Source organism: Pelodiscus sinensis, chromosome 24, assembly GCF_049634645.1.
Source record: "Pelodiscus sinensis isolate JC-2024 chromosome 24, ASM4963464v1, whole genome shotgun sequence".
Taxonomy (NCBI): Eukaryota; Metazoa; Chordata; order Testudines; family Trionychidae; genus Pelodiscus; species Pelodiscus sinensis.
The window spans coordinates 23,553,638-23,685,698 of record NC_134734.1 but is presented as its reverse complement, the minus strand read 5'-3'; the positions used below and the strand labels follow the sequence as shown (position 1 = coordinate 23,685,698).

General features: G+C 64.6%; 9 protein-coding genes across 18 annotated transcripts in view; 5 read left to right on the top strand and 4 right to left on the bottom strand.

Moving 5' to 3' along the window:
• The window catches only part of S100A16 (S100 calcium binding protein A16), a 10,994-nt gene extending 8,508 nt beyond the window's left edge, over nt 1–2,486 (bottom strand). Inside the window, exon 1 of the mRNA XM_075907039.1 lies at nt 2,329–2,486. The gene's annotated coding sequence lies outside the window, so the exon portion shown is untranslated. The remainder of the gene's footprint in view (nt 1–2,328) is intronic.
• Nucleotides 2,487–12,578: 10,092 nt separating this feature from the next.
• S100A14 (S100 calcium binding protein A14) lies at nt 12,579–16,805 on the bottom strand. The gene is made up of 4 exons (XM_075907075.1): nt 16,669–16,805; nt 16,098–16,229; nt 14,943–15,089; nt 12,579–14,490 (listed from the first exon to the last, which is right to left on the bottom strand). Exons 2-4 carry the CDS (start codon nt 16,128–16,130, stop codon nt 14,368–14,370), a joined length of 303 nt encoding a protein of 100 aa, XP_075763190.1. The 5' UTR covers nt 16,131–16,229; nt 16,669–16,805; the 3' UTR covers nt 12,579–14,367.
• Nucleotides 16,806–20,506: 3,701 nt separating this feature from the next.
• On the bottom strand, nt 20,507–23,293 carry S100A13 (S100 calcium binding protein A13). The gene is made up of 3 exons (XM_075907076.1): nt 23,117–23,293; nt 21,939–22,161; nt 20,507–20,695 (listed from the first exon to the last, which is right to left on the bottom strand). Exons 2-3 carry the CDS (start codon nt 22,089–22,091, stop codon nt 20,558–20,560), a joined length of 291 nt encoding a protein of 96 aa, XP_075763191.1. The 5' UTR covers nt 22,092–22,161; nt 23,117–23,293; the 3' UTR covers nt 20,507–20,557.
• Nucleotides 23,294–33,596: 10,303 nt separating this feature from the next.
• On the top strand, nt 33,597–39,545 carry S100A1 (S100 calcium binding protein A1). 2 transcript variants are annotated; one of them, XM_075908114.1, is made up of 3 exons: nt 33,597–33,752; nt 38,658–38,808; nt 39,296–39,545. In XM_075908114.1, exons 2-3 carry the CDS (start codon nt 38,668–38,670, stop codon nt 39,437–39,439), a joined length of 285 nt encoding a protein of 94 aa, XP_075764229.1. In that variant the 5' UTR covers nt 33,597–33,752; nt 38,658–38,667; the 3' UTR covers nt 39,440–39,545. The 2 variants fall into 2 exon arrangements, with proteins under 2 accessions (XP_075764229.1, XP_075764230.1); XM_075908115.1 differs by lacking the exon at nt 33,597–33,752 and adding an exon at nt 37,896–38,034.
• Nucleotides 39,546–41,841: 2,296 nt separating this feature from the next.
• CHTOP (chromatin target of PRMT1) lies at nt 41,842–59,003 on the top strand. Of its 4 annotated transcripts, XM_075908113.1 has the most exons (7): nt 41,871–42,002; nt 43,490–43,520; nt 43,779–43,860; nt 45,310–45,463; nt 48,394–48,580; nt 48,716–48,853; nt 58,254–59,003. In XM_075908113.1, the coding sequence occupies exons 3-7, from the start codon at nt 43,796–43,798 to the stop codon at nt 58,454–58,456; spliced, it is 747 nt and encodes a 248-aa protein (XP_075764228.1). In that variant the 5' UTR covers nt 41,871–42,002; nt 43,490–43,520; nt 43,779–43,795; the 3' UTR covers nt 58,457–59,003. The 4 variants fall into 4 exon arrangements, with proteins under 4 accessions (XP_075764227.1, XP_075764226.1, XP_075764225.1 ...); XM_075908112.1 differs by lacking the exons at nt 43,490–43,520; nt 58,254–59,003 and adding an exon at nt 58,011–58,160 and having other exon boundaries at nt 41,842–42,002; XM_075908111.1 differs by lacking the exon at nt 43,490–43,520 and having other exon boundaries at nt 41,843–42,002; nt 48,397–48,580.
• Nucleotides 59,004–66,464: 7,461 nt separating this feature from the next.
• Nucleotides 66,465–83,764, top strand: LOC142819666 (mothers against decapentaplegic homolog 4-like). 3 transcript variants are annotated; one of them, XM_075908171.1, is made up of 12 exons: nt 66,465–66,611; nt 74,150–74,398; nt 78,447–78,621; nt 79,051–79,071; nt 79,360–79,587; nt 80,227–80,355; nt 80,535–80,678; nt 81,616–81,669; nt 81,747–81,930; nt 82,011–82,179; nt 82,344–82,482; nt 82,944–83,764. In XM_075908171.1, the coding sequence occupies exons 1-12, from the start codon at nt 66,591–66,593 to the stop codon at nt 83,153–83,155; spliced, it is 1,725 nt and encodes a 574-aa protein (XP_075764286.1). In that variant the 5' UTR covers nt 66,465–66,590; the 3' UTR covers nt 83,156–83,764. The 3 variants fall into 3 exon arrangements, with proteins under 3 accessions (XP_075764286.1, XP_075764287.1, XP_075764285.1); XM_075908172.1 differs by lacking the exon at nt 66,465–66,611 and adding an exon at nt 70,866–71,257; XM_075908170.1 differs by lacking the exon at nt 66,465–66,611 and adding an exon at nt 71,281–73,639.
• Nucleotides 83,765–84,668: 904 nt separating this feature from the next.
• On the top strand, nt 84,669–87,509 carry SNAPIN (SNAP associated protein). Its single transcript, XM_075908174.1, has 4 exons — nt 84,669–84,835; nt 85,614–85,660; nt 85,998–86,116; nt 86,927–87,509. The coding sequence occupies exons 1-4, from the start codon at nt 84,720–84,722 to the stop codon at nt 87,029–87,031; spliced, it is 387 nt and encodes a 128-aa protein (XP_075764289.1). The 5' UTR covers nt 84,669–84,719; the 3' UTR covers nt 87,032–87,509.
• A 2,948-nt stretch (nt 87,510–90,457) lies between these two features.
• On the bottom strand, nt 90,458–99,361 carry ILF2 (interleukin enhancer binding factor 2). The gene is made up of 15 exons (XM_075908173.1): nt 99,254–99,361; nt 98,493–98,552; nt 97,522–97,564; nt 96,041–96,145; nt 95,154–95,231; nt 94,534–94,636; nt 94,389–94,454; nt 94,034–94,150; nt 93,736–93,814; nt 93,230–93,317; nt 92,953–93,014; nt 92,093–92,207; nt 91,777–91,867; nt 91,162–91,331; nt 90,458–90,606 (listed from the first exon to the last, which is right to left on the bottom strand). Exons 1-14 carry the CDS (start codon nt 99,256–99,258, stop codon nt 91,171–91,173), a joined length of 1,173 nt encoding a protein of 390 aa, XP_075764288.1. The 5' UTR covers nt 99,259–99,361; the 3' UTR covers nt 90,458–90,606; nt 91,162–91,170.
• Nucleotides 99,362–108,939: 9,578 nt separating this feature from the next.
• Nucleotides 108,940–132,061, top strand: part of NPR1 (natriuretic peptide receptor 1) — a 42,530-nt gene continuing 19,408 nt past the window's right edge. For 3 of the 4 annotated variants that reach the window (XM_075906950.1, XM_075906949.1, XM_075906952.1), the window contains exons 1-8: nt 108,940–109,778; nt 116,645–116,844; nt 117,899–118,012; nt 119,805–119,940; nt 128,976–129,067; nt 129,606–129,741; nt 130,121–130,205; nt 131,877–131,997. In XM_075906950.1, the coding sequence (XP_075763065.1) occupies nt 109,085–109,778; nt 116,645–116,844; nt 117,899–118,012; nt 119,805–119,940; nt 128,976–129,067; nt 129,606–129,741; nt 130,121–130,205; nt 131,877–131,997 (1,578 nt within the window). In that variant the 5' untranslated portion in view covers nt 108,940–109,084. Of the gene's footprint in view, nt 109,779–115,512; nt 115,928–116,644; nt 116,845–117,898; nt 118,013–119,804; nt 119,941–128,975; nt 129,068–129,605; nt 129,742–130,120; nt 130,206–131,876; nt 131,998–132,061 lie in introns of those variants that run through there. The other variant, XM_075906951.1, reaches the window with a different exon arrangement.

The following is a 132,061-nucleotide window of genomic DNA, read 5'->3' as shown; positions in this document are numbered from 1 at the left end:
CGGCAGGGCTGTGTGAACTCTGCAGGCGGCGTTGGCGGGGGCAGGAGGGCCGTGAGAGCCGGCGGGGCCGGGGCAGGAGGCGGCAGGGCTGTGTGAACTCTGCAGGCGGCGTTGGCGGGGGCAGGAGGGCCGTGAGAGCCGGCGGGGCCGGGGCAGGAGGCGGCAGGGCTGTGTGAACTCTGCAGGCGGCGTTGGCGGGGGCAGGAGGGCCGTGAGAGCCGGCGGGCCGGGGCAGGAGGCGGCAGGGCTGTGTGAACTCTGCAGGCGGCGTTGGCGGGGGGCAGGAGGGCCGTGAGAGCCGGCGGGGCCGGGGCAGGAGGCGGCAGTGCTGTGTGAACTCTGCAGGCGGCGTTGGCGGGGGCAGGAGGGCCGTGAGAGCCGGCGGGGCCGGGGCAGGAGGCGGCAGGGCTGTGTGAACTCTGCAGGCGGCGTTGGCGGGGGGCAGGAGGGCCGTGAGAGCCGGCGGGGCCGGGGCAGGAGGCGGCAGTGCTGTGTGAACTCTGCAGGCGGCGTTGGCGGGGGCAGGAGGGCCGTGAGAGCCGGCGGGGCCGGGGCAGGAGGCGGCAGTGCTGTGTGAACTCTGCAGGCGGCGTTGGCGGGGGCAGGAGGGCCGTGAGAGCCGGCGGGGCCGGGGCAGGAGGCGGCAGTGCTGTGTGAACTCTGCAGGCGGCGTTGGCGGGGGCAGGAGGGCCGTGAGAGCCGGCGGGCCGGGGCAGGAGGCGGCAGGGCTGTGTGAACTCTGCAGGCGGCGTTGGCGGGGGCAGGAGGGCCGTGAGAGCCGGCGGGGCCGGGGCAGGAGGCGGCAGGGCTGTGTGAACTCTGCAGGCGGCGTTGGCGGGGGCAGGAGGGCCGTGAGAGCCGGCGGGCCGGGGCAGGAGGCGGCAGGGCTGTGTGAACTCTGCAGGCGGCGTTGGCGCCCACATCAGATAAGCAAGCCGGGACCTGCCGGTCCCCAGGGGAAGGCAGCCGCTTTCCCAATCCTCCTCTCGCCCTTTCCCAGCCGGGCCCGGCTCCCCCTGGCACCGCGCCGTCGCTCCCCCGCCCTCGCTCGGCGAGCACCCGGGCCCCGGCACACGCCCCTCAGCGCCCACGGGCAGGACTGGGCTTGGACCCCGCATCCCCACCAGGGGCACGGGAACAGGACGGACCCCGCCGCACTGGGACGGGGAGGGAAAGTCAGGTGATCTCGGGGCCTCGGGCCCATAGCGCCCTGCCGCCGGCCCGGAGCAGGCTGAAAGGTGCTCTGCTCTCCCGAGGGGCAGTGCGGGGCTGGGAGCCAGGAACGTCGGAGCCTCCCGCAGCCCTGCAAGTGGCTCCATCACCTGGGGAGAAGACTGCGAGCCCCGGCCGCCCGGTCTGGGAGGGCGCGGGAAGCTCTCCGGAGCTGCCCCTGCTTTGGGGTCATGGGTCCTTTTCCAGCAGCCCCCGCCCCCGGCACCGGCTCCCAGTGCTAGAGATCACTGGCAGCTAAGGAGCCGCTCCAGCTTCATCTTCTGCCCACGCCGGGTCACCTCCCTGCTGCCAGAACGATGGCTCTGCCGTGGACACCCTCCCCCTCCGCACCCACCTGTGACGTGGGGGGCTGTCTGCTGTGACCCGGTGCCCCCACCTGGCTGCGCTGTGGGATTCCCACGGACTCACCCACGTGGGGATTGGCCCAGACACCTCGGCCCAGCCTGGGCAGGGAACAAGGGGGGGGGAGACAAAGGGAGGGAGGGGGAGACGCCACCTGGCTGGGGGCAGGGCTGGGGGAAGCGGAGGAGAGCAGGCTAAGTCCAGGACACGGGGGGCCCTGCTAAGTCCAGGACGGGGGAGTCGGGGGCCTGTGACCCCTCCCCCAAGAGGACTGGGCTCTGCCCTGGCTCCGGTGTCGGCATCGCGCCTGGAGAGGCCGTGACCCTTCTACTCCACTGGCCGGCGGGGTCACGTCGGGCTGCGGCCGCGGGCAGGTCGGGGCTCCGGCGCCGTCACACCCTCCCCTCCGTCTGGCTCTAGTTCCCCCCTTTCCTCTCCCCCACAGCCAGTGACTAGGGCAGGGCCCACTCCTCTCCCCATGGGCACGGCCCCGCAGCCCCATGCCCAAGCCTGCCCGGCCAGGTGCAGGGATGGGCAGCGGCGGGGCACGAACTCGGCCCCAGAGCCTGGCTCGGCAGCTCTCCCTGGAGGCCAGCGCAGGTCCCGCGCGCTCGCGGCCGTGGAGACGTCCTGTCAAGCCCTGTGCCGGCGCCTCCCCTGCCGCCAACGGGCCGATTCGCCGCCAGGCCGGCAATGGGACCGTCCCGGCGCAGGGCACCAGGGCAGGGAAGCCCCGGCAGGCTCAGCCCTTACCTGGTGTGGCTACCGCCTGCCCGCCCGCGTGTCTGCCAAGCGCCGAGCTCGCGCTGGGTCTGGCTCTCCCCTTCCGGCTGCTCCCAGATTTGCAGAGCAGCAGGCTGAAGAATGTGCCTCCCACGCCGGCTCTGCCCCGTGCGTCTCGCGAGGCCTCGGCTGGGTTTTAAAGCGACACGGCCCCATTTGGCAGAGGCTGAGGGCCCGGGGGCGTTCCCGCCCGGCTCGGGGGCTCGGCGGCAGCTGCACCACGCAGCCCGGCCCCGGCGGAGCCAGCCCAGAGCCTGCCCGCGGGCGACGCCCCACGTCCGCCAGGCCGGGCCGGGAAGCCTGGTCCCGCCCAGAGGTTGCAATGGTGGGAGCGTGGGGGGCCGGGGGATCTCTGCCTGCACGGATGGGGCTGCCCAGCCGCTGGGCCTGGGGGCCAGGCCGGCCCACCCCCCGGAGCACAGAGCCACGCCGGGGCCAGTGGCCACGGAAGGGGGAACAAGGCCCCGCTGGGAGGCCAACAGCAAACTTCTGTTCCCCTCAGCTCGGGGAGTTAGAGCCCCAGGCCCAGGCCGGGCCAGGGGAAGGCAAGGCCCCCCCGTCGCTCCCCCTGTCAAACCGGCCCCCCGGGTCTGGGACTGGCCCGGCCCCTCTAGCAGCCCGGCTCCCGGCCCGGCACAGCCAGACACACCAAGCGCAAGAGCCGGCCATTGGGCGCTTTGTACATCTGGGACGTAGTGGGGGCTGTCTACACTAGGGCCCTGGGCCCAGCCTGGTTGGGCAGTCGCTTGGGCTGTGGCTGACCCCTACTGGCCTGCGTCTGTCAGCACTGCCGGGGGGGCGCCCTGGGGGCCCTCATGTCCCATAGACCATGGCCCAACCGGTTCTCACCTGGCCAGGGAAGGGGTTGACCAAAGGAAGGGTGTGGCTGGGGGGGTGAGAGCGTGGGGCAGCACGGAGGAAGCAGACTAACCAGTGAAGGGGGGTTCGGGGGCCGGTAACCCCTCCCCCCAAGGGTACAGGGGCTGTGGGCCTCTCCTATGCCTGCATCGGTCCGATGCTGCCCTGGATCTCGGGGCAGCAATAACCCCTCTGTTCGGCTGGGTGCAGGGTCGGGTCCCCGACGCGTCACAGCCTCGAAGCCCGGGGGCGCCATTGGGCGGCTCTTGGCCGGCGGCCGCGCTCGCGACCCGGATTTAGCAGGATGGTCCCTTTGCTCGCCTGCTGCGCAAACCCCCAGAGAAACTGCAGCAAAGGGAGGGTCCAGGCCGGGCCGCACGGGGAGCCCAGGGCTGGGCACCCGGGGAACCGGATTTCATTCGCGCAACATCTTCCCCAATAGTTTGGGTTTGGTTTTGGTGACACACGTTTCGCAAGAGCGAGAGCTCTGGCTGCCGGAGCCGTTGGTGCAATCGGCCCCGGGGGCGGAACCCTCGCCCCAGCCTGCAGGCAGGCGGCCCACACCCTGCATCACGGGCTCCGGGACTCCTCCGTCGCGGGCAGGGTCCCCACCGCCGGGCGGGGTGCCCGAGCTGGGATGCCCGGCCTGCCGCTTGCCCGGCGAGCGCGCGTTTCTCGGCCGACCCCAGGCCCTCCAACGCCGCCTTGTCGGGGCCGCCGGCACGAGGCGAAGTCGGGGAGGCTCCGGGCCTGTTGCTGGCCGAGCTGGGATCTCGGGGTGCCCCGTCAAGCCACGGAGGGCCAGGTGTTCGACGGGCCAGGGATGGAGGTTCAGGGGCCAGCACCATGGGGCCATGATGCAGCTGGGTCGGGGCCCCACCCAACGCCTGGGCCAGGTTTGTCTCCCCACACGTCATGCCCAGCTCCTTGGGACAGGACTGCCATTGGGTGCTCAGCGTGTCTAGGGCCATGAGGCCACGATCAGGGTTCCCGGCACCCGGGAATGACGCCAACGCCGCCCAGCTGATTAGCAGAGCGCCCCCAGCCGGCAGCCGGTGTTTCGGTGGGTGGTGCACATCCGCCCAGGCCTCGGTGCACAGCACAAACTGTATTCCGCACACGATGGAAAAACTCAAAGGACAGGTTGGCCCCGAGCCCCCGTTGTCGCCACTGCCACGCGAACGTGAGACGACTCGAGAGGAAGCCTAAGCGACCGCAGCAGGGGAAAGGCGATTTCCGGCGGGCGCTTGGCAGGGCTGTCGGAGAGGCTAAGGGCAGTGGGGTTGTCTTGGGGCTCTGAGCTGGCTGGCTGGAGCGCCCCATTGCGCACGGGGCTGTACAAACATACTCCAGGGGGGCGAGGGCCGGACGAACGTCGGGAGACGGGCGGGGGTGGGAAGGCAGCAGAAGACCGGCAGGCCGGCACAAGCCAGCTCCTGGGCACGCCTGCGCCCGGTGTCCGGACGCGGGGAACCCCAGCAGACTCCCCACGAGGTATCGCTTGCCCCGTGCCGGCGGCCGGCCCTCATCGCTCATCCCCGGATCGCCAGAGCCTTGCGAAGGTTCGCGCCCCAAGCCGGGGGCTGGCGCTGGCACCGTTCCCGGAGCCCTTCCTGGAGCAGGAACTTGTAATTAAGTGGCTGATTAGAATCCAGGAGCTTTGGCTGCTGGTCACCTGCTCTACCCATTACACCACACTCCCCTCCCAGGGCTGGGAATGCAACCCAGCATCCGGGCTCCGCTTTCCCCTCCTCCAGCCATTTGACACTCACGTACATGTGGATTCTCGGTAGCTTTCGGGGCAGGGGAATCTGCTTTGGGTTGGGGGCTGCTAACCCACAGGGAAATCAGCCGGGGGCCCCTGACCCACAGAGAAATCAGCCGGGGCCCCTGACCCACAGAGAAATCAGCCGGGGCCCCTGACCCGCAGGGAAATCAGCCGGGGCCCCTGACCCGCAGAGAAATCAGCCGGGGCCCCTGACCCACAGAGAAATCAGCCGGGGCCCCTGACCCGCAGAGAAATCAGCCGGGGCCCCTGACCCACAGAGAAATCAGCCGGGGCCCCTGACCCACAGAGAAATCAGCCGGGGCCCCTGACCCACAGAGAAATCAGCCGGGGCCCCTGACCCGCAGGGAAATCATCCGGGGCCCCTGACCCGCAGAGAAATCAGCCGGGGGCCCCTGACCCACAGAGAAATCAGCCGGGGCCCCTGACCCGCAGGGAAATCATCCGGGGCCCCTGACCCGCAGAGAAATCAGCCGGGGGCCCCTGACCCACAGAGAAATCAGCCGGGGCCCCTGACCCGCAGGGAAATCATCCGGGGCCCCTGACCCACAGGGAAATCAGCCGGGGCCCCTGACCCGCAGGGAAATCATCCGGGGCCCCTGACCCGCAGAGAAATCAGCCGGGGGCCCCTGACCCGCAGAGAAATCAGCCGGGGGCCCCTGACCCACAGAGAAATCAGCCGGGGCCCCTGACCCGCAGGGAGATCATCCGGGGCCCCTGACCCGCAGAGAAATCAGCCGGGGGCCCCTGACCCACAGGGAAATCAGCCGGGGGCCCCTGACCCGCAGAGAAATCAGCCGGGGGCCCCTGACCCACAGAGAAATCATCCGGGGCCCCTGACCCGCAGAGAAATCATCCGGGGCCCCTGACCCGCAAAGAAATCAGCCAGGGGCCCCTGACTCACAGAGAAATCAGCCAGGGCCCCTGACTCACAGAGAAATCAGCCGGGGGCCCCTGACCCACAGAGAAATCAGTCGGGGCCCCTGACCCGCAGGGAAATCATCCGGGGCCCCTGACCCACAGAGAAATCAGCCGGGGCCCCTGACCCGCAGGGAAATCATCCGGGGCCCCTGACCCACAGAGAAATCAGTCGGGGCCCCTGACCCGCAGGGAAATCATCCGGGGCCCCTGACCCGCAGAGAAATCAGCCGGGGCCCCTGACTCACAGAGAAATCAGCCGGGGGCCCCTGACCCACAGAGAAATCAGCCGGGGCCCCTGACCCACAGAGAAATCAGCCAGGGCCCCTGACCCACAGAGAAATCAGCCGGGGCCCCTGACTCACAGAGAAATCAGCCGGGGGCCCCTGACCCACAGAGAAATCAGCCGGGGGCCCCTGACCCACAGGGAAATCAGCTGGGGGCCGCAAACCCATAGCGAAATCAGCCCCTCACTGATGTGGCCCCGACTGAGACGCCGAAAGCCCCTCCTGCGCCAGAGCCTGGGGCCCGGCCTAGCAGACTGTGGGTCTCCCGCCCCACGGTGGGGGGCAGGGGCTGGGCTGGCTGCCCAATGTGGGGGGAGCCCCAGGCCTGGCTGGAGGCTGCGGGGAGCGGGGCCGACGGAGCCGGGGTCGCGGGGACCTGCACGTGCGGGAAGTCGAGGCAGAGGATCTGGGCGGCCCTGCCACACGCCCGGTCTGTGTCATCACCCCTCCCCCACCCTTCCGGGGCAATGGTCCCTGATTCATCGACCTGGCGCCCCAGGAAATACCCCGCCTGGTTGCGCAAGGGGCCCTGGGCCGCGGGGCCGGTCCTGCCGCACCCCACGCCGGTGTGACCCGCCCCCTGCGCTCCACGCCCCCCGGCCTGCCGGTCCCATCGCCTGGGCCAAGAACACGGCACCCCCGCCCCCGGCCCGGGCACGCGCCTCCCCTCGGGCGCCCCAGGCCAAAGGGCCGGACGTGGGATGGGCCTGGCCCCCGCAGGGCTCGGGGGGCTGGCGGGGGACTCGGGGGGCAGGCGCTGGGCCCCACCCCGAATTGCCCCCGCAGCTCACATGAACCTGAGGCAGGGAGTGGGCCCCCCGCCAGGCGTCACACGGCTCCCCCTCCTGCCGCTGCCCCCCGGGGGCGTCCTTCACCGGGACCCCCCGCGCCCGAACCCTCGCTCACCCCCACGTGGCACTGCGCTCCCACGCTCGGGTGGATGCCCCTGCTCCTGTCCCGACGCGGACCCCAGCTCCCCCTCCCGGCGCGGGCCCCCGGCTCCCCTCCCGGCGCGGGCCCCCAGCTCCCCCTCCCGGCGCGGGCCCCCAGCTCCCCCTCCCGACGCGGGCCCCCGGCTCCCCCTCCCGGCGCGGACCCCAGCTCCCCCTCCCGGCGCGGACCCCAGCTCCCCCTCCCGGCGCGGGGCCCCCGGCTCCCCCTCCCGGCGCGGACCCCAGCTCCCCCTCCCGGCGCGGACCCCAGCTCCCCCTCCCGGCGCGGGCCCCCCGGCTCCTGTCCCGACGCGGGCCCCCAGCTCCCCCTCCCGGCGCGGGCCCCCTGCTCCTGTCCCAACGCGGACCCCCAGCTCCCCCTCCCGGCGCGGGCCCCCGGCTCCCCTCCCGGCGCGGGCCCCCAGCTCCCCCTCCCGGCGCGGGCCCCCAGCTCCCCCTCCCGGCGCGGGCCCCCAGCTCCCCCTCCCGGGCGCGGGCCCCCGGCTCCTGTCCCGACGCGGGCCCCCGGCTCCCCCTCCCGGCACGGGCCCCCTGCTCCTGTCCCAACGCGGACCCCCAGCTCCCCCTCCCGGCGCGGGCCCCCCGGCTCCTGTCCCGACGCGGGCCCCCGGCTCCCCCTCCCGGCGCGGGCCCCCTGCTCCTGTCCCAACGCGGACCCCCAGCTCCCCCCTCCCGGCGCGGGCCCCCTGCTCCTGTCCCGACGCGGACCCCCAGCTCCCCCTCCCGACGCGGGCCCCCTGCTCCCCTCCCAGCGCAGGCTCCTGGCTCTCCTCTTGGCGCGGGCCCCCGGCTCCCCTCCCGGCGCGGGCCCCTGGCTCCCCCTCCCGGCGCGGACCCCCAGCTCCCCCTCCCAGCGCAGGTCCCCGGCTCTCCTCTTGGCGCGGGCCCCCAGCTCCCCCTCCCAGCGCAGGTCCCCGGCTCCCTCTCCCGGCGTGGGCCCCCGGCTCTCCTCTTGGCGCGGGCCCCCCGGCTCCCCCTCCCGGCGCGGGCTCCTGGCTCTCCTCTTGGCGCGGGGCCCCTGGTTTCCCCTCCCGGCACGGGCCCAGTTTGGCCACCGGCCCTGCTCTGAGCTCAAGCCCCGGCTGCCCCCTCCCTCCCCCCACCAGGGATCCCGCTGCGGGCCGGCGTGCACGGTGCCCTTCCCCGGCGCCGCTCGCGGGTCACACGCCCGCACACAGGGCCGCCAGGTGGCCGGTTTTGGAGCTTTCTGTCCGGGAAACACGGAGAAAACAGCAGCCACAGACATTTTGGGTATGTCTACACTAGAAAGTTAGTTCGAACTAGCGCTGTAGTGTAGACGTACCCTTTCTAATTAAGCTTTATTAGTACCCAGGACGTGGTCGACCCGCTCCCACTGCCAGGCCCCGCAGTGGAGAGGGAGGGGGGGGAGGGCGGGGGGCAGGGCGGGATGGGATCGCCGGGGCCGGACTCACCCTGTGCGCCTTGCCGGGACCGTGCGCGGGACGGGCAGCGCCCGGGTCTGTCTACACTACAAAGTGAATTCGAACTAACAGCCCTTAGTTGGAATTAATGTTGCCAGCGCTACACATGGAAACCGCTAGTGGAACTTAATTGGAACTAGGTGAACCTCATTCCACGAGGGACTAAGCCTAGTTCGAATTAAGGGCTGTGTAGCCACTTAATTCGAACTAGTGGGAGGCTAGCCCTCCCCAGCCTGCCCTGGTGGCCACTCTGGCACCACCAGGGAAACTCTTCTGCCCCCCTCCCGGCCCCAGAGCCCTTAAAGGTCTGTCTGTGGTGCCTGTGCCAGGTGCAAGCCTGCCAGCACCCAGCCAACAGACCCTGCACCTGGCACGGCACGAGCCAGCCACCCGCTGCCACCCAGCCCGCCGCCTCTTCCCGGGACCAGGCTGGCAGCTCCCAGGAGCCTGCCCGAGGCCGCAAGAGGGTGGGCGCCCGCCTGGTCTAGTGCGGAGATCATGGACCTCATTGAGGTTTGGGGGGGAGGCCTCCAACGTTCACGATCTCCGCACTAGGCACAGGAATGCGGCCGTCTAGGGCAGGATAGCTGCCAGCCTGGCCACCAAAGGCCACATGCGAACCCCAGGAGGAGGTTTGTGTGAAAATCAAGTTGGTCCAGTGAGACCCCCCGACCCTGAGCCCTGAGCTTAGAACATAAGAACATAGGAATGGCCGTACTGGGTCAGACCAAAGATCCATCTAGCCCAGTAGCCTGTCTGCCGACAGCAGCCAACACCAGGTACCTGGAGGGGATGGACCGAAGACAATGATCAAGCGATTTGTCTCAGGCCATCCATCTCCAGCCTTCCACAAACAGAGGCCAGGGACACCACTCCTACCCCCTGGCTAATACCGCTCCATGGACCCAACCTCCATGACTTTATCTGACTTCTCTTTAAACTCTGTTCTAGTCCTAGCCTTCACAGCCTCCTGCAGCAAGGAGTTCCACAGGTTGACTACATGCTGTGTGAAGAAGAACGTTCTGTTATTAGTTTTAAACCTGCTGTCCATTCATTTCATTTGGTGTCCTCTAGTCCTTCTATTATGGGAACTAATGAAGAACTTTTCTTTATTCACCCTCTCCACACCACTCATGCTTTTATAGACCTCTATCATATCCCCCCTCAGTCTCCTCTTTTCCAAACTGAAAAGTCCCAGTCGCTTTAGCCTCTCTTCACATGGGACCTGTTCCAAACCCCTGATCATTGTAGTTGCCCTTTTCTGAACCCTTTCCAAGGCTGAAATATCTTTTTTGAGGTGAGAAGACCACATCTGTACCATAGTTTTATACTTCCCCTCCTCCTTCTTCCTCTGGCTTCCCCCTTCCAGCTCCCTCCTCCCAAGTTTCCCCCTCCCCTCTCCCACCCTCTCTCTTCCCCTCTCCCACCTCCTTTTCCCAGTCTCCCCAGAGGTTAATTCCCCCCCCCCCCAGTTTTGTTAAATAAAGAGAGTTTCTATTTTTGAACACACGTGTCCTTTATTTTTTACATCAGGAAGGGGGGCTAGGGAGGGGTAAGTGGAAGGAGGTGAGGGAGGAATGGGGCATGAGCCCCGGATGCGGAGGACTGGGGTGGCTCTGCGGGCTCCTCGGGGTGGAAGCTCTCTTGCAGGGCCTCCTGGATCCTGACAGCCCCCCCCAATGGACCCCCCAGATGGCAGCCTGCAGCAAGTGCAGCTGGGCTGATGGCCAAGTGCTGTGGTGTCCCGAGTGCGGGCACTCAGGGCACTCCTAGCCAGGACTGCTTTGCAAGCGGGAACCCCTGAGAACTGTCTGTCCGGGGTGGGGGTGGGGTCCCTTTAAGCACAGCCCTCGGCTAGCCTGAGGCAGCAGCTTCACGCTCTAAGTCCTAACCTGATGCCCTGCCGGCACTGCTTCCAGCCAGCCTTAACCCTGGTTCAGGGTCCATTCAGTGTGGACATGCTAGTTCGAATTAGTTTTTAGGTCTAGATGCACTAATTCGAATTAGCTTACTTTGAATTAACTAATTTGAATTAAGTTAGTTCGAATTAGTGCTGTAGTGTAGACAGACCCCCCCCCGGATCTGCGTGTGCCCGGGTCAGCCCTGCTCCCCGCAGGCCAGTTCCCCCCCCTCCCGGTCTCCTCTGGCCAGCCCCCACTCCCCACCGGCTGCTTCCCCCCCACCCATTCCCTTGCCCCAGCCAGCCCCACTCCCCTCTGGCCGGTTCCTCCCCCTCTCCCCCCCCGATCTCCTCTGGCCAGTCCCCCCCCCCCCAACCCACTCCCAGCAAACCCTGCTTCCCGCCGGCCGGTTCCCCCCGCCCATCTGAGATCAAGTGTGTCTGGTATTTTTTTTAAACCATCTGGTAACCCTACCCGCTGTGCCGTTAGTGGGGGGGGGTCTGCTCTGTGACCCGCTGTGCCGTAGTGGGGGGGGGGTCCTGCTCTGTGACCCTCTGTGCCGTAGTGTGGGGGGGGGGTCCTGCTCTGTGACCCGCTGTGCCGTAGTGGGGGGGGGGGGGTTCTGCTCTGTGACCCTCTGTGCTGTAGTGGGGGGGGTCCTGCTCTGTGACCCTCTGTGCCGTAGTGGGGGGGGTCCTGCTCTGTGACCCGCTGTGCCGTAGTGGGGGGGGGGGTCCTGCTCTGTGACCCTCTGTGCCGTAGTGGGGGGGGGGTCCTGCTCTGTGACCCGCTGTGCCGTAGTGGGGGGGGGGGGGTCCTGCTCTGTGACCCTCTGTGCCGTAGTGGGGGGGTCTGCTCTGTGACCCTCTGTGCCGTAGTGGGGGGGGTCTGCTCTGTGACCCTCTGTGCCGTAGTGGGGGGGGGGTCCTGCTCTGTGACCCTCTGTGCCGTAGTGGGGGGGGGGTCCTGCTCTGTGACCCTCTGTGCCGTAGTGGGGGGGGTCCTGCTCTGTGACCCTCTGTGCCGTAGTGGGGGGGTCTGCTCTGTGACCCTCTGTGCCGTAGTGGGGGGGGGTCCTGCTCTGTGACCCTCTGTGCCGTAGTGGGGGGGGGGTCCTGCTCTGTGACCCTCTGTGCCGTAGTGGGGGGGGGTTCTGTTCTGTGACCCTCTGTGCCGTAGTGGGGGGGTCTGCTCTGTGACCCTCTGTGCCGTAGTGGGGGGGGGGTTCTGCTCTGTGACCCTCTGTGCCGTAGTGGGGGGGGGTTCTGCTCTGTGACCCTCTGTGCCGTAGTGGGGGGGGGGGTTCTGCTCTGTGACCCTCTGTGCCGTAGTGGGGGGGGGGGTTCTGCTCTGTGACCCTCTGTGCCGTAGTGGGGGGGGGGTTTCTGCTCTGTGACCCTCTGTGCCGTAGTGGGGGGGGGGGGTTCTGCTCTGTGACCCTCTGTGCCGTAGTGGGGGGGGGGGGTTCTGCTCTGTGACCCTCTGTGCTGTAGTGGGGGGGGGGGGTTCTGCTCTGTGACCCCTCTGTGCCGTAGTGGGGGGGGTCCTGCTCTGTGACCCTCTGTGCCGTAGTGGGGGGGGTCCTGCTCTGTGACCCTCTGTGCTGTAGTGTGTGGGGGGGTCTGCTCTGTGACCCGGGTCCCCCTGCGCTGGGCTGTGAGAGTCCCTGACTCACCCACGTGGGGATTGGCCCAGACACCCCGGCCCAGCCTGGGCAGGGAACAAGGCTCTTCCCAGGGGGAGACAAAGGGAGGGAGGGGGAGACGCCACCTCGCTGGGGGGCAGGGCTGGGAGGGAGGCAGTTGCTGTCTGGGAAACAGGAAGGGAACAGCCTGAGCTGGGTCCTGGGGGTTGGGGGGGGGGGGGGCGATGGATCCCCCCCTTCCCCCAAGGGTCTGAGGCTGCCGGGCCCTGACTCCTGGAGCCACGTCCCGTCTGTGCTGGGCTGTACCCGGAGGAGCGATGACCCCCCCGCTCTACTGGCCGGCGGGGTCTGTTCTGGCTGCTCGGGGTGCAGGATCGGGGGGTCCCCGACGCGCCGTTGCACCGCACACACCACGGAGCCAGGCCTGGGCCTCGTTTTCCACGTGTTTCTTTTATTGATTTATACAAAACCCTTTGCAAGCGACAGCCGACCCGCCACCGGCCCCGCCAGCGCCCCTCCGCGCAGGCTGGCGACTCCCGGCCCAGCGTGGGGAGCAACACTTCGTACCGGTAACACTGTGCCCAGGGCTGGGGCCTGTCAGCGACCCCGCCTGGGGCTGGGCCAAGGTCAAAGGCAGAATCAGGAATAACACCCACAAGTCCTGGCTTCCCACAGCACCCCAGCTCTAACCACTAGGCTGCACTGCCAGGGCAGGGCTAGAACCCAGGAGTCCTGACTGCAGCAGCCTCAGCTCTAGCCATGAGGTCCCACACCCCTGCTAGTGCCAGGAAGAGACCCCAGGAGTCCTGGCTCCTAGCCACCCCCTGCTTTAACCACTGGCCCCTACTTCCTTCCAACCCAGGATGCGCCTTGGAGGGGCCTGGGGTCGGAGCATGCCAGAGCTCCACAGAGGGCAGGGATGTCGGGGTCCATGGGGCCCCCAGCCTTCATGTGGTGGGGCTCTGTGAAGATTCTCAGTGCCCCGCCGTTGGGGCAGGGGAACGCCTGGGGGCACCACGGGCTTGTTGGGCTGCAGGGTGACACCAGGCCCCCACTCTCAATCTAAAGAGCCCCTGAGCCTGGCGCCGGAGCCACGCGGGGTCCGAGTCCCACACTCCATAGACGCACCAGAGCTCCCTGAACCACACCTCCAGACGCCTCACCCGGAGGGAGACAATGATGGAGGCTCTAGCGCCCGCCAGTGCTCAGGGAGACCCTGGAGCCAGGCTCGGGGGGCTGGGCAGATGGAGCCACAGATTGGGAAGTTGCCAGAGTCGAGTCACTAAGGCCCCTGCACTTCCCGGCTCCGGGGCTGGCTCCGGGGCTGGGGGCGCGTGGAAAGGTTCTAGAGCTAGTGCTCAGAAATGGCACCGTCCACGATTCCAGAGCTGGTGAGAGTGAAATCGAGGGTTTAACGTTCCTGCGTGAAAGGGCTTGATGGGCAGGAATTTCGGGTTCCAGAGTGGGAGGGACAAGCCCCTCCCCCACTCACAGGCTCTCCAGGGAAGGAGCTAGAGAGCCGCTGGCAGGTCCAGGGATGGAGCGCGCGGGTCGTTCCCACTGGGCGATGGACCACGGGCCCTGCCCGTTTGTACATCCAGACTGGGCCTTTTCCCAAGGGATCCCTTCTAGGGACAATTGGGGGACCAGGCTGAGCAGGCCGTCTGACGGGCCCTGACACTAAGGTGCTAGAGCAGAGGAGAGGGCAAGCTCTAGAGCAGAGGAACAGGGATTCTGGGGCATGGAACAGGGTTCTAGAGTGGACACGGGGTGTCTAGAGCGGGAAGCAGTGATTCTAGATCAGGGATGGGGAAGTTCCTGAGTGCGGGCACAGGCAGGTTCTAGAGCGGAGTAGCGGGGAATATTATTGAGCAGAGGGGGCGGGTTTCTAGAGCAGGGTGGGGATTCTAGAGAGGGGAGTGGGGGCGCAGGCAGGTTCTGGATCAGGGAAGGTTATCGAGTGGAGGAGCGGGGTTCTAGATCATGGCATGTTGATTCGGGAGTAGGAGGGTTCTAGAGCAGGTGCGCTGGGCCCCCAGAGGAGAAGGTTCTAGACTGGGAAGGGAGAGAGCCCAGAATGAAGAGGATCCAGATGCGGGGGAAGGGAGAGGAGCCGAGCCCCAGGCGGACGAACACTGCACTTTGGCAGACAGTCTCTCTCGCTCGCTCTCCATGCAGAGGGTCTGAGGCTTCCTGGGCCGGGTCTCCCCTCCGGCCTGTTACTTCTTCACCCGGCAGCCTTTGGCCGCCTCCCCCATGACGGCCCAGTACTCGCCGAATTCCACCTTGGCCTCATCTGGGTCCCCGAGGCAGGCGATCTTCTCATCCAGCGAGCAGACGTGCTGTGGAGAGGGGCCGAGCGTCAGAGAGCACCAGGGACCCTGGCTGGGGGGGAGCAGGGAGCCAGGGGGCTGCTGGGGGCTGGAGGGAGCAGGGAGCCAGGGGGCTGCTGGGGGGCTGGAGGGAGGAGGGAGCAGGGAGCCGGGGGAGCCAGGGGGCTGCTGGGGGGCTGGAGGGAGCAGGGAGCCAGGGGGCTGCTGGGGGGCTGGAGGGAGCAGGGAGCCGGGGGAGCCAGGGGGCTGCTGGGGGCTGGAGGGAGCAGGGAGCCAGGGGGCTGCTGGGGGGTCGCAGTGGGACAGGGCTGCTGGGTTAAGATCTTGGGGGACAGTGGGACGGGGGTGACACCGCCCCTGCTTGGGGGCGGCCGTGTCCCACGCCTGGCGCCCCGGGGCCCTGGGGCACAGCCCGGCCCTCCGTGGCCCGTCTCAGGACCCGCGCGCCGGGCTCCCCGTACCTTCGAGAGGTGAGGCAGCTGCTGCACCACCAGCTCCTTGAGCTCGTTGGGGGTCAGGCACTCCTTGCGGCCCTTCACGGCGTAGCGCTGGAAGTTGTTGATGACGATCTCGATGGCCCGCTCCACGTCGGTCAGCTCCTGGCAGTCCTAGGGCCCGGCAGGAGGGGAGCCGGTTAGCCGGGGAGGGGGCCCGGCGGCCCCAGGGAGAACGTCCCCGCCTCCTCCCACGCGCTGGCTCGCTCGCGCTGCAATCCCGGGAGGAGCCGAGGGCTGGGTGCCCTCCGGCTGCGCGACTGGGACGGGCTCTGCCTCCTCCCAGCACAGCTCAGCACCCGCCCCCCGGCCCACGGCCAGCACCCCCGCCCAGCCCCCCTCAGCCAGGCCCCCAGCCCGGGAGCTCCCAGACCAGTGGCTAGAGCCCCAGGCCCACTGCCCGGCCCCTTGGCCCCCAGCGGTGCCCAGTGCCCTGAGCGGCTCCAGCGACCGCCTGCTGCCGAGCAGCCTGGGCCCTCGCTCCTGCCTCCTCGCGGCTCCGCCGGCCGCCTGCCAGGCACTGGGACCCAGGCCCTCGGCTGCCCATCGGAGGCGGGTTTAGCCTCCCCCACGCGAGCGGGGCGGGCTGCCCCTAGGGGGACCTGACCCTTCGGAGCTGGGAGGGGCTGGATTCTCAGCGGGGCAAACCCGCCTGGTTCCCGGCCTCAGCCCCGATCCCGGCGCCCCGCAGGCCGCCTGGCCGTGAGCAGGAGCAACACGGGCAACGGCCCCGGGACCGCGCGCCGCTGCCAAACCAACCCTGCAAGCCCGGACCTCGGGGCCTGTGGCGGGGCTGGGGCCAGGACCGGCCTCCCGGCTGGACGAGCTTCCCGCCGGCCCCGGCGCCCTGCCGGGCAGGGAACCGCCTGCCACCTGCCACAGGGCCTCCGGGCCGGGGCACCCGAGCCAGCCCCGAGAGCAGCGGATCCGGAGCCCGGGGCTTTGGCTCAGGCCCCGGAGATTCCCTTTGGCATCCTGGCGCCCCCAGAAATCCCGCTCCCTGGGCCGGGGCCGGAGCCTCCCCAGTGCCCGGCTGGCCCCGGGCTGAGGGGCTCGGGGTCCCTTCAGGCAGCTCCTCGGGCAAAGGGCCCCCCCCCCCCGGGCCCCGGCTCCCGCAGCGACCTTGCGTTTCCTGCGGCAGTTGCACTGGCCCATGCTGCGTCTCTGCGGCGCGCCGGTTCCTCCTGCCTGGCGTTCCGGGGGCTCAAGGCGCGGGGCGACCTCCCGGGGGCTGGATGCGCATGGGGTGGGGGGCTGGGAGGGAGACAGGGAGACGGGCCGGTGAGGCCTCCGCGTGCCCCTCCGAAGCGGGAGCCGGGAGCTGCTGCAGCATGTCCCAGGCCTCTCCCTTCACAGGGCTGGGGCAGAGCCGGAGGGGAGCCGGGGGGGAGGGAATGGGGGGAGAGGCGGGAGGGAGGGGGACAGGCTGGGGGGCAGGGGGCAGAGGCGGGAGGGAGGGGGACAGGCTGGGGGGCAGAGGGCAGAGGCGGGAGGGAGGGGGACAGGCTGGGGGGCAGAGGCGGGAGGGAGGGGGACAGGCTGGGGGGCAGGGGGCAGAGGCGGGAGGGAGGGGGACAGGCTGGGGGGCAGGGACCCGGGGGGCAGGGACACCCAGCCGGCGGGTCCGCTGGCCGGCGGGCCGGGAAGGGAAGGGAAGGGAAGGGAAGGGAAGGGAAGGGAAGCGGGCGCTTACCTGCTGCAGCGGCTCTCCTGGGACGGGCGGGCTGGTCCCCGGCAGGGTTTTATGCCGAGAGGCGTGAGTGGGAGACCGCGCTGTGGTGCAAGGTGTCTCCTTTCAGAGCCTGGCACCCGGCCAGCGTGGCCCCGGCCCCTCCCGCTCCCCGGCCGGGTTTGCCGTTCCCAGGCCGACCCCGCCCCGCCCGGCGCAGCCAGCACGGCACACGGGCAGCGCCACCCCGGGCACAGCGCCCCCAGCGCCGGGCAGAGGGAGCCGGGGGCCTGCGAGGGCCCTGGCCGGCCCGGTGCCCGGCGCAGAGCGAGCGCTGGTGGAAGGCGCCTTCCTGGCAGGCAACCGGGGCGCCCGGGGCCGAGACTCGTCAGCTTCCCGGAGCTCGGGGGTGGGGCCGGGACAGGCCGAGGACGGGGGGCCAGGCCAGGCATGGCCAGCGGGGGGGGGCGACGCTGCGTGAGTCCAGGCTGCCCCCCCCCATCCCAGCCCAGGACGAGGAGGCACCGAGCCCAAAGGGGTCACCGGAAACTCTGGGCAGAGCCACCTGTGTTCCCTGCCCGGCCCCCTACAGCCAGGATGTGACCCCCAGCCTGGGTCCCTGCCCTGCCCCCTAGAGCCGGGATGTGACCCCCAGCCTGGGTCCCTGCCCTGCCCCCTAGAGCCGGGATGTGACCCCCAGCCTGGGTCCTTGCCCTGCCCTGCCCCCTAGAGCCGGGACGCGACCCCCGGCCTGGGTCCCTGCCTGGCCCCTTAGGGCCGGGATGTGACCCCCAACCTGCCTAGGTACCAGAGCAGGGGAAGCCTTGTGAGGGCGCGTTGGGTTTTTCCCATCTCCTGCACCCCCGTAATGGCACGGACGGACTCCCCCAGCCAGTAGAGCAGGGGGAGTTTATTGCTTCTCCAGGATACAGCCCAGCACAGATGGAATCTGGTTCCAGGGCAGGCCTAGGATGCCTCAGCCCCCCTTGAGATGGGGAGACTGGGCCCCTAAATTCCAGCCCCTTTCCCTAGGCTGTCTCCTCCATGATACCAGACAGAAACTAACTCTCTTCCAGCCCTGCCCCCAGCCAGGGCGGCATCCCCCTTCCTTTGTTCCTCTCCATGGGGGTAGCTGGTCGGACAGGTTGAGAGACCCTTTGCATAATGACTCCCCCCTGCCCTGCTGGGCCGTGCTGCAGACGGCAGCCAGTGGGGGTCACCCACAGCCCACTGCCCGGCATAGCAACCAGCAAGGTACCAACACTACGTCCCAAGCCTAAAACCCCCGGATCCTTCCGCCGGGCTAAGGAGACTTCCTGTCCTGCCCTAAGCTGCTGTGGCGTGGTGCGTTCTCACCAGCTGCTGCCTCCACCCCAGAGGTAGCTGCATCTCAGCACAGGGTGAGGGATCCCTGTGCAAACAGCAGGCCTGGCCCTGGCGGCTGCCTCTCGGTGGGCCGGCTACCCCAGCAGGCTGCTCCGAGGTGCCCCAGCTCCGGCCCTGGCTCCATGTCACCATCTGTCCCGGAGAGAAGGGGCCGGCTGGGGAGACGTCTGGGATGGCAGAGAGGAGCGTGTCTGCCAAAGGGCCATCCCTCAACTTGGGCCCGCGAGGGGCAACTGAGGCACACGCGGGCTGCAAGAGCAGGCCACCTCCATCTCCATGGGCTGCAGGCTGTGGTACCCGAGCCGGGCTCCGGGACAGGGTAGCTTTGCTCCTGCGCTTGCCCCCCTAGAATTTGTGGGGGATGCGAATGAAGCGGAGCAACCCAGGCCGGGCCGTCCCTGGGTGGGTGGGGCTTGGGGCAACCCTCCCAGTGCCTAGGCACGGGGCCCAGGGCAACCCCCCATCCCGCCCCTGCTCTGCCCCACCCCTAGCCACTTGCCGAAGCCCCCTCCCTCAAGCAATGCCAGCCGGGCGACTCCTGGGGGCCTGGCATGGTGGGGCAGCAGGGACCCCCGCCCCTCGCACTCAGCCCCCTGCCCCCTGTCCCTGTCCCAGCCCCCTACCCCCACTCCCTTCAGTCGCGGTGCATCCGAGCTCAGGGGCTGGGAGTGGGGCACCAGGCTCCCAGGGCATTCCCCCGGCGCCCCGGGACCCGGCCAGGGGACGGCTGAGTCCGCAGGCCTGTGGGCGGGCGCCGGGATTGGCGTGGAGGTTGCGCACTGTGGCGCAGTGGGGGGGTCTGCTCTGTGACCCGGGTCCCCCTGCGCGGAGAGGCACGGTTCCCACGGACTCACCCACGTGGTGTGATGCAGGGACAGTCCCTGGCTGGTCGCGGTGCCTGGGCTGTGGGCTGTGACTGACCCCTACTGGCCTCCACCTGCGAGCACGGCCCAGTGGGGGGCTGCCTAGGTCAGGTAGACAAAGACCCAACGGGTCGGGGCAGCGAGGGAGCGAGGGAAGTGAGTGTTCGGGGGAAGGGGAGTCGGGGGCTGGCAACATGATGGAGACGCCTAGGGAGGTGGCTTGGAGCCTAGGGGCTCAGGCGCCCGCCTTAAGGGCTCTGGGGCATCCTAGCCCCTCCTATTGCCACATCACGTCTGTGCCGGGCTGTTCTGGAAACTCAGTAACCCTCTGCCCTGCCGGCTGGTGGAGACTCCTCCGGCTGCTCCGGGGGTGCAGGACCGGGGACCCCGACGCGCCGTCACTGGTGTCAGGAGCAGGGTGCCCTGCACCCCGTGGGTGGAGCGTCCAGCAGCGAGTGCCACGGCGCAGGAGAAGGAAGGGGCCTGGAGCCAGGCCTGCTGGAGCCAGAGGGACGCGGTTCCTGGGGATCGTGGCCTCTGCAGCACTAGCCCGGTGAGTCCGCACCGCGGGGAGATGCCTGCGCCCGACTCCGGAGGGCAGAGCTGGGGGGGCTGTGCAGAGGGGAGCCTGCCCGGGGGGGGAAGCAACCAAGGCCCAGCTGATTGCCCGGCTGGAAGAGAGTGACCCATCCTGGGGCCTGGATCCTGCCCGGCGGGGAGCAGCCAGGCCCCCCGGGGGGCGTCTCAGCCCGGACGAGGGCTGGAGCCCGGCGCAGTCAGCGTTGTGTGTGCTCAGCGTGCCCCTGGCTTCCCGGCCCTCGCCACGTGCGCCGCACTTTGTAACCCAGTCGGAGATCGCCACGGGTGGGGGCCAGCCGACCCTGGCCACGCTGCCCGCAGGCCACGGTAACAGCCTGCCTCACAAGCCCGGCGGGCCGCGGGCCTCCCAAGAGCCTCTCTATTTCTGAGGGGCCGGCCTAGTGGTTAGAGCAGGAGGCGGGAAGCCAGGACAACTGGGCAGGGGTCCCAGTAAGCTGGGTGCTTGAGCAGCCTCTCGGGAGAGATTCCCGGGCCACTCAGAAGAGCACCCACGACTAGGTTGTGTTTCTCCGGGTGGTGCACATTTGCACACGCCCTGGTGCACATAAATATTTATTCCACGCCTGGGTGGAAAAAACCCCGCACATGGATGAGAAAGAGTAGAGGGAACATTGGTTCCTTGATTCCATTCCTACCTCCGGGAGGGGAGTGGGGTCTAGTGGCTAGCGCGGGGGCGAAGGGGGCTGGGGGCCGGGACTCCTGGGTTCCTTTCCCAGATCCGTGGTGTGACCTAGCACAAGTTGCTTCTCCTCCGTGACCAGAGCGAATGGCTCCTCGCCTGGGGGCTGGGCGAATGAACGGCCCTCGGCTCGCACGGAGCTGGGCCCCACGGCTCACGAGGCAGGGCCAGGGGCGCTACAGGGGGGTAGTGGGCAGCTGTGCCGTGACTCGGTGTCCCTGGCCTGGTGGGAGAGGCCGGGGCAGCGGCCGTGCGGGTGTGGGGCAGGGGCCTGGCACTGGGCGGGGGACCCCGGCCCCTCCTTCACCCCAAGGAACAGAGCCACACTCAGGTGCCCAGGGGACGCTTTATTCACAGCTCGGCCCCCAGCCCCTCCCTGCCCCGCTCACTTCTTCTTCCCCACTTTCTCCCGCTTGAGGTCCTTGGCCAGCTCCCCGACCAGCCGCCAGTACTCGCTGAACTTCAGCTCCTCGTCGCTGTTCACGTCCAGGCTCCTCATCTTCTCGTCCAGGGAGCCCACGTCCTGCGGGGGGAGGGTGAGAGCCGGCGCCGAGAGGGGGCGTTCCGCCGCCCGCCACCCTCAGCACCCGCGGGGCCAGGAGTGCACGGCCTCCCCTCCGCGAGGGGGCTGGTGGGGGCACAACGTGGGAGCCAGGGGCATGCAGAGCCACCAGCATGGCTACCGGGGGCAGAAGGGCCCCTACTTAGAGCAGCAGGACCGGTGCCAGGCAGGTGCTGGGCTCTGGTACCTGGGTATCACTTAGACAGACAGACAGACAGATGGGGGGTTCCAGTGCAGGGTTCTGTGGGGCTGGACAGACAGACAGACAGACGGGGGTTCCAGTGCGGGGTTCTGTGAGGCTGGACAGACGGACAGACAGACGGGGGTTCCAGTGCGGGGTTCTGTGGGGCTGGACAGACAGACAGACAGACGGGGGTTCCAGTGCGGGGTTCTGTGAGGCTGGACAGACGGACAGACAGACGGGGGTTCCAGTGCGGGGTTCTGTGGGGCTGGACAGGCAGACAGACAGACGGGGGTTCCAGTGCGGGGTTCTGTGGGGCTGGACAGACAGACATACGGGGGTTCCAGTGCGCGGCTCTGTGAGGCTGGACAGACAGACAGACAGACGGGGGTTCCAGTGCGGGGTTCTGTGGGGCTGGACAGACAGACAGATGGGGGTTCCAGTGCGGGGTTCTGTGGGGCTGGACAGACAGACAGACGGGGGTTCCAGTGCGGGGTTCTGTGGGGCTGGACAGACAGACAGACGGGGGTTCCAGTGCGGGGTTCTGTGGGGCTGGACAGACAGACAGACGGGGGTTCCAGTGCGGGGTTCTGTGGGGCTGGACAGACAGACAGGGGATTCCAGTGCGGGGCTCTGTGAGGCTGGACAGACAGACAGACGGGAAATTCCAGTGCGGGGCTCTGTGGGGCTGGACAGACAGACAGGGGGTTCCAGTGTGGGGCTCTGTGGGGCTGGACAGACAGACAGACAGGGGGTTCCAGTGCGGGGCTGGACAGACAGACAGACAGATGTGGGGGTGATAAAGAGGTAGCTAGAGAGCTACTGTCTCACACTGAGGCCTTCTGAGACCCGGCTCAGAGAGCAGCCGCACAGGGAACCTCCCGTTTTCTCTTAACCTGGCTGGAAACGCTGCAGGCCGGGCGCTGAGGGGAGATAAATTGGAGCCCCCTCCCCCCGCAATGCTCCCCACAGTCCCGCCCGAGCCCCACGCCCCCTCCCTCCGGCCCCCCGCCCCGCAGGCACCTTCATGAGGTTGGGCAGCTGCTGCGTGACCAGCTCCTTGAACTCCCCGGCCGTCAGCGTCCCCTTCCTGCCCTCCCGGGCCGCGTAGGTGAAGAAGATGCTGACGACTTTCTCAATGGCCATCTCCAGCTCCGTCAGCTCGCAGGCGGCCATGGCGCCGGGCAGGCGGGAGGCCAGGCCACCTTCAGCTCAGCCTGGCGCAGCTCCTGGGAACCCACTGTCCCTGCCGGGACACGGGGCAGAGAGCCTGGCCTTAGCGCCCGGCCAGCGCCGCGCCGCCGCGAGAGACGGACGGACAGGGTGTGTGGGACAGACAGGCAGAAAGACAAGATAGATGTGGTGTATGGAGGGGGGATAGATAGATAGATAGGGGGTGTGGGACAGACGGACAGACGGATGGATGGATGGGGGGGGTGGGACGGACGGACAGACAGATAGATAGATGGGGGGGTGGGACAGACGGACAGACAGATAGATAGATAGATGGGGGGGTGGGACAGACGGACAGGCAGACAGACGGATGGATGGATGGACGGACGGATGGAAGGAAGCTGTGGGCCCCCGGAGGAGGGTACCGAGACGTTCCCCTCCCCCCGCGGCGGCAGGGCTGGGCTGGCTGTCGGGCGCGGTGAGTTTGGGGGGTCTCTGTGCGGGCGTGGGTTGGCTCCCAGCTGGGCTGGATGCGCCGGCTGACCAGCCCCTCACCCCGCCTGGCGCGCGGCCGGGTTTACATCATCCCGGCACACAAAGGGCGCCAGTGTGCGGAGGAGGCCAGCCGGGTGCTGCCCGACTGGGGGGACCAACAGCCTCCCGGGCCGGGCACGGTGCCAGGGGCAGGCAATGGACTTGGCACCTCCGTCCTGGGGACTTAGGCACGTGCCACCCCCTGCACCCGGCTGGGCACCGCCCAGACACAAGGGCCCCAGACAGGGTGGCTGCCGGCCAACAGCCAGAGCCGCTGGGATCTGGGGGAGTTAGGGCATTTGGGGGGCTCAGCTCCTGACCCCCCATGGTTCCCCCCAGACGTGGACCAGCCCCAGTGTCACAGCGAGCAGCCCTGGCCAGGAGCAGCCGCACAAACACGCCCAGCTCCGGGGACCTCTCCGTGGGCAACACCCTGCCTGGGCCGGGGAGGCGGCCGGGGGCTGAGGCAGCTCCGAGGAGGAATCGCCACTTACCCGGGCTGCCACCTGGGCGGGAGCTGCAGACAGGACGGGCTGCGTCCCCGGCGATGGCTTTATACCGGGCCGGCGGGGAGGGGGCAGGCAGCCGGCCCGGGGGGCAGAGCTCACCGCTCCAGGAGTGCAGCCGAGCGGTGTAGGGTTTCCCTTTCCACTCGGACAAACGCCGCCCACGCCCCAGCCCGCCCCCCTCCCACCCGCAGCCAACAGCGAAGTTCTGAGCCAGTGACGGCCCCCGCAGCGAGGGGTCGTCGCCATCGGCCTGGCCGGGGGCGCCTGGGGACCCCCAGAGACGGACACACGGACCGAGGCCGGGGGGAGGGAATCGAGAGGGCGAGCGCGAGTTCGCGCCAGAGACTCCTGGCCAGCCCAGGGACGGAGCGAGCGCCAGGAAACTTGGCTTCACGTGGTGACGCAGCAGGATGTGCCCAGAGGAAAAAGCAGCCAGTGTTTGCCTGTGACAAGCCCCCGCCCGTGGGCCGCCCCCCAGCAGGGCGAGGTCACGCAGACGGCTCCTGCTGCTGCTCCTGCGTTTGCGACGCTCAGGCCTGGCCCGAAGCGTGGCCTTCGCGTTCCCCTCCGCTCGTACCCTGGCGCCCGGCCCCCAAGCCCCCAAAGCGCCGGGGTCCCAGCTCTGGGCCTGGAGCCTCTCTCCCTTTCGTCCCTTTCTCCCGGGCCCACCAGCGGGGGACGCAGATGCGCCAGCGTGGGCCGAGGGGGACGCAGACGCGGCCAGCGTGGGCCGAGGGGGACGCAGACGCGGCCAGCGTGGGCCGAGGGGGACGCAGACGCGGCCAGCGTGGGCCGAGGGGGACGCAGACGCGGCCAGCGTGGGCCGAGGGGGACGCAGACGCGGCCAGCGTGGGCCGAGGGGGACGCAGACGTGGCCAGCGTGGGCCGAGGGGGACGCAGACGCGGCCAGCGTGGGCCGAGGGGGACGCAGACTGTTCATCCGAGGCGTCGAGCAATTCACTAGACTGAGCTCAGAGTACCCAAGCGTGTCCCTCGGCTCATCCGTGATCCGTGATGCGCGTCGGCCTCCCTTCCGGCTCGGAACAGCCCGCCCTCCCGAGTGGGGACCGTGGCGCGGTGCAGCCCCCGTGGCCTGGCAGGAAAGGGCCGCAGGACCGGCCGGGCGAGTGTTCCCCTCCTTGGCCTCCGAGTGCCTGGGGCCAGACAATCACTAAGGCCTGACACCAGAGCGGTGGGAGAGGAGCCGCGCTGAGCCCCGCCAGGGATTAAAAGAGAGAGCAGCTTAGCTCTGCCTAGACTGGAGGGCACTGCCCAGCGCCCCGCTGGTGCCAGAGACGGCCAGGGCTGAGCCCGGCACCCCAGGCAGACCAGAGCCCGGCACCGCTGCGCTTGGCCGTTACAGGCTTGCTGGGCCTGCTGCCGCTCTTAGCAACGGGCACATAGAGCCTAGCTCCAGCCTCTCGTCCATGACAAACTACGCCCTGGTGCCAAGAGCATCAGAGCGGCCAGGCTGGGCCAGGCCATGGTCCTGTCTGCCCACAGCAGCCAACGCCGGGTGCCCCATGGGGAGGGAACCCAACAGGGAATCCTCCCGGGATCCCTCCCCTGTCACCCAATCCCAGCCTCGGACACCATCCCTGCCCAGCCTGGCTAGTAGCCATTGATGGACTGAACTTCCATGAAGCTATCTAGCTCTTCTCTGAACCGTGCTAAAGTCCTGGCCTTCACAGCATCCTCTGGCAAGGAGTTCCACAGGTTGACTGTGTATTGTATAAAGAACTATTCCCGTTTGTTTTAAACCTGCTCCCTATTAATTTCATTGGGTGCCTCCTCGCCCTTGTGTTATGGGAACAAGCAGTGCTTTTTTGTGACGGTACTGCCCACTACGCAGTACCGGCACCTCCGGTCAGAGCTTACCTGGGACGAACAGAGAGTACCGGCACCTCTGAAATGACAATGGCTGACAGTCAGCTGGGTCTTAAAGAGAACCGGCACCTTTTTTTTTTTTTTTTTTACAAAAAAAGCACTGGGAACAAGTAATTAACTTTTCCTTTTCTTGCATCTGACGAAGTGGGTCTTTGCCCACGAAAGCTCATGCTCCAATACATCTGTTAGTCTATAGGTGCCACAGGACTGCTTGTGGCTTTTGCAGATCCAGACTAACACGGCGACCCCCGACACTTAACTTTTCCTTATTCACTTTCTCCGCACCAGTCCTGATTGTAAGATCTCGACCCTACCCCCCCAGAGTCTCCTCTTTTCTCAGATGAAAAGTCCCAAAATTTTTAATCTCTCTTCATATGGGACCTGTCCCAAACCCCTCAACATTTCTGTTGCCCTACTTTGAACTTTTTCCAATGCCAAGAGATCTTTTTGGAGATGAGGAGACCACGTCTATGCGCAGTGTTGAAGATGTGGGCGTCTGCCGTGTGGTTCGATTTATTTTAGATCCAAGGGAAACCAGTACACTTCAGGGCAACTTAAGCACTTCCGTATTTATTGCAAGCTATGAGGCAATGAGATATTCTTGGTCTTATAACAAGGGGGGTTCCGCAGGGGTCTGTTTTTGCGACTGGTTCTGTTCAGTATCTTCATCAACTATTTAGATATTGGCATAGAGAGGACTCTTATTAAGTTTGCAGATGATCCCAAGCTGGGAGGGGTGGCGAGTGCTTTGGAGGATGGGTCAGAATTCAAACTGCTCTGAACAAACTAGAGAAATGGTCGGAGGTCAATAGGATGAAGTTTAATAAGGACAAATGCAAAGTGCTCCACTTAGGAAGGAACTACCAGTTTCACACACACAGAATGGGAAGTGACTGTCTAGGAAAGAGTATTGCAGAAAGGGATCTAGGGGTCACAGTGAACCACAAGCTGAATATGAGTCAGCAGTGTGACGCTGTTGCAAAAAAAGCAAACCTGATTCTGAGATGCGCTAACAGGAGAATTGTGAGCAAGACACGAGGAGTCATTCTTCCGCTCTACTCTGCACTGGCTAGGCCTCAGTTGGCGGATTGCATCCAGTTCTGGGCACCGCATTTTGGGAAAGATGTGGAGAAATTAGAGAAGGGTCCAGAGAAGAGCAACAAGAATGATGCAAGGTCTAGAGAACATGAGCTAGGAGGGAAGACGGAAAGAACTGGGCTTGTTTAGTTTAGAAAAGAGAAGACTGAGAGGAGACATGAGAGCAGCTTTCAAGTATCTAAAAGGGTGTTACAGGGAGGAGGGAGAAAAATGGTTTTCCTTGGCTCCTTGGCCTCTGCTGATAGGACAGGAAGCAATGGGCCGAAGCTGCAGCCAAGGAGGTTTAGGTTGGACACTAGGGAAAAGTTCCTGCCTGTCGGGGTGAAACACTGGGATAAGTTGACTGGGGGGGGTTGGAATCTCTGTCTGCCAGGGATGCTCTAGACGTTGCTTGGTCCTGCTGCGAGGGCGGGGACGGGACTCGATGGCTCTCGAGGTTCTACGGTACCAGGGTCCTATGAGTATTCTCTGTCCCTGTCTCCATGCTGCCGCGGCAGCGCACTGTGTGGACGGTTCAGTGGCTGCTTGCCGCATCAGGGAGGGACAGATCCCAGCCTTAGGCCGCGCTGGCTGCTGTTTCTGGAAGGCAGGAGTCCCGGCCGCGAGGTGCACACGACCCTCCTCGTGGTGGCGTCCGGGGCTGGAAGGGCAGCGCGGCAGCCGAACGCTGCACATGCGGCTCATTGGAGATTCGGTTTGGGGGCAGGTTGGGAAAACGGAGGGAAACTTTCTCGCGTCAGCCCGAACGGAGCCAAGGTTTCTCTTGACGGGCGTGTCCCCGCTGACCCTTCCGGCTTTCCGGGGGCTCCAACACTTCCCTGCAGGAAAGCGGAGGGAATTCTGGAGCCTGAAAGGTCCGAGGGAAAAGCCAGACCGTTCCCGTGTTTTGATTATTCGTCCATTTCAGCCCAAAGGCTTCGCCGACGTTGGCCCCGACCTGCCCGTTGTGTCGGTCGCCCCGAAGCTGCATTTTCCTGGGATAAAAGCTGGACCCGACATTTCCCCAGCTACCCCCTGAGGGGAGCTACAGGACGGAAGCAGCCCTGGCCGGGATCGGTGGGGGGAGCACACGACACGCTGCTCTGGGGCCCGGCGTCCAGAGAAATCCGGCAGCTTCCCGCCGTGGGGAGAGGGCGACCCAGCTGCCGGGCCCAAGGGAGCTGCAGTGGGGTGGCTCCAGACGGGAAGGGGGGGCCGGGTCCCCAGCTTGAGCTGTGGCTGGGATCTGCTGGTGCAAGGGGGAGTTTGTCAGAATCCCCCCGCCCTGAGCTGCCAGCTCCAGCCGTGGCAGGACGGGGGAAAGGGTGTCTAGCTGGGAGGGGCTGGAGCGGGGCAGGCGAGGGGCTCCCGGTCTGGGACCCAGAGACCCGGGGCAGCAGGCGTGACGAGGACCCCGGAGGGGGAGCCCTGCTGAGTTCCTAGGAGGCCCCCACCCCGTGGAACACGTCCTGGGCGCAGGCCCCGCCCTGGAGAGCCCGGGCCAGGCTGGGATGCCAGTTTCCCCAGGGCAGAGCCCGGATGCTGCTGATGAAGTCACTAGGAGCAGAATCCAGCCCCTGGGAGGAGGTGGGTGGAAGGGGGAACGGCGAGGCACCCGGCTCACAGCGTGGGGTGCAGCCGAGCGCCCCGGCCCGGGCAGTGCCCGCCAACGGGGGGAGGGGCACGGCCCCACGCCAACCCAGATTCCAACCCGGGAAATGTTCCAGCATTTGTCATCAGGGCATGGAGCAACCGGCCCCTCCTTGCCTGGTGCACACACCCAGCGCCCAGCTTCCCAGCCACCCACCCACGGCTCCTGGCCACGTCACCGCAGCCTGCAGGGGGCGCCGCACCGGGGGCCAAGGGGGGGCTGGTTCCCCACTACTCACACCTCGCACGTGGCCCGCCCACTTGTCATCCAGGCCGGCCTGGGGAGGGGGCTGGGGCTGACCCCCCCTGCCGGGACTCTGGTGCCCCACCACCGGGATGCAGGAGTTCAGCGCCCCCACCATGGCCCGCCCACGCGGCCCTGCAGTGAAGCCAAGAGAGCCGGGGCCCTGCGGCGCGGGGGCGAAACGCCCCCAGGCCCGAATGCTGCAGCGGACGACGAGCCGGCCCAGCTGAGGGGCAGAGCCAGCCCCTCGATCCAGGCTGCCCGGGCCCCTCCCCGCCGGACACGGCGACTGCGAATCCCTGCAATGGGCCAGCAAGCGGCGGAGCCGCCAGGCGCTTAGGGACGCCCTGAGCCGGCCTGTGTCCTGGGCTGTCAGGACCCCCCTGCTCAGCCTCTGCCCATTTCGACGGGCCCGGGCAGGGCTGCTCTCGATACATCCCGCGCCCGGCGCAGCGGGGCCCAGTGCCGGGCCCACATGGGAATCCCTGGCCGGCGCTCCTTGGGGGGCCCGTCTCAGATGGTGAATCAGGCCCGGCTTCCCCGCCCAGCCGGGACACGCTCAGCTCCGTGAGGCCGGGGACACCGGATGTGCACACACCTAGTCCTGCCCACAGAAACCTGGCCGTGTGCACGCCCCCAGCCGGCCCCGCAGGCCTGCTCGGCCCGTCCAGCCCCATTCCAGGGATGTCGGCGCTGGGTACGGGGCCACAGCTGATCGGCTGCTTCCTGGCCAAACCTGCGGCCGTGAGTCAGCGTCACGGGGGCCCGAGCTGGATTTGCAGCCAAGGGACACCCTGATCCGGGCTCACCCCATGAGTAATGCCATCGCCCTGCCGGCATGCGCAGCACCCCAAGGCCTGAGCGGGGGGAGCGGCCGGCAGGACGGGACTCCATCCAGAAAGGGCACTTTTCAGGCCAGGTTCATCTCCACCGAACGCCAGGGGAGGGGGGTCGTGACTCAACCGCCACGGAGGTTCGGGGCCTGCGCCCAGCCAGGATTCCCCTCCCCCATCCTCTCTGAGCTTGGTGCAAATTCCCTTTGGCCCCAGGCAGGGTAGCCTGTACGCTGGGCGCTCGTCCGGCCACCCCGGAGAGATTCCAAGGCCGCCCAGCTGATTGGCAGAGCCCACAGTGAGGCTTGTGTCTGCTGGTGGTGCACATCGGCCCACGCTTCGGTGCGCATACAATTATTCTGCACATGGGTGGGAAACGTTTGAGGGAACTCTGGCCACGGGGCTTGCCTAGGGGAGCTGTGGGAGGGGCTGTGCTCTGAGATGTCGGCTGTCCCCTGAGCCCTGCCTGCCCCTGCAGGATGCAGTAAAAGTCTGAACTTTCCTCTTTCCTGGGTCCCGTCATCTGGCCCTGGCTCAGGGACCCGGTTCCACCACGGAGGCAGGGAAAGGGCTGGGGGAGTCGTGCCCCGTCGTGAAAACGTGCGCTCGGCCGTGCGGGGCAGAGCAAGGCCCATCTAGCTCCGTGTCCCACCTCGGGGGCTTGCGAGGGAACGAGGAGAACGGAGCCATCGGGGAGGGTCCCGTCCCCTGTCGCCCAGCCCCGCCTCAGGCGGTCAGAGCTCTCCGGACCCTGGCACGGGGGTTGTGGGGGGGGCGCTCCCTGCCTGGCCTGGCTCACAGCAGCTGATGGACCGGCCCTCCCTGACCGTGCCTCCTCCTGGCCCTGGGCCGCAGCCGCCCGCACCGTCGCACGAGCCCGGCCACCTCAGCGGCTTGGGGCGGGCAGCCCCCGGAGCAGCTCCGGCCCAGAGCAGAGCCCTCCCGCCCCGCGGCCCAGCAGGCAGCAGAGAGCAGGCGTAGGGGCCAGCTCCCTCGGGCCCCGCCCAGGACTGCAGCCTGCACTTTCCCCACTCAGCGGGCGGGGGGCAGGGCTTTGTCGCCCCCCCATGCCCCCCCCAGCAGGCCTTGCCAACCCTGGGCTGCCCCGGGAGTAGGGGCTGCGAGCTGGGCCAGGCGCCGGGCGGGGGGGCCTGCTGTCCCCGCTCTGGGACGCTGGATGCAGAGGGCCCCAGGCAGCGACTGAGAGCAGCAAACTGGACCCGAGGGCCATGGGATGTGGGCAGGAACATGGCTGCCAGCACGTCGGGGACGGGGCCCTGCTGAGGTCAGGGGGAGCAGAGAGACCTCCACCCCCCCAGCACGACTGTCGGGCCCCACGCGCAGCACAGACTCCTGGGTCTCCTGGGGCCTGGGGAAAGCGCTAGTGTGCCTCAGTTTCCCTAGTTGGAAAGGCCAAGTTCCCTGGAGGGGTCTGGGCAGGAAACGCGCTAAGTTAATCCCTTTATTCTTCCCTCCCATCTGCCCCGGAGTCAGGCCGCAGACGCGACCCCTGCCCGGCGTTCGGGCTCTGGCTGGCAGGCTAAAGAAAGCGGCTTTGTGTGGTTTGCTTCCCTCGGCCATGAATCCCACAGCGGGGCTCTGGGGAGAGGGCGGGGCTGGGCTCTCTCAACACAGACTGGCTGTTTATTCTCCTGCCGGCCGAATGGGGACACAAGTTCCCAAAAGCCACAGAGAATTCAGCCTCTGCTGACCCTCCGCAGGCTGGGGAACGACCCCGTGTCCCGGGGCCCTCGCGGCTCTGCCCCGGCTGCCACCCAGAGCCAGCGGGCTCCCGGCAGTGCCGTGTGGCTGCTACCTGTGGCTGCGCTCCCCCCCAGAGAGGGCTGCCCTGCAGCGTGAGGCAAAGCACTTCGGGGTCCTTCCAGGAGGAAAGGCGCCGAGGAAGGATCGAGGTGTTTTCTTCTCGCCCTGGCCCCGTGCCCCAGCATGGGCTGAGCGCCTCCCGGGCAGCGCAGCGGAGTCCGGCCGAAAGAAAACAAACAGGCCGCAAAGCAACCGAGCGCCTGGGCACGGCGTGTCCGCAGCGCCGCCCCCCCCGGCACTCCCAGGCCAGGCAGACAGCCTCGGCCAGAGACTCCGGCAAAGCGAGGCCGCCGTGGGACGGGGCACCAGCCTTTTGGGACTCTGGCCCAGCCGCTCGGCAGGAGCCTGGTGTAGGGAAGAGCAAAGTCTCTCCAGGCTCCAAGGGCTGCACCTCGACTCGTTTCTACCCGGGGGGGAACAGCCCCCGCTCCGGGCTGCGCTTTACCCCGCTTTGCTGGGGTGGGAAGGACGGGGCAAGGGCCTGATTCGGGCTGCGGCTGCAAGAAGGGGATTTCTGGGGCCGTGGCAGGACGGTTTCTCCGCTGGCCCTGCGCCCGACGGCAGCTGGGGGAAGGGGGCTGGGTTTAGGCTTCACAGTCTTCAGCAATGCAATATTTGAAAAGCAAATGTGAAAGGAAGGGCCTGTCGCCTCAACGGGAAATTCGGAAACTGGCAGACTTTCCACGGAGTTGGCAAATGCCGTGGAACGGTTTCACCCCCCGGTGGCTCTTTCCCCGCTCCTGCTAAGAAGTCCGGCAGGCTGTGTCCAATGTACGTTCCCTAGCTCCTCTCCGGACAAGCAGAGCCACAGAGCAGCGACCGGAAGGGGCGGCGGTGGGGGGGGGGGGGACACTAAGACCCAGCGATGCCCCAAATTTTCTGGTGCCCTGCCTATGGGTAAGGAGGGCCCAGCCTGAAATCGACGAGGGGTGTGTCAGTGTCTCCTCTCCAAACCCCAGCACTGAAAAAGCTCCTTGGGGTTGGGGGCGTGCAGACACCGTGACGTGGAACAGCCGCAGCTGCTCCCCACACTGCTCCGGGAGCCAGCCAAACTCCACTAGCCCAGGCCTCGGCAACAGGCGCGACTGGTTTGGCTGGGCCTGTGTGTCAAGGCAGCAGCAGAGGCTAGAACCTGTTCCCAGCTCCTGTAACCTGCTTGGCACATGGGGCCGGGCTCCCCCGGAGCTCAGGCTGCTAATCGCTTCTCCCAGGGATCTGCCAGTGGGGACATGTCGGGGATGGAGTTTCTGCAGCAGGTTTGCCGGGCTGATGTGTCAGGGCGCTGCACCCTTGGGAGGAGCCTGGATCAGCAGGACAGGCCTGCGTGCCGGGCAACCCCGCACCGGGCGGTGTTTGTGCAACATGAGAGTCTGAGCTCACTGTCCTGGGTGTGAATCCAGAGACAATCCCCTGGAGCTCGGGGGGGGGCAGGATTTGCACCCAGGTCCCGGCCTGGGCGGCGGGAGACTTTAGGCGGAGATTTTTCAAATGAGGAGTTGGGGTTAAAACGCTTGGGAATCAGGAGGACCAAAGGCAACTTCTAGGACTCTGAACCCCGCTCCCCACCCAGCTGGGAGCTTCAAGGGCCGAGGATGGTCCAGGAGTTCGGGCAGCATCGTCGGACTTGCGCTGAATCGAGAGCCCGCGGTGCCACTGCGTTCCTGTGTGACCTTGGCCCTCTCACTTAACCCCAGCTCCCCCTCTAGAGAAGGGGGACATTAGCCTCAGACGTGGCTCCTCGCATCTCCCCTCCTGAGCCCTGCGGTTGTTACTTATTCTCAGTGTTGGGGTAGCACCCAGAGCCCCAGGACGGGACCCCACTGGCTAGGCGCTGACCTGTCCACACACAGGGAATTTCACCCCTCCAGCGCCACCTCTCTGGCATCCTTCCCCAGCTCCGTGCCGACGCCGGCGGCCCAGAGCGCTGTGAATCTGCTGTTTCAGACACAGGTGTGAGCTGAGCCCTGCCCTTGGAAACAGGAACCTCCTAAATTCTAATCCTCACATGGAAACCCTCCAGGGCCCTGGGCGAGCCACACCAGCAGCCGGTGCCTCCATTTCCCCAGCTGTAAAATAACAATAACAGGATGGAGCTCTCATTCGTGGCAAATGGAGCCAGACAAACACGGGTCGGTGTCACCACCTCCTGCACATGGGGAAACTGAGGCACAGAGCAAGGCCAACGTCGCACCAGGAGTCTCTGGCAGGGCGGGAATTAGAACCCAGAGCTCCCAGCGTTCCTTGCCAGGCTCAGGAAGGGAACCCAGGAGTCCTGGCTTGCCTTCCTGAGCTTTAACTGCTAGGCAGGCTGGTCCTCTGCCTTCCAGCTCACAGGTGGGAAGCGCTGAGCAGGTAACAGCCTGCACACAGTAAGGCCTGAGTGTCCCCTCCTGGGGCCTGGCCACCCGCCAGACACCCAGCACCTGGCCCGGGCTCTCCCCGCCCCCGCCTGCCACGGGATTGGAGAGTCTGGCCGTGCCAGCTCTGATTCTCGGCTGCATTGGCCCAGGGAGCCAGGCAGTCTGGGCCTGGGCACGCAGCAGGGCTGGGAGCACTGAGGCACCAGACAATGTTCCCTCTATTCTTTTCCCATCTGGTGGGGCGGAATAAATTTTATTTGCTGCACCAAGGTGTGGGCAGATGTGCACCACCCGCAGAAACACTTGCTGCCGGCTGTGCGCGCCCTGCCAATCAGCTGGGCAGCATATGCCTCCCTCCTGGGTGGCGGCACAAGTGCTCAGCTTACAGGGCACCCTGGTGCCAGCGGGGGGGCTCGAGAGATTCCCCTGCCTGGCGCAGCCGGGTATGGGAGCTGGGCGCCGGGCAGGGGAGGGGCCTGGGGGAGATCCCTCGGGCTCGAAGGGGTGCCAGGCGGAGCGGGGGCAGAGCCAGGCACAGGCAGCAGCTGTTGCTTGGGCTGAGACGGCCCCCCCCCCCCCCCCCCCCCCCCCCCCCCCCCCCGGCTCTGTCCAGCTGCCAGTTCCCTTGTTAGGACGGGCTGGAAAGCCAGGGCGGTGGTGGGGAGGAGGCCGGGGGCCAGCAGCACACGCAGCAGACGAGGTCTCTGCAGCTTCACACTCACGCAGCAGCCTGCTCCTGCCTGGGAGTAAGTGCTAGACGGCGCCCCCGGGCAGTGGGGCTGGGGAGAGGGGGCCTGGACGGGCAGTGGGGCTGGGGAGAGGGGGCCGGGATGGGCAGTGGGGCTGGGGAGAGGGGGCCTGGACGGGCAGTGGGGCTGGGGAGAGGGGGCCTGGACGGGCAGTGGGGCTGGGGAGAGGGGGCCTGGACGGGCAGTGGGGCTGGGGAGAGGGGGCCGGGACGGGCAGTGGGGCTGGGGAGAGGAGGCCGGGAGGGGCAGTGGGGCTGGGGAGAGGGGGCCTGGACGGGCAGTGGGGCTGGGGAGAGGGGGCCGGGACGGGCAGTGGGGCTGGGGAGAGGGGGCCTGGATGGGCAGTGGGGCTGGGGAGAGGGGGCCTGGACGGGCAGTGGGGCTGGGGAGAGGGGGCCTGGACGGGCAGTGGGGCTGGGGAGAGGGGGCCTGGATGGGCAGTGGGGCTGGGGAGAGGGGGCCGGGATGGGCAGTGGAGCTGGGGAGAGGGGGCCGGGACGGGCAGTGGGGCTGGGGAGAGGGGGCCTGGACGGGCAGTGGGGCTGGGGAGAGGGGGGCCGGGACAGGCAGTGGGGCTGGGGAGAGGGGGCCGGGACGGGCAGTGGGGCTGGGGAGAGGGGGCCTGGACAGGCAGTGGGGCTGGGGAGAGGGGGCCGGGACGGGCAGTGGGGCTGGGGAGAGGGGGCCGGGACGGGCAGTGGGGCTGGGGAGAGGGGGCCGGGATGGGCAGTGGGGCTGGGGAAGGGCGGGTGTGGGGTAACTGGAGCCAGCTGCCTTGGGGAGATGTGGCCCCAAGAGGGGGCCGAGGGGCAGGGCCAAGGGGCAGATGTGGGCTGCAGGGCCTGGGGGTGCTGCCCAGTGTGCGTGAGCCGGGGACACGCAGAGTGGGCGTATGGCCAGACCCTGCCCCCTCGCTGGCGCCCATGGGTGCAGGCTTGGGGGGGAGCTGGCGGGGGCAGGGCCAGGTGGGGGTCGGGGGCCGCGCTGGGGGGAGATTGAGGGGCACGGGGAGGGAGGGGGGGAGGGAGGGGACCCCTGCCTTTGCTCCCTGTGAACCCGGCGCTTTGGGGTGGGCGCATGGAGGGGCCACCCGCCGCCCAGGCCCCCTGCAGCCGCCGTGGCTGCCCACCCGCCCCGCCCCGGGGAGCCCTGCCTCCCCCGCCCCCCCCGCCCCCCCCTGAGGGCTGCCCCAGTCGCCCTGGCCCCGCCCAGAGCCGCAGCAGCCCAGTGAATGTGCAGGGGGGTCCCCGGGGGGGTCCCCGCCCCTCCGGCTCCAGGGCCTCAGCTTTCCGCCCCTTGGGAATGCGCCTGGCCCAGGGAAATGCCAGCAGCGCCCCCCCCCCCCCCCCGGCCTGGCCACACCCCAAGCAGGGCCGGGAGGGGGAGGGGGTCCGGGTCTGGGAGCAGGGACCAGGGGCAGAAATGGGGGCGAGTCAGGAGGGGGGGCTCATGGGGCCGTCTCCTGTTAGAGCCAAAGCCTGGCCCCTCCCCCGGACAGCCCCCCGCCCCGCAGCCATGGGACAGGGACCTGGAGCCACAGCCGTGCTGGCCGGGGTGTGCCAGCCTGCCCGGACATGGTGCCCCCGGGCGCATCTCCCCACTGGGCAGAGAGGGCTGCAGCCGCTTCCTACCCCCAGCCCCCTGCTTCCGGTTCCACCGCGCTGCCCCGCACAGGCCGGAGCCCGTGGGCGTCTGGGGACAGCGACATACCTGGCAGGGCAGGGTTACCATTCAGATAAAGGGTGCAGCTCCTGACGGGCCCTTTCCGCTGCCCCACCCTGCACCTCGCTCGTCTGCTTTGTGAGTCAGGGACCAAGCCCCCGCTCTGCCCCCCACCCAGCCAGCCTGCAGCTCTGTGCACTGCTGCCCTCCCCCGCTCAGCCACGTGTCATAGCCCCTCTACTGCTAGCGGAGATGCTCCCTTTGTCCAAGCGGCAGAGGCCTGGCCTGATGAGGCAGGAGGAGGCGAGCGGGGGGAGCCGGGAGTTTGTGAGGCTGTCTTGCCCGGCGAGGGATCCTGTCACTGCGGGGTCCTGGCGCGCCCCCCAGGGAGGGCGGCCACGGGGCGGAGCAGGGGGGGTGAGACAGGGGCGCTTTGCCCAGCTGTGAAATGCAGCCACCTCTGCCGTGCAAGGCCGGGGCGGTGCTGGCCAGGAGAAAGGATCCGGGTGTGACGGAACACAGGCGGGGACCCAGGACGTGAGCAGCTCCCCCGCGAATGCCTGCGTCGCAACCCCGGCCAGCCGGTCACCACCCGGCGTTTGTGCAACAGAGCCCAGGGCTCCGGAAACTGGGCGAGGGCGGCAGCATCTCCTGCAGCAGGGCGCCCCCTACTGGCGGCACTGACAGCCTGGGGAGCGCCCCCTATTGGCAGCACTGACGGCCCGGGGAGCGCCTCCTACTGGCGGCACTGACGGCCCAGGGAGCGCCCCCTACTGGCAGCACTGACGACCCGGGGAGCGCCCCCTAATGGCAGCACTGACAGCCCGGGGAGCGCCCCCTACTGGCGGCACTGACGGCCTGGGGAGCGCCCCCTACTGGCGGCACTGACGGCCCGGGGAGCGCCCCCTACTGGCGGCACTGACGGCCCGGGGAGCGCCCCCTACTGGCGGCACTGACGGCCCGGGGAGCGCCCCCTACTGGCGGCACAGACGGCCCGGGGAGCGCCCCCTACTGGCGGCACTGACGGCCCGGGGAGCGCCCCCTACTGGCGTGTGTGTCACAAATCACTCTTCTCTCTGCAGACAGGACAAGAAGCAATGGGCTTACACTGCAGGAGGGTTAGGCGGGGCAGTAGGAAACATTTCCTGCCTGTCAGGGGGGTGAAACTCTGGAATAAATTGCCCAGGGAGGCTGTGGAGTCTCCTCCCCTGGAGATATCTCAATCCCCAGAGCTTTGGGCTGGGAGGGTGGGAGAGGTGTCCCTGGGAGGAGAGCCCCTGGGGTACGAGCCCCCTCTGCCAGCCCACCCCGAGCCTTGGGGTATCAGCCCCCCGTGTTAGGGCTGGGGGCTCACCCCGCAAGCGGCACTGGGGGTGAAGCACCCGTGGGCCAACCTTCCCCAGAGATTCAGCTCCTGCTTCCCCGGGGAGCACCCCCCCTGCTGGCTCCATGTCTGCAACACGAGCTGCCTGGAGCCTGCTCTATCGTCCCAGCTCCGGGCCAGGAATCTGGTTTCCTGGCCTGGCTGTTACCGCAGCAACCTTTCAAGCCGGGAGTTTTTATTTTGACAAGGCGCCTTTATACAGACTTGCAACGCCAGGCCAAGGGGGGCTCAGCTCCGTCACCCGATCCCCCACCCGCCACGCCACGATGGCTCCCATTGTCCAGCGGGAGCAGCCAGGGGACATCCGATAGCCGGGGCCTTGGCACCGCGGCGGGCAGGGGGGTTGCAGGCCGCTGGCGCCGGGCCAGGGGAAAACATGCCAGAGTGTTCTGCGGCCCACTCGGGCGCTGGTGTGCCGGCGGGGGTGCGGAGCCACACACAGTGGCAACACCCGCCTGCTGCAGTCCTGGTCCCCAACAACGCTCCCTCCATTCTTTTCCATCCAGCGCCCCAAGGCCCGTGTGCACCCGCAGAAACAAACCTCGCCGTGGGCTCTGAGCGGGGCGGCCTGGGTATCTCCTGAGCGGCCGCGCGAGCACCCGGCTCACAGGGGGCCCCAGGAGCAGGTGGGGGTCGCTGGAAATCGGGTGCCGGTCGGTGATGCTGGGGGCCGCCAGCCAGCGGAACAATTCCCCTCCCGCCGGGGCTCTCTGAGCCTCTGCCAGGGCCACGCAGGAGGAGGGGGAGGTGGCAGGGTCCCTTCGGGAACCACTGAAGCCCACGGCGAGGAGAGGGGCCCGTGCCTGCTGCTGAGAATGGGGTCGGTGGGAGCGCTGGGGTCCCAGCCCCACAGAGCAGAGGGGCTGCTCCCGGTTTAGCCCCTGGGGTGGGTTACAAGGAGCCCCCCCCCCTTCAGCTGGCACTGGCTGGGGGGAACGTCAGATGTTCACCCGCTTGTGCACGGCTGGGGGAGGCGTGCGACCCCCTCGCTCTGTGCGCGTGCGAGCGCGTTGCAGCCCCTGCAGCAGCGAGCTCGGAGCGCCCCCGATACGCACAGGCCCCGCCGCCGCCTCTGGCCCTTTAAATCAGCCAGGCTGTCCAGTCTCTGGAATCAGATCCACCAGGGTGGGGGGGCGGGGGGGCCTGGCTCTTATTTAAAGTCACTGACCAGCCGACGCAGGCTCACTCCGCAGGAGCGCCGAGCCAGCGGCTGCAGGGGCAGCCCAGGGACAGGTGGGTCTTCGGGGGCAGCCCAGGGGAGGGGCAGCTGTACAGGGGAGCCCAGGGGTCACCCCGGCTCTGGTCTGGCCCCCTCTGCTCTTGGCAGGGCAGGGCTTAACGAGGGGGCCTGGCAGCCACCCCATGGCTCTGGGCACAGCCAGGCCGGCGGGGATCAAGAGCCCCGTGTCAGAACTTGCTTTGTGCAGGGGGTGGGGCTGGTGGCTCCGAACCCCACGATGCCCTCTGACTCCTCGGCTCAGCACGGCCAGCGGCCTGGGGCAGAAGGGAGCAGGGGGCAGGGACAGGAACCACACACCCCCCTCCGGGCAGGTGCTATTTCTGCCCTGAAAGTTTCCCCAGGGGTCCGGCTGGAGGCAGGCCCGGTTCATCCTCGCCCGGTGGCTTCTGGCATGGGACCGGAGCTGACACCCCCAGCCCCGGCCCCTGGCTGGCATGGCCGGGCTGCCCAGCTCCCCGCGGGCAGGTGCGCCCGTCCCCGCACCCTCTGCCACAGCCCCCACGTGGGCAGCCCCTGTGAAGCCCCCTGGGGCTGGCTGGGCCCCACAGGCGGCTCTCCCGCCGTGGGTCTGCCAGGCAGGTGGCTCCCCCTCAGCCCTGCACGCTGTCTCCGACAGGGCCGGCGCGATGGCGTCCCAGCTGGAGCACGCCATGGAGGGGCTGATCGCCGTCTTCCACCACTACTCGGGCAAGGAGGGCGACAAACGCAAGCTGAGCAAGAAGGAGCTGAAGGAGCTGCTGCAGACGGAGCTGGGCTGCTTCCTGGAGGTGGGGATCAGCCCCCCAGGCCCCATGTGCGTGGCACCGTGCTAGCCCCGGGGGCCGGCCCTGTGGAGGTGGGGGGGTCCTCTGGCACGGAGCAGGCAGGCCTAGGTGCCCCCGCCGTCCGGCGCAGGGACCACAGGACGCCCGCCTCCCCTCCCGTGGGGGGCAGCCAGCCGCACAGCAGGAATCGGAGGCGGCCGAGCCAAGCCAGGTGCCGGGGCAGGGTCGCTCCCCTGGGTAGGGCTGGAGACGGTTCCCGGCATCTGGGCTCCAGCCCCTCCCAGGCTGACGGGCCTTGCTGGTATGAAGTTTCCCAACATTCCTCTCTGCCTTCCCCCGGCTCCCACTGGCTTCTCCTGCCCCACTGCAGCTCCAGCCCTTCCCGCCCCCTCCCTGCCGAGCCCTCTGGCCTCTCTCCCCCCGGGCCGGCTCCCCACAGCCCCAGCCCGGCGTCCCCCTAACCCTTCCTGCTCGGGCGTCTCTGCTGCAGACCCAGAAGGACGCTAGCACCGTGGACGGCATCATGCAGGACCTGGATGTGGACGGCGACGGGGAGGTGGACTTCAAGGAGTTCGTGGTGCTGGTGGCTGCGCTCACCGTGGCCTGCAACGCCTTCTTCTGGGAGGACACCTGAGTGGGGAGCCCCCCTGGAGCCGCAGCCCCCCCACCCCCGTTCTGAGCCAGCCGGCGGCCCCCCTCTAACCACTAGACAGAGCTACTCATTAAAGGCACCAAACGCGCCTGGTGTCCCGTCCCTTCCTCGGGGCCGCCGAGCCGAGTGGGGAGGGGACACGGCTGCAGCAGGGCTCGGGGAGGTTGGGAGTGGGGAGAGTGCTGGCTCCAGGGTCGATGCTAGCCCTGGAGTTAGGAGAGGGTGGAGGCCGTGCCCTGGCCCGTGGGGCTGGGCTCTGGGCCCTCAGACTCGGGGTTCCTGGGGGGACAGGAGCCATCCGTTTTCAGGGCAGTGCCAGGGGGAGAGTCGCCCCTGGCCAGCCAGTGAGGACCCCTCCCCACCCATTCACCACCTGTGCTCGGTGCTCCCGTTGGCTCTCTTGGCCCCTGCCCCTCTGACCCACGGGCCAAGCAGGCCGCTGGCTCTGGCGTCACCCACGTGCCTCAGCCAGGGCCACCGCACAAAGGAGCCCGCGTTCATGCCCATTCGTAGCTGGCGCCACGTGGCACAGGCCCCCCCAGGGCGACCCTGCCTCAAGCAGGCCGGTCGCTGTCGGAAAGAGGCAGGGTCCTGCAGGGAGGGGAATGGGGGCGGCTGGGGGAAGGGGGCAGCAGCGTGGGTGACGCAGGTGGGGCTGGACAGCTTCTGCTGGGGCGGGCAGGAAGTTCACAAACACGGTGCCGCACCCATTCCCCAAGGGGAAGAACCCGTTCTTATCTCCCTCCCGAGGGCGGCCGGGAGCCCAGTAAACAGCCTCCCCTGACTGGGACCGGCTGTTTCGCTGAGCAGCACGCAGCGCGGGGAGCGCCCCTCGAGGGCCGACGCGGCTGACTGCAGCCACCGCGGCATGGACAAGCGCGTCGGAGGCAAGCAAACTGCACAGCGATCAACGTGTCCGCAAGGGGCCAGGAAAAAGGCTGGCGTGCCCGTGTGAGTCGGGGAGCCTGCAGGATCAGAGGCTGAGCGCTGGCCTCCCGTCCTCTGCTGCAGGTTCTCCTCTCCCCTTCCCAGCCAGGGCCTCGAAGCCCGCGATGCAGAAAACGGCCTTGAACTGCTTGCAGCAGGGAGCAAACTGACCCGTCCCCACCAGACGCACACCCCCTGGCTGGGCTGCGCTAGTTCGGACAGCACGCGGAGCTGGGAGTAGCCCCACTGCAGGAAAGAACACGATGAGCCCTCCAAGGCCTTGTTTCAAATGTGGCTTCCCATTGTTTTTCCATAGTGAAAGCGAAGTGACCGGGATCCGCGAGGCCGCGTTGCCAAGTACGGCGATGCAGCTTTCACCCAGCGGGGACGTGGAAAGACCCTGCCGTTACTATGGTTTAAAAAGGGGGAATCCCGTCTCTGGCTCCGGATTTCGGAAGGCTTGAGCCTCGCGCTGGTGCTGCGCGTGTAACGCACACAACGCGCACCACTGCCCTAACGCACACAACGCGCACCACTGCCCTAGCGCACACAACGCGCACCACTGCCCTAGCGCACACAACGCGCACCACTGCCCTAGCGCACACAACGCGCACCACTGCCCTAGCGCACACAACGCGCACCACTGCCCTAGCGCACACAACGCGCACCACTGCCCGCCGCCACCCGCATCCGCCGACACAGAACCACGAGCCCGGCCACGCGGGCGCTTCTCCCAGGAGCGCACCCCTCGCGATTCCCCCCGACGGGCCGGCCGTAGGACTAACTCCATGGGGCTCCCACCGCGGGGTCCCGTCTGGGGCCCCAAGGGGAGCTCAGGCCCTGTGGCTGTCCCTGGGGCTGGTGTCTGAACGCGGGCGAGAGCCGAACCCGGAGCCCGCCCCATCCTCGCGCAGAGCAGCCCTGTGCTGGGAGGGCTGGGGGCGGGGCTCGGGGGTGGGCACAGACGCTTCTCCCTCGCCCCCCAGCCTGCAGGGGAGCCCCCCTAACCAGCTGCCCCCAGGACTGGCACCCTCCACCTTGGGGCCACAATCCATGCCCCCTTTCCAGCCCAGGCTACCCCCCAGCTATTCCCTCCCCCCACCCTAGCCTACTTTCCATCATGGCACCCTCCCAGCCCCAACTCTGTCGTTGCCAGCTCTCCCGGAGCAGACAGATGGGATGCCATTTATAGCCATGGTGTGCAGCCCGTCCGGTCCGGGAGAGTTGGCATCCGCACGCCACTGCGGAAAGAGCCCTCTCAAGCCCTGCCCTCTGGCCAAGGCCCGCCCCATTCACTCGGAGTGGTCACGTGGCTCAACCACGCCCCCTCCCTCCGGGGCGGGAAAGCGAGGGTGCGATCACGTGGCGCAAGGCGCCGCGAGGGCCGCGCGTTCTCGCGCCTGCGCAAGCGCGGTGGCGCCGGTCGCCATTTTCCCCCGGCTCGGCGCGGGGGGAGTAGGGAAGCGGGCGGCGGCCATTTTGTTTTCGGCGCCTGAGGGAGCGAGCGGCCGCGCGAGGCAGCGGGAGCGGGCGGAGGGGACGGAGCCCCACGGAGCCAGCCCCGCGCCCCACCCCCGCCCCGCGGCGCCGCCCGGAGTCCTGGCGACCGTCTGCTTCGGTGAGCGGCCGGGCCGGGCTGGGGGGCGGCCGCTCGGGCCCTGCGCCCGGCCGGGGACAGCGGGGCCCGGGGCCGCGTGCTCGGGGGCCGCGGGGCCTCAGGCGCCGCCGCTCCCCGGCCCGGCAGCGGCCCCCTCGGCACCGGCGGGGCGGGGCCTTCCCGCTTAGTGCCCCGGCTGCCGCGTTCCCGCCCCCGCCGGGACATGTCTCGCAGGCGGGCCCCCTCCCCCCCCCGACAGAGGGGCGCTGCCAGGCGGGCCCCCCCTCCCCCCCCCCGACAGAGGGGCGCTGCCAGGCGGGCCCCCCCTCCCCCCCGACAGAGGGGCGCTGCCAGGCGGGCCCCCCCTCCCCCCCCCCGACAGAGGGGCGCTGCCAGGCGGGCCCCCCCTCCCCCCCCGACAGAGGGGCGCTGCCAGGCGGGCCCCCCCTCCCCCCCCCGACAGAGGGGCGCTGCCAGGCGGGCCCCCCCTCCCCCCCGACAGAGGGGCGCTGCCAGGCGGGCCCCCCCCTCCCCCCCCCGACAGAGGGGCGCTGCCAGGCGGGCCCCCCCTCCCCCCCCCCCGACAGAGGGGCGCTGCCAGGCGGGCCCCCCCTCCCCCCCCCCCGACAGAGGGGCGCTGCCAGGCGGGCCCCCCCTCCCCCCCCCCGACAGAGGGGCGCTGCCAGGCGGGCCCCCCCTCCCCCCCCCCGACAGAGGGGCGCTGCCAGGCGGGCCCCCCCCTCCCCCCCCCGACAGAGGGGCGCTGCCAGGCGGGCCCCCCCCTCCCCCCCCCCGACAGAGGGGCGCTGCCAGGCGGGCCCCCCCTCCCCCCCCCCGACAGAGGGGCGCTGCCAGGCGGGCCCCCCCTCCCCCCCCCCGACAGAGGGGCGCTGCCAGGCGGGCCTCCCCCCCCCCCCCCGACAGAGGGGCGCTGCCAGGCGGGCCTCCCCCCCCCCCCCGACAGAGGGGCGCTGCCAGGCGGGCCCCCCCTCCCCCCCCCCCCCGACAGAGGGGCGCTGCCAGGCGGGCCCCCCCTCCCCCCCCCCCCCCGACAGAGGGGCGCTGCCAGGCGGGCCCCCCCTCCCCCCCCCCCCGACAGAGGGGCGCTGCCAGGCGGGCCCCCCCTCCCCCCCCCCCGACAGAGGGGCGCTGCCAGGCGGGCCCCCCTCCCCCCCCGACAGAGGGGCGCTGCCAGGCGGGCCCCCCCTCCCCCCCCCGACAGAGGGGCGCTGCCAGGCGGGCCCCCCCTCCCCCCCCCCGACAGAGGGGCGCTGCCAGGGGGGCCCCCTCCCCCCCCCCCCGACAGAGGGGTGCTGCCAGGTGCGCCCCCCCCCGACAGAGGGGTGCTGCCAGGCGCGCCCCTCTCCCCCCCCCCCCCCACACACACACTGTGGACTAGTTGAATAACTGACAGGAGTTCAACAAATGCCCTGGTAGCGCCTGCAGACTGACACAGCAGGCAGCTGGTATCGGTCTTCACGGTGCTATTAAAGTTTTCCCTGTTACAGACCAACGTGGCTACCCCCCCTGAAGCTTTTGGTAAGAATTCACGAGGTTACTCGACTGTTCGGTTAACCGATATTCAGCATCCCTAGACGAGACCACATAACTCACCAGTCTGTTGAAAGGTGCATTGGGACATTTCACGATGCCATGAAACACGCTGCTGGTGCAAGTGCATCGCTCATGTGCGGTTCTTGGCTGTCTTCACCCACAGACACAATGGCCTGGAAAATCTAGCCAAATCATTCTACGGGCTCAGTTCTTCCTGCTAAGACTGGCTGTTGTTCATTTCAGACTATCGCGATCTGAAGATGGCTGCGCAGTCGGCGCCGAAGGTTGTGCTAAAGAGCACCACCAAGATGTCTCTGAACGAGCGGTGAGGAAGCCAACAGCAACTTCAGCTCATAAGAATTTTTTTACTTAATTGTCACTGTGTCCAGTGTCCAAAGCCAACGTGGTTTCTGCCCTGTTTTAACCTAACTAAAACAAAGCAGGTGGCTATGCGCCTCTGGCTTAAGTCTCAGCAAATGTGGTACACAAGGTTAAAAGGGCAATTATCTTGGAGGATTTTGTCAGTAGCTGTTAATATTAAACTGAGACATAAATATGGTGGGATGTTTTATAAAAAGAGAGAAACCTCGCACCCTCCCTTTTTCTTCCACATGTTTTTACATTTTAAATAGTTGACACTGCAGCATGGTAGCATGTTACCAACGCTGCAGAAGGCTTGTTGCTTTGTCCAAGGTAGACACACGCATGGGTCTGGCCTGTAAGAGGCATGCAGCAGGCCACCAAACCAGCCCAAAGGCCCTTTAACAATGTTCTTGGGCCTTGTAAGAGGCAAATGCTTTGCTTCATCTCCATCGCTTTTCTTTCTTGGCACTGCTTTCTTTTTGTTTCCTCTCTTAAATATCCTCCAGCACTTTCATGCCATTATGCTTTTGCAAATCTATAATGACGAACTAACATTGATGCTTCTGATCATTTTTCACTTACTCACTCTCAGATTAAGCGTTAATGTCATTAAACCAAAGAGAAATGAAGCCATTTATAAGTTGTCCTTATTTCGGTATGGGCTGCACTTTTAGCCAGTGCCTGTGGCTTATGGCAGGGCAGGCAGGTACCATACAGGGGAATTATGGACCTGTTAATTTTGTTAGTTCTAGTCAGACCACATTGAGCACTTTGTAGTGCTTCATTTCACTGTCATTTGTGGCTTTTAGGGTACTGGTAAAAGAGCTTACTTTTTGATCATATGTTCATGCCACATAATCTTAAAGGAGGAAAATTCCCAGCATACCAAAGAAATTCCTAAATGCCCAAGAAATTGTATTCTGAACAAATGCTATCAGGTGGTACCTCCTGTGGTTCTAGAACTATCCTCCTTATAAGTATTATGCCAGAGCCTTGCTTTTCTGTTGTCCAAGTGACATGCCTACTGCCCTCAGACTGTTGATTTCTCCCCTAAACTATCTGTCTTGGCTTTTGGAGTCAGATTTCTGTTTGCTATTTCTCTGTCTTCTCCTGTCTCTTATGGTCATTTCTGCTTGTTGCTTGTTTTTCATAACTTCCTCCACTCTTAAAAGCAGTGACTTAAAACTTTGTCATTTCTTAATTATATGTTGCACTTATCCAAATCTGAGTTTCCTATTCTAGCACGTTTGTGGAAAACAAGGAATACATAACTCGCATATGACATGATCTAAGTGTACCACTTTTTACATAAAGTTCATGGGATCTGGAGCTCCAGTCTTGAGAGCCATGAAATGCCATAAATGTTTGTAATAAAACTTTATTTAAACACACATTTTGTTCGACCTTGAAGCTTCACTAATATGCTGAAGAACAAACAGCCGATGCCAGTGAATATTCGGGCAACGATGCAGCAGCAGCAGCAACTGGCCAGTGCCAGAAACAGAAGACTGGCCCAGCAGATGGAGAATAGACCTTCTGTTCAGGCCGCGTTGAAACTTAAGCAGGTGAGATAAAGTGTCCTGTTCCGCTGCAGACAGTTGGTGGTGCCTGTCAGCAGCTGGTGGCTTTTCAGAATATGAGAATTTTGCAAGATGGCACATGAAAGTAAGATCTGCGAATGTTTGGAAGCACTTCAAGAGAATTTCACATTGTCGCTGCAGACAAGTAATGTTTTATAGCCTGTTAATTGAACTAAGTGGTATTAATCTGTCATACCTCTATTGGTTATTGTTGGCTTATCACAGCTTTTTCCCTCTCCCACATAAGTGGTCTGGTTCCAGTTTTCTGGGTCTGCTGAACTCTTGTTACTGGTTAATGCTTTTTTTTGTGGGGATGGGAACTGCCTGTAGATTTCTGCTGTTGCCAGCAGTTGGAGCACAACTACTACACGTACTAAAACTGAGTTCTTGGTTTCTTGTAAATTCTTGCTAAAGAAACAGGAATCTTACTACTCCTGTGAGCCTCATAAACTGGCTAGAGCCATATGCTGCTGGGCACTGTAAAAGTTGGCTTCCATTTTGTCTCTGATTTGATATTCTAGTGTGGAAGAGCAAATCTGAGTGTGGTCTCTTCATATTGACATCACATTTAAATAAGCCTGTGCTCAGAGAATGGGGTCTGCTACATGTGAGCCCTTGTTAATAAGATAGTGATTAGAGTACATTGCCCCAGAGGTAATTTGCTATGTTCCTGGTGCCTAAGTGCTTCCTATCAGTCACTTGTTAGAGCAGAGAAAATCTGAGTCTCTTGAAATGTGTACGTACGGTGCAAGGAAATAATTAAAACACAGGTCTTGTAGGGTGGTGTTACCCTGCTGTGTGCTAGTTGTACAGCACTACATGACTCGAATACAGTTGTCATTCGGTATGACCCTGTATATCTTTGGGCACCCAGGAGAGAACTGTTGAAGGTTCCTATTTGAGCTGTTTCGTCACATAGCTGGAATCTTTGTCTGACTCCTGTGCTGGGGTTTTATGCAACTTCATGGCACTTGGAACCCACAAGTCTACTGTTCCTAAAATCCGAGCTAAGTGCTACTAAGACACAATTTCTGTCTGGATCTTCTAAACAAAAGCTGTACCTAGGAGTAATGTTATGGTTTTAACAGCATGGGTTTATAGTATTGTCTCAAGGGTTTCCCTAATGATGTGAAAGGATAGGCAAGTCTAAGCTTATAAAGTACACTGCCTTGTTTGTGAGTCAGTGTGTCTGAGGTGGGGGGAACGTTCTCACTTCACTTCACTGACACCTGTTTCGTTTTCTCATTGGAACTGGGTCCGTGCACACGCACACTCTTAGGATTAAACACTGTTCTGGGTCTCACCTCACTGTTTAAGAACAAAGTTTGTTGTGTTTGACGCTCGTTTTGCACAGCTCCCTGTCAGTTGAGCATAGGTTATAGTGGCCAAAAGCAGCTCAGAGGAGTCCTAGAGCAAGACTGGCCTCTAATGCCCATTCTCTTGTTGTGGAACTTGGGCCGCATTGATGAGCATTATGGAAATGCAGAAGTAAGTCTAATGTGGAAGTACAGGCAGCAGATCAAGTGGAGCATTGCATGCTGTGACTGGTAGCCTGCATGGGTCAAACCTTATTAGAAAGGACAGCTGCAGTACGTTTCTTGGAAGTGTGAGGATCCTAGCGTAGTTTAGTAGTGTTGGGGTGCTCTTCGTTAGTCATCACCAATTCCCTTCAGACGGTGTGTTCACTGATACATAGGGGAACAACGACTGTTCTTATCCTGTGGCGACTGAGGGATCAAAGGACCTGTTTCTGGCGCATAGGTCATTTGGGGTACTCCAGTGGGCCATTAGGGAGGCCATGCCGCCACAGCTATAAACTTTCAAACTCAGCACCTAGCCTGCTGTTGTGCTAGTGTCCTTTGCCAATGCAGAGTGCAGGGGACAGGTTTGACTGCACAGGGTTTGGTGTTGTAGACCTTCTTGAGGAGCATCTAAAAGCTGTTACACTGCCTGAAACTCTGAAATGCCTGGAATCTTATAACTATACTCTCAGAATCATAGAATACGAGGACTGGAAGGGACCTCAAGAGGTCATCAAGTCCAGTCCCCTGCCCTCATGGCAGGACCAAATACTGTCTAGACCATCCCTGATAGACATCTCGAGCTAGCTGGTATCTATCATCATTCTATCCCCTGCTGTCCCCTCTTCAGAGAAGTTGGGTGAAAGCAACTTTAAAAATTGTCAGACGTGCAGTAGTGTGATATAATGCAAACAAATCCCCAAATTAAGGCTGAAATATATTGGGCTGTGTGGTATAAACTGGGTCTGTTTCTCCTTAACTGCCTTGAACTGAGTTACTAGGCATTTGAGGAGAGAAAACAATCACAGTCTTAGCTCTTTCTTGGCTCTTGTGGCTTTTCCATTGGAGCTTAATGCAGATGTTTTGGAGAGGGTGAACATTCCCGTTTGTGCTGCTTCTAAAGACAGATATGGAAGGGTACCGTCTGTCCTCAAGCAGCTGGTGTAGTCTGGTTGTCTGGGAAAATCTAAATATGGTTGCTACAGTGAGATCATTGGAACTGAAACTTCAGGGCGTATGATTAAGAGGATGACTGCAGAAGTATAATTTGTTCTCTTGTGACTAGGGCCTGAGCACCTTTCACAGATGGAAGGCAGTAGCCACCTTGAGGGTTAGGTGCCTGGTTTGCTCCCTAGCTGACAGTTCTCAAATGGAAATGTCTGGAAACAGTGTCTTCATGCTCCTGGGGGATGGTCTTGGATGCTCTGGGATTACACATGACAGACTTTCTCTCTAGACCAGATCTTTCTTGAGACCTAAACTCTTTGCAGTGCATTTTAGGCAATGTATAGATTCTGCTCTCTCTTTTGATGGTCTGCTTCCATCTGTACCAGTTGCATGATCAGTCCCTGGTAGCTGCATGACTTTCCTGTTTTTAAAAACATTTCATTCCAGAAGAGCTTAAAGCAGCGCCTGGGTAAAAGTAACATCCAGGCACGATTAGGCCGGCCAGCAGGACCCCTGGCTCGTGGAGCTGTTGGAGGACGAGGGCTGCCTATGGGTCAGAGAGGTTTGCCACGAGGAGCCATGCGTGGTGGGCGTGGAGCGAGGGCGTTGCTGAGAGGAGGCATTCCCCTCAGAGGTGAGTACATTATTAATCTGGGAAATAAAATATCCCCGAGAGTGTTAATCCTGACATTCAGTGGCTTCTTGCTAAGTTGGACAACTAGCTTCTTGTTTTGATTTACCTCATTTTGTCACCTTCTCCCCATTAAAGGTCAGAGTTTACTTCGGGGAGGACGAGGCGTATCCCCTAGAATGGGCCTGAGAAGAGGTGGTGTTCGAGGTCGTGGTGGACCTGGGAGAGGTGGTCTAGGCAGAGGAGCCATGGGTCGTGGAGGAATTGGTGGCAGAGGTTAGTGTGCTAGCACTTGGGGAGGGATGAGGGGAAAAGAACCTAAAGCAGCCTTTAACATTCACCTCCTTGGTTAAAATCTAACGTCTATAAGCACTCGTGACATAGAACCTCCACCCTAATGTTACACTTGTTTGTATCCACTATACAACATATCATCAGGCACGTTTCCATTTTCCGAATTGTTGGTTTTAGCAGCATTTGTGGTGAAAGGCAAGATCCCTATTGGTGTGTCTGCTTCCCAGAGGTAAACTTCAGTAAACTCAGAGCTGATGGGTAAGGTCCCATGGGAAGTAAGACTAAGAAAAACAATTTAAGACAGTTTTTCAAAGGGACATTATTAAGGGCCCAAGAGCAAACTATTTCACTGCATAGGAAACAGGAAGTATGGCAAGAGACCTTAAATTATCTAAAATAAAAAGGAGTCATATAAATGGAAACTAAGTCTAATTACAAAGGATGAATATAACTAAAAAACACAAGTATGTAGGGGCAAAAATAGAAAAGCAAAGGCACAAAACAAGCTCGATCTAGCTAGAGGTATAAAGGGTAACAAGAAAACATTCTACAAATATATTAGAAGCAAGGGGAGCCAAGGACATTGCTCAATGAAGAGGGAGAAACAATAGCAGAAAACATTGAGAATAGCAGAGGTGCTTAATGATTTCTTTGTTTCAGTTTTCACCAAGAAGGTTCATGGTGACTGAATGTCTAACATAGTGAATGCTAGTGGAAATATGGGGTAGGTTTAGAAGTTAAAAATTACTTAGAGAAGTTAGATATCTTCAGGTCACCAGGGCCTGATGAAATACATCCTAGAATAGTCGAGCTGACGGAGGAGGTATCTGAGCCTTTAGCTCTCATCTTTGAAAAGGCATGGAAGTCAGGAGAGATTCCAGAAGCCTGGAAAAGGGCAAACATAGTGCCCATGTATAAAAAGGGAAATAAGAACAATCCAGGAAACTAGAGACCAGTCAGTTTAACTTCTGTGCCAGGAAAGATAATGGAGCAAGTAATTAAGGAATTAATCTGCAAACACCTGGAAGATAAGGACAGCCAGCATGGATTTGTAAAGAAAAAATCATGTCAAACCATTCTGATAGCTTTCTTTGATAGGTTATCAAGCCTTATGGTAAGGGGGAAGCAATAGACGTGGTATAGCTAGACTTTAGTAAAGCATTTGATTCGGTCTTATGTTTCCCAAGTTTATTGATAAGAACGTCATGCAACCTAAATGGGGCTATAACTGGCTGGGTAACCATTCTCAAGAGTAGTAGTTAACAGTTCACAATCCTGCTGGAAGGGCAGAACAAGGGGGTGTTCCGCAGGGGTCTGTTTTGGGACTGGCTCTGTTCAGTATCTTCAGCTATTTAGCTGATGGCATAGAGAAGAGGCTTATTAAGTTTGCAAATGATACCAAGCTGGAAGGGGTTGCAAGTGCTTTGGAGGATAGTGTCCTCATTCAAAAGGATCTGGAGAAACAGTCTGTAGAAAATAGGATGAAGTTCAATAATGCAGAGTACTCCACTTAGGAAGAAACAATCCATTTCTCTCTCTCAGAATGGGAAGCGACTCTAGAGAAGGAGTCCTGCAGAAAGGGATCATAGTCAATCACAAGCTAAATATGAATCAGCAGGGTGACATTATTGCAAAAAAACCTAAGTTGGAGTATTGTATCCAGTTCTGGCCACCGCATTTCAGGAAAGATGTGGAGAAATTGGAGAAGGTCCAGAGAAGAGCAACAAAAATGATGAAAGGTCTAGAAAAGATGATCTATTAGGGAAGACTGAAAGAAATGGGCTTGTTTAGTTTAGAAAAGAGAAGACTGAAAGGGGACATATGATAGCAGCTTTCAAGAACCTAAAAGGGAGAAAAATGGTTTTTGACCTCTTGAGGACAGGACAAGAAGCAGTGGGCTTAAACTGCAGCAAGGGAGGTTTCAGTAGGACATTAGGAAAAACTTCCTAACTGTCAGGGTGGTTAAGCAGTGGAATAAATTGCCTAGGGAGTTTGTGAAATTTCCATCTTTTGGAGATATTTAAGAGCAGGTTAGACAGACATCTGTCAGGGATGATCTGCATGGTGTTTAGTCCTGCCATGAGGGCAGGGGACTGGACTCGATGACCTCTCGAGGTCCCTTCCAGTTCTAGTGGTTTATATTGAAATCATTAATGGGGCACTACAGCAACCAGTGCTCCTTGTGAGCCACATGTTGTGGCTTTTTAGTTTAGCAAAAGGCCTATTGATTTCAGTGGGAGTTGATTTCCAAATTTGCAGCCCCTGTGCTCTTGATATAGTGGTACATGACAGGTAAGAACCTACAATTCGCTTGCTTTTGTGAATTGGTATTGGAGATTAAACATGATTTTCCTAATCTCCCTGGTAGAATGGTATTGATTCAGTCCCAGTGAGTTCCAATGCCAAACTAGGTCTCTGAGAACTAATGTAAATTTGGTGGGATGCGACTAGACCAAGCTCATTCCTAGCCATTAGTGGCATTGCCGTTTTGACTGAAGTTTAGTAGGAAGGGTGGGGAGGAATAAATGCTAATTGTACTTGGCTGGCAACTGTCTAATGCCTCAAGACTCTGACATATGTTAGGGATTAATGCCAGGCTAAAACCTTGTGGACATGCACAACCTTGTACAAGACTGCGACTTCAGATGCCATCTCAGTGGAGTCTTTGCTCCTTTTAAAAATAGAAGTAAACAAAAGTACATATACTAGTTACAACACTCTATGCAGGGCTCGACAAATAATGCAATCTACTCGCCATTGCAACCCGGAAGAGCCGGGTTCGGGCGATCTGCACATGCACAGATCGCCAGACAGCACAGCTGGCGAGCGGGCTTCCTGCAGTTCGGCAAGCCCTGACTGTATGGATTTCCTAGCGCTGCCGCTGTCTCCCAGAGTGACATGGGATCATTAGTGCTGGTGCATTCAGACTGCGCAGTGACTGGATGTGTCCCCTCAGAGAAACATTTCTCTCTGCTTTTGCATAACTGACTATATCACCATAGTCCTGCTCAGTTTCCCTGTGTAGACTAGGGATGTGAAAAATCATGTGTTAGGGTAACCACGTAATTGCTGAAAATCTCAGTGGTTACATGGTCACCCGCAGTATAGAGCATAGCTTTATATTGCAGAGCCCGCAGCACTGCCTCCACTAGCCCCGGTCCATCTGGCCCCTGGTGAGGAGGCTTCACTGCACTGCGAAGCCATCTCCCCAGGAGCTGAGAGTAACTGAGGCCACTAACAGAGGAGCATATTTGTTGAAACGATTATTCAGTTACTCTCCAACATCCCAAGAGTTTGTTGTGATATAGATAAGCTTGCTGATAGCTCACGGAAACATGAGAAGCTCTGTGGCAGGTGTAGAAAGGTTCATGAAAGTGGATGTGGAGGAGGAGATGAGGGTACTTGTAGTACCAGAGGAAGGAAAAATCCCATGCAAAGAGTTAGGGGCAGCGTAGGTGGCAATATGCTATGGAAAAGTATACAGATGTAAGCAAGTAGTTGACTACCACCTTCCCCGCTTGCTGCCTCTTTAAGAGGTAGGAAGGGGGGCAATTCCTCCCAGCACCATCTCCACTGTGCTGCTCCCCCCACTGCCTGTATCAGAGGCAATAAGAGGGGATAGGAGAGGCTGTTCCGGCAGCAGCCCCTGTCTGGGCGGGGTCGGGGGAGTCCCTGCAAGAGCTGGGCCTCCCTGCAGATAAGGGCTGCTGCCATGAAGCAGCCCCTGTTTGCAGTGGCCTGGGCTGGTTGTGGGTAGGGACTGCTGGACCCAGCTCACATGGGACCAAGACTGCTGTGCCTCTGCCTTTTAAATGTAGTAAGAGCCATTGCACTCTTACTATATTTAAAAGGCGCAGCGATCCCGGAGCAGGCCTCCCCTATCAGCTAACTGCATCGACTACACGATTAGCAAATTACCTGTTCATTAACATCCTTAGAGTATGGGGAGCTGCTGAGGGTGGAGGGTGAACTTGGAGCAGAGAGAAAGGTGGGAGACAGCTGTTCAAGGTCGAAGAGACACGTGATGCACAAGGAGAGACTGACTTGACATGGGGCTGATCTGGTCAGCAGCCTGACTCCACCTTGCACATGGCTCGTATGACGTTGTTTAGAGTGCGTCCCCAAACTCCTCTGCAATGAAAAAATGTGAAAAACAACCAATAGTCCTGCAGCACCTTAGAGGCTAACAGACAGTATCACGAGCTTTCGTGGGCCCAGCCCACTTCAGATGATAGAGCAGGGCGTCCAGGGTACAAATAAATAGCAAAGAGAGGGGGTGGGGATGGAAAGAAAAAAATGGGGGAAAATATTGTCAATTGGTGTCCATGCTAAATGAGGCTTATAGAGTGGGCTGTAAATACCCTGGGTGTAGCTTTTTATGTCAGTGGGCTGTTGAATGTAGTGGCCCATTCTGTTCAGGTCTTTGTTCAGACCTCAGTTCCTGGTGTCAAACTTGTAAATGAAACCGAGTTCTGAAGCTTCTTTCTCAAGTCGGCTTTTGAAATTGCTTTGTAATAAGAGTCACTTTGAGATCCATTAGTGAGCACCCGGGCAAGTTGAAATGTTCCCCAGCAGGTTTCTGTGTTACCATTTGAATAGCGGATGTGTCCATTAATCCTGTGTTCTAGAGCAGGGGTCAGCAACCCTCAGCACACATGCCACAAGTGAGCTGGTTTTTACTGGCGCACAGGGCAGAGCTCAGCCTCACCCCTCCCCTGGTGCAGCTGTTGGCAGGAGAGGCACCTGTGTGTCCCACTGGGGCTGACCTCCTGCTTCGGGAGGGAATGGGGCTGGGCAGCAACACATGTGGCGTGCCAGAGCCTGGGCTGCGCCGCGGTGCTCCCTGTGAGCTGTGCGGGGGCAGGGAGCTTCTCCCCTTGCGCTGTGCTGCAGCCCCAGGCTCTGCCTGCCCCAGAGCTGAAGGCAAAGTGCTTGGATCATGCAGGGAAGAGATTCTCCCTCCTCCTTGCTCCAGTGCTTCTCCCAGGGGGCTCCAGCGCTGTTGCCCTGCTAGTGAATGCACTTGGGGGCAGGGGGGCAATGCAGGGGATCAGGCTGGGGGTGGGTCATGGGACTGAGGAGAACAAGGCTGGATCAGAGGGAAGGTGTGAAGAGGATACAATCTTACTTTGCAGAAGCTGCACTTCCCTTTACTTTCCACTTCTTTTCTTCCCTCCCCAATTAGCTATTTGGCTGCATTCTCACCCTCCCCTTTTCTACATTACTCCGCCAGCCTCTTCCCACCCACAGACTCCCTCTTATTCCCCCACCCCACATCCTCTCCTTCCACCAAATTCCCTTCTGGACCCTGCCCTCCTCACCCAGTCCTATGTTATGCTTGTAAGAAGCACACAGGATCTTTTTCAGGGGAGAAGGCAATACACTGTTTATTGAGAATACAGTAGAGAAGTAGTTAGCCATATGCTTTATAAAGACAAACACACACATCCTGCAGATGGTGCATAGTTACTGGTCCTACTGGCCAGGCAAGGCTGGCTGAGCGAGAAGTCAGGGTTCCTCTGAGGCTTGGCTTGCAAGACTGATCTCGGGAGTCCCATGGCCAGAGCTTCCCTTCCTATACATGAAAGTTCCCGTTGGAGTCTCTGGGTTTTGCAGTGTCGTGACACTCCCAGCTTAGCCAGAGTGGGGCCGATGATGTCACTACTCAGCACTGCGGGCATGGTCAGTTGGTGTGATCCCGTTGTATATAAATCCCCATACTCACTGTCGGAGCGCGGATCACCCACTAGCACTGCGTCAAACGAAGTCGAAGCTTCAGCTGTCAAACCAGTTGGGGTTCCGCAAAATTCTTTCGAGTTTAAAAGGGTTCTGTGGCCAAATAAAATTGGGAAACACTATTCAAAGCAAGTCGTTACATCAGATCATTAGGCATCATACTTATAATCTTAAAACATGAGAGAGTAAAATATACATTTTTGCTACACCTGCATGCCACCTCCCACCCAGATCCTGCATCCCTATCCCACTTGCTGGCCATCTGGTCTCACACATTGAACCCCTCATTTTTGTTCCCACCCCAGAGCCTAAGGGGGTCCACAAAATCCTCTAACTCTGGAACCCCAGAAAAGTGAATCTAGCCTATGAGAAGCCCTGAATCTTAGTCCTCCTTGTCCCTCCCCCTCACCTTGTGGGGGTTGGACTACCAGACGAATGAGGTGTCTCAGTTGGGGGCCACATCAGCGAGGGTTGCGACTTTTGGGAGATTTTTTGCTTCTCGCTTGTGTGGTCCCCAACTGATTTTTCTTTGGGTCAGTGACCCCCGACCCAGAAAAGGTTCCCCACCCTTGCCATAAATAAAAAAGCCATTGAAACCTTTTTTATTGGACATATTTTACTTAATTTATCAAACTTCAGTTTAAATAAACATGAGAGTCAAAACACTTAATCTGTTTAATAATTATACCGGAGCCATTTTGCTAGTGCTGCAGCTGGGGAGAACAGTTTAATTTAAATTATGTAATTAACTGAGTTTCCATTAGCAACTGGTAGTCCACGGAAAGGTTTGCATTGACCTGGGTGGTGGTTCAAGGGGCGTGCAGTGGAGAGAGCCCTTCCCCCCCGGAGGAGTGGAACAGCCCAGGGCAGGAGGGTTAAATCTTGGCATGCCACTTCAGAAAGGTTGCTGATCCCTGTCGTAGACTCTAGTTAGGCCAGTGTACACGGCAGAGGGGCATTGCTGGCACTTGATGGCATAGGTCACACTGGTGGATGTGCAGTTACACGGCCTCTGATGTGGTGGCTGACGTGGTTAGGTCTGTGGTGTCACTCGTACAGCTGCGTGGATAGAGTTGGGACCAAGCAGAGTGAAGGTGTGCTGCACGGCTACTGGGAACAACTCGTCTGGCTCTGTCAATCTGTCTTTTAACTTCCCTGAGTGGGTATTTCAGTTTGAAGAAAGCTTGATACAGATCCTGTAGGTGTTTGTGGAATTGGAGCAAATCTGGGTTTATTTTAGGGCCTGGCTGTAAACAGTTGATTGGGAAATGTGTCTTGGAGGGAAGCTAGGGCATCTAGGTAAGTGTACCAGTTGGTAGGTTTCCGGGATAAGGTGGTGGAAATGTGGCCGTTGTTTCCTTGTCAGGGGGGTGGATCTCTTGTGTGGACTGGTCCAGACTAAGGTTGATGGTGGGGAGGAAGTTATTGAAATCCCTGTGGTTTAAGTGGAAAAACAGATTGACAGAGCCAGACAAGTGCCCAGGCATCAGCTTCTTCAAGATAGGCCCAACAAAACAGAACAGAACACCTCTGGTCATCACCTACAGCCCCCAAATTAAACCCTGCCAGCAACATCATCACAGGACCTAACCGTATAAGCCACCCCATCAGAAGCTCATATCCACCAACGTGATCTATGCCAGCATTGTCCCTTTGCTGTGAATATTGGCCAGACTGGACAGTCTCTACGACAGGATTAATGAACACAAAAAAGGTATTCAAAATGGTAACACACAGGGATGTTAAATATCAGTTAATTGAATAGTTGAGTAACCTCATGAATTCTTATCAGTTACTTGACTAGTCTATAGTCCAGTGCACTCCGGCCTCACTCCTGAGGCGCCCTCTGCCACTTTGCGCTACTGCCTCTTTATCAGAGGCAGCAGCATGGGGTGCCGGCGGGAGCTAGTGTGTGACGGGAGCCAGTTTAAAACCCAGCTTCCCTTGCGGACTGGCTGTTTCCCAATACTGCTGCCTCTGATAAAGAGACTGCAGCAGGGAGTGGCAGCAGCTTCTGTCTAGGGAACGTCTGAGCTCCCAGACTCGATGCAAGCCGGACCTGGGCTGCCGGCCTTTGCGGCTTCTAATACCCCCGCTGTGGTTATGCATTTGAAGTGTGAGCCAGGACTGAGCCAGGCTGCCTGCTAAAAAGTTTACTGGCAGGAGAGAGGGGACAGAAATGTGTGGAGTCTATAACACAATCTGTTGGGGAACATTTCATCTTGCCGGGGCTCTCACTAATGGATCTCAAAGTGGCTCTATTATTACAAAGCAATTTCAAAAACCAGCTTGAGAGAAGCTTCAGAACTTGGTTTCATTTACAAGGGTGACACCTGAAATTGAGATCTGAGCAAGACCTGACCTGGATGGGTTGCTACATCCATACCATAATGACATAAGCCAGTGGTCACCAACCAATTGATCGGGATCCACTGGTCGATCTGGGAGCCACTGACAAGGGATCTTGACTGGTCTGGGCAAGAGGTTGTCAAATGCTAGCACTTCAGTTTCCCCTCCCTCACTGCTGTGCACCTCCTGCCCTTTGCCTTGGAGCTGTCTCCCTGCTGCTTTCTGGGCAGGGCAGGGAGAGGAGGAAGCGCTGATGTCAGGGTGCCCCCTCCCATCCTATATTCTATCTCCGCAGAGGGGAGGGGGGCACAACAGGGCTTGGGATGGAGGGAGTTTTCTGGCTGCTTTGGAGAGTGGTGCAGGGCCAGGGCAGGGGTGAGCCAACCTTATCCCCACTGCACCACCACCCAGGAGCCACCTGTGGTAAGCAGTGTCCAGCTGGAGCCTGCATCCTGAACCCCTGTCCCAGACATAAACCCCCTCCTGAGCCACAAGCTCCTGCCCTGAGCCCCCTTAGAGCCAAGTTCCCTTACAGAGCCTGTACCCTGACCCCCTCCCGCACCCCAACCCTTGCCCCAGTCTCAGCCCCTCTCACACTCCAAATCCCTTAACCCAAGACCAGAGCCTGCACCCCAGTCCTCTGCCCCTGCCTGATGAAAGGGGGGAAGGATGGTGGAGTGAACAGCGGTGGGGCCTTGGAGAAGGGGCACAAAGGAGGCGGGACAAGGGAATTGGGTCTGAGGTAGATCCTGGACTGTGCTTAACTTCAAAAAAGTGATCTTGTGCTTAAAAAGGTTGGAGATCCCTGACATAAGCTAAGCCCTGGGTACTTAGAGCCCACTCTATACGCCTCATTTAGCATGGACACTCTGACAATATTTTTCCCCATTTTTTCCCTTCCCATCCCCTCTCTGCTATTTATTTGTATCCTGGACCCCTTGCTCCATTCACCCGAAGAAGTAGGCTGTGCCCATGAAAGCTCATGATACCATCTACATGTTTTGTTAGTCTCTAAGGTGCAGCAGGACTATTCTTTTTTTTTTTTTTCTTCCAGTTACAGACTAACATGGCTACCCCCTCTGAAACTCCTCTACACTGAGCATGGTTATATAGCTGAGTAGCTGCTTCAATGGACTACCCACCTGTGTGTCTTGCCTTGTCTAGGTAGCATGGGGAGGCCCAATTGAGGGCACATGGGCAGGGACTAGGTCAGTTGCTTAATGTTTGTTGCTCTCTCTTTCCGTGTCTGCTGGTGCATTTCAAGTCTAGTGCATAATTGTAATCTCATTTCACTAAGGTCGTGGCATGGCAGGCCGGGGAAGAGGGGGCTTCGGTGGTCGTGGCAGAGGCCGAGGCCGAGGAAGAGGGTCTGCACGTCCTGCGTTGACCAAGGAACAACTGGATAACCAATTAGATGCGTACATGTCTAAAACAAAAGGACATCTCGATGCTGAGCTGGATGCTTACATGGCTCAGACAGATCCCGAAACTAATGACTGAATGTCCTTCTGATAGACTCTCATTGAAGTTAATGTGTATGTCAATGCCCATAAGCTAAAAATGGAAAAACCTGATTGATGCTGGAAGGACCTGCAGGAACAGGGGCGGCCCTGTTCTACCAAGAGATCAGATTTTAGTGTGTTCCTCTTACATTTTGATACTATATGTTGTATGAAACCTTTTTTGAATTGGTTTTTATAATTTTTCCTAACTATGAACATGAATGTGACAGACCTGCTGCAGATATGGCCACTGACATTGGTAATGGAGTGCGCTCAGCACGCCAGCCACACCGTGTTGGCACACTGAGTTCCTTTGTGCTTCTAAGGGAGAATGTTGCATGTATGCCACAGTCTGTGCTTCTTTAGGTGAAGTGCTCATTGGTGCTGAATACAAGCTACGGGATTACATGGTTATATGTGCCTATTACTCTTAGTAGTTTGTTTCAGGATAGGAGTTGATCCCGTAGTGAGGCTGAAGGGTAAATATCTACATTTGCAGTTTTATTGTTGCAATAACACATCTGAAGTAAACATACCAAAACGTCTCCCTCCAGGACTGCTTGATCAATCAAATGCAGGTTGAGGAAGTTAGTGCTCCTCTATTGTAGACATGTCAATCTTTTATTTTGTACTGACATTGCATCCCCATTGGTTGCTAGCAAAGAGGATTTTTCAGGTAAAAGGCTATTTTGGGGGATAACATTTGAATTTCTTTTGTATCATGTTGAAGGGATGTCACTAATGGCTTCTGTGTACCAAAATCTAGAAAAATAACTTTTGTTTTAAGGATTTTGAAAGAAGCACGTTAAGGGCATCTGAAAGAGAATAATGGGTAGAAGAGTCTCTCCAAAGTACTGGGTCCAAAATTTGTTTGATCAGCAAGTGCTGTTACCTTTCAGTGCAATCAGCTGAATTTGCAATCCAGACCGACTTATGGTGGTGCATTTAACCGAGGTTGGCTTTAGAAATTGAAGGGGTTTGCTCTCCCCTTCCCCCCTCCTGCCCCCCCGGAAGATTTAATTTCAACCATCCTGTGAACTGTTGCAGTTTCAATGGAATCTTGTATTTCTGGTTCTTTGTGACAAAGGAGAAACACTTACAAAAACAACGTGGACTTTGTGGAGTTTTTAAATGCTGTAAGTTGTAAGAATGATATTCTCAAGTATTGATTGTAAACTCAGTGGGATGAATAATTGCTCTAGTGGGTATGAGGACAGTCAACTGTTGTCCTCTCCTGAATGGAACATCACAACTGCACGTAAGCATGTTAGGTTAGAACATGTTCCTAATACAGCTTCCTCTCCACTGGATGTCAGTCCATTCTAGCTGCAATATCATTTAAATCCCTCGTTCTGATGGAGAGTTGGGGAGTGCCTGGTCCTTGCTGTGTCCAAACCTTCGTTAGATGTGCTGTTGCTTATTTAGGGCTTCCAGCTACGGGCGGCCCCTGACTTGCAACGCGATTGGTTCCTGGGGAAGCGTCACAAGGCAGGGGTGTCGTAAGTCGGGAATTTTTGGCCCCTTGCGCACTTACAAAAATGGTTGTATATGCAGGCAGTTGTAACTCGGGTGGTCGGAAGCCAGGGGTTTCCTGTAGTTTGTATTCATGGAGCCCTGCAAGTCCGTGGATATCTGCTTCGTACTCGTGCATGTGGATAGCCACAGTTCATTTTTGGATACACATTTTTCATCTAGAACCTTGCAAATGTGTAGATGTGGAAACAAATTTTGTATCCTCACATCGTGCACTCGACTAATTCGAGGAAGGAAACTGATATTTCTCCTTAGCTTTCCTTGACTAGCCCATTGTATCTGCCATAGTAACTACTCTAGGATGCAAGGGCTCATTCCCATTGTCTACTACCTTATCACCCGTTAACGCGGTGATGTAACTTAGCACTTGCACTTTCTGCTTTACCGAACTACCCACTCGGGGAGTAGATTATTAGTACTTCTATAGGTCGTTTCTTCCCTAAGCTTCAGTTAAGCCTGTGATCTTGTCCGCTTGGAAATACTGTCTCCTAACTCCTGCTGAAAGTGCTTAATGTTGAAGGTATACCATTTAGCAAGTGTCTTAATTCACTAAAGCCATACTTGAGTTGCTAACATCTTCCACAACCCTTAGGCTATATTGGGGGTGGGCAAGAGGCACCCTTACTGCACACTGCTAATTGCTGTGCAGTCTGGGCAGGGAGGAGAGAGCTTTGTGTGCTGTCCCCACCGCTTAGCAACCCCCCCCCCCCAACTATCTGCCCCCAGGCCACCACCCAAATCTTCTGTTTCCCCTCCAGGCTTCCAAGTCACAGCTCCTTCCCAGACCCTGCACCCCCTCCTACACCTCTTCAAACTGCACCTCCTCCTGTATCCCTTCCTCAAGCCAGAATCCTGTCCTGCACCCATAGCCTGGACCCTGCATCAGATCATGACCCCCCTCCTTCACCCAAATGCCCTCTCAGACCCCACGCTCCCTCCTGCAGTGCGAGCCCCTTCAGTTCCTTTTCTATCGCCTTTGGCTGAAGACTGAGTCAGAGCAGTGCTCTTCTTCCTGACAGGAAAAACAAGACTACTATAGTTATTTTAGAGGTTCTTCATTTAGTCAGTTAACGACAGCTTTCAACGTTTGCTATAAAAGAAAAGCTGCCGCTGCGGCTAGGTGTCCCCAGCTTTAAAAGTTGCGACCCATGTCAGGACTCAATGCTTCTTTCTGATGGTCGTGCCTCCTGCGTTAAATGCCCTGGGAGAGACTCGTGCAGAACATAAGTGCCCGTACTGTCAGAACTCCAGTCATCTGAAGAAGTGGGCTGTGCTCACGAAGGCTCATGATACCATCTACATGTTTTGTTTGCAAAGTGCTACCAAACCATTTGTCAGAACCTTACAGAGCCAGAAAAGACTGCAAAATGTGGCTCAAAAACCTCTGGGGGAACTCCCTACAACCACCATGGGACAAACCTGAGGAGACACGAGGACAGCAAACCATTGACAGAATGGCTTTGCAGGCTTCCCCAGCATGCTCATTACTAGCACTGCCCAGAAACTTGTTCCCCAGTGCCGCGGAGAAGTGCAAGTCTGCACCAGCCGGGAGAGCTGAGTCAGGACCCAAATGCACCGCACCGGTCGGCACTGCTGAGGCAATGGCAGCCACAAAGCTGCATATGCCACCACCAGCAGCTCCCATAGGCACCGCTACAGTGCCTGAACAGACCATCCCTGGCCAGACCAAACTTGACCACGCTCTGGCATCGCAGCCTAAGAAAGCGCTGCGCAAGTTGTGGCACTTACAAAAATCTCCTCAGCCAGGCACACTGCTCAGACTGGGAGCTTGCTCATTGCACTCCTCATTGGTGTCTGATGCCCAGGGGCACACTCATGCCCAAAGGGCTCCCAGCTCTCCTGTGCTGCTCTCACCACAAACTAACAATGGCAGCGAACATAGGAGCAGATTTTCATCATGCCATTCATCTCCATTGGGATCAATGGCTTCCTGGTGTTCATATCGTGATTATTCCCTACTACAGAGTTGGCTCTCAATCTACATTCCAACCCGAGACAGCCTTGCAAGACATCTTACACTTCCTCTGCCAGTGCTACAATCTCTCGACTGGTGGAGTTCTCCCACCAACCTCCTTCCTGGTATTCCCTTCCACCGCCCAGGTCCATCAGTAACTATCACTTATGGGCTGGAGTGCCTGTTGTTGCTCATGGTCAATACAGTGCATACGGTCTCAATGGAGAGATTCCTCCATATCAGCATCCTCGAACTCAGGTCCAGTCGTCCCTTGGCCTGATAGAGGGCAGAACCATTCGCGTCCTCATAGAACACCCTCTATGTTATACATCAATCTATGGAGGTGCCCGATCACACTCACTATGTGCAGAAGCAATCAGATTTTGGAACTGGTCTATCAGGAACCACAGAACTCCAACTGCCACATATATACCAGGACCGCGACAAACTGAGCAGATGCTTCTCAGACCAACATGAGTGGGAGATCAACACCAACGGTCTCTCTGTTTTTTGCATGTGGGGTTTCCCAGCTATAGACCTTTTTGCAACAGTACTCAACCACAAATGCCACAGGTTCTGCTCCCGAGCAGAGCTGGGCAAGAGGTCGGAGGAAAAAGCCTCCTGTACACCTTTCCACCAATCCCTCTGCTTGCCAGAGTGATCAAGATTCACTCTGACCAGGCCACAGTAATTCTAATAGCCCGCGCCTGGCCAAGACAACCCTGATTCCCTTACCTGCACTACCTCTCGATAGATCAACCCATTCCTCTCTCCCTGTGGTGCCAAACCTCAGTGCAACACCACGGCAGGACATGCCATCTGAACATCAAAACTTCAGCATGGCTTCTCCATGGTTCCAGAATGAAGAACTTACCCATTCAGACAGGGTCAAACACATCCTATTGAACTGTCAACTACCCTCCACGAGAAACACCTATCAGAACAAATGGACACGTTTTCAACAATGGTGCACGACTCACTGCTTACATCTCTATACCGCTCCTATACCTCCCGTGCTGGAGTATCTCATGGACTTCAGCGACACAGGTCTCTGTCAGTTCTATCCATGTCCAGTTGATGGCAGAGTTCCATGAACCTGAGGACGACACCTCTCTCTTTGTATATCCAATGGTGAAGCAATTCCTCACAGGCTTGTGGAAAATAAGCTGTGCCACCATAGCACTTGAACTTGGTCCTTGACGCTTTCACCAGGCCACCCTTTGAGCCACTAGCCACTACATCACCACAGTACCTGTCCATGAAAGGACCCACCTTTCACTACCTTTACCAGGGATAAAGTTACCCTCAGGCCTCACCTGAAGTTCTTCTTGGAGGTCATATTTTCCACCTAAATGAACCCATTTACTTACCTGCTTATTTTCCTAAGCCTCATACCTCCTCAAGGAGGCCATCTGGCACACAATGGATGCAAGATGAGTGAGTGTGATCTGGGCCACATACAGGAACAGCCATCTTGGCACAACATCTATCCAAATGGATTGCCAGCTGCACATACACAGCTTATGAACTCCGTGGCAAGCATCCGCCACAGTTTGTCAGGCCTCGCTCCACGCATGCAATGGACACAACGCCCTTCCTAAATGTGCCATTGGTGGACATTTGTAGAGCAGCTACATGGTTCTCCCATCACACTTTTGCACATTACGCCCTACAGAAAGGGCCACTGCCCTCCACATCTCTGGCAGATGCAGTCCTTCCTTCCTCTACATGATGACTCCAGTGCCCACTGCCATCTGGCAAGTACTGCTACTGAGTTACCTGAGTGGAGCACTCACAGGGACACCACTTGATGAAGAAGTTACTCACCCTCTGCAGTAACTATGGTTCTTTGAGCTGTGGCCCCCTGTGGGTGCTCCACTCCCTCCTCCCCTCTGCTTGGAGTCTAAGGGATTTCAGGTAGAAAAGGAACAGAGGGGCCTCATGCTGCACACGGCGCAAGGCGCACTGCTCCCCGAAAACCTCCGATCAGCAGCGCGAGATCCCACTGAAACCTGAGTGGAGCGCTCCCGGGGACACACATCCCAAAGAGCCATCCTTACTGCACAGGGGGAGTAACTTCTTTCCCTGTAGCCCAGTGTCATGCTGTGGAATGAACTGGAGTATAAACTACCTGAAAGGCTAAGGCCTCGAGCTTTTAATCTCCCCTGTTTGTTTTCTGTGCTGCTGCTGCATCCAGAACAGAAGTGTTCAAGCCTGGTTCCCTCTGTCATCCCACGCCTAGCTGAACTCCATCAGGAACAGAGACCGTTCAGAGTAACAGCCCCCAGGAGCTGCCCAGGACTTCCACGTGGTGTAAAATCCCAACACTGAAGGAGCTTCTCTCATTTAGTCCAGCCACTAGATGGTGCAGCAGCTCTGCCTAGTCTTGCTACATGTACAAAGGCTTCTGGGAGAGGGCTCCAAGGAAGACCGGTCTCTGGGTGGTTTTGCTTTGGCAGAGAAACAGCTTTGCTGATGGGCCATGAGGCCTCTGGGTCTGTGGGCTAGGAGACGGTGGTGGTCTTAGCAGTAGGCATGGGGACTTAGTTACTCCAGGTGTGGCTCCCTGCCAGGCCCAGCCTGCCACACTCCTTGTTCTGTGGGTCAGGTAGGCTCACAGGGATGCAGCTCTCGCATTTGATATAAGAACAACAAAGCGGGTCCCATGGGCAGGGCTGGATGAACACAGCTGCCAGCACAGGTAGAGGGGTAGAGTTAACAGGACAGACTTGCAGTGCCCATGGCCCTGTGCCTTTACTGCTGCAGGGCAGGGCAGGGCAGGGCCTCAGCTCTGCCCACGTGAAACAAACAACTACAGCGCTTAGCCAGAGCCCTCAGGCAAGGGCTGCCCAGCCTGGATCAGTGTCATGGGGTCAGTATCCGCTGCTGCAGAGGAATTGTGCAGGACCAACCACGCATGGGCTATTGTGCCCTTGGCGGCTTTGTTCTAAGAAGGGTTTCTAGTGACCAGAGCAGTGTCCCTCCAAGCACAGGGGTAGCCCAGCATCCGCAGCAGGAAATAATTCTTGCCAGGAGTTAGTCCTGGTGAAGGCAAAGCAGCCTGTCATTGGCGCCGGTGTTAGTGGGGGAAGGTAACACAAGTGAGTCTAGCACATACTGTGAGTTGCTACCGTGTTAAAACTCCAGCTGCCTTGGCTTTGCTTGGCTGTTCCCTTCTGTGGGGGCAGAACCTGCTGCGGAAAGCCCAAGGCTGAGGCCTGATCTGGAGTTTTCCATCAGGTAGAGGCGATAGGAGGGGGGCTGTTCACGCTTGGCCATGCTGGTGTGGCCCTACTTGTGATGTAGCTATGCTCCTGTCCCTGCTCCAGCTAAGCACCCGTCTAGGCAGGCTGGTAGCCCTCGAAGGAGGTATCGCAACGTAAGCCAGAGCCTGCCTGCCTCCCTGGGCTCTTGCCCCACCGCTCTGCTCCCGACTCACTGCTCTGCCCCAGTGGCCGAGTGGAAATCAACACTCTGTGCAGAAAAGCTGAGCTCTAGAAGGGGCTAGCATTGCCCTTGGCCCCCATGGCTGCTGCCTATTCTCCCTGGCCCCCTCAGCTGCTCTTAGGGTCCCACTGGCAGTGCGGGGAGTTGGAGGAGCCCAGGCCCTGCCTGTTCTGTGGGGGTAAGGTGGCTCAGCTCCATAAAGGCCATTCAACAAGTGGCCCCCTCCCACCATGGGTCCCCTGCAGTGTTCCTCGGCTCTGTTCCTGTGGGGTCCATGCCGGTGAAGAGAAAAGGTTGATGAGCGCAAGATGGGGGAATGTGCTCCCCCAAACACCCAGCCGGGGGTGGCAGCGCTGCCCATCAGTTGGGAGGCATCGGGCTCTCCTGAGCGGCTGCTCAAGCGCCCAGCTTCCCAGGAACCCTGGAGTCCCCTCTCCATGGGCCGTGCTGCATCTCCCATATGCTCTCTCCCCCCTCCCCCGGCAGCTCTGTGCCCCCCTACTGCCCCGCCTGGCTCCAGCACCTGCCCCCCCCAGCTCTGTGCCCCCTACTGCCCCGCCTGGCTCCAGCACCTGCCCCCCCTAGCTCTGTGCCCCCTACTGCCCCGCCTGGCTCCAGCACCTGCCCCCCCCAGCTCTGTGCCCCCTACTGCCCCGCCTGGCTCCAGCACCTGCCCCCCCAGCTCTGTGCCCCCTACTGTCTCCCCCAGCTCCAGCGCCTACCCCCCAGCTATGTGCCCCCTACTGCCCCGCCTGGCTCCAGCACCTGCCCCCCCCCCCCCCAAGCTCTGCTATGCGCCCGCTCATTGCCTCTGGCTCCATTGAGACCTCCTATGTACCCCCCTTCCTGCCCCACCTGGCTCCAGAGCCTCTTCCCGCCCCCCGCTCTGTGCCCCCTACTGCCCCCGCCCCCAGCCCAGTGGCAGCTGCTCCCTGCGCCCCTCCCCCCCGCCCCCCCTCCGTGGGGCCCAGCCTGGCGCGAGGGGGGGGGCGCTGAGAAATGTGTCAGTCTGGAGAGCTGGAAGCAGCCCTGGTAGCTGCGTCCTGATTGGCCGGGAATCGGGGGAGCTCCTGTCACGGCGCCTCCCATTGGCTGTCGGGCTCCAGCGCCTCACGCGCTCCGGCTTCTCCTTTTGTTATTGTAGCGAACAAGTTGCGAAGCGGGGCCGGGCCGGGCGATGCGGCGAGACGGGGCGGCGGTGAGTCCTGCCCCCCCCCCGGCCCCCCCGCCAGGGGCCTGCCCCCCCCCGGGCCCCCCCCGCCAGGGGCCTGCCCCCCCCCGGCCCCCCCCCGCCAGGGACCTGCTCCCCGGCCCCCCCCAGGGACCGGCCCCCCCCGCCAGTGCCTCTCGCTCCCCCGCCAGGGGCCTGCCCCCAGGCCCCCCCACTAGAGACCTGCCCCTCGCCCCTCCGGCCCCCCCCCGCCCCCGGACCTGCCCCCCGGTCCTCCCGCCCCCCCCGGCTAGGGACCTGCCCCCCAGCCCCGCCCCCCCGGCCAGGGACCTGCCCCCCGTACTTCCTCCCGGTCCTCCCGGTCCCCCTTCTCCGGCCAGGGACCTGCCCCTCGGCACCCCCCGGTCCCTCTCCCCGCCAGGGACCTACCCCCCCAGCTCCACCCCAGCCCCCTCCGGCCAGGACCTGCCACCCCGGCTCTGCCCTGGCTCCCCCCCCCGGCCCCTCCCCGGACCAGGGACCTGCCCCTCGGCCTCTATCCGGGCCCGGGACCTGCCTCCCCTGGTCCCCCCAGCCAGGGACCTCTCCCCCCCCCCCCCACCCTTCGGTGCTACCAACCAGGGACCTGCCCCTCCGCCCTTCCCTGGGTACGGACCTGCCTCTCCAGCCCCCAGGTCTCAGATCCGCACTCCTGGCCAGAGACCCCTGGATCTGCCCCCAGGCATGGACCCCTGGACATGGGATCTGCAACTCCCATGCAGGGACCCCCCCCAGATCTAGACCCTCCGGCCAGGAACCCCCCAGATCTGCCCCCCCTGGACAGGAACCCCCCAGATCTGCCCCCCCTGGACAGGAACCCCCCAGATCTGCCCCCCCTGGGCAGGGACACCCCGGATCTGTCCCCCCCGACAGGGATCCCCCGGACCTGCCCCCCCTGGACAGGAACCCCCCAGATCTGCCCCCCCTGGACAGGGACACCCTGGATCTGCCCCCCCCGACAGGGATCCCCCGGACCTGCCCCTGGGCAGGGATGCCCTAGGAAGAGACCCCCCCCTCCCCCAGGCATGAACCCCCCTGATCTATGCCCCTGAGGCAGAGAACTCGATTGATCCTTCCAGGCTGTGCAGACTCCAAGCCTCGTGTGGTAGGACTCCTACCCCCACCCAGGGCTGCACAGACCCCGGACTTGCCTCGGGCAGGATTCCTGGACATGCCTGAGGCTGAGCAGGGCGCAGATCGAGCCCCACTTCAGCTAATGCCTCCCCCCAGCCCTAGAGATCTGCCCCCGTCCCCAGTCACTGGGCTGCTGCATCCCACGCCCAGAGCCAGCGAACCCCACACCACCCACCCGGCCCACAGACCACGCGACTCCCCCCAGCGTAATGCACTCCGCACCAAGCCCAACAGAACCTCAGCCCTCCACAACCAGCCCCAGCCCAGCCCTAGAGCCTGGACCCCCGCCCCGTACTCCTGCCGACCCTCGGTCCCCCTTCGCGGGGCACCTGGAGCCCTCCCTCTGATGGGTCCCGGGCAGCACTGCGCTCTCTGCCCTGGGTCTCCTCCTCCGGGGCGGGGGCAGCCCAAATCCCCTTCTGCTCCAGCCAGCCTCGCTCAGGGACCAGGCAGAGCCCTCCTGGGCCGGGGCACAGTAGCCAGAGCCCCATGTGGGGAGAGAGTCTGCGTCAGTTCCGGGGGGGCAGGAAGCTGAGCTGCGTCAGGAGCCGCTTGGCTCCCCGCCAGGCTGGGGGTCCCCTCCCCTCATCTCAAGGGAGCCACGGCACAGAGCCTGTCCCCCTTGGGTCACTGTTCAAAAGGGGGCGTGGTCTCCCCTCCCTGCCCCCCTTGCCACAGGATCTGCGCCCCCGTCCCTCCAGAGCGCAGGAGCCGGGAGGGAGCCAGGGGGTTGTATTGCCCTGCTGATGTCCTGGTGGAGCCACGTCCCCTCCGCCAGGCCAATGGCAGTGGGGCTGGGGGGGTCCAGTCCCGGCTGGGGGAGGGGAGACCTGCCCAGCTGAATGCTGGGTTCTGATTCTCCTCCATGCCCGTCCAGTGGCAGCCACGCGGGCCCCCCCAGCATGGATCCGCTGGGGCCCTCCTGTGGCATTCCGATATTTGGGGCAGGGTAGGAAACCTGCCCCCTTCTCCCGACTCCGCCGCCTCTTGCAGGTCAGCTCTGGCCAGGGCTGGGTCCTTTGTGTGGAGTCGTCCGCCGCAGGCGGGGGCTCAGGCTCTCTGGGGCAGGGATCGGGCCCCCGTTCGCGCTGGCCCTGTCAGACACAAGGATGCTGGGTGAGGCAGGCCCCGGTTCTGATCCAGCCTGGCAGCTCCTGCTCTTAATTTCCAATCCCTTCCTTGGGAACCGCTTTGTTACAACTGCAAAGCATTGGGTGGGGGGGGAGAAGCAGGCGTGGGCCTCGGTTTCCCCACATGCTAAACGGGGGGCTCGTCCCAGCGTGGCCCGGGGTCGTCGGATGAGGCTGGGGATCGATTTTCTCCCCATCTCCGGTGTCTGGTGGAAAGCTCCGGAGCCAGCGCTGGGGTGGTTTGAAAGGGCTCCCTGCTGGTAGCCCTGTGAAGTCCAGTGTGACCGGTTAACCACTTAAAGGGGGCCTGCAAGCGGAGGCTGCTCTGGCCAGGCTGGGCCACCAGCAAGTCAGTAACTGGCTCACCACTACCACCCCTGCTGCTGGCCACGAGATGGTTTTGAGCTAGAAAGGGACACAGGTGCCCTGAATGGTCCCGCGTGCGCGATTGACCCGTGGAACTCCTCGCCCCGTGGTGCTGGCGGGCCAGAGCGCTAGCCGCCTTCAGAAAGAGCGCGCGTGTTCCAGGGCTGGCAGGAGTGCTTGGAGCTCTGCCCGGGACCCACCAGCCCCCCATGGAGGGACTGGGCACGGAGCTGTGACTGGGAGTTGGGCACCAGTCTCTGCCGCGCGGGACCTAGTGGTCAGGGCGCTGGAGCCGGCAGCGGGAGCCCGGGATTTCATCCCGCCGCCCCCCTTCCCCTGCCCCAGGCTCCGGGATTCTGCCAGGGGTGCGGCGGAGCCGAGGGTTACATCGCAAGTGGCTGGGGGGCGAGGTGGGGACAGAGCGGCTGGGTCTGGCCTGGCCTGGCAGGCCCCACATGGCTGCAGCCCTTTCTGCCACGTTTGGCCTTCCCCGGCTGATCTCTCCTGCCCGGAAGGGGATGGGTCCAGCCGGCGACGGGCTGGGGCCTGCTGGGACACGGAACCGCAGCCCGTCCCCCTCCCCAGTGTGTGGGGCCTTTGCCTGAGCGCCCTCGGACAGCAGGGACCCGCTGCGCCCGGAGCCGTGTTCCCAGCACGCGGCGTGGCCCAGGTGTCGTGCCAGGACTGGGCCGTAGCCGGGTGTCTCTTGCCAGCCCACGGCCGGAGCCACCTCTCCACGTTCCCCACGAGATGGCTGAGCCCTGGCTGGAGGGGGGCAGAGGGTGCTTGGGCTGTGCTGAGAGGGGAAGGAGGGGCCTTGGCCCAGGGAGCGCAGGCGCCGGAGGGGTGGGGGGGTGCTCTCCCCGGCAGTCAGTGCTGGCCCTGGCCCAAGTGTTTCTCCTCCCCTCCAGCCCTGGTGCCACCTCTCTGCGAGCCGGTGCCCAGCGACGGTCCCCAGAGCTGGCTGCAGCTTGTGGCGGGTTGGTGGTCTCTGCGGCGCGGAGGCCCGTGGGGAGGGATGGGGCTCTAGAGATGGCTGGGCGCCAGACGGAGAAACCTCGCGAGCGTTTCCCCGAGCCAGGACCCGGCCCGGCCCGCTGCCAGGGCAGAGGGGGCCGCCCGTTGGTGGGGGCTCCTGTGCAGCTCCCCTCTGCGGTGTGCGGAGACGCCATCCAGGCATCGCTGCTCTCACAGCCCGGCCCGCCCCAGCGCCTCGCAGACCTGCCACGTGCTGGGGGGGAGCCCCTGCCTGGCCGCCTGCGATTCCGGGCGGCGCATCGGCCAGGGTTAGGGGATGGGGAAACCGAGGCACCGTGGGGGGATGTGCCTGGCCCCAGGCTGCGCGGCCCATCGGTGGCAGAGGCAGGGCTCGTTGCCTGCTTGTTCCCTTAGCCCACGCAGTGGCCTGGCTGTGGCCTGCGCCGTGCTACGGGCCCTAGAGGAGCCCCTGGTTCCAGCCGCCGGCAGTGCGCTCGCGGGGGGTTGGAGGCCGGGCCGGGGAGAGCTGGGACGCTTCCCCCCCGTCCGGGACACGTTGCGCCGAGTGAGGGTTAACGGTTTGTTATGTCTGCGGCGTGGCCAAGGATTTTCCCAGGGGCTGGAGCGGGGCCTGGGTGCGTCGCGCCCGCCCGTGACTCAGCTGCGGGGCGGCCGCGCGGCCTGGGAACAATAACAAAACTCCTTGTGCGGAGTGTCGGGGGCTGCCGGGCTGGGCCTGGAGCCACGGAGGCTGGGGGGGGAGGATGCCGAGGGGCCCCCAGACGCCTCCCCCCGCTCGGCGCAGCAGGGCCGTGTGCCTCGTGGCTCGGCTAGACTCAACAGGAAAGCCCTCGCCGCCGCAGCCCCTTGGCCGTTCCCGAGCTCAGCAGCCTCCGGGAGATCCCGCCGCCCTCCCGCTGGAGCCTGCTCCCCTGAGCCCGCGCCGGCTGCCCGAGGGGCCCCGCTGCACCCCGAGCCCTCCATGCAGGGGGGCGCGTCTGACAACCCCCAAGGAGCCCGCGGCTGGTGAGTGTTGGCTGAATCATCTCGCCCGGAGGCAGCTTGCTCTGGGGGCCGTTCAAACCATACGAGCGCCCCACCCCACTCCGGGCCTGGCAGCCAGGGCACCGGGGCCTCTCCCAGACTCACCTACAGGCTTCCTGGCGCTTGGGCACAGCCTCCCCCTTGGCCCGGAGCTGTCCCTGGCTCCTTGGACAGCACCCGGCACAGTCGAGCTCAGGGCCTGGCTGGCGGAGCCCAAGCCGCTGCCCCGGGGCCGGGGGGTCGCTCTGCCAGGGCTGCTCCGTGCGGTGGGGTCAGCTGGGATCCCAGCTCTTTCTGGCCGTGCTGGCGGGACCGGGGCCTTGGCGGCTTCCCTGGATCGGGGCAGAAGGAATCTCCCAGGCCGCGGGCAGACCCCTGCTTGCCCTCCTCTGTCGTCCAGCCCCGGGCGCGGGCTTGTGCAGCGGCCAGAGAAAGGGGGCGGACGTGGGGGGACCCCCCTTCCCAAGGCCTCAGACTGGTGCCCCCGTTGCTTCTAGGGGCCCGGCTCCTGACTGACACCGCGGAAGGGGCCGCGGTCACAGTACAGACGGGTGATTCCTGGCCCGGGAACATGGGGGGGCCCTTTTCCTCCAGGGGGCGGAGCTTTTCATCGAGGCTCTTCTCTCAGTGCCCATCGCCCCGGTATCTGGGCTCAGACGGAAAACCCAGGCCCCGCTCCGCTGTAGATCCCCACGGCTTGTCCCTCTCCAGATTCCATCTAACACCGCTGGATCCCCTGCCCCTCTGTGCTCTGACCGCGGGCTGTTCAGCGCGGCGGCTGCGCACCTCCCCAGAGCTGGCTGCATTACATGGGCTGTGGAAGCATTGGTAGAGACTCTTGGGGGGGGAGTGGTCTGGCTGGAATACAGAGCCCGAGACATGGGCAGGGGTCCTCCGGGTGGGATGTCCACTTGGATGTTTGTACCTGCGCCGGTCGTATCCTCCGTCCGCAGGGCGGTGGCGCTGTGCTGTCGGATTTGGGGAGTGAGGCGTTCGGACGTGTGCGTAGATCAGGGTCAGGTTGTGCCGGGGAGTGGGGGGTGGTTCCCCCAGCCGGCGAGCGTCCAGCCCATGGAGGTGAGGTGGGAGGGAGGTGAAGGGAGAGGCCCAGGGCCGTACGGGCAGGGTGTAGCAGAGCAGCCCCCGCCAGCGGTGCATTGTGATGGTGTGTTGCCGTCCCTGCACCGGGCTGGGGGCTCGGGGGCACAGCGAGCGGAGCCGTGCGGCAGCTTGGGGGGCCACATGGACGGTGTGGGTTAGGCCGGTCCACCTGACCCCCTGCGTGAGCTGGGCAGGGCCAGCACAGACCTCGCCTTCGCCCTGCCCCCCAGCAGCTCAGCTGGGGGCGTGTCTCCCCCACCCCCCCAGGCCTGCGGGTATCTCTGGGCCTGGCTTGGGGGCCCCATGGCGCGGTCCCTGGGAACATGGGAGTCCAGCTGGGTCGCCCCCCGGCCTGGGTGTCTCAGCCGGGGGTGGGGCTGGGGGGAGGTTTCTGGTTCAGTCCCCTGTCGCCCCTCGCCCCGGCAGAGCAAAGCCCCCACGGCCGCGGCGTTTCCTCAGACGCGCCCTGGCTGGGCCGGGCGGGGGGAGCCTGGCGCGAGGGGCGATGGAGCCTGCGGTCTGCGCGGTGCCGTGCGCCTGGCTCACACGCCCGCCCCGGGACGGGCTCGGGCCCGTGGTGAGCGAGGCCTCGGCGCGCGGCGGCTCCCCACAGGACTTGGCCCTGCCCGTGACCAGACCAGCTGCAGAGTCCCGGCCCCCTGCCCCCGAGCGGCACAGCCCTGGCTGCCGGGGAAGCGCCGCGGATCCCCCCATCCGCCTGCCCGGGGCCCCAGGGAGCTGCTGGAGAGGGGATGAGACACCCGCCCCCCTCCGGGCGCTGTGCCAGGAAACGAGGCTGGCGCTTCGTTAAGGGAGACGGGCTTGAAACGCACCAGGCTCTGCCCTGCCCGGCTCAGGCCCCTGGTGCCCCCGCCCACGGCTGCTGCCCAGCTCGGCACTCGGGGAGCCCTGCGGGGGGCAGGACAAGGGGGTGGCCTCCCGCCCCCTCAATGAGGCTAGAACCCAGGAGCCTGTGCTCCCAGTCTGCCCCGCCCCCACTTCTCTAACCACTGCACCCCACTCCCATCTCCCAGCTTGAGTCCTGGCTCCTCTCCACTCTGACACGCCTGGGCCAGGCCCCCGTGCCCATCGGGCTGTGCGGCTCTAACCCGCCCGTGACCCCCAGTCTCCGGTTTCATGTGGCTAGCTCCCGCCTGGCGGCTCCGGCGGCTCCAGCGCGCTGGCGAGGAGGGGCCGTCTTCCCTAGCTCCTCATAGAGACCTCTCCCGGGCCCCAGCCGGCTCCGACCCAGGGCTGCTGCAGGTCTGTCCGCAGCTCCGGCTCCTCCTCTGCGGCGCTGCCGCGTCTGGCGCCGCACGGACCCCACGCTGGGATCGGGGCCCTGGGCCAGGCACTGGGGGAACCCGTCTCTGCCGGGAGGAGATTCGGGGGGGAGAACGGAAGCAGCATTGCTCCCCCAGCACAGCGGGGGAAACTGAGGCACTGAGCTGCAGCAATGGACCCCAAGTCAGGGGAGTGGCGGGGCCAGGGAGCTGCCTGCGCCCCTCCCCCGGGCTGGGAATCGGCTGGTCCCTGGCTCTGAGGGGAGGTCTCCCTGGGGATTGCGCCTCCCTCGCTCCAGCTGGGAGCCGGGCCGCAGGCTCTGAGCGGGGGGAGCTGGGCTGGAGCAGGCCAGGCGGCCCCCCCCGAGCAGGCCCCCCAGCGAAGGCGGAGCCCTGGCTGGGGAGGGGCAGTTCCCGCCCGCGCTGGGTCTGTGCCTGGCTCAGACCCCAGCCAGGCCCGGCGCCGGGTGACGCTGCCCCGCTCTCGCAGGCGAGCGGCGCCATGGCCCTGAGCCCGCCCAGCAGCAGCGACGCCTGCCTGAGCATCGTGCACAGCCTGCTGTGCCACCGGCAGGGCGGCGAGAGCGAGGCCTTCGCCAAGCGCGCCATCGAGAGCCTGGTGAAGAAGCTCAAGGAGAAGAAGGACGAGCTGGACTCGCTCATCACGGCCATCACCACCAGCGGCGCCCACCCCAGCAAGTGCGTCACCATCCAGCGCACCTTGGACGGGCGGCTGCAGGTAACCGCCCGCTCTAACCACTAGCCCTGCTTCCCCCGGGGCCTGGCCCCCCCGCTCTAACCACTAGCCCTGCTTCCCCCGGGGCCTGGCCCCCCCGCTCTAACCGCTAGCCCTGCTTCCCTCTGGGGCCTGGCCCCCCCGCTCTAACCACTAGCCCTGCTTCCCCCGGGGCCTGGCCCCCCCGCTCTAACCGCTAGCCCTGCTTCCCTCTGGGGCCTGGCCCCCCCCGCTCTAACCGCTAGCCCTGCTTCCCCCTGGGGCCTGGCCCCCCCGCTCTAACCGCTAGCCCTGCTTCCCCCGGGGCCTGGCCCCCCCCGCTCTAACCACTAGCCCTGCTTCCCCCGGGGCCTGGCCCCCCCGCTCTAACCGCTAGCCCTGCTTCCCTCTGGGGCCTGGCCCCCCCCGCTCTAACCGCTAGCCCTGCTTCCCCCTGGGGCCTGGCCCCCCCGCTCTAACCGCTAGCCCTGCTTCCCCTGGGGCCTGGCCCCCCCGCTCTAACCGCTAGCCCTGCTTCCCCCGGGGCCTGGCCCCCCCGCTCTAACCGCTAGCCCTGCTTCCCCCTGGGGCCTGGCCCCCCCGCTCTAACCGCTAGCCCTGCTTCCCCCTGGGGCCTGGCCCCCCCGCTCTAACCGCTAGCCCTGCTTCCCCTGGGGCCTGGCCCCCCCGCTCTAACCGCTAGCCCTGCTTCCCCCTGGGGCCTGGCCCCCCCGCTCTAACCACTAGCCCCCGCTCCATGCCCAGGGTCCAGGCACCCAGCCCACCTGCTCTAACCACCCGACCCTGCTCCCTACCCAGCGCCAGGGAGAGAACCCAGGGGTCCTGGTTTCCTCCCTCCACACACACTAACTACTAGACAGCACTTCCCATCTGCAGCCAGTGCCGGCCTGTGTCTGGGCGCAGGGGGCAGGGTGGGCATGGGGGGGGGAGGAAAGGGGCAGAGATTGGGCCCTGCAGGAGTGGTGACAGGTTTGGTGGAGAGGGTCCCTTCGGGGGAGAGTTTGGGGCGGATGGCAGTGGGGGAGGGGAGCTCTGTGGCGGGGGGGGGAGGAGACCTGGTTGGGGGGTAGGGGATGTGGCGAGGGGGACCTGGTGGCGGGGGAGGGGAGCTCTGTGGTGGGGGAGCGGGGATGTGGCAGGGGGAGGGGACCTGATTGGGGGGGAGGGGAGCTCTGTGGTGGGGGAGCGGGGATGTGGCGGGGGGGGACCTGGTGGCGGGGGAGGGGAGCTCTGTGGTGGGGGAGCGGGGATGTGGCGGGGGGGGACCTGGTGGCGGGGGAGGGGAGCTCTGTGGTGGGGGAGCGGGGATGTGGCGGGGGGAGGGGACCTGATTGGGGGGGAGGGGAGCTCTGTGGTGGGGGAGCGGGGATGTGGCGGAGGGGGACGTGGTGGCGGGGGAGGGGAGCTCTGTGGTGGGGGAGCGGGGATGTGGCGGGGGGAGGACCTGGTTCGGGGGGAGGGGAGCTCTGTGATGGGGGAGCGGGGATGTGGCGACCTGATTGGAGGGGAGGGGAGCTCTGTGGTGGGGGAGTGGGGATGTGGCAGGGGGAGGGGACCTGATTGGGGGGGAGGGGAGCTCTGTGGTGGGGGAGCGGGGATGTGGCAGGGGGAGGGGACCTGATTGGGGGGGAGGGGAGCTCTGTGATGGGGGAGCGGGGATGTGGCGGGGGGAGGGGACCTGATTGGGGGGGAGGGGAGCTCTGTGGTGGGGGAGTGGGGATGTGGCGGGGGGAGGACCTGGTTCGGGGGGAGGGGAGCTCTGTGATGGGGGAGCGGGGATGTGGCGGGGGGAGGGGACCTGATTGGGGGGGAGGGGAGCTCTGTGGTGGGGGAGCGGGGATGTGGTGGGGGGAGGGGACCTGATTGGGGGGGAGGGGAGCTCTGTGGTGGGGGAGCGGGGATGTGGCGGGGGGAGGGGACCTGATTGGGGGGGAGGGGAGCTCTGTGGTGAGGGAGCGGGGATGTGGCGGGGGGAGGGGACCTGATTGGGGGGGAGGGGAGCTCTGTGATGGGGGAGCGGGGATGTGGCGGGGGGAGGGGACCTGATTGGGGGGGAGGGGAGCTCTGTGGTGGGGGAGCGGGGATGTGGTGGGGGGGGACCTGGTGGCGGGGGAGGGGAGCTCTGTGGTGGGGGAGCGGGGATGTGGCGGGGGGAGGACCTGGTTCGGGGGGAGGGGAGCTCTGTGATGGGGGAGTGGGGATGTGGCGGGGGGAGGGGACCTGATTGGGGGGGAGGGGAGCTCTGTGGTGGGGGAGTGGGGACGTGGCAGGGGGAGGGGACCTGATTGGGGGGAGGGGAGCTCAGCGGCGAGGGAGCGGGGATGTGGCGGGGGGAGGGGACCTGATGGGGGGGAGGGGAGCTCAGCGGCGGGGGAGCGGGGATGTGGCGGGGGGAGGGGACCTGATGGGGGGGAGGGGAGCTCAGCGGCGGGGGAGCGGGGACGTGGCGGGGGGAGGGGACCTGATGGGGGGGAGGGGAGCTCAGCGGCAGGGGAGCGGGGATGTGGCAGGGGGAGGGGACCTGATTGGGGGGGAGGGGAGCTCAGCGGCGGGGGAGCGGGGATGTGGCAGGGGGAGGGGACCTGATTGGGGGGAGGGGAGCTCAGCGGCGGGGGAGCGGGGATGTGGCGGGGGGAGGGGACCTGATGGGGGGGAGGGGAGCTCAGCGGCGGGGGAGCGGGGACGTGGCAGGGGGAGGGGACCTGATGGGGGGGAGGGGAGCTCAGCGGCGGGGGAGCGGGGATGTGGCGGGGGGAGGGGACCTGATGGGGGGGAGGGGAGCTCAGCGGCGGGGGAGCGGGGACGTGGCAGGGGGAGGGGACCTGATTGGGGGGGAGGGGAGCTCAGCGGCGGGGGAGCGGGGACGTGGCGGGGGGAGGGGACCTGATGGGGGGGAGGGGAGCTCAGCGGCGGGGGAGCGGGGACGTGGCGGGGGGAGGGGACCTGATGGGGGGGAGGGGAGCTCAGCGGCGGGGGAGCGGGGACGTGGCGGGGGGGAGGGGACCTGATGGGGGGGAGGGGAGCTCAGCGGCGGGGGAGCGGGGATGTGGCGGGGGGAGGGGACCTGGTTGGGGGGGAGGGGAGCTCAGCGGCGGGGGAGCGGGGACGTGGCGGGGGGAGGGGACCTGGTTGGGGGGGAGGGGAGCTCAGCGGCGGGGGAGCGGGGACGTGGCAGGGGGAGGGGACCTGATTGGGGGGGAGGGGAGCTCAGCGGCGGGGGAGCGGGGACGTGGCGGGGGGAGGGGACCTGATGGGGGGGGAGGGGAGCTCAGCGGCGGGGGAGCGGGGACGTGGCGGGGGGAGGGGACCTGATGGGGGGGAGGGGAGCTCAGTGGCGGGGGAGCGGGGACGTGGCGGGGGGAGGGGACCTGATGGGGGGGAGGGGAGCTCAGCGGCGGGGGAGCGGGGACGTGGCGGGGGGAGGGGACCTGATGGGGGGGAGGGGAGCTCAGCGGCGGGGGAGCGGGGACGTGGCGGGGGGGAGGGGACCTGATGGGGGGGAGGGGAGCTCAGCGGCGGGGGAGCGGGGATGTGGCGGGGGGAGGGGACCTGGTTGGGGGGGAGGGGAGCTCAGCGGCGGGGGAGCGGGGACGTGGCGGGGGGAGGGGACCTGATTGGGGGGGAGGGGAGCTCAGCGGCGGGGGAGCGGGGATGTGGCGGGGGGAGGGGACCTGGTTGGGGGGGAGGGGAGCTCAGCGGCGGGGGAGCGGGGACGTGGCGGGGGGGACCTTGTTGGGGGGGAGGGGAGCTCAGCGGCAGAGATGGGGCCCTGTGGGGGGGGGCGGCGCCACGGCCACGTGGGACTGGCTGGGTTTTGTGGCCTCACAAGGGGATACACAAAGGTCAGCGCGGGGGGCAGCCTGGGGGTGTCCGATAACGTCTGGAGAAGGGGGGCTGCCCACGTGGGGCTGTGCTGGGGCAGGAGACCCGCCCCTCAGGTGGGGCAGGCGGGGGCCCGTCTCCTCCCTGGTGCCTGCCCCCACCGGGGCCCCGGGCTCCCCGCGCGTCCCGGCCCCAGGGGACCCCCGGCTGCCCCTCCCCTCTCGCCCAGGTGGCCGGCCGCAAGGGCTTCCCCCACGTGATCTACGCCCGGCTCTGGCGCTGGCCCGACCTGCACAAGAACGAGCTGAAGCACGTCAAGTTCTGCCAGTTCGCCTTCGACCTCAAGTACGACAGCGTCTGCGTCAACCCCTACCACTACGAGCGCGTGGCGGCGCCGGGCCTGGGTGAGCCGCGGGGGGCGCCGGCCGGGGGGCTCGGCGGGGCCTGGCTGAGCCGCGGGGGCGCCGGCCGGGGGACTCGGCGGGGCCTGGCTGGGCCGGGGGGCTCGGCGGGGCCTGGCTGGGCCGCGGGGGGCGCCGGCCGGGGGGCTCGGCGGGGCCTGGCTGAGCCGTGGGGGGCGCCGGCCGGGGGGCTCGGCGGGGCCTGGCTGAGCCGCGGGGGGCGCCGGCCGGACAGGCCAGTCTGGCTGAGGGGGGCATGCAGGGGCTCGTGGCGGCTGGAGGTCTCAGTACCTGGTATTGGGGGGCACAGCTGCCAGGCCCTGTGGGGAGTGGGGGGGTCTGGCAGACAGGAGCCCCACGGCGCTGCCAGGGTGCCTGGCTCCCCGCCCCCCACTCCTGACGCCTGACTAATGCCTCCCTTCTCTACTGCAGGTCTGAGCATCCAGAACACAGGTAAGGGGTCCGTGTGGGGCTGGGCTGAGACCACCGCTGCCTGGGGGGGCTGGGAAGGCCTTGCAACACCTCCCCCCACACCACTCTGGCTGCCCCTTGCCTGGAAGCCCTGGGGCACGGGGCGGGGGGAGCAGAGCCCTTGGGGCTGGGGTCCCTGTGACGGGGGGAGCAGATCCCGTGGGGGTGGGGCAGGGTCCCTGTGATGGGGGCCGAGCTCGCGGAGAGGCCTGGGGGGGCCCACAATGGCTGCCCCCCAGCCCTGTGCCGTGACCCGTGGCCCCCCCACAGCGCCCCCTGCCCGCCTCGTGAAGGAGGAGTTTGTCCATGACTGTGTCCAGATGGAGGTGCCCTCGGGGCTGGGCTCCCCCGCCGGAGATCACGGCCCGGGGACCAAGCTCCCCACCCGGGGGGGGCCCTCCGCCGAGTCCTTCCGCCAGCCGCTGCCCCCCCTCCAGCTGCCCGAGCCCCCCCGGGTCCCTGTGAACATCTACCCCTCCCTACCCATCTCGCCCCCAGGTGAGTCCACCGCCAGGCGGGGGGGGCAGACCCCCGCGGGAGCCCCTCAGCTGGGAGGGTGGGGCCTGTGGGGGGGCTGTAGGGGGTGAGATCAGGGGTGGAGGCTGTAGGGGGTGGAAGTTGGGAGGTGGGGGCTGTGACGGGGGTGGGAGCTGGGGGGGGTGGAAGTAGGGAGGTGGGGGGCTGTGACGGGGGTGGGGGCTGTGGGATGGGGGTGGGAGCTGTGGGGGGTGGAAGTTGGAGGGTGGGGGGCTGTGACGGGGGTGGGAGCTGTGGGGGGTGGAAGTTGGGAGGTGGGGGGCTGTGACGGGGGTGGGGGCTGTGGGGGGTGGAAGTTGGGAGGTGGGGGGCTGTGATGGGGGTGGGGGCTGTGGGGGGTGGAAGTTGGAGGGTGAGGGGCTGTGACAGGGGATGGGGGCTGTGGGATGGGGGTGGGAGCTGTGGGGGGTGGAAGTTGGGGGGTGGGGGGCCAGTTCGGTCTCTCTGGACAGGCCAGAGCCCCGAGGGGTCCCAAGCCCCCCCATTAGGAGCCCAGCTCCCAGGAGCGCCGGGGCGGGTCCCTGTGCCCAGACTCTGGAAATGAGAGGGGGGCACCGGGGCAGGTGGGGGGGCGGCTGTTGATCATCTTTCTCCCCCCAGTGGTCCCCGGGGGCCCCCTGCTCTCCATGCCGCACGGCGAGGGTCTGCTGCAGATTGCGTCCCCGCCCCCCGCCCCAGCCACCCCTCAGCAGAACGGCTTCCCTGTGCCCCCCAAGCAGCCCTACCACAGTGAGTACGGGCCCCGCCGGGACGGGGGCAGTGCTGGAGTCCCCCCCATGGCAGGCAGGGGGAGCGTGGCCCAGATTCCCCCGCGCAAGCGGGTGCAGCATGTCGGGGGGCTCCGAGCTGGGGCAGGGCCTTGGGCTTTCCGGGATGGGGCGGGCTCCTCACTCTCGCCCCCTTTTCAGGCACGGCAGCCAGCTGGACGGGCAGCAGCACAACGGGCTACACCCCCAGCCTGGGGGGCCAGCAGCCCACCCCCCCGCCGCCGCCTCCACAGCAGAACGGACGGAGCCACCCGCAGCCCCCACTGCATCACCCCAACCACTACTGTACGTCGGGGGGCAGAGCAGGGGGTGGGGTGAGCCGATCACCCCCTACTTCCATAGCCCCCCCCCCTCCTCCCGTTGTCCTGGTCTGGGGAAATGCAGCCACTTCTGGGGGGCACGGCAGTGGCTGGAGGCTGGAGTAAGGGGAGGGGAGGCCCTGCTCCCGTGGTACCTGCTGGAGAGACACCATGTCCCTGCAGAGCAGAGGGGCTGGGCCGTCGCCGGCGGCGCCCTCCTACCCTTTTCTATCCTGGGGCGGCCTGAACTTTCTTACGTGCACCAGCGCCGTCGGTGCACAGCCCCAGTGCAAACAGGACACGGTGCGTGTGCACGTGCCACGAGCTCCTCTGCCAACAGTGACATGAAATCCTGCAACTGTGCCAGCACCAGCGCCCCCAGCGGCCTAACGGAGCAACCTGCCCCCGGCCTCCCGCTCGCTGCGGATCCAGCACCCATCGCCCCCACCCAGGCAGCCAGCCCCGTTCCCTTCCCCCGCCCGGCCCGGGCTGGGTCTCTGCCTCTCCGGCCCGTTAGTTACTCCCTCCTCCCGGCCACTCTCCCCTGCCTGTCTGGGCTGATTGGCTTCCCTGTCAGGCAGGTTCAGCTGCTGTTTACTGAGGCCCCGGCCCTGCCGATCAGCTGATCTCCTGCCTGCGTGGGGAGCTTCGGAGCTCTGCGCAGGGGAAGGTGCCATGGGTCGGGGGGAGTGCAGGGTGATGGGGCTGTAGCGGTGTCGGGGAGGCCTGGGGGAGCCGCGCAGCCGAGGGGGAACTCTGCTCACCGGCCTTTTCCCTGTGCTCTGATCCCTCCTGCCCCCCCATGCTGGGCCTGAGACCCGGGGCTCCGTGGGCATCTCAGGGCCAAGGCTGCCCCCATCACCCCTGCCAAGCCAGGCCCCTCCTGTTTGCAGCTGCCTGACCCAGCCTGTCTGTCCCCCCAGGGCCCTCACACCACAACGCGGCTCCCTACCAGCAGCCAGTCTCCAGCCACCCCGGTAAGTGACACAGCCACGGATTCCCCCCCACCCACGTGGCCTCCTGCCTGTTTGACCCTTGACCTTTGCCCCCGCAGGCCCAGAGTTCTGGTGCTCCATCGCCTACTTCGAGATGGACGTGCAGGTCGGGGAGATCTTCAAGGTGCCGTCCAGCTGCCCCGTGGTGACGGTGGACGGCTACGTGGACCCCTCGGGGGGCGACCGCTTCTGCCTGGGGCAGCTCTCCAACGTGCACCGCACGGACGCCAGTGAGCGAGCCAGGTGAGGGGGGTGCAGGGCAGGGGGGCAGTGGCCAGGCGGGCGCCCCTGGTGCCAGGCTGAGCCGGGTTCCTGTGCCGTAGGCTGCACATCGGCAAGGGGGTGCAGCTGGAGTGCCGGGGCGAGGGCGACGTGTGGATGCGCTGTCTGAGCGACCACGCCGTGTTCGTGCAGAGCTACTACCTGGACCGGGAGGCCGGGCGCGCCCCGGGGGACGCTGTGCACAAGATCTACCCCGGCGCCTACATCAAGGTAGGGGCCGGGCGCTGGGCGGATTCGCTGTCCCGCTGCTGGGTGCGGACGGACTCCAGGGCTCCCCGGGGCTCTGCTGTGGCCCGCGTCGCCCCCTGCGTGGCCCTAGAGCCCGAGTGGGCCGTGTCCCCCCCGCCCGGGTGCTGAAGCTCTTGCCCCCCCAGGTGTTCGACCTGCGGCAGTGCCACCGCCAGATGCAGCAGCAGGCGGCCACAGCGCAAGCAGCAGCGGCAGCACAGGCAGCAGCGGTAGCTGGGAACATCCCGGGGCCTGGCTCCGTGGGAGGCATCGCGCCGGCTGTCAGTAAGTGACAGGAGGAGCCAGGGGGCGGAGCAGTGGGCCATGGGCGTGGGAGATGCCACTTGGAATAAGGGTGCAGGCGGCATCCTGGTGGTGCCAGAGGGGAGAAGTGAGAGCAAGGACACCTGTGGGCGGGCAGTGGGGGTCTAGTGGTTAGAGCAGTGGGGGCTGGGAGCCAGATGCCTGGGTTCCTTTCCCATCTCTGGGTGGGCAGTCGGGTCTAGTGGTTAGAGCAGTGGGGGCTTGGAGCCAGATGCCTGGGTTCTGTCCCCAGCTGTGAGGGCAGTGGGGTCTAGTGGTTAGAGCAGCGGGCGCTGGGAGCCAGGTTTTGTCCCCAGCCCTGGGAGGCGCATGAGGTCTGCTGGGTCGGGGCTGGGGCCAGTACCCCTGGTATGTGCCAGCCTTGGCGGAGGGGCCCAGGTCCCCACGGTCCAGCCCTGCCTGTCTCTCCCTGCCCACCCCAGGCCTCTCTGCTGCGGCCGGGATCGGCGTGGACGACCTGCGGCGTCTCTGCATCCTGCGCTTGAGCTTCGTGAAGGGCTGGGGGCCGGACTACCCCCGCCAGAGCATCAAGCACACCCCCTGCTGGATCGAGGTGCACCTGCACCGCGCCCTGCAGCTGCTGGACGAGGTGCTGCACACCATGCCCATGGCCGACCCGGGGCCCGTCAACTAGCCTGGCCGGCGCTGGCCGTGGGGCCCGATCCCACCCTGTGAGGAGCCAGGACTCCCCGGATCCCGCCCCTCCCGGCTGCCAGCCCCGTCGGGAGGGAGGCTCTGGGTGCTGCCGAGACTGAATCGAACAAGGGATCCGCGAGTCCCTCTGGGCTCTGCCGGGGCCGGCTCTGGGGCTGTGAGCACGGCCCCCTGTGCCCAGGGGCCGGGACGGTCGAGCCGGCTGGTTCTCTTCCATCTGACGATGTATCCGCCCTGCCCAGCGCTCAGCCCCGGGGCAGCCGCTCACCCCATGAACCCCCCGGCCCCACTCGCCTGGGGGTTAATTCAAAGGGTAATAAAAAGCCAAATAACGAAAAGTACCAAAAATCCCCGCGGGGCCGGGCCCCCTGGCCGGCCGCAGGGAGCCTGGGGCCAGCGGGGGGGGGGGGCAGCTGCCCCCAGGGAGCGGCAGGGCCCGGAGCCCCCCGGAGCCGGGGTCAGGCCCGTCACGCGGCTTTTTACGTTTCTATTTAAACGATCTGGGATCTTTTCCCGCGTGTCTCCTGTCGCCTCCTTCCCGCGGGGCCGGGCGGGGAGATTCGCCGGGTCGCTCCCTGCGGCCCCCCCCGAGCCCCCGCCCCCCCCCCCCGGGCCGGGAGCCGAGTTCTCCCCGGGCCCCCGCTCAGCCTGCAGCGTGGCCGGGGGGGCGGGGCCAGCCCGCGGGGGAGGGGGCGCCAGGCTGGTTCCGCCTGGGGGGAGGCCTCGGAAGTAGCCCCCCCCCCGGCACGCGAGGGGCTCGGGCCCAGCCGAGCGCCTCAGCCCCCCCTTGGGCTGGGAAACTACATATCCCAGAGGCCTTTGCAACTGACATGCAGCCCGGGACTCCCCTCCCAGCGTGCCCCGCGCTGACCCCATTGCCCCGCCCCCGGGACTCCCCTCCCAGCGTGCCCCGCGCTGGCCCCTCTGCCCCGCCCCCGGGACTCCCCTCCCAGCGTGCCCCGCGCTGGCCCCTCTGCCCCGCCCCCTGGACTGCCCCTCCCAGCGTGCCCCGCGCTGACCCCATTGCCCCGCCCCCGGGTCTCCCCTCCCAGCGTGCACCGCGCTGACCCCATTGCCCCGCCCCCGGGACTGCCCCACCCAGCGTGCCCCGCGCTGGCCCCTCTGCCCCGCCCCCGGGACTCCCCTCCCAGCGTGCACCGCGCTGACCCCATTGCCCCGCCCCCGGGACTGCCCCACCCAGCGTGCCCCGCGCTGACCCCATTGCCCCGCCCCCTGGACTGCCCCTCCCAGCGTGCCCCGCGCTGGCCCCTCTGCCCCGCCCCCGGGACTGCCCCTCCCAGCGTGCCCCGCGCTGGCCCCTCTGCCCCGCCCCCGGGACTGCCCCTCCCAGCGTGCCCCGCGCTGGCCCCTCTGCCCCGCCCCCGGGACTGCCCCTCCCAGCGTGCCCCGCGCTGGCCCCTCTGCCCCGCCCCCGGGACTGCCCCTCCCAGCGTGCCCCGCGCTGGCTCCTCTGCCCCGCCCCCGGGACTCCCCTCCCAGCGTGCCCCGCGCGGGTTCCCGGCAGGCTGTGCGGCGGGCGGGCCATGGCGGCGCTGGCGGGCACTCCCGGGCCCGGGGCGCGCGACCTGTTCGCCGAGGGGCTGCTGGAATTCCTGCGCCCGGCCGCGCGCCAGCTCGACGCGCACGTGCACGCGGTCAGGTGCCTGCGGGGGGGGGGGCAGGGTGACGGGGCTGTAGCGGTGTCGGGGGGGGGCCCGGGGAGGAAGGTCCCATGGGTGGGGGGGGGCAGGGTGACGGGGCTGTAGCGGTGTCGGGGGGGGGCCCGGGGAGGAAGGTCCCATGGGTGGGGGGGGGCAGGGTGACGGGGCTGTAGCGGTGTCGGGGGGGGGCCCGGGGAGGAAGGTCCCATGGGTGGGGGGGGGCAGGGTGACGGGGCTGTAGCGGTATCGGGGGGGGCCCGGGGGGGAGGTCCCATGGGTGGGGGGGGCAGGGTGACGGGGCTGTAGCGGTGTCGTGGGGGGGGCCCGGGGAGGAAGGTCCCATGGGTGGGGGGGGGCAGGGTGACGGGGCTGTAGCGGTGTCGGGGGGGGCCCGGGGAGGAAGGTCCCATGGGTGGGGGGGGCAGGGTGACGGGGCTGTAGCAATGTCGGGGGGGGCCCGGGGAGGAAGGTCCCATGGGTGGGGGGGGGCAGGGTGACGGGGCTGTAGCGGTGTCGTGGGGGGGGCCCGGGGAGGAAGGTCCCATGGGTGGGGGGGGGCAGGGTGGGGGGGCTGTAGCGGTGTCGGGGGTGGGCCCAGGGGGAAGGTCCCATGGGTGGGGGGGTGCAGGGTGATGGGGCTGTAGCGGTGTCGGGGGGGCCCCAAGATCTAGCCCCATCAGGGGCTGAGGCCATAGCTGGGGCTCCCCAGGGCCGGAGGGCTGGGGCTGGGCAGGCAGCCGCCCCCTCTCGGGTGCTGATTCGCTTTGTGCCCCCCAGGGAGAGCCAGGTGGAGCTGCGGGAGCACATCGATAGCCTGGCCACAGGTGAGCCCCAGGGCCGGCTGGCAATGGACACGTCCCGCCAGGCACCGGGAGGGGCAGAGCCCAGCTCGGGGACGGGAGGTCTGGTCGGAGCCACGCGGGGGAAGCCGGACTGTTGCTAACAGGTCCTACCGAGCACAGTAACCAATGGCAACGGCTGGAGGCCAGGGAACCCCCCTGCTCAGGCTGGCTCGCTCTCGCCTGGGGCAGTAGCCTGCCTGCGCCCCGGTTCTGCTCTGGCTCCGAATTCAGAGCCAGGCCTGCTGTGCTGTGTAGGGTTGGTGCAGGGGGGGAGAGGGGAGCCGGACCCCGCCTGGCAGTGCTCTGTCCTCTCCCGCAGAGCTGTGCAGGATCAACGAGGACCAGAAAGTTGCGCTCGACCTGGACCCCTACGTGAAGAAGCTGCTGAATGCCCGGCGCAGAGTTGTGCTGGTCAACAATATCTTGCAGAATGCCCAGGTGGGTACGGCGCCCCCGTCAGGTGCTGCAGGGGGGCTCTGCTGAGAACACACCTCCAGGCTTTTGTGGGACTCTGAACTGGTCCCGTGGCCGGGGGGGAGCCTGGAGTCTGCACCCACCCCCACCTTGGCTAGGTTGCATTGACTTCTCCCAGAAGCTGCTCCAGGCTCTGCCATGACACGCATGCCGCTGGGAGCCTGTCTGCCCAGCTCAGGGTGGGGGCTGCAGACATCAGCTGAGCCCACCAGTTCCCATCACACATGTCCGCTTGGGGCCCTGCAAATGGCATTTGTTTCTCCTGCCTGAACTGCCCAGCTGCTCCTAGTATTGTGTGCTAGGCCCTGCCCCAGCACCCCCAAGCTCATAGCCCAGGGGACTGCTTGGGGAAACAAAAGAGCTGAATTCCCCAGGTGACATCAAAGCTGGAAACCAGCAGCTCCACGTTCTGGGGAGAACCCTTGACTCATGGTGGTTTGCCTGCTGCACTGGCCTGTGCCTCCGAGCAAGGATACAGGGCAGTCATGGCTGGAGCTGCTGTTTCCACCCATGTGCAGAATAAGTTTTGTTATGGGTATCTGCAGTTCTGCACCACTGGTAGAAAGACTTGCTGCCAGCCGTGGGTGCTATGCCGCCCAGCTGATTAGCAGATGAATTTCTCCTACCCAAGTGCTCAGCCACCAGAGAACACAGGAAGGAATCTCTTTCATGGGGAGCAGAAGAGTCCCCACAGGCATAGCTCTGCGCTGGGGATACAGGCAGCACAGTGCTGTATGAGCATTCCCTCCCCTGACTGCACCACTCTCCCTGCAGGAACGGCTGAGGAGACTCAATCACAACGTGGCTAAGGAGACGGCCCGCAGGAGGGCCATCCTGGAGGCCTCAGGTGGCTACTCCCAGGGTTCCCCCAGCAAGTGAAGGCTGGGGAGAGCCTGGGGGGACAGGCTAGTGCCTTGCACCAAAGGAGCGTTGAGAACTACTTTGCTGGACTGATGCACAATGGATGCTAGAGCCAGTAGTGGGTCCAGGTGGGGAGGGAACAAGGGCACCAGGCGAGGTGGGAACTCACCACCTGTCTTCCATGCAATGCTGAACTGGTTGGCTGAAGTTGGTTATAGGCAGACACGCTCCTAGCCTCCCTGCGGCTTTGAGGGAGACCTCAGCAAGCAGGGCAGGTGGCCATTTGCTAGCACTGATGCTCCGTGTCATGCAGTGGGCTGGAGGGGCAGCCTTGTAGGCTTCTGAACGGTCCTGGGCGCTCAGACCAGCTCCCTCCAAGGCCCACGCAAGCAGCTTGTACTAACGTAAGCGCCCTCTGGAGAATGGCAGTACCTACCTACCATGTATTGCTAGTCTCAGGTGCTACAATAAACTGGCTGTTGCTTATGGCGCATGAGGGATGGGAGGCAAGTGCCTTTATAAAGCCTGTTGGTAACTAACTGGGGCAGCTAACGGTTTCAGGTGGGAGGTGGGGGAAGGTACAGTTGCCCTTTAAAACTAAAACCCAGAGGATGCTCTAGAACTGTCCCACCTCCCCTGTGAAGGAGGGTGAAAAGCTCTGGGAAGGAGACCAGTCAACTGGAGCAGAGGGGAACAATCCCATAGTTGGGACCCTCTTTCAAGATGAGCAATCCTCTCCCACTGAGGCTACCTCTCCAGGGGAGGTCATTGGGAAAAGGCAGGTGTTAGTAATGGGTGATTTGATCATTAGAAACAGAGCTGGGTTGGTGAGGACTTGCCCAGCCACTGTGAAGGTTGCAGCTCACTCAAGGCAGCTAGACTTCTGTGTAGGGCAGGGGAGGAGCGGTACATGTAGTTACTAATGACATAGGTTGTGGAGGCCAAATACAGGCAACTAGGAAAGATTGAAACCCAGGGTCTCTATGGTAGTGTTCTCAAATGCTTCCAGTTACACATACAGGGCCAGCTAGGCAGGATGAGACAATGGTGTAGGGAGAAGGGGGTTAGACTTAGTAGGGACTGGGGAAACTTTTGGAAAATACTGTAGCCTTTAATTTCAGAGGGGAATGATACAAAAAATAAGTTTAAACAAACAGAGGTATAGTGGCAAAAGTAAAATCTCTGCAAGCTGCACAGAAACTTTTCAAAGACATCATAATACAGGCCTAACTTAAATGTCTACCCCAACTTAAAAAAAACAGTAAGACCCAAAAAAGTGCTACTGTAGCTTAACCAGGTAAAAGAAGCAGTAATAGATAAGATCTTTTAAAAGTGAAAGTCAAATCCTAGTGAGGAAAATAGAAAGGACCATAAACTGTCAAACAGTATAAAAATAAGAAAAGCCAAAGAGGAGTTTGGACAGCTAGCCAAAAACTCAAAAAAATAGCAAAATGTTTAAGTACATCAGAAGCAGGAAGCTGGCGAAACCAGTGGGGGCCCTTGGATAATCAAGATGCAAAAGGAACATTCAAAAGCTGAAGTCATTGCAGAGAAGCTGAATGAATTCTTTGCTTCAATCTTCATGGCTGAGGATATCGGGGAGATTCCCGAACTGGAGCCATTCTCTTTTGGTGACAAATCTGAGGAATTGTCAGGAGGTTTTGGAACAGATTGATAAACAGTAACAAGTCACCGGGACCTGGTGGCATTCTCTCAAGTTCTCAAAGAACTCAGTTCTGCAATTTCACATTTAACAACTGTGGTTTGTAACCTGTCCTTTAAATCAGCTTCCATACCTAACGAGTGGAAGATAGCGAACATGACACCAATATTTAAAAAGGGCTCTAGAGGTGATCCTGGCAATTACCGACCGGTAAATCTAACATCAGTACTGGACAAATCAGTTGAAACTATAGTAAGGAATAAAATTGTCAGACACAAGGATGAACATAATTTGCTAGGGGAAGTCAACAGTTTCAGTAAAGGGAAATTGTGCCTTACTAATCTGCTAGAGTTCTTTGTGGGGGGGGGGGGGGGGGGTCAATAAAGATGTGGATAAGGGTGATCTGGTAGGTGTAGTATACCTTTCCAGAAAGCCTTTGACAAGGCCCTCACCAAAGGCTCTTAAGTAAAGTAAGTTGTCTTGGGATAAAGGTCCTTTGGATTGATAACTGGTTAAAGGATAGGTATAAATGGTCAGTTTTCAGAGTGGAGTGAGGTAATTAGTGGGGTCCCCCACAGGTCTGTCCTGGGACCAATCCTATTACATTTATTTATAAATGATCTAGAGAAAGGGGTGATCAGTAAGGTGGCAACATTTGCAGAGGACACTAAACTGCTCAAGATAGGTCAGAGCAAAGCAGACTGAAGAACTTCACAAAGATCTCCCCAAACTAAGTGATTGGGCAAGGAAACGTAAAGTGATGCACATTGGAAAAAATAATCCCAACTAGACATACATCATGGGGAATAATTGGGCTACAGCTACTCAAGGTCTTGGAGTCATTGTGGATAGTTCTCTGGAAACATCCGCTCAGTGCACATTGGCCATCAAAAAGCAAACAATGTTTGGAATCATTAAAAGAGGGATAGAGAATAAAACCAAAAATCTCTTATTGCCTCTCTATAAAGCCATGGGGCACCCACAGCTGGAATACTGCGTACAGGTGTGGTCGCCCCATCTCAAAAAAAGATCTATTGACAATGGAAAAGGTCCAGAAAGAGGGCAACAAAAATGATTGGGGGTTTAGAACAGGTTCCATATGAAGAGAGATTAAAAAGACTTGGGACTTTTCATCTTAGATAAGAGACTGGGGGGGGGGGGGGGGAGGGAGAGATAGGATCGAGGTCTTTAAAATCATGACTGGTGTCATGTAAATACAGAAAAGTTATTTGCTTATTCCACAATACAAGAATAGGAGTCACATGAAATTAACAGGCGACAGGTTTAAAACAAACAAAAGGAAGTTTTTCTTCCCTCAGTGCAGTCAACCTGTGGAACTCCTTGCCAGAGGATGCAGTGAGGGCTAGAACTTTAACAGAGTTCTAGCCATCACCGCATGGCTATTGGCCAGGCTAGGTAGGAATGGCATCCCTAGCCTCTGTTTCTCTGGAGCTGGGTGACAGGGTTAGATCACATGAGGATTCCCTGTTGTGTTCTTTCCCATTGGGGCATCTAGTATTGGCCACTGTTGGCAGCCAGGATACTGGGCTAGATGGACGGTTGGTCTGACCCAGCACGGCCATTATGCTGAAGGTAGCTAGCCACGTACCAGCTCTACATACTAGTCCCTGGCAAGCCGAGATGGGCATAGGCACGTTGGCTCAGCTTGTCACATCTACCTTAGTCTTTCCATGGCGGTTGCAGCCAGAGGGGACGCAGCTCCTCCACGATCTGTAACGCCCCCAGCCCCTTGCCCAAGCCCACACAAATCAGAAGAGGCATTTAAAAGGGGAAACATTTTAACAACCTATAAAAACCAAGACAAGATACAAAGAACCCTTTGCTTCGTTCAACTGGACAGGCTCAATCAGAGGAAGAGATTCTTCATGTGCTTCAGCCAGCAGGATGCTATGCAGAGGGGAGTGTCAAACTGCAAGTCAAACACACCCCACATCAGAATGCATGAGACACAGGAGCTTCTAGCAGCCTTTTCAGGGCACTCAGAAAAGGCCTTGCTTTCCCCCACCTGAGGGGGCTAGTTCAAAGCTGATCATGTCCCTCAAGCTACTGCCAAGATTTCACTAGTGACAGAGCAGCAGCCGAAAGGGAGTGTGGAGCGTCTCTCCAGGAAGCTGGCCTGGTGGAAGAGGGATGATCACATGAAGTTTGGCTCACTAGCCAGGCAGAGAAACGTGCTTGACAGTTCTGCCTCACAACAGGTTTAAGCTTAGGGACTTCTCTTCCCTGTTAGGCCCAGATGCTGCAGGTAAGCCACCTAGGATGGCTCCATTTTGTGCAAGTAGCAGCACGTGGGATGTCAGTTTCCACTCCTTAGGGGCTCAGGCACTGACAGTAGGAGGCTGCTTTTGGAAGTGGGTAGGGAATGGTGCAGCCCTAGACAGCTGAACCAGGCTGAGAGCCTTGAGTTCCAGGTAGACGTGCCCCCAGATACTTGTGTGGGGGCAGCCTTGGTTAGAGGCTTTACCTGGGCAGGTCACTCCTGAGTTTCCATGCTCTCTTCCTCCTCTCCTGCGGCCGTTTCTTCTTGATTCTCCTCTTCCTCCTCCCCTTCCTTCTTCTCGGGAGGCTTCTCATACGCCCTCTCTGAAGGGGTGACTATCACCCCATCCCACGTGGACATTTCAGAGGCCAAGTCTGCAAAGCAAATAGAAAAAGCCCTGTCTGCTAAGAACCCTGGTGCCCTAACCCGTAGTCTCTCTCACTGGCCCGCTGAAGTAACGCACCGCCTCCGGCTGTGGCGGTCACAGGAAGTTGGATAGCTAACCCCTAGTGACTACACTTGCAAGCCCCAAAGGCAAGAGAGGGATGGATTCATTTACAAGGCAAGGGGCTGCTCCCAAGTTCCAGCGGCAGACTCCTGCATGTAGGGCCCAGGCATGTCCTTGCCAGGGTGGGTTTGCCTCCATGCTTGATTTGCCGAGTCTGACCAATTCCAGCCCGATGGGATGGTCTTCTCTGGTGGAGCCCCTCTCCAGGTTCTTCAAGCCTTCCACACCCTCCCTGAGGCGACCCCAAATAGAGCCCCAGCTCTGTCTAGCCATGCTGCCCAGTCGGCACAAGCCCCCAAACCCCTACTCACAGCTTGCATCCCCCTCTTGGCCAAGGATCTTCCTGTAACCTCCATGCGAGAGGATTCGGACGAGCGTCTGTGCCGTGTAACACACCATGTCCTGTGACGGAAGTAGAGAATTAATGCAGGCATGCCCAGCTCTCGCTGGCGTTGTATCCGATACAGTCAGGCATTAGTGTCTGGCTCAGCCCAGGAGATGGGCGCCTGCAACCCAGCCTGTTCCAGGAGCTGGTGCACACTCAGCTATGTTACTGAGCTCTACCCCTTTCCAGACTGCCATGGGGCCAGGGCAGTCCCACCGTCACATGCCCAAAGATTAGTTCACCTGTTGTTCCAGGGTCATGACTGTGTGGACTCTGAAGTTCCCACTCTCACAGGGATCGGTGATCCCAACAGATCCAGGGAGGAACAGCCCAGCCGCCAGGATCTGAAGGCAGCGCCTGTGGGGTAGGCAGATGTTAGCAACACAGACACTGTGATCCTCGGCGTATTTGCCAAAAGCATGTCACTGAGCCAGGGGTAGCCAGCGTGGCACAGGACAGGGTTAGCATTAAGGAGATTAAGAGGCAGGTAACTGCATAGTCCATACAAATTGTATGCACTACACCATTCGTCAATAGGGAAGGCGCTCAGAAGGAGCTATCCCCGCTGTGGCTCTGCAAATTGAACACAGGCAGCCTGGCTCCTACTACAGCCACAGCAGGGGTAGGCCCTGGACCCACTCGCACCAGGTGCCAGATCCCAGTGGGGAGCTGGGACCACCCCCCCCACAGATAGGGACTGCTGCCAGAGCAGCTTCTGTTCATGGCCAGCCCAGGCCACCATGGACAGGGGCTGCTGGGGTGAAGCAGGCTCCCCATGCACTGCTGCCTCTGATGTGTGTGCGTGGGGGGCGGGGGGGAAGAGAGTGGTAGACAGCACTGGAGGGAACTGGCTTTTATAGCCGATATATAAAGGGGGGGGCCACGCACGCGCAACGGGGAGAAGATGCAAGTAGTCACCTTGACTACCTGAGAAGCCTGGGCTTATCTACTCTTACATCCCTAGTCAGCACTAGGCACAAGCGGCCTGAGATGCACAGCAGCAAACTGCCGATTTCAGGAGGGACAAGGCAGCCAGAGCCCGAAGCACTGGGCAGCAGACGCATTTCCAAGTCGACCTTCACTTCGCCTGCAGCTCACCTACCTGTAGGCCACATTGAGCGCCAAGGGCTGCCGAGTAGGGTTGTTCATCACAGCATAGTGCCCCTACAGGGAGGGGAGGAAGGCATTAGGCACAAGGGTTTGTCTAGGGAAGGTCCATTTTCAAGCTCCTGCAGGGAGCTGCAGCTGGGATTCAGAGGAGGGGGAAGCATCCCTCACAGCCCTCCCAACCAGGCCATAGAAGCCATCGTAATACCCCAGGGCGGGCAGACAGACGGTACCACATGCCTTTAGCTCAAACCTCCCTTCCACTCACATACCAGAAGGTCAAGGATCCACGGAGTGAGGGGCTCGAAGCCAGGAAATCGGATTCTCAAGTCCTTCAGCAATCTGATTAAGACTTTCACCCTGAAAGACAAACAATGCTCACTGGGTTTCGAGGTGCTGGAATGTCTCGCTGGATGCCGAGGGCCAGACTAGAGTATTACCGATGGAACTGGGCTCAGGTGTTGCCACTGCACAGCACTGACGGGGCCCTGCACCTCTGCCCAGCATCAGCTCTAGAAGAGCCCAAAGCTTTTCCTTTACCGGTTACTCTGCTAACCGGCACATTGTCAGAAAGGCCTGGCTATGAAGGAGCATGGGTGGGCTGCAGGGAGCCGAGTGAAGCCAGACCACCACAGCTACCGTGACTGCTTTGCTTGAGCTCTGGCAAGACAGGGTTCTGCCACATCACTTCAAGGTGTGCGGGAGCAGGGAAATACCCCGTTCACTGTATACAGGGAAAGCTGGAGAAATGAACCCTCTCAGCTGTACAGAAACTTACGTGGACTGAGAAGCGTTCTCTTCAAACCAGCGAGCATGTCTGATGGCAGCCAGAGCACTCTGCAGTACTTTGATATCCACTGGAAGAGGAGAGGCAGGTGGAGTTGAGTACGAGAGGAGAGTCAGGCCGAGCTGCTAAAGCACAGACTTGGCAAACAAGCCACAACCCCCCCCCCCCCCACACACACACACACACACAGCAGGTCTCTGTGTAAACAGGGCTGCTCTGTAGTGGTCACATAGAAGCCCCCCAACCCCGCCTGCTAACCAAGCAGCCAAACAAGCTGTGGTTTCCTTACAGTGAAGCTCTGGGTCCAGCTTGCGAAGGTTGGGGGGCACAGTGGTGATGAGGATCTTCACCGTGGCATCAGCAGAGCTAATCTCAAAGCCAGTCTCGTTGGTTAACATGGTCAGCACTGCGGGAGAAAGCGTGACAGTCACTCAGTGGAATTGTGAAACACCACAGACCCAACCCAAGATGTGAAGGGTAAATACAAGGAGCAAAGCGGGTCTGTGCCTGACAATGCTGGATTTCTAGCAGCTCTCAGACCCTCCATGCATAAACCAGAAGATGGCCATCAGCAACATTAGTGCCATGCTTATTCTGGTTATCTGCATCCCCATCACGTCATGTCGCCGCAGGTTCTTACTGACCTTCAGTAGGATCTTGTGCTCTCAGGCTTTCCACCACTTTGTTTCCCAAGGCAGCAACAGCTTCCACTAGTGAGAGAAACGGAACACGTGGTTATGCTCATTCTAACCACCATCCCCAGTCAGCAGCAGAGGAGCCAATACTTACATGTGGGCAAGATTTTCAGGATCACCACCAGATCAGCCACATTGTGCCCCGTTGTCATGGTGCCCTTCTTGTAGGACCCCACCTGGCGGACTTCTTCAATTTGCTGGTTTATGGGAGGAAGCCAAGAATTCATGCCAACAATTCTACTCATACGGTCCCCTTACACACCCCACCCTCCAAAAGCAAGACTGAGTCTTTACTCAGACCAAAGAAAGCCTGTTTAATACCATGTAGACTCTGGTGTTAGCTCGGTTTTCCATTTGATATTTATATACCCACTTCCTCCTTTTGTTCTCCCCCTCCCATTTTTCCTCTCCCCTCCCCCCCATTTATTTTAGTTCTGGGCATCCAACACTGGTTTCTACAGAAGTGAGCTGTGCCCACGAAAGCTCTGATCCCATCGACATGTCTTTAAAGTGCTACCAGACTATTTGGTTTTTAAGTTAATCCTGTACAGACTAACTCAGCTACTCCTCTGAAGTATTTAATACCAGTTATGTTTAATGCTCTCCTGCCTCAGCACAAGATCAGGATAACGACCACCTGAAGTCAGAAGACAGTCTCCCATCTGAGCCAAATCCCTGCCCAGCTTGCACATCTTACTAGATAGGCTGACTCACCACTTCGAAAGTTCCTGGGGCTACGATCAAGTTGTCAATCACATTGTTTATTTTAGTCACCAGAGAAAGAATGGAAGCCTGAAAAGGAATCAGTAAGAGTGGTTGCAACACCAACGGACTGACTGGAGCCTTGAGACACCAGGCTCATGTTACAAGCTTTGGAAGGCTACAACTTACACAGCCACAGTGCAAGAGATGCACTAACCAGGTTAATTCAACCATGTTTAGAAGCCACATCACATTTCCCCTCACCATCATTCTAGAGTACCCACCCCCCGGCACGCATCTCCCATGTTGGGGTTAGAGGAGCTAGCCCTCCTTTTAACAACGTTATGAGTACAAGAAATAATAGAATGCTCTACGAAAAGCAACCTGGCCATACCCTGTGACGGCGAGTCGGGGTTTCCCCCCCGATCCTGCACCCCCATAGCTGCGAGAACAGATTCCGCCAGCCAGTAGAGTAGAGAGTTTATTGCTTCTCCAGGATACGGCACAGCATAGACATGATGTGGTTATAGGAGTCAGGGCCAGGATGCCTCAGACCCTTGGGTTAGGGGCTCCATCGCCCCCTCAATCCTCAGCTTAGTCTGTTCCCTTATGTTTCCCAGCCAGCAGCTGCCTCGCTCCCAGACCCTACCCCCCAGCCAGGTGTCTGTCTCCACCTCCCTTCCTTTGTCTCTCTCCCCCAGACCCCCACAGCCTTGTTAACTGCTCAGGTTGCGACTAGGTGTCTGGGCCAATACACGTGGGTGAGTCAGTGGAAATCACACATCACAGCGCAGGGGAACCCCAGGTCACAGAACAGACAGCCCCCCCCCCCACTACATCACACCCCCACTCTTAACGTGTTTCCACTGGCAAGCACCCAGCACACACGCTTTATTAACCTGCTCAGCAGAATTGGGAGCCAGATCCTGGTTTCTCTTCAGCAAGGCTTCACTGAATGCTGTCTCGTCTGGGGCAGGTTTCACACGAGGGAAGGCCATTTCACACTGAAACAGAGAGACTGGGGTCATGCCAATGAGACAGGGTCATTCGAGTGGCTCATTTAGCAACAAGACAATTATTCCAATTTTTAACTCCACTGATTACATCCATTAGTCACTCCCAAGTGCCTCCTGCTTCTAATGACTGTTCCACTGTAGCAGTCAAGATGAGCATTTTATTTTCAGTAGGTTTTGAATGGAGCATGGAAACCTTCAGTCCTGCCCACACAGCTTCACTGGGCTCAAAGAGAGAATCACTAGAACTGGTCAATGAACACCACAGAGCATGTGTTCTACATAGAGCTGCCTGGGAACTTAATGCTATGAAATTACAGTTGAGAGAGGCACAATCACAAAAAATTCAGAAGGAACAATCCTTAAAAGCCAACGGGAGCTGCAAGGACTGTGCTGGGGCAGTGCACAAAGACCTCCCCCCCAAGAGGTAAGCGCCATGCATCCACACACATGCTGGCCCCAGCAGCCAGCTACTTGCTGGGCTAAGCCAGGGTCTTGCTGGGCTGTTGGCCAGGAGCCACCTAGAGTAAGCGCCTTCCAACCAGAGACTGCACCTGGCACCCCAAATCCTCACCCCAGCCAAAACCCCTTCCCTACTCCTGCACCCAGCCTCTGCCCCAGACACCCCCTTTCTCCCATTAATATCATAGAAAAGCATGGCCCTTGACCACTTACCAGACTCTTGGAGTGGCCTCCCCATCCAAAATTATTGCCCATTCCCGAGTAAAGCTATTAGATGCCTCAGCCTGCATGGTTTGAGCTGGGAAATGCGTGGGTACGTCTGCACAGCAGATCACTCAAGTTTCCCCTAACTTGATTCCTGTCAAACAGGAGTGTCTAGCTCAAATGAAGGGGTGCTTTGAGCTCACAGCCAACATTCCAATTTTCTCCTTAACATGCAGAATAATTTTTGTTCTGTGCACCATGGCATGTGTGGATGTGCAACACCAGGAGAAACACATGCTGCTGGCTGTGGATGCTGTGTTAATCAAGTGGGCAACATTTGGATGTCTCCTGGGTGGCCACCCAAGTGCTCAGCTTACAGGGAACACTGCTCCCAGCTAGCTTGTGTACTGTTTAAGTGCAGAAGGGAAGATACAGTCAAGCTGCAAAACAATTCAGCAGCAGCTAATCAAATCACTTTGGGTAACTGAATATTTTGCAGTATAGCTGCTCTCAGTCTCACTACAGCTGAGAAGCTAGATTAGTTCAAGTGTCATTAACTAAAGTGTGCTAACTATGCTGTGAAGAAACACCTTACAATCAAGTTTATTGTTAAACCAGGAACATAATTGCAACACAATGTCCCTGCACCAGTTTTATAGAGGCAATACTATGGACTGGCTAAGCTAAGCCAGGTTACTCACCACATAGAAGTCAAAGGGGATGTGTGGCACAAAGGGCCTGAACCTAAAAAAAGAAAAAGCTGAAGATGAGTTATGATGACTTTAAACTCTAACTGCCCTTTGATGACAGGGCAGACACCCTACAGCAGACTGAACCACTGGTTCAATACATCCTACACCCTGATTAGGAGGGTGTTCAGAGAAAAGCAAACTCTTTCCCAGCCTCTCATGGGAGGACTTCTCACCCTGCTGGACAAGCCAAAATTCCCTTTTACCTGGGAGACAGAAGTTTAACACACACTGGCTTGGACTCTCCTCATAGCAGAGAGCGAAGCCACCCCAAATTGACCAGCAATTGTGCACCATAACTAGTAGGGATGTGAATGTGTACAGTTAACGGATGAGCCTGGGTTCATCAGTTAGCATGCAGTTACACAAGGCTCCCCCCATTTACCTAAACACATTAACGTTCCTAGTAACCAGAGTATATTATTTGAAAAGGAGAAGTCGGTCAAGTGTTCCCCATCTTAGAAGGGGCCCCATTAAGAGCTCTTGCCTCTGCTGTATGTGGTTGGTTCTCCCCCACACAATGGATCTTAGCTTAAGGGGATTATGGGGCTTTGCTTCACAGTACATAGATAAAGCTCCCTCCCCCCCCCCGCTTCGCAACAAGCTGGCTGCCAGAGCCACCCTGGACCCTACACACTAGGTACCGGTACGGCAGGGACACCCCGGGGTGCCAACCCTTCTGCTTCTTCCTGGCCCTTGTTCTGTGGCTCTAGCGTCAGCTTAAAAACGCGAAACGCTGGCAGAGCGACGAGCCGAACGCTGCGCCCGTCCGGGGTAACGGGCCGTCTGCAGGCGGCTGCCAAGGGGGCACGTTCCGCCCCTTCCCGAGCGCCAGCGGACCAGGCCCTGGAGGTTACAAATCGCCACTTCCCTGCAGCGCCGGGCGGCCCCCCCAGCCCCCGCCCCCCGCGAGCGCCACTTACCCGCTGCCCGGGCCGCCCCTGGAGCCAAAGCGCCCGCCACGGCCACGGCCTCGATCGCCCCTGGGGGAGGAGGCAGGTCGCGGGTCAAAGGAGGGAGCGGCCCGGCCCGCGGAGCCTCCCCCCGGCACCTCCCCCCACGGGACCGGCCCCCCTCCCGGGCCCCCCCTCCCGGGGCACCTCCCCCCACGGGACCGGCCCCCCTCCCGGGCCCCCCCTCCCGGGGCACCTCCCCCCACGGGACCGGCCCCCCTCCCGGGCCCCCCCTCCCGGGGCACCTCCCCCCACGGGACCGGCCCCCCTCCCGGGCCCCCCCTCCCGGGGCACCTCCCCCCACGGGACCGGCCCCCCTCCCGGGGCACCTCCCTCCACGGGACCGGCCCCCCCCCAGCCCCCTCCCGGGCCCCCCCCCAGCCCCCTCCCGGGGCACCTCCCCCCACGGGACCGGCCCCCCTCCCGGGGCACCTCCCCCCACGGGACCGGCCCCCCTCCCGGGGCACCTCCCCCCACGGGCCCGGCCCCCCCCAGCCCCCTCCCGGGGCACCTCCCCCCACGGGACCGGGCCCCCCCCAGCGCACCTCCCCCCACGGGACCGGGCCCCCCCCAGCGCACCTCCCCCCACGGGACCGGGCCCTCCAACCCCCCCGGGGCACCTCCCCCCGCAGACCCCCCCCCCCCCCAGGACCGGGCCCCCGCGGGGCATCTCTCCCCGCAATTCCCTCCCGCCCCCCCAGCGCCGGCCCGCGGATCCCGCCGCCCCTCACCTCATGGCGCCCGCTGAAGTCGAACAATGGAGCCCGCGCTGAGGAGAGGAGAAGACGCCGGCCTGCGCTGCGCACCCGCCAACAAGCTGCCCGGCTATTGGCTGGGCGCGGCCGGCCCCCTCCTGATTCCGGCTTTGCCATTGGTCTCCCCACCGATCAGTCATGAGGTGTCGGCGCCTCGGCCAATCGCAGGTCGGGCGCGCGGCGGGGCCGTTGGAGAGCAGGCGCGCCCAGCGAGGGGCCCTTGCTGCGTGTGCCGCCAGTGGCCCCGCTCTGCAGCGGCGGGTAAGGGCCACTAGGTGGAGTGCAGAGGGCGGTGCAGGGCGCATGCGTGCAGGGCGAGCACACAGCTCCATGTGCAACCTTAGAGGCTGTGGCAGCGTGCAGCAGAGTGGCGCAGCGGAAGCGTGCTGGGCCCATAACCCAGAGGTCGATGGATCGAAACCATCCTCTGCTAACCTGTTTTTTTTTTTTTAAAAGCCCTGCCCCCCCCCCCGGGGTAGGAGGCATTTTTATTTGGCACATCACCACCTTGCTGGCGTCCCTGTGAGCTGGTGTCCGGGTGTGACATCACCACCTGGGTGACATCATTGGTGGTCAGGTGTGACATCATCACCACATGGGCAGTTGGGTGCCAATGTTCTTGCACAGTTGTGTGTGGATGTGATCTCATTGCACTGGTGTTCAGGTGTGACATCCTGTCAGTGTCTCCGTGGGACAGCATCTGGGTAGAATATTGTTGGGGCATGACATCACAGCATCTGGGTGTGACGTCATTGCGGAGGTGTGACATCACTGTGCCTGGCTTCTGGGTGTGGCACGATGGCTTCTGTGGTTCCTGCAAGTGACGTCACTGCAGATTAGAGCCCGCTGGAGCTGCCATACAGGCCATGACGTGACCCCTGGGCCTTGCCAAGGCGTCTGGGCTAAGGAGTGGTCAGCTGGGATGGTCCCTTTAATAAGTCCTGTCCCTGCTGTCCAGGCGTTGCAGGTAACAGTGGGCATTTGCAGGGGCGGCCCTAGACTAGCTGCCAGCAACTGGCGCCCTAGGCGAACCATGCAATCAGCACCCCCCCTCCAAACCCCTCAATGATATTGCACCACCATTTGGCGCCCCATTTAACTTGGCGCCCTAAGTGACCACCTAGTTCGCCGATATGGACGGGCCGCCCTTGGGCATTTGTCCCATTCGCTCTGGCCAAGTTGGAAAAACCAGCGGGGTGCGGCACAGAGGAATGCCAGCCCGTGCAGGGGGGAGGCGAGGCTGGGCTGGAGGGGGAGAGAATGAAGGGTTCTCGTGGGGGGCAAGCGGGGTGCCAGGGATCAGTGACAGCTTCAAGGGCAGTGGAGGGGATGGCAGGGTTCGACTGACCAGTGAGTGCCTGGGGCGTCCCTTGGGCAAGGGCCCCCACAAAGGATGGGTGGCTTGGGCCAGCCCCATGCGGTGTCTCGTTTTCCCTTCGAGAAATACGGTCAGCCCACCCCTCGCAGAGCTGTCGGTCCCTGGGATGCCCACACGTGCAATTGTACCATGCTGGCGGGTGCTTTTGTTCTTAAAGCCCGACTCTGGGAGTCAGGTGGTGGCACAGAGCAGCTCGGCTCCCCTTTCGCAAACCAGAAAAACAGCTTCCAGCCCCCGGTGGCTGGGGAGAAAAGCGGGAGACCGGGGCCCAGAAGGCAGGTAACACAAGTCCCGCGTCAGGTATTGAGTGAAATCTGATGGCTTGTGGAAGCCCTGACTTATGACTTGTGAGCTCCTGGGAGCCGGGGAAGCTTCAGGCAGAGACCCAAGCAAGGGCTATGACCTACAGGCCAGGTTCCATCCACCGACCAGGTGCCCCCTGTGTCAGGCGCAGCCCTGTCTATACTCTGCATTCGGACTTGACAGCTAAACAAGCAGGAGGCTACCAATCTGCCTGGGACGGAGACAGACACTGTGGGCAGGAAGCGGGAGCAGGGAATTAGGGGGTGGTCAGATCCTGGTACCATGTAACGGGGCCCAGGCAAACCCGGGGCTGCTCACTGCAGAAGAGAGCGAGTCGCTGCCCCGCAGAATCTGCAGTCTCCCTGGAGAAGACAGACGTGCTGCACAGGACTCGGTCTCAGCCCACAGCCTCTTTCCTGGCCTGGCAGGATTTTGGAAATACTGACAAATGCTCCCCTCCCAATTCGGGGCAAAAAAGTGAAAACTTTGAACAACCCCTTATCCCCCCCTTCCGTTGCCGGTGCCGGGTCGGTCGCATTTTAAACCAAGATGCCGGTGCCTCCACAAGGCCCAGCGAGGTTTGGTCCTGTCTGCGGGGTTGGGGCTGATGAATCCGCCTTTTCCAGCACACGGGAAAAGTTGGTCTGAAAGTTTGCAGCCGGCTGTGCTCCTCCCGCCCATTGTCTGCACGTGTCTGGTGCTCCAGACCTCCGGGTGGCGCCAGGACACCACCGAACATCTGCTCGGCCCCCTCTGGACACCAGCTCCGAGCACGGAAATGTCAGGAGCAGGGCCCTGAAAAGGCCACCTTAGGGCCTCTTCTCTGGGCATCTCGGAGGATAGGAGGGGTCGAGGGCGCAGCAGGAGCGCCGTAACTGCCAGAGCCAGAGAGGAGCAGTGTGGCCCCAACACAAGGGCGAGATAAATAGGGGGTGGGCAGAGGGGCGGGGCTCATGACGAGCAGGCACCAGTGGACGGGGGGCTCCAGGCAGGGCTCTCTGCCCCCTCTCATGGCCACCCGCCTTTGGTCAGCAGGCCTGGGCTCATGGCCACTGACGTGGGTCCCAGCTGTGCCGAGGGATGGCCGGCACCTGGGGGAACAGAGCCCCGGAGCCTCAGAGTCCTGTCCTGCTGCTATAAACTCTCCCCTTCTCCTGGGTGTGACCCCCCCAGCATGGACTGGAGGACCCAGCTGTGAGGATCAGCCCCCAAATCCGGAGGGGGTTTACTGCCCTCTGCCCTCCAGACAAGAAGCACAAGCCTCAGGAGCTGGCTGAAGGGACAGAGAAACCTTTTGTGATCCAGGGCTGGGGTGGGGGTTTGTGGAGCCCCACCCCAGCACTGGCTGCTGGAGAAACCCCCCCCCCCCTACAAAAAAATCTGTACCAAGCCTGGGAGTACCAAGCTCATCTCCCCCTCCCCTAGGCCCAGGCAGTTTGGCGGGGGGAAAATTGAATTTCCCACCCGCCAATGGCATCCCCAGCCGATCCATAGGGCCACAGAACATAGGGGCCAAAATAACCAGCTTCCCCCTCCCCCGCCAAGAGTGGCTGTCCCCCCACAGCCAGCCTGAGCATCATCTCTGCAGATGTGCCTGGGCTGGGGGAGCCAGGGGGCTGGGCGGACTTAGCCGGGGTCCCATGGAGTGCCAAGGAAGGAGAGACCAAGGCAGCCTCACCCAGAGTCAGGCAATTTGGCATCCCAGCGCCTCTCCTGGGGCAAGGGGTGGAGTTGTTACAATATTTCACTTGTGGGGAAACTGAGGCAAGGGGAGGGGTTCCCCTGAGGTCAGTGGGAGGCACTTGGAAAACAACTCAAGAGTCTTGTCTCCTACTCTAACCACTACACCCCACTCCCCAGAGCTGGGAAGAGAACCCAGGAGTCCTGGCCTCCACCCTGCTTTCCCCACAACAGCCCGCTGCCCTCGAGCAGGCAGGGGTGGAGCCCGGGGTCTTGGCTCCCTCCATTACAAACGCTTTGCATGGCCCATGGGTGCTCTGAGTTCCCCTGTTGCCCAGCAGGTCACAGTCCAGCAGGGGGCAACTTTCCTTGCTGCCCCCCAACAGGCAGCCCCCTCTCTGGGGGCCAACTGCAGGCGTGGAGTAAAGAGACCAGCTCTGGGCAACCTCAAGGCAAAGGCCTCGCCCACGGGGCTGCGGCGGAACCAGAGCCGCCTGGGTCTCGAACCAGGCTCCCTCTGCCTGGCCTGGGCGCTCGCTCTGCCACCTCCTTCCCAGCCGGCCCCTGGCTAATTCCCGCCCCCCACCAGGGGGCCCAAGCCCCCTCTTCAATCACGGAGGTGAGGGAGCAGCAGGCCATGAAGCAGTCCTGTGCTCTGCATGCCCCACTGGGGGGGCATGGCCCCCTGTGTCTCTCTAGGGGGGCATCACTCACCCATTGGGGTCTTTGGGGTTCCTACAGGCTGACCCTGTGCATGGCTTCCCTTCTCCCTTTGGGGGACCCCCCCACAGACTGCACTGGGCTCGGTGCTGCCAGCCCCCAAGGCTCCAAAACAGCAGCCAGCTCCCCAAAGCAGGCGGGTTTCTAAAGGCTGGGCCCTGCTGGGTGCCGGGGCCTCAGGGCAGCCCCCTTTCCCGGTCTCCTTTCCTCTGCCCCCAGGGCCAGGGCCAGACGAGGGCTGTACGTGCCAGCCCAGTCGCCTGACCGGGGGAGCTGGGGGTTCAGTTCAGGATGCTGGAATAGCTGGGAGGAGAGTTGCAGTCCCCGCTACTGCCCCCAGAGGGCGAAGGAGAGCTGCAGTCCCCGCTACTGCCCCCAGGGGGCGAAGGAGAGCTGTAGTCCCCGCTACTGTCCCCGGGGGGGGGGGGGCGAAGGAGAGCTGCAGTCCCCGCTACTGTCCCTAGGGGGCGAAGGAGAGCTGTAGTCCCCGCTACTGTCCCCGGGGGGGGGGGGGGCGAAGGAGAGCTGCAGTCCCCGCTACTGCCCCCAGGGGGCGAAGGAGAGCTGCAGTCCCCGCTACTGCCCCCAGGGGGGGCGAAGGAGAGCTGCAGTCCCCGCTACTGCCCCCCGGGGGGGTGAAGGAGAGCTGCAGTCCCCGCTACTGCCCCCAGGGGGGGTGAAGGAGAGCTGCAGTCCCCGCTACTGCCCCCCGGGGGGGCGAAGGAGAGCTGCAGTCCCCGCTACTGCCCCCAGGGGGGGCGAAGGAGAGCTGCAGTCCCCGCTACTGCCCCCAGGGGGCGAAGGAGAGCTGCAGTCCCCGCTACTGCCCCCGGGGGGGTGAAGGAGAGCTGCAGTCCCCGCTACTGCCCCCCGGGGGGGCGAAGGAGAGCTGCAGTCCCCGCTACTGCCCCCAGGGGGGGCGAAGGAGAGCTGCAGTCCCCGCTACTGCCCCCCGGGGGGGCGAAGGAGAGCTGCAGTCCCCGCTACTGCCCCCAGGGGGCGAAGGAGAGCTGCAGTCCCCGCTACTGCCCCCAGGGGGCGAAGGAGAGCTGCAGTCCCCGCTACTGCCCCCCGGGGGGGCGAAGGAGAGCTGCAGTCCCCGCTACTGCCCCCCGGGGGGGCGAAGGAGAGCTGCAGTCCCCGCTACTGCCCCCCGGGGGGGTGAAGGAGAGCTGCAGTCCCCGCTACTGCCCCCCGGGGGGGCGAAGGAGAGCTGCAGTCCCCGCTACTGCCCCCCGGGGGGGTGAAGGAGAGCTGCAGTCCCCGCTACTGCCCCCCGGGGGGGTGAAGGAGAGCTGCAGTCCCCGCTACTGCCCCCCGGGGGGGTGAAGGAGAGCTGCAGTCCCCGCTACTGCCCCCCGGGGGGGTGAAGGAGAGCTGCAGTCCCCGCTACTGCCCCCCGGGGGGGTGAAGGAGAGCTGTAGTCCCCGCTACTGCCCCCCGGGGGGGTGAAGGAGAGCTGCAGTCCCCGCTACTGCCCCCCGGGGGGGCGAAGGAGAGCTGCAGTCCCCGCTACTGCCCCCGGGGAGGGGTGAAGGAGAGCTGCAGTCCCCGCTACTGCCCCCAGGGGGCGAAGGAGAGCTGCAGTCCCCGCTACTGCCCCCAGGGGGCGAAGGAGAGCTGCAGTCCCCGCTACTGCCCCCCGGGGGGGTGAAGGAGAGCTGCAGTCCCCGCTACTGCCCCCGGGGGGGTGAAGGAGAGCTGCAGTCCCCGCTACTGCCCCCGGGGGGGTGAAGGAGAGCTGCAGTCCCCGCTACTGCCCCCCGGGGGGGTGAAGGAGAGCTGCAGTCCCCGCTACTGCCCCCGGGGGGGTGAAGGAGAGCTGCAGTCCCCGCTACTGCCCCCAGGGGGCGAAGGAGAGCTGCAGTCCCCGCTACTGCCCCCAGGGGGGGTGAAGGAGAGCTGCAGTCCCCGCTACTGCCCCCCGGGGGGGTGAAGGAGAGCTGCAGTCCCCGCTACTGCCCCCGGGGGGGTGAAGGAGAGCTGCAGTCCCCGCTACTGCCCCCCGGGGGGGTGAAGGAGAGCTGCAGTCCCCGCTACTGCCCCCCGGGGGGGTGAAGGAGAGCTGCAGTCCCCGCTACTGCCCCCGGGGGGGTGAAGGAGAGCTGCAGTCCCCGCTACTGCCCCCCGGGGGGGTGAAGGAGAGCTGCAGTCCCCGCTACTGCCCCCGGGGGGGTGAAGGAGAGCTGCAGTCCCCGCTACTGCCCCCCGGGGGGGCGAAGGAGAGCTGCAGTCCCCGCTACTGCCCCCAGGGGGGGCGAAGGAGAGCTGCAGTCCCCGCTACTGCCCCCCGGGGGGGCGAAGGAGAGCTGCAGTCCCCGCTACTGCCCCCAGGGGGGGCGAAGGAGAGCTGCAGTCCCCGCTACTGCCCCCCGGGGGGGCGAAGGAGAGCTGCAGTCCCCGCTACTGCCCCCAGGGGGCGAAGGAGAGCTGCAGTCCCCGCTACTGCCCCCAGGGGGCGAAGGAGAGCTGCAGTCCCCGCTACTGCCCCCCGGGGGGGCGAAGGAGAGCTGCAGTCCCCGCTACTGCCCCCCGGGGGGGTGAAGGAGAGCTGCAGTCCCCGCTACTGCCCCCCGGGGGGGTGAAGGAGAGCTGCAGTCCCCGCTACTGCCCCCCGGGGGGGCGAAGGAGAGCTGCAGTCCCCGCTACTGCCCCCCGGGGGGGTGAAGGAGAGCTGCAGTCCCCGCTACTGCCCCCCGGGGGGGCGAAGGAGAGCTGTAGTCCCCGCTACTGCCCCCGGGGGGGTGAAGGAGAGCTGCAGTCCCCGCTACTGCCCCCAGGGGGCGAAGGAGAGCTGCAGTCCCCGCTACTGCCCCCGGGGGGGTGAAGGAGAGCTGCAGTCCCCGCTACTGCCCCCAGGGGGCGAAGGAGAGCTGCAGTCCCCGCTACTGCCCCCGGGGGGGTGAAGGAGAGCTGCAGTCCCCGCTACTGCCCCCCGGGGGGGTGAAGGAGAGCTGCAGTCCCCGCTACTGCCCCCCGGGGGGGTGAAGGAGAGCTGCAGTCCCCGCTACTGCCCCCCGGGGGGGTGAAGGAGAGCTGTAGTCCCCGCTACTGCCCCCCGGGGGGGTGAAGGAGAGCTGCAGTCCCCGCTACTGCCCCCCGGGGGGGCGAAGGAGAGCTGCAGTCCCCGCTACTGCCCCCGGGGGGGGGTGAAGGAGAGCTGCAGTCCCCGCTACTGCCCCCAGGGGGCGAAGGAGAGCTGCAGTCCCCGCTACTGCCCCCCGGGGGGGTGAAGGAGAGCTGCAGTCCCCGCTACTGCCCCCGGGGGGGTGAAGGAGAGCTGCAGTCCCCGCTACTGCCCCCGGGGGGGTGAAGGAGAGCTGCAGTCCCCGCTACTGCCCCCAGGGGGGGGGGTGAAGGAGAGCTGCAGTCCCCGCTACTGCCCCCAGGGGGCGAAGGAGAGCTGCAGTCCCCGCTACTGCCCCCGGGGGGGGGGGGGTGAAGGAGAGCTGCAGTCCCCGCTACTGCCCCCAGGGGGCGAAGGGGAGCTAGGCTCTGGGGCTGGAGGGGGAGCAGGCAGAGCTGAGGAGCCCCGTTCCCCCCTCCCTCCGGATTTGGCCCCCTCTCCAGCCTTCATGGTAGACTCTGGACATTTGATTTTCTTCACACCCCCTGCTCCTGGCCCATTGCCCCCCCCGCGTCACTGCTCCCCCAACCCCGCCTCTGTACCCGCACCCCATTGTACCCCGGCCCCTTCTCCGACCCCTGCCCCCGGCCCTGCCTCGGCTGCTCCCCCCCAGGCTGAGATGCTCCGGGACCCTTTGTGTCCTTGCTCTGCCTGACGGTTTATAAACAGGGGGAGCTGGGCGCCCCACCTCGACCTCCGCGCCAGAGCCCTGCTCCAGCCGGGCCCCCGGAGAGCCCCGCAGCAAACGGGGCGGGGGGGTCAGCTCTTTCCTTTCCACCCCTGGGGGGGCTGCCCCCTTGGCAGGCAATAGGCAGGATGGAGCCATGCTCTGCAGCGCAGCTGGGAATCGCCTTCCCCCCCCCCCCAGCCCCTTCCATCTCCTCCCGCCCCATCCCCGTCCCTGCCCGCTGGGATTTCCCCCAACTCCCCCAAAATCCAGCTCCCCATCCCCCCAAACGCCACTGCCCCCATCTCCCCCCAACTCCCGCATCCCCCAGCTCCCCCAAAATCCAGCTCCCCGACCCTCCATCCCCCACCTCCCCCATGCCCCCAACCCCCCCAAAATCCAGCTCCCCAACTGCCCCGTATCCCAACTCCCCCAAAATCCAGCTCCCCAATGCTCCATCCCCCCAAACGCCACTGCCCCCATCTCCCCCCAACTCCCGCATCCCCCAGCTCCCCCAAAATCCAGCTCCCCGACCCTCCATCCCCCACCTCCCCCATGCCCCCAACCCCCCCAAAATCCAGCTCCCCAACTGCCCCGTATCCCAACTCCCCCAAAATCCAGCTCCCCAATGCTCCATCCCCCCAAACGCCACTGCCCCCAACTCCCCCCGTTTCCCCCAACTCCCCCCCGGGCGGTTAACCAGTTCCGGGCAGAGTTGCCAATTTAACCCCCCTGCCCCGTGTCCCTCCCTCGGGAAACCAGGGTCCCCCCCGGGCCCACGGGCGGGGGCTCCCCCGGGTGCCGCCCGCCCGCAGGGGCAGGAAGGGGTTAAGGAGCCGGCGCTGCGAGCGGCCCTTTGTCGCGGAGCAGGGGAAGGAAAAGGCTCCAGCCGGGCGGCAGCCGCGCACTCCGGCGGCGGCGCGGAGCGGAGCGGAGCGGGCAGCTCCCAGCGCGGGGCGGACGGGGCGCGCAGCGACGGCGCGGGGCCCGGGGCTCCGGATTCCCACCATGGTCCAGGGGCAGGCGGCGGGGGTCTAGGGGCTGGACGGGGCAGCCGGGGGGCGGATCTCGGGGGTGAGGCGCAGGGCTGGGTCTTGGGGGGCCGGGTTGGCGTGGGGATAGCTGGGGGCTGGAGCGGGGCAGATCTCGGGGGTGTGGGTTGGTGGTGGGCAGCCGGGGCCTGGATCTTGAGGGGCCAGGTGGGCCTGGGGAGGACTGGGGGGCCGGATCTCGGGGGGCTGGAGCGGGGCAACCAGGGGCTGGATCTCAGGGGGCTAGAGGGGGGCAGCCAGGGGCCAGATCTCGGGGGGCTAGAGGGGAGCAGCCGGGGGCCAGATCTCGGGGGGCTAGAGGGCGGCAGCCGGGGGCCGGATCTCGGGGGGCTAGAGGGCGGCAGCCGGGGGCCGGATCTCGGGGGGCTAGTGGGAAGCAGCTGGGGGCCAGATCTCGGGGGGCTAGAGGGGAGCAGCCGGGGGCCGGATCTCGGGGGGCTAGAGGGGAGCAGCTGGGGGCCAGATCTCGGGGGCTAGAGGGGAGCAGCCGGGGGCCGGATCTCGGGGGCTAGAGGGGAGCAGCCGGGGGCCAGATCTCGGGGGGCTAGAGGGGAGCAGCCAGGGGCCGGATCTCGGGGGGCTACAGGGAGCAGCCGGGGGCCGGATCTCGGGGGCTAGAGGGGAGCAGCCGGGGGCCGGATCTCGGGGGCTAGAGGGGAGCAGCCAGGGGCCGGATCTCGGGGGCTAGTGGGGAGCAGCCAGGGGCCGGATCTCGGGGGCTAGAGGGGAGCAGCCAGGGGCCGGATCTCGGGGGGCTACAGGGAGCAGCCGGGGGCCGGATCTCGGGGGCTAGAGGGGAGCAGCCGGGAGCTGGATCTCGGGGGGCTACAGGGAGCAGCCGGGGGCCAGATCTCGGGGGCAGCGATGCCGCAGTGACACCATGCCGTGGGCACTGGTGGTGCTGTGCGGGGTGCTGTGCCTGCCCGGCTGGGCGCAGGGCCAGGGGGCCAACCTGACGCTGGGCGTGGTGCTGCCGAAGCACAACGTGACCTACCCGTGGGCCTGGCCCCGCGTGGGTCCCGCCATCCGCCTGGCCATCGAGCACGTCAACCGGCAGCCGGGCCTGCTGCCGGGCCACACGCTGCGCTGGGTGCTGGGGGACAGCGAGGACAAGCACGGCGTCTGCTCCGACCTGGCCGCCCCTGTAGCCGCCGTGGACCTCAAGATGGCCCACAGCCCCGACGCCTTCCTGGGGCCCGGCTGCGTCTACGCGGCGGCGCCCGTGGCCCGCCTGGCCACCCACTGGCAGCTGCCGCTGGTGACGGCCGGGGCGGAGGCCCTGGGTTTCGACAACAAGCAGGACATGTACGCGCTGACCACGCGGGCCGGGCCCAGCCACCGCAAGCTGGGCGAGTTCGCCACGCGGCTGCAGGCCCATTTCCACTGGCCCCACCGCGCCCTGCTGCTCTACTGGGACGAGAAGCTGGACGACCGGCCCTGCTACTTCGCCGTGGAGGGGCTGTACCTGCAGCTGCCCTCCTTCCGCAACCTCAGCGTGCTGGACGTGCACTTCAAGGAGAGCGCCCGCGCCAACTACACCGGCCTCGTGCAGGAGATCCGGCACAAGGGCAGGAGTGAGTGACCCGCACGGTGCCCACCCCCACCTTTGGCCTCCGTCCTCTGCCCCCCAGCCCCCCCCGCAACTTCAGCCTCTGCCCCCCAGTGCCACAGCCCCCCTGCAACTTCACCCCACCCTTTGCAGCCTCCACTCTGCCCCCCCGCCCCACGGTGCCACCCCACCCCCCGCAACTTCACCCCACCCTTTGCAGCCTCCACTCTGCCCCCCGCCCCACGGTGCCACCCCACCCCCCGCAACTTCACCCCACTCTTTGCAGCCTCCACTCTCTGCCCCCCCGCCCCATGGTGCCACCCCACTTCCCGCAACTTCAGCCTCTGCTGTCTGCCCCCCCGGTGCCACAGCCTCCCCTGCAACTTCACCCCACCCTTTGCAGCCTCCACTCTCTGCCCCCTCTCCCCACGGTGCCATCCCACCCCCCGCAAATTCGGCTTCCTCCCTCTGCCCCCCCAGTGCCATACCCCCCGCAACTTCAGCCTCTGCCCTCTGTCCCCCCACAGAGTCACAGCCCCCCCTGCAACTTCAGCCCCCCATTTGTAGCCTCCTCCCCCTGCCCCATGGAGCCACAATGCTCCCCCATGTAATTTGCCCCCCCCTTTGAAACCTCTGCCCCCCCCCCCGTACTCCTGCTGCCCAGGGCCACAACATCCCCCCATTCAACTTCAGCCCCTTTGCAGCTTCCTTCCTCTGCTTCCCTGCCCCCCGCCTCCGGGTGCTACAACACCCCCCCATGCAACTTCAGCCTCTGCCCCCCCCCCCCCCCCGCTTAGCCTCTTCTCCCCCTGCGCTGCGCTGCAATTGCTCCCGGGGAGATTCGCGGGCCCAGCACGGCGCCCCACGGCTCCCCTCTTCCCCAGACAATGCAGTACCCCCCCTCCACGCTGGCCCCCTCCTCTTGGCCCCCCAGCCCCCGTTATTCCCCCTGGGCTGGGGGGAGTTTGTTGCGAGGTGGCCTGTGGCCGGGCTGCCTGCTCCGCTCCGCCCAGGCGGGGGCTGCCTGGCTCCCTGCCCACGGGTGGGGGCCTGAGTGTGCGGCAGGGGGCTCTGAGCTGACAAAGGCAGGGGCTGGTCCCGTCCGAGCAGCGTGGCCAGGACGCGGCCAGGCCCCTCCAGGCGCAAGTCTGGCTCTGTGCTGGTCCTGCTCCCACCTGCCATGTAGGTGCAACCCACCCATCTAGTGCCCAGGATGGGCCCCACAGGCCGGTCCCAGGGCTCTGTGCCAGCCACAGCCCCCCCTTGACATGTAGGGGCGTGTCTCCTGGGCACAGGTCCCCTGCCGGAGCGCCCCCAGCCGCTGTGGGGTGCACAGGCCCAGGGCCCCGCGCAGCAGCCTGGAGTGAGCCGCAGGGCCAGTTCGGCTGAGCCCCCAGGAGGGTGCCGTGCGGTCAGGCCCCCCGCCTGTGGGGGGGCAGCGGGGAGCCCCGCCTGGGGCCCACAAGCTCGGAGTGGCTCGTGCACGACTCACGGCTCAAGGACCCGATCCTGATCCGGCCGGCGGAGACTTCCCACTCGGGCTTCGGACCAGGCGTGGAAGTGGGCGGGGACGTGGGGAGGTGACCCACGGACAGTCAGTGAAAGCCCCCCCCCCCTTCCCCCTGCCGTGTCCAGCCGGAGGCCCTGGCGTTCTCCAGCTGGCCGGGGCGTGCAGCAGGGATTAAGTGGTGCACGGCCGGGCGTGCGTTCGCCGTGCGGGTGGGTCTGGAGACAGACTGATTGGCAGGGCTCCCTTTGCCACGGAACGACGGAACTGGCCCCTGTACGGAGATTCTGGGGCTTTTGGGACAAAGCCCAGCCCGGTACCGTAGAGCCGAGCCCCTGACCCGGTGCTTCCTGGGCGGCAGCTGTCAATCGGCCCCCCTGCTCCTCCCCTCCTCCCCCTCCGGCTCCCACAGGCAGGTCCCAGAGGTGCGGCCGGGCAGGGTCCCATGGGCTCGGCTGATACAGGGTCAGCCTCTCGGGGAGAGGGAAACCATGGACGGGTTGAGTCTGTGCCGGGGAGTTTCGGTCGCTTTACTGGAAAACTAGCAGCCCTGGTGATGGCAGCGAACGTGTTCCGTCCCCTCGCACGTGTGAGAATGTGTGTTTCCTGTTTGCGTTTGCACATGCATGGGGGCATGGCCATGTGTGTTTGTGTACACGCGCGTGTGCTTGGAGGTCCGTGTTTGTGCACGCGTGTGCTGGTGTGCCTGGGTGTGTGCACGTGTGATTGTGTGCATGCGTGTTCATGGATACATGGGGTTGCATGGCGATGTGTTTGCGTGTGTGTGTTTGCATGCCTATGGGCGTGCATGTACATGTGTTTGCGTCTGTGCATGTGCGTGTACATACGTGTGCACACGCAGACTTGCGGCTGGTCGGATCGAGCCGCGTGTCGGGGAAGGGGGCTGGGGCAGGCTGCTGGAGCGTCTCCCTTTCAGGATTTATGTTGCCCTCCCTGGATTTCTGGGTGCCTGGCCCTGAAAACGCCTCCGCCCCGCCCGCTCCGTGCTCCCGCTGGACAAAGTCCCTGACCCCGCGGCCCATCCCACCCAACACGGCTGCCGACCCGCCGGACGAAAAACAAACGAGCTGCTATGGCAACGGCAGCTGCCTGTACGTGGCGGCTCCGGGAGGCCTGCCCGGCCCAGGGCCGACCCACAGGCCGAGCCGGGGCAGCCAGACAGCAGGGAGCCCCGGCAGCGCCGCCCTGGGGCTGTGCCGCCCTTCGGAGCAGGGTCCGGCCCCCAGGCTGGGAGTGCGGGCCGGGGGGTCTCCGTGCTGCGTCTGGCCCTGGGGGGAGCATCCCAGCGCTGCCCGAACAAGCCACCTGAGAGAGCCGGGGGCGGTGGGGCCAGCGGGCGACGGGGTGAGGCTGCGCGGGGGGCGGGGGTGAGCAGAGACACGCCAGGGGCCTGGGATATTCAGCCTCCCTGGCTCCAGCCGCCCCATCCTCTTCCTGCAAGGCCCTTGGGACCTCGGTGCCTGGGACAGAGCAGAGCAGGAGGGGATGGGGACAGGGGTCCCGCTCAGCCCTTCTGACAGTCGGGCGCCCCAGCGCCACGGTGATGGGCCTCCCACAGAGACGCTGTGATAGCTGGGAGCAGGGCGCCCCGTGGATGGGGCAGTGTGCCCTGTGCCGGGGGGGTATCTCTGTAGCGCCCATGGTCCCCGTGGGCCTGCCCCCAAACAGCCCAGCCCCCTGCAGCAGCCCAGGGGGGTGAATCGGAATCCGCTGCCCGGCTTGGTCTGCAGACACGGGGAGCTGGGCCGGCTGCCCAGCCGTGGCGGGGTGGGTGTGGGGTCCCACGTCGTCCCTCCCTGTACAGCCTGTTCCCCCTGGCTCAGTGTCCCAGGGCCGCCCGGGGCCCATGGGGGGCCTGCTCTGAGCCACGGCGCCCTGGGGGTGGGAGGAGCCGGGCTCCGTGGCCACGCTGTGGGCGGGTTTCTGAGGCTGCTGCTGGGCTGAGGCGTCCTCCCAGGGTGCAAAAGACTCCGCATGCCCTGTCGTGGCCCCGGCTTCTCTGTGGCTGGGTGTGGCGCTGTCCCACCCGCTGGCACCGAGCCCCCTCGCAGAGGGACGAATGAGTCTGCGCCTACCCTCCATCCAGCTGGCTTTTTGCTCACTTGCTAGAGCTCATGGCCTATGCTCCAGAGGTCGCAGGTTCTAGCCCACCTGTGGGCGCTACTTTAGCCTCCATTGCCAGGGCCGGATTTACCAGAGAGCTGGGCCCAGCAGGCTGGGTTCTCCTGTGGCCCTGCTAGAACTTGAGGCAGTCCCAGCAGAGGCAGCCAGGCTGGGTGGGGAGACAAGGCCTTGGGGGACGGCAGGGGGGTGGGGCGCTAACAAAGGCTGAGGGAGACAGAGTCAGACCCTGATCTCTGTGGCCCCGTGGAAATCCCACGCCCAGTGCCCGGGTTTGCTCTGGATTCGCACAGGCAGCGCCGGGCGGGCCCAGGTCTGTGTGAAGCCCCCAGCGGGGCGGACGGCGCTGCCTCATGGGCAGCAGCTGGGCTGTGCGAGGCCTGGGGCCGCGCCACCCCGAGGGCAGTCAGCTGAGCAGGGCCAGGTGTGGGGCGGGGGCGGGGCAGGGGGGCTCCCAGAGCACCGCGGAGCCGGGGGGGGCAGGGGCAGGAGGGCCCTGTCTGTCCCTGGTGCCTATTTCACAGCATTTGTTCTGTGTCTGCCTGAGTTTGTTTTGTCTCGGCGGCTGCTATTTCTGGGGCCTGGCGCTCTCCCTCCAGGGACCTTCCTCGGAGCCGGGCACTGCTGCTGGAATGGGCACAGAGCAGCCCCTGGCGCCTGGCTCGGCTCCGCAGCCGGGGTGCCGGGGGCCGTCCCGGGGCTGCAACAGCGAGGGGGCAGGCGCTCCGGGCTGGCTCTGCCAACTCTGCCTCCCCCAGCAAACCCCCTGGGCGCAGCTGCAGGAGATGCCCTGGCTCCGCCCTGGCGCCAGAGCCACCTTCCACACACAGCCCTGCCAGCTGCCCCCGCCGCGCACGCCCCCTCGAGGGCCAGGCCCGGGGTCTGCATCCCAGGCAGGAGATGGAGCTGCCCTGCAAGCCCTGTGGGTCCTGCCCCTGCCCCGTGCGCCCCCTCGAGGGCCAGGCCCAGGGTCTGCATCCCAGGCAGGAGATGGAGCCGCCCTGCAAGCCCTGTGGGTCCTGCTCCCGCCCCGTGCGCCCCCTCGAGGGCCAGGCCCGGGGTCTGCATCCCAGGCAGGAGATGGAGCCGCCCTGCAAGCCCTGTGGGTCCTGCCCCCGCCCCGTGCGCCCCCTCGAGGGCCAGGCCCGGGGTCTGCATCCCAGGCAGGAGATGGAGCCGCCCTGCAAGCCCTGTGGGTCCTGCTCCCGCCCCGTGCGCCCCCTCGAGGGCCAGGCCCGGGGTCTGCATCCCAGGCAGGAGATGGAGCCGCCCTGCAAGCCCTGTGGGTCCTGCCCCCGCCCCGTGCGCCCCCTCGAGGGCCAGGCCCGGGGTCTGCATCCCAGGCAGGAGATGGAGCCGCCCTGCAAGCCCTGTGGGTCCTGCTCCCGCCCCGTGCGCCCCCTCGAGGGCCAGGCCCGGGGTCTGCATCCCAGGCAGGAGATGGAGCCGCCCTGCAAGCCCTGTGGGTCCTGCTCCCGCCCCGTGCGCCCCCTCGAGGGCCAGGCCCGGGGTCTGCATCCCAGGCAGGAGATGGAGCCGCCCTGCAAGCCCTGTGGGTCCTGCTCCCGCCCCGTGCGCCCCCTCGAGGGCCAGGCCCGGGGTCTGCATCCCAGGCAGGAGATGGAGCCGCCCTGCAAGCCCTGTGGGTCCTGCCCCCGCCCCGTGCGCCCCCTCGAGGGCCAGGCCCGGGGTCTGCATCCCAGGCAGGAGATGGAGCCGCCCTGCAAGCCCTGTGGGTCCTGCTCCCGCCCCGTGCGCCCCCTCGAGGGCCAGGCCCGAGGTCTGCATCCCAGGCAGGAGATGGAGCCGCCCTGCAAGCCCTGTGGGTCCTGCCCCCGCCCCGTGCGCCCCCTCGAGGGCCAGGCCCGGGGTCTGCATCCCAGGCAGGAGATGGAGCCACGCTCCGAGCCTGCTGGTCCTACGCCCAGCCAGCCCCTGCCCTGCCGGCGCGGGCGGGCTGGTGGGGAGGCCGCGCCGCGTCAGCACAACAGGAAGGCCGTGGCCTGCGGAGGGGCCGGGTGCTGACTCGGCCTGGCCAGGGCCCCACTGACGGAACGCGCCCCCTGACCCCGGCCGCCTTGGCTGACACGGCCGGGCCGAACAGGCAAACAACACGCCGGGCTGCGCGCGGCCGGAAAATAACAGGATGTTCCCGGCCAGCTGGGGCCCGGGAGGGGGAGGGGTGGCCTCCGCCCCGGGCTGCTGCCCACCCTGGGTGCCTGCCCCCCCTGCACCTGCCTGCCCTTGGTGCGCGGGCCTCCGGCGCCAGGCTGTCGGGCCCCCTGCTCCTGCCCGGGGGCTGGGCTGGCCGGGTGACTCCCCCCGCTTGCCCCTGGGCCGCAGGGCCAGCGGACGTGCCAGGGCTGAGCGCCAGGGTCTGCCAGGGCCTCTCCCTGCCGGGCAAGGGCTGTGCCCGCTGGCAGAGGGGCAGCGGGACGTTATCGCCCCCACGCCTAAGGCTGCAACACGGCGCCTGTTGCACACCCTCCTGAATGACGCCCCCAGCAGACCCGGCTGTGCCCCAGGTAGGGGTCTGCCCCCAAATCCCGGAGGGCTGGCTCCCAGCCCACCCTCTGCCCTGCTCCAACCACTAGACCCCACTGCCTTTCCCGAACTGGGGAGGGGGAGAAGCCAGGGGCGCGCTCAGCCATTCGGTGCGGGAGGCGCTGGCCCTCACCCCGCTGGCTGGGGAGCTGCTCGCTCACTTCCAGATTTCACAACCGCGGGGTGGTGCGCGGGGTCCCCGGGGAGGCGGCCCTGGCAGCTCGCGCGGGGGGGCGGGCTCTCCAGCTCAGCACGGGAGGAATATGGAGAAAAGTGCAGGCAGAGCCCTGGGGGGTTGGCTTCCTGGCCACACCCGGCCCTGGGCTCTGGGGAGGGTTAGGGGGCGGCCGGGCAGCCCCTGGCTGCTCCCACCCTGGGCTCTGCCAGCGGGGGGTGCTGTGGGGCGCAGGCCAGGAGCAGCGCTGGGCGGGGGGGGGCGGGGTATGTGCGGGAGTGTTGGTCGTGCCCTGCGCCCGGCCGTGCCCCATAGGGCGACCCCACCCTGCCCCGTCCAGAGACCCGACCCTGCTCCGGGCCAGCCGCATCCCCTCTGGCCAGAGCGGGGGCGGGGAGCGTTGGGGGCAGGCGCTCGGGGCTCCCTTGGCTCTGACAGCCCCTCAGCCTGGCCGGGCCCCTAGGGCAGCGGCACCCCGGCTTGCCCTGGGGACCCCGACACTAAACCCCTCTCTGCCCCCCAGTCGTGTACGTCTGCTGCTCCCCGGACACTTTCCGCCAGCTGATGCTGCAGGCCCGGCGCGAGGGGCTGACGCGGGGGGACTACGCCTTCTTCTACATCGACATCTTCGGGGCCAGCCTGCAGGGCGCCCGCTTCCCCGAGCCCCAGCGGCCCTGGCAGCGCGGGGACCAGGACGACGCCGATGCCAGGGAGGCCTTTCAGGTGAGGGCTGCCCAGGACAGTCCTGGTTTGGCTTGAAGCTGGCCTGGACCCCCCCCCGAGCCCCCCGGACGCCTGGGTTCTAGTCCCAGCTCTGGCCTGGCGTGGGCTCTTCTGCTTAGAGGGGAGGGGGGCTGATGCTATCACAGGGAATATGGGCGCTTGGACTCCTGGGTTCTATTCCCAGCCCTACCCCCAGGGTGCTGTGTGACATTAGGCCAGGCCCCGGGCCTCAGTTTCCCCATCTGTGGAAGAGGAGCTAGCGACCTGGCTGGCCCGGTGTTCTGCCTCCGTGCCTGAGAGGTGCCCCCCTCGTGGGCAGGAGGTGCCATGTTTGCGCCTGGTGCGCGGCCGTGACGCTGTCCTGGGCCGTGGTGTGCACACAGCTTCCCTAGGACAGAGGAGCCGCAGACAGCGCCAGCCGCTCCCCTCTGTGCGGGGTCAGCACCTTTATACCCGCACAACAGCCAGCTGTAGGGGGTTACGTGACTTGCCCAAGGTCACCGAGCACCTGTGTCGGAGCAGAGAACTGACCTTGTCCGACCCCAGGCCCGCCGGCCCCCCGCAGACACATGCCGGGGAAGGGCGCCAGGCCGGCGGGCACAGCTGCCGTCATGAAGCCCTGGCTTTGAATCCTGCCGAACGCACTTGTGCAGTGAGTTTGCTGGGCCTCCGCTGGACTGCCCCAGCCCTTGTGCCAGGCCCCTGTGGCCCTAGAGACAGGAGCCTGGCACAGGGCGGTGGGGACAGCCTGGGCCCTGCCTCTGGCCAGCTCCTGCCGCACACTCTGCAGCCAGCAAAGGAGGAGGAGGAAGGAAGCGAGATAATTTCCCTGGGTCCGAGAGCTGCCAGGGGCGGCTATGAATAGCCCAGGGGCGGGAAGCCCCCCCCCCCATGGAGCCCAGGGGGGGAAGGAGCCTGCGGGCTGCCCTGGAGGGACCTGACCCCTGGGCTGGCAGAGCTGCCCGGGTCAGAGGGAGACCCGGCCCCCGGCTGAGGGCAGGCGCCGGGCCCCGCGGTCACTGGAGGGCTGCCCACGCTCTGCCTCTCCCCCCAGGCAGTGATGATCATCACCTACAAGGAGCCGGAGAACCCCGAGTACCAGCCCTTCCTGGAGCAGCTCAAGCAGGGGGCCCTGAGCCAGTTCAACTTCACCCTGCAGGACGGGCTGGTAAGAGACCCCCCCCTTTCTGCCTGGCCCCCCCCGCCCCACCCGGCCCTGCCAGCCACCCGACTGGCCCCGCCCTGCCCCGCCCGGCCCTGCCAGCCATCCGACTGGCCCCGCCTGGCCCTGCCAGACACCCGACTGGCCCCGCCCTGCCCCGCCCGGCCCTGCCAGACACCCGACTGGCCCCGCCCTGCCCCGCCCGGCCCTGCCAGCCATCCGACTGGCACCACCCGGCCCTGCCAGACACCCAACTGGCCCCGCCCTGCCCCGCCCGGCCCTGCCAGCCACCCGACTGGCCCCGCCCTGCCCCGCCCGGCCCTGCCAGCCACCCAACTGGCACCACCCGGCCCTGCCAGACATCCAACTGGCCCCGCCCTGCCCCGCCCGGCCCTGCCAGCCACCCAACTGGCACCACCCGGCCCTGCCAGACATCCAACTGGCCCCGCCCTGCCCCGCCCGGCCCTGCCAGCCACCCAACTGGCCCCGCCCGGCCCTGCCAGCCACCCGACTGGCCCCGCCCTGCCCCGCCCGGCCCTGCCAGCCATCCGACTGGCCCCGCCTGGCCCTGCCAGACACCCGACTGGCCCCGCCCTGCCCCGCCCGGCCCTGCCAGACACCCGACTGGCCCCGCCCTGCCCCGCCCGGCCCTGCCAGACACCCGACTGGCCCCGCCCTGCCCCGCCCGGCCCTGCCAGACACCCGACTGGCCCCGCCCTGCCCCGCCCGGCCCTGCCAGCCATCCGACTGGCCCCGCCCTGCCCCGGCCGGCCCTGCCAGCCACCCAACTGGCACCACCCGGCCCTGCCAGACATCCAACTGGCCCCGCCCTGCCCCGCCCGGCCCTGCCAGCCACCCGACTGGCCCCGCCCGGCCCTGCCAGCCATCCGACTGGCCCCGCCCTGCCCCGCCCGGCCCTGCCAGACATCCAACTGGCACCACCCGGCCCTGCCAGACATCCAACTGGCCCCGCCCTGCCCCGCCCGGCCCTGCCAGCCACCCAACTGGCACCACCCGGCCCTGCCAGACATCCAACTGGCCCCGCCCTGCCCCGCCCGGCCCTGCCAGCCACCCGACTGGCCCCGCCCTGCCCCGCCCGGCCCTGCCAGACATCCAACTGGCCCCGCCCTGCCCCGCCCGGCCCTGCCAGCCACCCGACTGGCCCCGCCCGGCCCTGCCAGCCACCCGACTGGCCCCGCCCTGCCCCGCCTGGCCCTGCCAGACATCCAACTGGCCCCGCCCGGCCCTGCCAGCCACCCAACTGGCACCACCCGGCCCTGCCAGACATCCAACTGGCACCACCCGGCCCTGCCAGACATCCAACTGGCCCCGACCAGCCCCGCCCGGCCCTGCCAGCCACCCGACTGGCCCCGCCCGGCCCTGCCAGCCACCCGACTGGCCCCGCCCGGCCCTGCCAGCCACCCGACTGGCCCCGCCCTGCCCTGCCCGGCCCTGCTAGCCACCCGACTGGCCCCGCCCGGCCCTGCCAGCCACCCGACTGGCCCCGCCCTGCACCGCCCGGCCCTGCCAGCCACCCAAATGGCACCACCCGGCCCTGCCAGCCATCCAACTGGCCCCACCCAGCCGCACCCGGCCCTGCTAGCCACCCGACTTGCCCCGCTTGGCCCTGCCAGCCACCTGACTGGCCCAGCCCAGCCCCATGTTGGCCCCCCCTGTTACCCGAGGGGGACAGGGGCCCAGAGGCAGCGCGCGGGGTGGAAAGGAGCAGATCGGTGCCAGGGGGCCCCCCCCGGCCTGCCTGCCCTCCTGCCTTTCTGAGCCAGCCGGCGCCTTGCAGATGAACACCATCGCGGCGGCCTTCCACGACGGGGTGCTGCTCTATGCCCAGGCCGTGCACGAGACGCTCCAGCAGGGTGGCAGCGTGCGCAACGCCAGCGCCATCACACACCGCATGTGGAACCGCACCTTCTCCGGTGAGCGCCGCGCCCGCCCCCCCGGCCCCGGGCACTGCGGGGGGAAGGGCCGGAGCAAGGCCCAAGGGGGTTCGGAGCCGGCCCCAGCGCAGGGCATGTGGCCATCTTGCCCCCAAGACTGCCCGGGCCCCAGAACTGAGCCAAGGAGGGGGATGGGTAGCACGGCGGGGGCGGGGGTTGGGGGAGGCTCCCAGTCAAGCCAGGGGGGCACAGAGCCAGGTGCCAGCCGCGCCCCTGCCCTGCCCTGCGGTGCCAGATGGCACCTTCCCCCAGGCTGCTCCTCTCCAGGCTTGTTGGCGGCTCGGGGCGCAAGGGGGTCTGGGTGCCACGGGCCGGGCCGTGCAGCCGGAGGTGGATGGTCTGGGGGGGGCGGGGCTGGGCCTGGCTCCATCTCCACTCTGGTGCCCCTCCGCCGTGGGGCCTGTGTGCTCAGGAGGCAGCTCCTGGCTCCTTGCCAACATGGGCGGGGGGGGGGGGTCGAGTCCTGCTGCAGGCCTGTGCTACGCTCCACCCCAGAGCCAGCTGCACCTCAGGCCCAAAGGAGAGATCCCTGCATAACCCGCCCCGCGCCCCACCCCAGAGCCAGCTGCACCTCAGCCCCAAAGGAGAGATCCCTGCATAACCCGCCCCGCGCCCCACCCCAGAGCCAGCTGCACCTCAGGCCCAAAGGAGAGATCCCTGCATAACCCGCCCCGTGCCCCACCCCAGAGCCAGCTGCACCTCAGTCCCAAAGGAGAGATCCCTGCATAACCCGCCCCGCGCCCCACCCCAGAGCCAGCTGCACCTCAGTCCCAAAGGAGAGATCCCTGCATAACCCGCCCCGCGCCCCACCCCAGAGCCAGCTGCACCTCAGCCCCAAAGGAGAGATCCCTGCATAACCCGCCCCGCGCCCCACCCCAGAGCCAGCTGCACCTCAGGCCCAAAGGAGAGATCCCTGCATAACCCGCCCCGTGCCCCACCCCAGAGCCAGCTGCACCTCAGTCCCAAAGGAGAGATCCCTGCATAACCCGCCCCGCGCCCCACCCCAGAGCCAGCTGCACCTCAGACCCAAAGGAGAGATCCCTGCATAACCCGCCCCACGCCCCACCCCAGAGCCAGCTGCACCTCAGACCCAGAGGAGAGATCCCTGCATAACCCGCCCCGCGCCTCACCCCAGAGCCAGCTGCACCTCAGTCCCAAAGGAGAGATCCCTGCATAACCCGCCCCGCGCCCCACCCCAGAGCCAGCTGCACCTCAGCCCCAAAGGAGAGATCCCTGCATAACCCGCCCCGCGCCCCACCCCAGAGCCAGCTGCACCTCAGGCCCAAAGGAGAGATCCCTGCATAACCCGCCCCGCGCCCCACCCCAGAGCCAGCTGCACCTCAGACCCAGAGGAGAGATCCCTGCATAACCCGCCCCATGCCCCACCCCAGAGCCAGCTGCACCTCAGTCCCAAAGGAGAGATCCCTGCATAACCCGCCCCATGCCCCACCCCAGAGCCAGCTGCACCTCAGTCCCAGAGGAGAGATCCCTGCATAACCCGCCCCGCGCCCCACCCCAGAGCCAGCTGCACCTCAGTCCCAAAGGAGAGATCCCTGCATAACCCGCCCCGTGCCCCACCCCAGAGCCAGCTGCACCTCAGTCCCAAAGGAGAGATCCCTGCATAACCCGCCCCGCGCCGCACCCCAGAGCCAGCTGCACCTCAGACCCAAAGGAGAGATCCCTGCATAACCCGCCCCACGCCCCACCCCAGAGCCAGCTGCACCTCAGCCCCAAAGGAGAGATCCCTGCATAACCCGCCCCGCGCCCCACCCCAGAGCCAGCTGCACCTCAGTCCCAAAGGAGAGATCCCTGCATAACCCGCCCCGCGCCCCACCCCAGAGCCAGCTGCACCTCGGTCCCAAAGGAGAGATCCCTGCATAACCCGCCCCGCGCCCCACCCCAGAGCCAGCTGCACCTCAGGCCCAAAGGAGAGATCCCTGCATAACCAGCCCCACGCCCCACCCCAGAGCCAGCTGCACCTCAGTCCCAAAGGAGAGATCCCTGCATAACCCGCCCCACGCCCCACCCCCGAGCCAGCTGCACCTCAGGCCCAAAGGAGAGATCCCTGCATAACCCGCCCCGCGCCCCACCCCAGAGCCAGCTGCACCTCAGCCCCAAAGGAGAGATCCCTGCATAACCCGCCCCGCGCCCCACCCCAGAGCCAGCTGCACCTCAGACCCAAAGGAGAGATCCCTGCATAACCCGCCCCGCGCCGCACCCCAGAGCCAGCTGCACCTCAGTCCCAAAGGAGAGATCCCTGCATAACCCGCCCCGCGCCCCACCCCAGAGCCAGCTGCACCTCAGCCCCAAAGGAGAGATCCCTGCATAACCCGCCCTGCGCCCCACCCCAGAGCCAGCTGCACCTCAGGCCCAAAGGAGAGATCCCTGCATAACCCGCCCCGCGCCCCACCCCAGAGCCAGCTGCACCTCAGCCCCAAAGGAGAGATCCCTGCATAACCCGCCCCGCGCCCCACCCCAGAGCCAGCTGCACCTCAGTCCCAAAGGAGAGATCCCTGCATAACCCGCCCCGCGCCGCACCCCAGAGCCAGCTGCACCTCAGTCCCAAAGGAGAGATCCCTGCATAACCCGCCCCGCGCCGCACCCCAGAGCCAGCTGCACCTCAGTCCCAGAGGAGAGATCCCTGCATAACCCACCCCGCGCCGCACCCCAGAGCCAGCTGCGCCTCAGGCCCAGAGGAGAGATCCCTGCATAACCTGCCCCGCGCCCCACCCCAGAGCCAGCTGCACCTCAGTCCCAAAGGAGAGATCCCTGCATAACCCGCCCCGCGCCCCACCCCAGAGCCAGCTGCACCTCAGTCCCAAAGGAGAGATCCCTGCATAACCCGCCCCACGCCGCACCCCAGAGCCAGCTGCACCTCAGGCCCAAAGGAGAGATCCCTGCATAACCCGCCCCGCGCCCCACCCCAGAGCCAGCTGCACCTCAGTCCCAAAGGAGAGATCCCTGCATAACCCGCCCCATGCCCCACCCCAGAGCCAGCTGCACCTCAGACCCAAAGGAGAGATCCCTGCATAACCCGCCCTGCGCCCCACCCCAGAGCCAGCTGCACCTCAGTCCCAAAGGAGAGATCCCTGCATAACCCGCCCCACGCCCCACCCCAGAGCCAGCTGCACCTCAGTCCCAAAGGAGAGATCCCTGCATAACCCGCCCCACGCCCCACCCCAGAGCCAGCTGCACCTCAGGCCCAAAGGAGAGATCCCTGCATAACCCGCCCCGCGCCCCACCCCAGAGCCAGCTGCACCTCAGTCCCAAAGGAGAGATCCCTGCATAACCCGCCCCACGCCCCACCCCAGAGCCAGCTGCACCTCAGTCCCAAAGGAGAGATCCCTGCATAACCCGCCCCGCGCCCCACCCCAGAGCCAGCTGCACCTCAGGCCCAGAGGAGAGATCCCTGCATAACCCGCCCCGCGCCCCACCCCAGAGCCAGCTGCACCTCAGGCCCAAAGGAGAGATCCCTGCATAACCCGCCCCGCGCCCCACCCCAGAGCCAGCTGCACCTCAGTCCCAAAGGAGAGATCCCTGCATAACCCGCCCCGCGCCCCACCCCAGAGCCAGCTGCACCTCAGACCCAGAGGAGAGATCCCTGCATAACCCGCCCCATGCCCCACCCCAGAGCCAGCTGCACCTCAGCCCCAAAGGAGAGATCCCTGCATAACCCGCCCCGCGCCCCACCCCAGAGCCAGCTGCACCTCAGGCCCAAAGGAGAGATCCCTGCATAACCCGCCCCGCGCCCCACCCCAGAGCCAGCTGCACCTCAGTCCCAAAGGAGAGATCCCTGCATAACCCGCCCCATGCCCCACCCCAGAGCCAGCTGCACCTCAGACCCAAAGGAGAGATCCCTGCATAACCCGCCCCGCGCCCCACCCCAGAGCCAGCTGCACCTCGGTCCCAAAGGAGAGATCCCTGCATAACCCGCCCCGCGCCCCACCCCAGAGCCAGCTGCACCTCAGGCCCAAAGGAGAGATCCCTGCATAACCCGCCCCACGCCCCACCCCAGAGCCAGCTGCACCTCAGTCCCAAAGGAGAGATCCCTGCATAACCCGCCCCACGCCCCACCCCCGAGCCAGCTGCACCTCAGGCCCAAAGGAGAGATCCCTGCATAACCCGCCCCGCGCCGCACCCCAGAGCCAGCTGCACCTCAGCCCCAAAGGAGAGATCCCTGCATAACCCGCCCCGCGCCCCACCCCAGAGCCAGCTGCACCTCAGACCCAAAGGAGAGATCCCTGCATAACCCGCCCCGCGCCGCACCCCAGAGCCAGCTGCACCTCAGTCCCAAAGGAGAGATCCCTGCATAACCCGCCCCGCGCCCCACCCCAGAGCCAGCTGCACCTCAGCCCCAAAGGAGAGATCCCTGCATAACCCGCCCTGCGCCCCACCCCAGAGCCAGCTGCACCTCAGGCCCAAAGGAGAGATCCCTGCATAACCCGCCCCGCGCCCCACCCCAGAGCCAGCTGCACCTCAGCCCCAAAGGAGAGATCCCTGCATAACCCGCCCCGCGCCCCACCCCAGAGCCAGCTGCACCTCAGTCCCAAAGGAGAGATCCCTGCATAACCCGCCCCGCGCCGCACCCCAGAGCCAGCTGCACCTCAGTCCCAAAGGAGAGATCCCTGCATAACCCGCCCCGCGCCGCACCCCAGAGCCAGCTGCACCTCAGTCCCAGAGGAGAGATCCCTGCATAACCCACCCCGCGCCGCACCCCAGAGCCAGCTGCGCCTCAGGCCCAGAGGAGAGATCCCTGCATAACCCGCCCCGCGCCCCACCCCAGAGCCAGCTGCACCTCAGGCCCAAAGGAGAGATCCCTGCATAACCCGCCCCGCGCCCCACCCCAGAGCCAGCTGCACCTCAGTCCCAAAGGAGAGATCCCTGCATAACCCGCCCCGCGCCCCACCCCAGAGCCAGCTGCACCTCAGACCCAGAGGAGAGATCCCTGCATAACCCGCCCCATGCCCCACCCCAGAGCCAGCTGCACCTCAGACCCAAAGGAGAGATCCCTGCATAACCCGCCCCGCGCCCCACCCCAGAGCCAGCTGCACCTCAGTCCCAAAGGAGAGATCCCTGCATAACCCGCCCCGCGCCCCACCCCAGAGCCAGCTGCACCTCAGGCCCAAAGGAGAGATCCCTGCATAACCCGCCCCGCGCCCCACCCCAGAGCCAGCTGCACCTCAGTCCCAAAGGAGAGATCCCTGCATAACCCGCCCCATGCCCCACCCCAGAGCCAGCTGCACCTCAGACCCAAAGGAGAGATCCCTGCATAACCCGCCCCGCGCCCCACCCCAGAGCCAGCTGCACCTCAGTCCCAAAGGAGAGATCCCTGCATAACCCGCCCCGCGCCCCACCCCAGAGCCAGCTGCACCTCAGGCCCAAAGGAGAGATCCCTGCATAACCCGCCCCGCGCCCCACCCCAGAGCCAGCTGCACCTCAGGCCCAAAGGAGAGATCCCTGCATAACCCGCCCCGCGCCCCACCCCAGAGCCAGCTGCACCTCAGCCCCAAAGGAGAGATCCCTGCATAACCCGCCCCGCGCCCCACCCCCAGCCAGCTGCACCTCAGACCCAAAGGAGAGATCCCTGCATAACCCGCCCCGCGCCGCACCCCAGAGCCAGCTGAACCTCAGACCCAAAGGAGAGATCCCTGCATAACCCGCCCCGCGCCGCACCCCAGAGCCAGCTGCACCTCAGTCCCAAAGGAGAGATCCCTGCCTAACCCGCCCCGCGCCGCACCCCAGAGCCAGCTGCACCTCAGCCCCAAAGGAGAGATCCCTGCATAACCCGCCCCGCGCCCCACCCCAGAGCCAGCTGCACCTCAGCCCCAAAGGAGAGATCCCTGCATAACCCGCCCTGCGCCCCACCCCAGAGACAGCTGCACCTCAGGCCCAAAGGAGAGATCCCTGCATAACCCGCCCCGCGCCCCACCCCAGAGCCAGCTGCACCTCAGCCCCAAAGGAGAGATCCCTGCATAACCCGCCCCGCGCCCCACCCCAGAGCCAGCTGCACCTCAGTCCCAAAGGAGAGATCCCTGCATAACCCGCCCCGCGCCGCACCCCAGAGCCAGCTGCACCTCAGTCCCAAAGGAGAGATCCCTGCATAACCCGCCCCGCGCCGCACCCCAGAGCCAGCTGCACCTCAGTCCCAGAGGAGAGATCCCTGCATAACCCACCCCGCGCCGCACCCCAGAGCCAGCTGCGCCTCAGGCCCAGAGGAGAGATCCCTGCATAACCCGCCCCGCGCCCCACCCCAGAGCCAGCTGCACCTCAGGCCCAAAGGAGAGATCCCTGCATAACCCGCCCCGCGCCCCACCCCAGAGCCAGCTGCACCTCAGTCCCAAAGGAGAGATCCCTGCATAACCCGCCCCGCGCCCCACCCCAGAGCCAGCTGCACCTCAGACCCAGAGGAGAGATCCCTGCATAACCCGCCCCATGCCCCACCCCAGAGCCAGCTGCACCTCAGACCCAAAGGAGAGATCCCTGCATAACCCGCCCCGCGCCCCACCCCAGAGCCAGCTGCACCTCAGGCCCAAAGGAGAGATCCCTGCATAACCCGCCCCGCGCCCCACCCCAGAGCCAGCTGCACCTCAGTCCCAAAGGAGAGATCCCTGCATAACCCGCCCCATGCCCCACCCCAGAGCCAGCTGCACCTCAGACCCAAAGGAGAGATCCCTGCATAACCCGCCCCGCGCCCCACCCCAGAGCCAGCTGCACCTCAGTCCCAAAGGAGAGATCCCTGCATAACCCGCCCCGCGCCCCACCCCAGAGCCAGCTGCACCTCAGGCCCAAAGGAGAGATCCCTGCATAACCCGCCCCGCGCCCCACCCCAGAGCCAGCTGCACCTCAGGCCCAAAGGAGAGATCCCTGCATAACCCGCCCCGCGCCCCACCTCAGAGCCAGCTGCACCTCAGCCCCAAAGGAGAGATCCCTGCATAACCCGCCCCGCGCCCCACCCCCGAGCCAGCTGCACCTCAGACCCAAAGGAGAGATCCCTGCATAACCCGCCCCGCGCCGCACCCCAGAGCCAGCTGAACCTCAGACCCAAAGGAGAGATCCCTGCATAACCCGCCCCGCGCCGCACCCCAGAGCCAGCTGCACCTCAGTCCCAAAGGAGAGATCCCTGCCTAACCCGCCCCGCGCCGCACCCCAGAGCCAGCTGCACCTCAGCCCCAAAGGAGAGATCCCTGCCTAACCCGCCCCGCGCCCCACCCCCGAGCCAGCTGCACCTCAGCCCCAAAGGAGAGATCCCTGCCTAACCCGCCCCGCGCCCCACCCCAGAGCCAGCTGCACCTCAGACCCAAAGGAGAGATCCCTGCATAACCCGCCCCGCGCCCCACCCCAGAGCCAGCTGCACCTCAGAGCCAAACGAGAGATCCCTGCATAACCCGCCCCGCGCCCCACCCCAGAGCCAGCTGCACCTCAGAGCCAAAGGAGAGATCCCTGCATAACCCGCCCCGCGCCCCACCCCAGAGCCAGCTGCACCTCAGTCCCAAAGGAGAGATCCCTGCATAACCCGCCCCGCGCCCCACCCCAGAGCCAGCTGCACCTCAGTCCCAAAGGAGAGATCCCTGCATAACCCGCCCCGCGCCCCACCCCAGAGCCAGCTGCGCCTCAGGCCCAGAGGAGAGATCCCTGCATAACCCGCCCCGCGCCCCACCCCAGAGCCAGCTGCACCTCAGTCCCAAAGGAGAGATCCCTGCATAACCCGCCCCGCGCCCCACCCCCGAGCCAGCTGCACCTCAGTCCCAAAGGAGAGATCCCTGCATAACCCGCCCCGCACCCCACCCCAGAGCCAGCTGCACCTCAGTCCCAAAGGAGAGATCCCTGCATAACCCGCCCCACGCCCCACCCCAGAGCCAGCTGCACCTCAGTCCCAAAGGAGAGATCCCTGCATAACCCGCCCCACGCCCCACCCCAGAGCCAGCTGCACCTCAGTCCCAAAGGAGAGATCCCTGCATAACCCGCCCCGCGCCCCACCCCAGAGCCAGCTGCACCTCAGTCCCAAAGGAGAGATCCCTGCATAACCCGCCCCGCGCCCCACCCCAGAGCCAGCTGCACCTCAGTCCCAAAGGAGAGATCCCTGCATAACCCGCCCCGTGCCGCACCCCAGAGCCAGCTGCACCTCAGACCCAAAGGAGAGATCCCTGCATAACCCGCCCCGCGCCCCACCCCAGAGCCAGCTGCGCCTCAGTCCCAAAGGAGAGATCCCTGCATAACCCGCCCCGCGCTCCACCCCAGAGCCAGCTGCACCTCAGTCCCAAAGGAGAGATCCCTGCATAACCCGCCCCGCGCCCCACCCCAGAGCCAGCTGCACCTCAGACCCAAAGGAGAGATCCCTGCATAACCCGCCCCGCGCCCCACCCCAGAGCCAGCTGCGCCTCAGTCCCAAAGGAGAGATCCCTGCATAACCCGCCCCGCGCCCCACCCCCGAGCCAGCTGCACCTCAGACCCAAAGGAGAGATCCCTGCATAACCCGCCCCGCGCCCCACCCCAGAGCCAGCTGCACCTCAGAGCCAAAGGAGAGATCCCTGCATAACCCGCCCCGCGCCCCACCCCAGAGCCAGCTGCACCTCAGTCCCAAAGGAGAGATCCCTGCATAACCCGCCCCGCGCCCCACCCCAGAGCCAGCTGCACCTCAGAGCCAAAGGAGAGATCCCTGCATAACCCGCCCCACGCCCCACCCCAGAGCCAGCTGCACCTCAGACCCAAAGGAGAGATCCCTGCATAACCCGCCCCGCGCCCCACCCCAGAGCCAGCTGCACCTCAGGCCCAAAGGAGAGATCCCTGCATAACCCGCCCCGCGCCCCACCCCAGAGCCAGCTGCACCTCAGCCCCAAAGGAGAGATCCCTGCATAACCCGCCCCGCGCCCCACCCCAGAGCCAGCTGCACCTCAGAGCCAAACGGTCCCCCTACCTCCTCCTTCCTGGGGAGCCTCCCTGCCTGTCTTTGGGCCCCTCTGCCCGTAGCCCCGCGGGGGCCAGTCCCGCGCGTTCTCACTCTCCCCGCCCTGCAGGGGTCACCGGCTTCCTGAAGATTGACGAGAACGGCGACCGGGAGAGCGACTACGCGCTGTGGGACATGGACCCTGCGCAGGGCGCCTTCCAGGTCCGTGGCTGCCTGGCCCAGCCCCCCGCCCTGTCCGTCGCAGCCCCCCGGCCCCGCTTGCCCGGACGGAGGGCGTTGGCGGGAGGGGCGAGGGCAGCCTGGGGGGTCCTGCTGCGGCCCCTTCCTAGAGCCTGCTGTGACGGCGCGGGGGGCCCCTGACCCTGCCCCCCCATCCGCACCCAGGCGTGACTCTCAGCGGCCGGGAGAGGAGGGCCAGTGGTTCTTGGGGACACAGAGCGGCACGGGAGCGGTGTGAGCACGGGCCCCCAGGGTGGCAGCCTCATCCCTCTGGGGGGCTCCCGGGCCCTGACCCCCCTTCCTGCTCTAAGCCTCTGCTCAGACTAGCCCCCCCCGGCCTAGTTCCCCGCCTGTCTCCTGCGCCTCTCCCGGGGGCAGGGCTGCTCTCTCGGGCCCTGCACACGTTGGGGGAGTCGCCAGGAATCCCACCTAGCACAGTGCAGCCAGGCAGAGCCACCGGGTGACAAGGGGAGACAGTCGCCCCCCCCCCCCCCGTCACACCCGCCTCTCGCCCTCCTAGGTCGTCTACAGCTACAACGGCACCACCAAGCAGATGAGCCCGGTGCTCGGGCGCGAGATCCACTGGCCGGGCAAGGGCGCGCCCCGCGACGTGCCGCCCTGCGGCTTCGACAACAGCAACCCGCTGTGCAAAAAAGGTGGGGCCCCTCCCCCCCGAGCGGGCTTCCTCCCCTGGGCCCCTGCCAGCACAACCCCCTCCCCGCAGGCCGTGTGGGGCCAGCCCCAGGAAAGCGAGCCCCCCAGCCCCCCTCCCCGCAGGCCGTGTGGGGCCAGCCCCAGGAAAGCGAGCCCCCCAGCCCCCCTCCCCGCAGACTTTGCACCCCTTCCCCAGAGTCTGCAACAAGGGCAGGAGCAGGCACAAGCCTCCTTCCCCCCAGATGCCCTGTGCCCCTAGCACCTGGGCACCCCCCCCTCGACACTGCCTCTGCCCCGGCTGTGCGTCCCTGCTGAGGCACCTCCCCCCGGGGGATTTGAACCCAGGCCCCGGGCTCAGTCCCCCTCCCCCTGCTTTTGCAGCCAGCTTCTCCACCCTGGAGATCCTCGCCCTCCTGGTCAGCTTCGCCCTGCTGTGCGTCGCCGCCACCTCCTTCGTCGTGTACAGGTGCGGGGCCCTGGGCGCGGGGGGGGAAGACGCCTGCTGTGCAGGCAGGGGCGGGGCGGGGTGCCCGGGCGGGGGGTGGGCGCCTGCTTGCAGGCAGGGGCGTGGCGGGGTGCCCGGGCAGGGGTTGGCGCCCGTGGCGGGGTGCCCGGGTGGGGGGTTGGCGCCCGTGGCGGGGTGCCCGGGTGGGGGGTTGGCGCCCGTGGCGGGGTGCCCTGGCGGGGGTTGGCGCCCGTGGCGGGGTGCCCGGGCAGGGGGTGGGCGCCTGCTTGCAGGCAGGGGTGGGGTGGGGTGCCCGGGCGGGGGGTTGGCGCCCGTGGCGGGGTGCCCGGGCGGGGGGTTGGCGCCCGTGGCGGGGTGCCCGGGTGGGGGGTTAGCGCCCGTGGCGGGGTGCCCGGGCGGGGGGTTGGCGCCCGTGGCGGGGTGCCCGGGTGGGGGGTTGGCGCCCGTGGCGGGGTGCCCGGGCGGGGGGTTGGCGCCCGTGGCGGGGTGCCCTGGCGGGGGTTGGCGCCCGTGGCGGGGTGCCCGGGTGGGGGGTGGGCGCCCGTGGCGGGGTGCCCGGGCGGGGGGTTGGCGCCCGTGGCGGGGTGCCCTGGCGGGGGGTTGGCGCCCGTGGTGGGGTGCCCGGGCGGGGGGTGGGCGCCTGCTTGCAGGCAGGGGTGGGGCGGGGTGCCCGGGCAGGGGTTGGCGCCCGTGGCGGGGTGCCCGGGCGGGGGGTTGGCGCCCGTGGCGGGGTGCCCGGGCGGGGGGTTGGCGCCCGTGGCGGGGTGCCCGGGCGGGGGGTTGGCGCCCGTGGCGGGGTGACTGGGCGGGGGGTTGGCGCCCGTGGCGGGGTGCCCGGGCGGGGGGTTGGCGCCCGTGGCGGGGTGCCCGGGTGGGGGTTGGCGCCCGTGGCGGGGTGCCCGGGCGGGGGGTTGGCGCCCGTGGCGGGGTGCCCGGGCGGGGGGTTGGCGCCCGTGGCGGGGTGCCCGGGCGGGGGGTTGGCGCCCGTGGCGGGGTGCCCGGGTGGGGGGTTGGCGCCCGTGGCGGGGTGCCCGGGTGGGGGGTTGGCGCCCGTGGCGGGGTGCCCGGGCGGGGGGTTGGCGCCCGTGGCAGGGTGACTGGGCGGGGGGTTGGCGCCCGTGGCGGGGTGCCCGGGCGGGGGGTTGGCGCCCGTGGCGGGGTGCCCGGGCGGGGGGTTGGCGCCCGTGGCGGGGTGCCCGGGCGGGGGTTGGCGCCCGTGGCGGGGTGCCCGGGTGGGGGGTTGGCGCCCGTGGCGGGGTGCCCGGGTGGGGGGTTGGCGCCCGTGGCGGGGTGCCCGGGCGGGGGTTGGCGCCCGTGGCGGGGTGCCCGGGCGGGGGGTTGGCGCCCGTGGCGGGGTGCCCGGGTGGGGGGTTGGCGCCCGTGGCGGGGTGCCCGGGCGGGGGGTTGGCGCCCGTGGCGGGGTGCCCGGGCGGGGGTTGGCGCCCGTGGCGGGGTGCCCGGGCGGGGGGTTGGCGCCCGTGGCGGGGTGCCCGGGCGGGGGGTTGGCGCCCGTGGCGGGGTGCCCGGGCGGGGGTTGGCGCCCGTGGCGGGGTGCCCGGGCGGGGGGTTGGCGCCCGTGGCGGGGTGCCCGGGCGGGGGGTTGGCGCCCGTGGTGGGGGCCCGTGGAAGCCGGGGCCGCGTGGGGGCCTCTCACTGCCCGTGCCGGCGCAGGAAGCTGACGCTGGAGAAGGAGCTGGCGGCTGAGCTGTGGCGCGTGCGCTGGGAGGACGTCCAGTCCAGCAGCCTGGAGAAAAACCTGCGCAGTGCGGGGAGCAAGCTGACCCTGTCCCTGGTGAGCCCCGGGGCCCGGGCTGGGCGGGGGGCCTGGGCCGAGCAGCCCCCCAGAGGGCCCTCCG

What these genes read in the sequence shown, in the direction of transcription:
- S100A13 (XM_075907076.1), bottom strand. Translation starts at nt 22,091, where the DNA reads ATGGCCGCCTGCGAGCTGACGGAGCTGGAGATGGCCATTGAGAAAGTC. An exon ending in AGCTGCCCAACCTCATGAAG is followed by an intron (nt 20,696 to 21,938) that starts GTGCCTGCGGGG and finishes CTCCCCCCGCAG; the next exon opens with GACGTGGGCTCCCTGGACGA.
- SNAPIN (XM_075908174.1), top strand. Translation starts at nt 84,720, where the DNA reads ATGGCGGCGCTGGCGGGCACTCCCGGGCCCGGGGCGCGCGACCTGTTC. An exon ending in GCGCACGTGCACGCGGTCAG is followed by an intron (nt 84,836 to 85,613) that starts GTGCCTGCGGGG and finishes TGTGCCCCCCAG; the next exon opens with GGAGAGCCAGGTGGAGCTGC. An exon ending in CATCGATAGCCTGGCCACAG is followed by an intron (nt 85,661 to 85,997) that starts GTGAGCCCCAGG and finishes CCTCTCCCGCAG; the next exon opens with AGCTGTGCAGGATCAACGAG.
- S100A14 (XM_075907075.1), bottom strand. Translation starts at nt 16,130, where the DNA reads ATGGGCCAGTGCAACTGCCGCAGGAAACGCAAG. An exon ending in ACTGCCGCAGGAAACGCAAG is followed by an intron (nt 15,090 to 16,097) that starts GTCGCTGCGGGA and finishes GCCGGGCCCTAG; the next exon opens with GACTGCCAGGAGCTGACCGA. An exon ending in AGCTGCCTCACCTCTCGAAG is followed by an intron (nt 14,491 to 14,942) that starts GTACGGGGAGCC and finishes CCCTCTCCACAG; the next exon opens with CACGTCTGCTCGCTGGATGA.
- LOC142819666 (XM_075908170.1), top strand. Translation starts at nt 73,514, where the DNA reads ATGTGGCTAGCTCCCGCCTGGCGGCTCCGGCGGCTCCAGCGCGCTGGC. An exon ending in ACCCCGGCGCCTACATCAAG is followed by an intron (nt 82,180 to 82,343) that starts GTAGGGGCCGGG and finishes TTGCCCCCCCAG; the next exon opens with GTGTTCGACCTGCGGCAGTG. An exon ending in AGGCATCGCGCCGGCTGTCA is followed by an intron (nt 82,483 to 82,943) that starts GTAAGTGACAGG and finishes TGCCCACCCCAG; the next exon opens with GCCTCTCTGCTGCGGCCGGG.
- ILF2 (XM_075908173.1), bottom strand. An exon ending in GCTGGACCCAGAGCTTCACT is followed by an intron (nt 93,815 to 94,033) that starts GTAAGGAAACCA and finishes CTCCTCTTCCAG; the next exon opens with TGGATATCAAAGTACTGCAG. An exon ending in CCAAGAGGGGGATGCAAGCT is followed by an intron (nt 91,332 to 91,776) that starts GTGAGTAGGGGT and finishes TTTGCTTTGCAG; the next exon opens with ACTTGGCCTCTGAAATGTCC.
- S100A1 (XM_075908114.1), top strand. Translation starts at nt 38,668, where the DNA reads ATGGCGTCCCAGCTGGAGCACGCCATGGAGGGGCTGATCGCCGTCTTC. An exon ending in AGCTGGGCTGCTTCCTGGAG is followed by an intron (nt 38,809 to 39,295) that starts GTGGGGATCAGC and finishes TCTCTGCTGCAG; the next exon opens with ACCCAGAAGGACGCTAGCAC.
- CHTOP (XM_075908110.1), top strand. Translation starts at nt 43,796, where the DNA reads ATGGCTGCGCAGTCGGCGCCGAAGGTTGTGCTAAAGAGCACCACCAAG. An exon ending in AGGAGGCATTCCCCTCAGAG is followed by an intron (nt 48,581 to 48,715) that starts GTGAGTACATTA and finishes TCCCCATTAAAG; the next exon opens with GTCAGAGTTTACTTCGGGGA. An exon ending in TGGAGGAATTGGTGGCAGAG is followed by an intron (nt 48,854 to 58,253) that starts GTTAGTGTGCTA and finishes CATTTCACTAAG; the next exon opens with GTCGTGGCATGGCAGGCCGG.